The sequence below is a fragment of the Brassica napus genome, chromosome A9 (genome assembly GCF_020379485.1).
Source record: "Brassica napus cultivar Da-Ae chromosome A9, Da-Ae, whole genome shotgun sequence".
Classification (NCBI taxonomy): domain Eukaryota; kingdom Viridiplantae; phylum Streptophyta; class Magnoliopsida; order Brassicales; family Brassicaceae; genus Brassica; species Brassica napus.
The window spans coordinates 25,643,059-25,785,370 of NC_063442.1; the positions used below are offsets into that span (position 1 = coordinate 25,643,059).

General features: G+C 33.3%; 17 protein-coding genes, 5 long non-coding RNA genes and 1 pseudogene across 25 annotated transcripts in view; 7 read left to right on the forward strand and 16 right to left on the reverse strand.

Moving 5' to 3' along the window:
• The first annotated feature begins 856 nt into the window (after positions 1 to 856).
• Positions 857 to 2,815, forward strand: LOC106441553 (pinoresinol reductase 1-like). Its single transcript, XM_022690922.2, has 3 exons — positions 857 to 2,155; positions 2,250 to 2,453; positions 2,583 to 2,815. The coding sequence occupies exons 1-3, from the start codon at positions 1,999 to 2,001 to the stop codon at positions 2,741 to 2,743; spliced, it is 522 nt and encodes a 173-aa protein (XP_022546643.1). The 5' UTR covers positions 857 to 1,998; the 3' UTR covers positions 2,744 to 2,815.
• A 9,152-nt stretch (positions 2,816 to 11,967) lies between these two features.
• On the forward strand, positions 11,968 to 15,231 carry LOC106435173 (plastidal glycolate/glycerate translocator 1, chloroplastic). Of its 2 annotated transcripts, XM_013876044.3 has the most exons (8): positions 11,968 to 12,725; positions 12,868 to 13,129; positions 13,210 to 13,325; positions 13,405 to 13,514; positions 13,604 to 13,781; positions 13,847 to 13,976; positions 14,087 to 14,140; positions 14,965 to 15,231. In XM_013876044.3, the coding sequence occupies exons 1-8, from the start codon at positions 12,128 to 12,130 to the stop codon at positions 15,059 to 15,061; spliced, it is 1,545 nt and encodes a 514-aa protein (XP_013731498.1). In that variant the 5' UTR covers positions 11,968 to 12,127; the 3' UTR covers positions 15,062 to 15,231. The 2 variants fall into 2 exon arrangements, with proteins under 2 accessions (XP_013731498.1, XP_013731491.1); XM_013876037.3 differs by having other exon boundaries at positions 14,087 to 15,231.
• Positions 15,232 to 20,328: 5,097 nt separating this feature from the next.
• LOC125574834 (phosphoribulokinase, chloroplastic-like) lies at positions 20,329 to 22,747 on the reverse strand. Its single transcript, XM_013876023.3, has 5 exons — positions 21,715 to 22,747; positions 21,370 to 21,454; positions 21,189 to 21,273; positions 20,865 to 21,109; positions 20,329 to 20,777 (listed from the first exon to the last, which is right to left on the reverse strand). Exons 1-5 carry the CDS (start codon positions 22,239 to 22,241, stop codon positions 20,526 to 20,528), a joined length of 1,194 nt encoding a protein of 397 aa, XP_013731477.2. The 5' UTR covers positions 22,242 to 22,747; the 3' UTR covers positions 20,329 to 20,525.
• Positions 22,748 to 27,083: 4,336 nt separating this feature from the next.
• Positions 27,084 to 30,171, reverse strand: LOC106443232 (serine carboxypeptidase-like 18). Its single transcript, XM_013884806.3, has 12 exons — positions 29,505 to 30,171; positions 29,259 to 29,404; positions 29,098 to 29,174; positions 28,876 to 28,998; positions 28,697 to 28,799; positions 28,559 to 28,593; positions 28,358 to 28,459; positions 28,180 to 28,266; positions 27,952 to 28,098; positions 27,792 to 27,863; positions 27,410 to 27,691; positions 27,084 to 27,314 (listed from the first exon to the last, which is right to left on the reverse strand). The coding sequence occupies exons 1-12, from the start codon at positions 29,651 to 29,653 to the stop codon at positions 27,234 to 27,236; spliced, it is 1,404 nt and encodes a 467-aa protein (XP_013740260.2). The 5' UTR covers positions 29,654 to 30,171; the 3' UTR covers positions 27,084 to 27,233.
• Positions 30,172 to 36,837: 6,666 nt separating this feature from the next.
• On the reverse strand, positions 36,838 to 37,254 carry LOC106441552. The gene has a single exon (XM_013883357.1). The coding sequence runs from the start codon at positions 37,252 to 37,254 to the stop codon at positions 36,838 to 36,840; it is 417 nt and encodes a 138-aa protein (XP_013738811.1).
• A 6,783-nt stretch (positions 37,255 to 44,037) lies between these two features.
• Positions 44,038 to 44,685, reverse strand: LOC125577593 (annotated as a pseudogene).
• On the reverse strand, positions 44,646 to 48,206 carry LOC106435152 (putative F-box protein At1g47390). Its single transcript, XM_048739051.1, has one exon. It carries the CDS (start codon positions 46,599 to 46,601, stop codon positions 45,477 to 45,479), a length of 1,125 nt encoding a protein of 374 aa, XP_048595008.1. The 5' UTR covers positions 46,602 to 48,206; the 3' UTR covers positions 44,646 to 45,476.
• Positions 48,207 to 49,904: 1,698 nt separating this feature from the next.
• LOC106443229 (phenylacetaldehyde reductase-like) lies at positions 49,905 to 55,018 on the forward strand. Its single transcript, XM_013884804.3, has 6 exons — positions 49,905 to 50,301; positions 50,467 to 50,636; positions 50,704 to 50,895; positions 54,138 to 54,300; positions 54,366 to 54,552; positions 54,665 to 55,018. The coding sequence occupies exons 1-6, from the start codon at positions 50,181 to 50,183 to the stop codon at positions 54,807 to 54,809; spliced, it is 978 nt and encodes a 325-aa protein (XP_013740258.1). The 5' UTR covers positions 49,905 to 50,180; the 3' UTR covers positions 54,810 to 55,018.
• LOC125577594 (zinc finger MYM-type protein 1-like) lies at positions 51,009 to 54,095 on the reverse strand. Its single transcript, XM_048739052.1, has one exon. The coding sequence runs from the start codon at positions 53,402 to 53,404 to the stop codon at positions 51,071 to 51,073; it is 2,334 nt and encodes a 777-aa protein (XP_048595009.1). The 5' UTR covers positions 53,405 to 54,095; the 3' UTR covers positions 51,009 to 51,070.
• Positions 55,019 to 55,121: 103 nt separating the features above from the next.
• Positions 55,122 to 56,189, reverse strand: LOC106441637. The gene is made up of 2 exons (XR_007316007.1): positions 55,404 to 56,189; positions 55,122 to 55,303 (listed from the first exon to the last, which is right to left on the reverse strand). It is a non-coding gene; the product is annotated as an uncharacterized LOC106441637 (long non-coding RNA).
• A 4,857-nt stretch (positions 56,190 to 61,046) lies between these two features.
• BNAA09G53620D lies at positions 61,047 to 61,520 on the reverse strand. The gene has a single exon (XM_013883355.2). It carries the CDS (start codon positions 61,518 to 61,520, stop codon positions 61,047 to 61,049), a length of 474 nt encoding a protein of 157 aa, XP_013738809.1.
• Positions 61,521 to 64,410: 2,890 nt separating this feature from the next.
• Positions 64,411 to 67,588, reverse strand: LOC106443227 (B3 domain-containing protein At1g32030-like). Its single transcript, XM_048739054.1, has one exon. It carries the CDS (start codon positions 66,532 to 66,534, stop codon positions 65,533 to 65,535), a length of 1,002 nt encoding a protein of 333 aa, XP_048595011.1. The 5' UTR covers positions 66,535 to 67,588; the 3' UTR covers positions 64,411 to 65,532.
• A 215-nt stretch (positions 67,589 to 67,803) lies between these two features.
• On the reverse strand, positions 67,804 to 70,738 carry LOC106435144 (DEAD-box ATP-dependent RNA helicase 5-like). Its single transcript, XM_048739053.1, has 13 exons — positions 70,185 to 70,738; positions 69,992 to 70,113; positions 69,797 to 69,904; positions 69,633 to 69,713; positions 69,443 to 69,521; positions 69,279 to 69,364; positions 69,136 to 69,192; positions 68,966 to 69,033; positions 68,807 to 68,875; positions 68,603 to 68,696; positions 68,361 to 68,525; positions 68,192 to 68,284; positions 67,804 to 68,087 (listed from the first exon to the last, which is right to left on the reverse strand). The coding sequence occupies exons 1-13, from the start codon at positions 70,669 to 70,671 to the stop codon at positions 67,992 to 67,994; spliced, it is 1,605 nt and encodes a 534-aa protein (XP_048595010.1). The 5' UTR covers positions 70,672 to 70,738; the 3' UTR covers positions 67,804 to 67,991.
• A 3,220-nt stretch (positions 70,739 to 73,958) lies between these two features.
• Positions 73,959 to 75,425, forward strand: LOC106443226. Its single transcript, XM_013884802.3, has 3 exons — positions 73,959 to 74,247; positions 74,584 to 74,754; positions 74,874 to 75,425. The coding sequence occupies exons 1-3, from the start codon at positions 74,182 to 74,184 to the stop codon at positions 75,060 to 75,062; spliced, it is 426 nt and encodes a 141-aa protein (XP_013740256.2). The 5' UTR covers positions 73,959 to 74,181; the 3' UTR covers positions 75,063 to 75,425.
• Positions 75,426 to 77,593: 2,168 nt separating this feature from the next.
• Positions 77,594 to 83,319, reverse strand: LOC125578155. Its single transcript, XM_048740473.1, has 2 exons — positions 82,303 to 83,319; positions 77,594 to 82,261 (listed from the first exon to the last, which is right to left on the reverse strand). Exons 1-2 carry the CDS (start codon positions 83,317 to 83,319, stop codon positions 79,292 to 79,294), a joined length of 3,987 nt encoding a protein of 1,328 aa, XP_048596430.1. The 3' UTR covers positions 77,594 to 79,291.
• Positions 83,320 to 85,171: 1,852 nt separating this feature from the next.
• LOC106389703 lies at positions 85,172 to 86,858 on the forward strand. Its single transcript, XR_001278103.3, has 3 exons — positions 85,172 to 85,776; positions 85,851 to 86,480; positions 86,556 to 86,858. It is a non-coding gene; the product is annotated as an uncharacterized LOC106389703 (long non-coding RNA).
• Positions 86,859 to 92,586: 5,728 nt separating this feature from the next.
• Positions 92,587 to 95,026, reverse strand: LOC125578156. Its single transcript, XM_048740474.1, has 9 exons — positions 94,700 to 95,026; positions 94,341 to 94,608; positions 94,033 to 94,147; positions 93,832 to 93,956; positions 93,603 to 93,684; positions 93,393 to 93,504; positions 93,142 to 93,305; positions 92,953 to 93,073; positions 92,587 to 92,877 (listed from the first exon to the last, which is right to left on the reverse strand). The coding sequence occupies exons 1-9, from the start codon at positions 95,024 to 95,026 to the stop codon at positions 92,587 to 92,589; spliced, it is 1,605 nt and encodes a 534-aa protein (XP_048596431.1).
• Positions 95,027 to 95,502: 476 nt separating this feature from the next.
• On the reverse strand, positions 95,503 to 97,055 carry LOC125577595. The gene is made up of 2 exons (XR_007316008.1): positions 95,679 to 97,055; positions 95,503 to 95,590 (listed from the first exon to the last, which is right to left on the reverse strand). It is a non-coding gene; the product is annotated as an uncharacterized LOC125577595 (long non-coding RNA).
• Positions 97,056 to 97,487: 432 nt separating this feature from the next.
• LOC125577596 lies at positions 97,488 to 98,824 on the forward strand. Its single transcript, XR_007316009.1, has 2 exons — positions 97,488 to 98,151; positions 98,416 to 98,824. It is a non-coding gene; the product is annotated as an uncharacterized LOC125577596 (long non-coding RNA).
• Positions 98,825 to 99,037: 213 nt separating this feature from the next.
• LOC106435133 (bZIP transcription factor 28-like) lies at positions 99,038 to 101,592 on the reverse strand. The gene is made up of 2 exons (XM_013875987.3): positions 100,184 to 101,592; positions 99,038 to 100,106 (listed from the first exon to the last, which is right to left on the reverse strand). The coding sequence occupies exons 1-2, from the start codon at positions 101,514 to 101,516 to the stop codon at positions 99,652 to 99,654; spliced, it is 1,788 nt and encodes a 595-aa protein (XP_013731441.2). The 5' UTR covers positions 101,517 to 101,592; the 3' UTR covers positions 99,038 to 99,651.
• A 12,003-nt stretch (positions 101,593 to 113,595) lies between these two features.
• On the reverse strand, positions 113,596 to 118,438 carry LOC106443225 (protein indeterminate-domain 6, chloroplastic-like). The gene is made up of 3 exons (XM_013884801.3): positions 118,127 to 118,438; positions 116,740 to 117,136; positions 113,596 to 115,929 (listed from the first exon to the last, which is right to left on the reverse strand). Exons 1-3 carry the CDS (start codon positions 118,275 to 118,277, stop codon positions 115,035 to 115,037), a joined length of 1,443 nt encoding a protein of 480 aa, XP_013740255.2. The 5' UTR covers positions 118,278 to 118,438; the 3' UTR covers positions 113,596 to 115,034.
• A 12,482-nt stretch (positions 118,439 to 130,920) lies between these two features.
• On the forward strand, positions 130,921 to 134,683 carry LOC106443224. 2 transcript variants are annotated; one of them, XR_001287981.3, is made up of 7 exons: positions 130,921 to 131,777; positions 131,873 to 132,186; positions 132,275 to 132,350; positions 132,651 to 132,740; positions 132,818 to 132,931; positions 133,016 to 133,907; positions 134,051 to 134,683. It is a non-coding gene; the product is annotated as an uncharacterized LOC106443224 (long non-coding RNA). The 2 variants fall into 2 exon arrangements; XR_001287980.3 differs by having other exon boundaries at positions 130,945 to 131,777; positions 132,824 to 132,931; positions 134,051 to 134,657.
• Positions 134,684 to 141,554: 6,871 nt separating this feature from the next.
• LOC106435123 (extra-large guanine nucleotide-binding protein 3) overlaps positions 141,555 to 142,312 on the reverse strand; it is a 3,821-nt gene continuing 3,063 nt past the window's right edge. For both annotated transcript variants that reach the window (XM_013875979.3, XM_048739055.1), the window contains exon 7: positions 141,555 to 142,312. This exon is cut by the window's right edge and continues 135 nt beyond it. In XM_013875979.3, coding sequence (XP_013731433.2) covers positions 141,689 to 142,312 — 624 coding nt within the window. In that variant the 3' untranslated portion in view covers positions 141,555 to 141,688.

The window sequence follows — 142,312 nt, forward strand, 5'->3', positions numbered from 1 at the left end:
ACAGTGTTAGCCAGATCAACCATGGAATCTGAGTTCATAGCCTTAGACAAAGCAGCAGAAGAAGCTGAATGGCTTAGAAATTTTTTGGAAGATATCCCTATGTGGGAGAAACCTGTGCCAGCTATACGCATACATTGTGATAGTCAATCAGCAATAGCTCGGGCTCAGAATAATCTCTACAATGGTAAATCTCGTCACATCAGAAGACGACATAAAACCATTAGACAACTTATCTCAACTGGTGTAATCACAATAGACTACATCAAATCGGCTGACAACCTAGCAGATCCATTTACTAAAGGTTTGCCACGAGATGTTGTTGCTAAATCATCAAAAGGAATGGGTTTAAAGCCTATAACGAATGAGGATGCTTGACTGCAACCCTACCTATTATGACTGGAGATCCCAAGACGTAGGTTCAAAGGGAAAACAAAATCAAACAGAATCTAACCAAAGCACTTGAGACAAAGTAGTCTCTTCCCAGCTCCTAAGATGATAAAAGTGCTAACAAATGTGAGAAGGATAAGCATAAGCTTTTAATGATTCCATAGCTTCTTAAGCGGAGTATTACTCAATACTTTTCATGGTCAATCACCTAATGAGTGTGAAATGAGGCCGTTTCTAGGAGAATGAATGCAAGGCTATATTCTCTAAGTTCACTCATGAAAACCAGGAATAGTTCAGGGCCACAATGAACACAATAGAGAACTAAGTTCTACGAGAAAATGAAGCTGCGTTATGCCTGTTGTCTCGGTTTACATAAAACACCGGTTGGTTCAAGACATCATGTTCACCTTCTGGTAAAGTATACCCGACAGATATTAACTATGAGTGGTTCAAGGCTTAAAAATGCCACCAACTCAAACACAGTGAATTTTTCGCAAACACTCTCGATAAGTCTGTCTAGTCTAGTCAGGATTAGAATAAGTATAGTTTTTTAGAGTCTATCGAGTCTGCATTTAGTCTGCATATGTTTAGAAGAGTCATTTCTATTCATGTGGGGGATTGTTGGATCAATTATTAATAAAGCCCATGGCTTATTTAAATAATTGTGAACTGATGAAAAGAAATGGGCCTCAGCCTTGTTTCTAGTAAATGAAGAGGGAGTAACAAAGTCCCACATCGGGGAAGAGGAACAAAAGTGTGATGTTTATATATGGGATAACACACTCACTTGTTTAAACGAGTCAGAGAAGGAAGAGACTCCCCACGCGCGCGCCGCCGCCGCCGTCCGGCCGGCTCGGCTCGGCGTGGGCGTGGGCGTGGGCTTGGGCTTGGGCTTGGGCTTGGGCTTGGGCTTGGGCTTGGGCTTGGGTGGAGGGCCTTTGGCCCGATAAGAATTATTCTTTTTGGACCAAGTTAAGCTCAACATCTTGTCATTTAAAATCTCAAAAAACAACATGCATTTTATTTGAAACGACAAGCAGTTTGTCTATAAAATAAAAACGTCATGCAGTTCATCCTCTCGAGATATTTAAACGAGATAAGAGAGAGAGAGAGAGCGAGTCTTGGGGAATAAGTTTGTAACTTAAACTTCCCGAGATCTTTGCCAAATCCCCACTAACGAGCGCACGTTATGCAACAGTTACGGGAAGTCGCTCCTCGTCCATCTCTTTAAATACAACTCGTCTCTCTTCTCATTTCCTTAACTTTTTCGAGATCAAAAATCCAACAGCAAAAATCCCTCTGCGTAAGTCTATATTGCGAGAGTGTTTCGTAGAGTTATAGTTCGATAGGGCGATCACGAGTGAGGCGTTATTCGTCTGCCATGGTTTTATCCTGGGACTCTATATTCGTACAGTTCCGTCTCACTAACGGAGCGAATATTTTGAGTTAAGGAAAGAGATCATATCTCGACTCCATGTCTCTTCGCGAATACGATTTCTTATCGTTCTTGTATTCGCTTTATACATTCGTATATTTTCCTTAACATCGCTTTTATTCTATCGTTTTATATCAGTCCGGTTTTCCGGCTTATACAAAACGTTCGACCAAAAAATGGAAGTTCGTCAGGCTATTGAAGCTGCCGGAATACCTTACACTTACGTTGTTGGCGCTTGCTTCGCCGCATATTTTACTGGAAACCTATCTCAGATGGAAACGTTACTCCCTCCAAAAAAAGAAGTTAATATATACGGAGATGGTAATGTAAAAGGTAAAAACTTTACTCCCTCATAAAGACATGCTTACTCTTCTCATTGTGATATTTACTTGTTAGTTTTCAAACTTAAATGGTTTTATCTTCCTAGTGGTGTTTGCGGATGAAGATGATATTGCGAACTACACTTCCAAAACTCTAAACGACCCACGAACTTTGAACAAAACCGTGTATGTCAGGCCTCCGAATAACGTTCTCACGCATATTGAATTAGTTCAGATTTGGGAAAACCTAACCGGAAATGAATTGGAGAAAACCAATATTACTGCAAAAGACTTCCTTTCCAACATTGAACGTAAGTCCCCAATCATAATGTGACATTGTATAATAATTTTCAGCTAGACATATTTAATGGTCCCAGGCTTTATGGCGATTTAATACATCAACCCCATAAATGGTATTTGATTTTCTTATATATATGTAGACATGGAGATTCCACAGCAAGCGGGGCTAGGACATTTTTATCATATTTTCTATGAAGGATGTCTCACTGATCATGAAGTGGGAGAAGATGAAGAAGCATCAAGTCTCTATCCGGATGTGAAATACAAGCGCATGGATGATTACTTAAGAATGTTCCTCTGATAATATTTTGGTTATATCAGCACATCTATGATAATGTATGCATATCATAAGTTTGAAATATTTATTCACATTCATGTTTTTTGATGTTACTCAAAATTAAAATATACTCATTATGAAATACAAATATATAGTATTATGCTTTTTCTAACATCCTTAATAACAACAATGTCGACAAAACCAAGCAATATTAACACTGATTGTACATAATTTTTTCTTTAGTTGATTAATGAATTTAACATTTCATCAAAAAAGCAAACTGAACGCAAACAATGAGAATGTGAGATACATATTTTTCTCTTACAAAATTTGATAACATTAGAAAAAGGAAAAATGAAAAAAACAATTCACAACTTCCAAATTTGAGCCAAAATCACCAACTCACAAACACACAATTTCAATCTTCTACTTTTAGTTAAATACAAATAAATCTCATATTTTTTTTTTTGATGAAATGTTCAATTTATTGATCATCAGGAAAAAGAATGTTTATGTACAGCAATAACTAAAGAATTCTATCATAACTCAAACTATGAAACCTAGTTATTCCTATGGCTGCCTTGCACTAAACCAACACTGCATTAGTCCTTTGAGTTTCTGCTTCTCATAGTACTTTGTAGACATGATCCTTTGTCTTATAGTCTTTTCAATGAACTTCGCCAACTGAGCAACAGGCTTTGCAGGCTGTCCATGTCGTCTCTCATTCCGTTCTTTCCATAGATAATAGATAGAGACCTGAAATGCTAGCCGCAAGAGTATGGACTGCAAACTCCCCACAGACCTTGCCATGATTCGCGCTACAATCTCATTCCAGTCCGGCGATGGAGGAGGCCGCAAGAGTGTGCCAATCACTTGTAGCCAAAGCGTGTACGAGTAAGGACAAGCAAAGAACAAGTGATTTCTAGTTTCATCAGGCTCCCCACAGAACACACAGCGTTGAACCTGCCCCCAAGCTTGCATTTTGCTACCTGTTGAAAGTCTATCTTTAACTGCCAACCAAGCGATAAATGCATACCTTGGAACTCCTTGCGCAAACCAAATAAGCTTACTCCAGACTACCACCGGCCTTTTGCATCTAATCTGTTCCCATGTCGCTGCAGCAGAGAATTCCCTTCCATACTCATCGTCCTTCCTTTTCCAAAGTACCTCATCTTGTACATTTGTTTCTAGCACAACTCCTAACTCTTGGACTTTGACGATCATGTTTTGAACAGTCGTATCTCGAGTACGTCTGAACCTCCACTCATTCTCCACAAGGACATCCGCAATACAAGCGCTAGTAGCTATGCCGAGTTGCAGCCTCCCACGGTCCCCCACGAGCTCGATCAGTCGGCCAATTGGGTGCCAAATATCTGTCCAAAATTTCACCAACTTCCCATCATGAATATCCATCTTGAGAAACCTTTGCGCGACAGGTCTGAGTTGGAGAAGCTTTTTCCAGACCCAGGATCCTGTGGAGCCTTCCTTAACGTCCCAAAAGGAGACTCCCCGCAGTAATGTTTGCTTCACCCACTTACCCCACAACGACTCTGAATCTGTGAAGAGACGCCATATCAATTTGAGTGCGAAAACCAGCGACACTTCTTTAATTTTCCGTACTCCTAAGCCTCCTTCCTTTTTGAGGCAGCAGACCTCTTCCCACGCAACCTTCGCTCTAGTGGTGATATTAGGGGATCCACTCCAGAGGAAAGCTGAGCACATACTATCAATTTCATCAATAGAAGCTTGTGGTAGACAAAAAGCTGAGCACCAGAAGTTGGTAATGCTAGCAATGACTGATTTAATCAACTGGAGACGACCAGCGAAGGAGAGAGATTTACTAGTCCAACTTAGTAACCTGTTCCGAATCTTCACCAGCAGGGGATCGTAGTCATTGCGCGTCATTGTCTTTGTAGCGAGGGGCAGACCAAGGTACTTTATTGGGAGAGCGGAGACAGTAAGACCAGCTTCCCCTGCAGCCACTTCCAGCTCCTGTTTACCTCTCCCCGCTGCAAATACAGTTGATTTTGCCACATTGATTCGCAGCCCAGACATACGTGCAAACTCTTGAAACACTGTGAGAGTACCATTGAGTGAAGCCGGTGAGCCATCAGTGAACACAACAATATCATCAGTGAAGCTCAAGTGCGTGAGGTTAACAGCACAACACATAGGATGATAACCTATACTGTGGTTCTCCACAGCTCTGTTTAGCAGTTTAGATAACACATTACTAAAATCAGCCGTTTTGTTTTGTTCGTTATATTTAATAGTTGATTTTTGATATGACTGAAATGATTTGGTCAATACAAATATAAGATTTTTTTGGTTTCAGTTGAAATGTTAAACATTAAAATGGCTTACTTAAAATAGTTTAATTAAAAAAATTAGCTTTTCAATTCTTCATTATTATCTGACTTAAGTATATATGTTTTCAATAAACTTAAAAATATTTTTTAAGGAAGCAAAAATTAAAAAAAAAGTCCAACGTTAAATGTGATTTAAACAAACAAATTTAAAGCAAATTCAAACATAACATGAAAATAAATAAATGTTTAAACTTAAAATAAACTTAAATATAAACATAAAAGTAATAGCCAGAATACCTCTAAAAACATGAAATTAGTAATAGGTATGCCTGTGATTGTTCTTGAGACGATCTTCGTAATGATTCTATTTAAAACAATTTAGTTGGTGACTAGTATAATATATATAATTCAAGTAAAGTTGAACACATATACAATATGTTTTTGTTACACAAAATCAAATTAATACAAAAAGCTAGTGTCATATATGTCTTCTCAAATTTACATGCAATTCAAATTTTTTTTTCAAAAGTTCGTAAATATATGCGTAATTTGTGAAGACCTTCCTAAAAATATGAACACATATATGATATGCTTTCGGTGTATTTATTTGAATTGTATTATTCATTCCGTAAAATTATTATTTATTAAGTCTATTTAAAACATATATACTCAATTAAAATATATTAATCAAGATGAAAGAGTTATAGCATAGTATATGTTCGCTCGTGTAGCATTTTATGCAAGATTTTTATACTATTTCAACGAAATGAAAGAGTATGTCGTGCCTTTCAAATTTTACACTTCTCTTCTTTCACATGTTCATTAGTATATATTATAGTTTGTTTTACACTTCTCTTCTTTCACATGATATTATAGTTTGTAGTTGTCTTATGTACTAACCACTGTTTCAATTTTGTACACATTTTTGGTTAAAATGAAAGAAAGTTAAACATTAATATTTAATCGTCGCCGTGTGTCTTCTTTTTTACCACCGTCCGTAGTATCATCACCTTCTCTTCTTATTCTTAACCCTGCGTGGTAGTTTTTTTCCTTCTCCATTAACACAGTCACATTTTCTTCTCTATCACACATTATCTATCTTTCACTACTTCATCTACTCAACTTCCGCTCACTCCGCCTCAATCACTTCCAGCTGTACAATCGGGTATTACCATCACCATCGATATATTCTCTTTCATCACCGTTGCCACCCGTCGTAACCCATCTTCTTCTTAGCTCTTCCCACCGTCTTTTCTTTTATTTCACCTAATGTACTAACAATTAAATTCTTCTTGATACCCATTTTATTCCATCGCCATTGGACACTAAGAAAATAATTAGAAGATATGAATCTTTTTGTTTTTGTGTTTTATTCTATTATAGATATATTGGAATAGAATAGCAAAACTCACATGCAATATCGTCACTACCATTGGTTGTTACGTCGCCAACACCATCTTCTCACCGTCGCCACTTATCGTCTCATAACCTTTTTTCCACTCTCTTCTTCTCCCTCCACCCTCGTTGATGGTTTTTTTTTCTCATCCATCAACTCTAAAGACAACTCTTCCTGATTTTTGTAAATTATGTATTATCATTCACTTCTTGATTTTTTCTCTTTTACTATTTATGAGACTTTTGGTTACGCCATCGTGTTCTATTTGTTTTGTTATATACTATTTTTTAAACATAGAACATAATTGCATTTTTCAAATTATTTGTTTTTTACGCTATATATTTATCAATTTGTTATCAAATTCGTACTATTTTCATATGATGTTTACTGTTTAGTTTTATTAATTTTCAAAAGTAAATAGAATGGATCCAATATTTTATACTATTTATATGTATGTATAAGTTAAATAAGTGCGTGTCATCAGCCTCTTTGTATAGTATGATCTGATAGTTAACAGTGTTGTTTTATTCCTTGCAATATCTGCAAGCGTCGACGTGATCTCTTACCTTCCCTTTGTCACATGTTAGAAAATTAAAGGGGATAAGCATAATAATCTTGGGCTAAATGTTACTCCCTCCGTTTTTTTTTATGTAGGTAGCTTTTAGGTGAATGCACAGATATTAAAAAAGTTATTAATTTTTTTAAAAGTAACATTTGATATATAAATTAGGTGTAGTTAGACCAATCATAAATAAGTATATATTATTTGATTGGTCATACTATACCCAATAAAAGTAAAAGTTACTTAAATTTGTGAAAACTACTTATATTTTGAAACAATTTTTTTTACTTAAACTACTTACAATAAAAAATTACTTACAATAAAAAACAGAGGGAGTATTAATTTATAATATCAAATCAATATTGTATCTTTTTCGTCTTTAAAATGGGAAAATACTTTGCAGAGAGATTTTATTTCGAAAATTGCATTGTATTTTGTTTCTTTTGAAAACTACCTTTTTTCTTAGGCTAGATGATTAATTTATCCTAATTAAATCCCCAATATATTAATAGAAAAACATTTAAAATTTTATAACATGTAGTTTGTAATAATTACAAAAGAGTCTTGCTAGTTGTCACTTAATTAAGATGTCAATTAATCTTATGTGGCATCTTAAGAATCAATTGAAAAAAAAATTGGTCTAAAATCCAATTACTATGGAACATTATATTAACCCAAAATATAAAAATCGTGTATTTTTTCCTTAAAAAAAACTACGAAACTACCTAATATGATTAACATATATATGATAATTAATTATTATGAATAATAAATATTTGATAACAATTTTTGCATCCTTCCTCATTTTTGTTTAATTTTATATTTATTAAAAAAAAATAATCACATTAACCATATAATTAAAAATATAAAATTTTCCTTATATGTTATATTTTGAATTTTTAAAACAACTTTAAATTTAAAAAAAAAATGTTAAAAATCCCTTTGAAAATTTTGGGATCAATGGCTTAATTTTTTTTGTTATAACAAGATACAAATGATCATACAATCATATTAATATGAATTTTTATTTGATATATATTCATGTTAAATAATAATATATATATTTTTAGAATCATTTAAATTAAACTATGTACCATTTAAAAATACATAATACGTTAATTTTGAAATTTGCATTGAAAGAGTATTCAAACCTTAATATTTTAATTATGAAATGTGCTTCAAAAAATACCACATCAAAAATTTGAGATTAATGGTTTAAATTGTTTTGCTACATCAAATATACAAATGTTAATAAAACCATACGAGTAGAAAGTCTCAATAATACATATTTACATTAAAATATACTATATATTTATGTCAAAATCTTTGAAATATAATTAAATACCATATAAAATAAATAAAATAATTATTTTGATTTATTTACCATAAATATATTGTAAATAAACAAGATGTATTGTTTTTATTTATGTGATTACTATAGTCTCCTATACATTAATTCAGAAACAATTGATTACTCTAGCAAGTGTAAGATTTTATTAATTAATATTTTTTGAAAATCTTACAAGAGATCGATACAACTAAGATTTATTTAGAAGTTATTGAAATCACCTAGCGAGAACATGAATTGCACAAACATTTTGCTTTCCGAACCCTAGCCCCCTTTCTATTCATCACAACAGCAACATATAATATTTGAAAGTGTCTATTGATAATCTGATATGGTAAATTTTTTTTAAGTTCAGCCCATTGTTTTTCTTAAATGAGCCTAGAACAGTTTTTAATGATGAACTAAACGGACCATATATATAGTAAAATATGTTTTGGTTTAAAATTTATTGCATACCCAAAATAAATTTGAACCACCATCATTTTTGTTTAAAATTTTGTCACAATAAAATTTTTGGTTGGACAAAAAATCTGAATCCAAAAAACCGAACCAAGGCCGATCCAAAGAATAGTACTGAACTTTAACTAAAATTGGTTAGATATTCGAATGAGTTCAAAATTTGGGTATCTAGTGAACCGGAACCGATCCAAACCAAGATATTTTAGGTATCCGGATATATGCGAACAAGATTTAAAAATTATTTTAAAATTTAATATCTAAAAGAATATACAAAATATATAAGACATTTTTAAGTTGTCCAAAATACTTGAAAATATATACAAATAGTTATAAGTACATGTTTAAAATAGCCTAAGGATACTTACAATACCTAAAATACTTAAAATATCTTTTGATTTTTCTATCCAAATATTTAAGTTAAACTAATTTTTATGTTAATTTTAAGTATTTTGGCATACATTATTCAAATGTATATGTTATATATTATTTTTATTTTTAGATTTTGAAAAATTTAAAATATATATGAACTTTAATTTTTGAAAAAAAATTTAAAAAAGTATTTTGGAAAGAAATGTTTTTGAAGTTGCAGGTTTGGTGAGATAATGAGTTTTAACATGTTAAGTTTTATATTGTGTATCAAACATGATACTTTATTCCATAAAATTATATAGTTATCTAAGGTTATATTTTTTTAAAGATTAACATTGAAATATTATAAAAGATTTATCCAATCATATATTTTAAATCAATATATTTATCTTAATAATTTCAAAATTTGAATTTCACTAAAAGATAAAAAATTAACTTAAGGGGTTGATTGGTTATGTTTGTAGTTTTATTTTTTTGCTGTAAAATTTAAGATGTGAGATTTAATGTTGTAGAATTTTAGCTGTAGAGTTGTAGTTGTGAGTTTTTTTAAAGGAAAAACATGATTGATAAATATTATTTCTACATATTAATTTATATATGATTAAATATTTTATGAACTGATTAATTATTATATAATTATGAATTTTTATTTTAAGTAACAGAATACAATTGTTAAGTATCATATATAATCAACATAAGTAAGTTTTCAAAGCAATAAAATGAAATAAAAGTTAGTTATGGCTGTGAGTTTTAAAATGTAAAGTAAAGTTTGATTGTTTTAATATTTTGGCTGTGGAGAGAAATGTACAGCGCAGCCCTCAGAGCTCTCACCAATAATCACATAAACCTGTTAAGATGTCTTTTCACATACTGGACAAGTGTAATTTTCAAAATCAAATTAAGTCATTGTATTTTTCAAATTTAAAACATAAATATGGTATTTTCTTAATTATCCCTTTTAAAATTGCTTACAAATTAAAATTTTTTTTTACAACAAAATATTCACAGATTTATATTGACTCTGTAAACCAAAACGGTAACTCCGCATCCATGTGAATGACGAACGATGGTTGTTTTCTGGCACTACGTACTAAGCTATCCGTCCGTTGGTTCTCCGTACGAGGTACATGAACGATGTCTAAGTTGAGAAATCTTCCTTGTAAAAACTTGATTTCTTTCAGATAATTTTCAAATGTTGGCTATTCTTTTGGTTCCGAAACCATTTTCACTAACTGAGAATAATATGTGGTAAACGTAACCTGAAACTGTCTTAAATTCTTCATGCATTTCTTTGCCCAAATCAAAGCCTCCACTTCCGAATGAAGAGGTGAAAGACATGTCCTTATATTTATTGCCCCCTAATAAACCATCAAAACCCGGTAAAGTATTACACCAATCTTATCCTAAAAATAGTTTTTTATCTTTCCATGAACCATCTATAAACACCAACTTCCTGACGTTACTAATGGGATTCTAGTCTGCACCTGAAATTCCTTCTTTTGATCCGTGAGTATATGTACTTATAAATTAAACTGTTTAATATAATATATATACTATTAAAATAGAAGTCATGACTTTTTTCATGTGTTAAATGGACCACTCCTAAAAAATTGTTTACATTTTTTTTTTTGTATTTTCATAACAATATCCTAACAAGATATTTAATCCTCTTTTTATTCCATCAAAATATTATTAGATATGGATAATTTTGAAATTTTATTTATTCCATCAATATATAATTATAGTTGCATATAACATTTATAATATACTTAATAATAATAACATTTAAGTATTCTAGAGTTAATACCTGCATATGATCTAATTAGTAATAATCATAATTAATATTTATTACTATTAAGTATATTATTTTAAAATACATTTCTCTGGATTCAACCATATACTGGTTTTATAATAAATTTCTTTTAATATATATATATATATATATATATATATATATATATACTGTAGTGATGAATTTTTCAGGCATGATTTTTCAATTTGGACCATTCTTTAAAATTTTATCAAATTCTACATGAAGTAATTATAATATTATAGTATTTATCTTTTTTTGAATACAAATGATTTTTTTAAAGAAAGCTCTAAACAAAATCTTTTAAAAACATTTTCAGAAGCAATTTAAATTTTATATACAAAAGTAATTATTTTAAATTATCATAAACTATAATTAGAAATTAAAATTTTATTTTTAGTTTTGATTTATGTTTGAAAATTTAAAATTATAGAGAGTATTATAATTATATATTCAATGATAATAACAATTTCAACTGATTAATTTTCAAAAATAAAATTTACAAAGATTTTGTTAGAAAGATTCATTTTTATTTCAAATTAAAAGAAGATTTTTTTTATCCAACTTAGTGCATTTCTCAAATATGATATTTACTACCAACTTATTTTGAAGTACAATGTATTATAGTTTTTCTTTAAAAGAAATTATTTACAGTATCTCAAAAATTTTCTTAATCCAATTTAATTTGCTTTCATATAACTTTTAAATTTTAAATAAAAAGTATGTAAAGTAATATTGTTACATAATAAAATTTCCAAAATAAGTTTTGTTACAAAAGTACAAAAATTATAGTAATAATATATAAGCCACATAATCATAGCTATTATAAAATTACATAATATATAACACTAAATTACATTAAGTTATTAGTAAATTTTTTTATATAAACTAAAATATTTTAGTATAAGAAATAAGAAATCTGTACGGTTGTGCGGACAAAGATCTAGTTATTTAATTAAAATAGAGATAACCTCGGGGGAAAAACTCAGCACAAGTGGGAGAAAAGACAAAAGTCGCTCATCTCTTTATTGATAGAATAGAACCTTCTCTCTTGTCCATACAAAGTCTCGTAATCCAATTCCCTTCATTAAACGAAGATGAATAAGACTATGATGTGTTGTCCCGCAGCATCACAGCCACGTCGTCTCCACCTCCATGGCTACTCCTTTAGTCACCCCTCTCTTCTCTCCGTTAGCTCTTTCTTCATCAAGAAACCGCCATTCATGTCCCAAGACCCTATTCCAATCGAAAGATGGAAAGACTTGCGATTCTAGTGCAACCCAGAAGCTAAACCAAACAAGATTACGTAAAACAGATGGACAGAGAAGGAGGTTTCTGCAAATGGGTTCTCGAGAGATGAGCTTCGGGAGAAAACTCTCAACTCAAGCCATGGATGGTGCAGGAACAGAAAACACGTCAACAACGATCTCTCGTAAGGTGTTTGCGGCAACGCACTTGTTGGTGTCGCTTGGGATCATACTTGCGGCAGACCAGTTCTTGAAACAGGCTTTTGTAGCAGCGTCCATCAAGTTCCCTAGCGCTCTCTTCGGGATGTTCTGTATTTTCTCCCTTCTTATGATATTAGATTCCGTTGTCCCCGCTGCTGCGACCGGTATGATGAACTTCTTCGAGCCTGCGTTTCTGTTCATCCAGAGATGGCTTCCTTTGTTCTACGTCCCTTCTCTTGTGGTTCTCCCTCTCTCCCTCAGAGATATTCCGGCGGCTTCAGGCGTCAAAATCTGCTACATTGTAGGTATACAATCACTCTCTTTTTCTTCTTCTAGCTTTCATAGTAATCTTCTGTTCATTCTCTTTTGTTTAATTAGTGTTATAAAATGCGCTAGTATATGTGGGGGCCTAAAGTGTATCTAATGTGTGATCAAATGCTTGTACAGCTGGTGGGTGGTTGGCGTCTCTTTGTGTAGCAGGTTTCACAGCTATAGCAGTTAGAAAAATGGTGAAAACCGAGATGACTGAAGCTGAGCCTATGTCAAAACCTTCACCATTTTCAACACTTGAGCTATGGAGTTGGAGTGGAATCTTCGTTGTGTCTTTTGTTGGTGCTCTGTTTTACCCTACTTCGTTAGGGACAAGTGCAAGAACTTGTCTCCCTTTCCTTCTTTCTTCTACTGTTCTAGGTTACATTGTGGGATCAGGGTAATATTCAAATACCATTGTCAAGTATCTCTCTCTCTTGATTTTATATTCTCATCGTCTTGTCTTTTTTTTTTTTCAAGGTTGCCATCTTCTATCAAGAAAGTTTTCCATCCGATAATCTGCTGCGCGTTATCTTCAGTACTCGCTGCTCTAGCTTTTGGATATGCTTCAGGGTCTGGACTTGATCCTGTTTTAGGTAAAGTCACACAAACAATAGAGAAACCCTTTAAAGAACCTAAACCAGAATGTAAAAACTATTCTTTAAATGGATGCAGGAGACTACCTAACCAAAGTAGCATCAGATCCTGGTGCTGGTGACATATTAATGGGTTTTCTTGGCTCTGTCATTCTCTCTTTTGCTTTCTCCATGTTTAAACAAAGAAAGGTAAAAAAAAAAAACAAACAGCAAACATGTTCTGTTTTGCTTTAGAAAACTGGTAACGATCTGTTTGCTTTGCCTCTTGTCATCTTCAGCTCGTGAAGAGGCACGCAGCTGAGATCTTCACATCTGTGATAGTTTCAACACTATTCTCACTCTATTCCACTGCTCTTGTTGGACGTTTAGTCGGTCTAGAACCATCTTTAACGGTGTCAATCTTACCACGCTGCATCACGGTTGCATTAGCCCTTAGCATTGTATCCCTCTTTGAAGGTATTCTTCTCGTTTACAGAGCACATTAAAGAACATTTCCTAACGACTTTCTTGGACATTTTCAGGAACCAATTCGTCTCTTACAGCAGCTGTAGTCGTTGTGACTGGTCTGATTGGAGCTAACTTTGTACAAGTTGTTCTTGACAAACTGCGTTTGCGCGACCCAATTGCTCGGGGGATAGCAACTGCTTCAAGGTGACTCCTCTTTCACATTTTGAATCAGAATTAGGCAAAATCTGCGTTCTTTGATAACCATTAGTGCCGTTAAGATCAAAAGACATTAACTTTCTTGTTTCTATGGACAGTGCTCATGGACTTGGAACAGCAGCTTTGTCGGCTAAGGAGCCAGAGGCTCTTCCCTTCTGTGCAATGTTTTTAAACCCGACCCGGACACTGAACCGGACGACTTACCGGGTTGCTGGGTCACTGGATCGATCGCGGGCGAACCGCGGATTAATAAATGAATTAATTTTATTATATAATAATATATCAGCTATGTAAATAAAAATATAAAAAATAAAGTTTAATATTTTCTAAATATTTTTATAAACATAAAATAATAGTTTGGATATGTATATTTTTATGTTAAATAACATTTAGAAAATACTTAACTTTAATTTCTATATTTTTATTTCATTAGATATACAAAATATCAAAAAATAATTTAGACTATTTATAATTTTGTCTAACAAGATAAGAGTTATGACATCTAAAAAAATAAAGACATAAAATTTATAAATATTTAAATGTCTAATGTGAATAATAAATTAAATTATACAAAATAAACCAAAAGTAAAAAATCATTATAATAAATTATCAATAACGGAAATAAACTAACACTAAATCACATCAACTAGTTTTGGTTCTCTGGCATAGTGAAATCTTCATTAAAATCTAAAAATCACAAATATAAAAACAAAAAAGGAAAAACCAAACTTTTTTTGTTAGTATATAACTTCTTAATTGAAAATTTAGAATATAAAACATAATCTACAAACATAATTAAAAATTAAAAAAAAAAATAAAAATTATTTATTGGTTCAACCGGTATCGGGTTCCGGATTTTACTGGGTTTTTGTGGGTTTCTAAATATTGGGTTTTTCACAAAACCCAAACCGGATTTTTTCTGGGTTGCCGGGTTTACCGGTTCAACCGCGGGTCCGGGTCGGGTTTCAAAACACTGCTTCTGTGCGATTGCTTATGCACTCACCGGAATCTTCGGATCCTTATTGTGTTCTGTCCCTGCGGTCAGGCAAAGTTTGCTGGCTGTCGTAGGCTGACGGGGATGATGATGTTGCGACACACAACTGGGAGTCTCAGAATCTGGCAAGTTACGTTTGTAAATGTTGTGAATTTGTAATGGAAACAAAATTTGTAAAGTTAATATAACACCAACTTAAAAAAAAAAATCCCAATATATAAAAGGGATTGACGGATTGTTTTCGGCCTATCCACCTGAGCAAATTAATTCAACCTATCATACACAAGTTTTATGCCATGTCATCATATTATTTGTCTCATGATTAATTGTCAAACGCACGTTAGGGTTATCGTTTCCTCTTCTACTCACTTCCTCTTCTCTTATTTTAGGCTTCTAAACCTCTCCATAATTTCTTTATTCCAGTTTCACTGTTTTCTTCAGATTCTTTTCTCACATCTGAATCTTTTGGCAAACAAACAAAACTATCCAATCATAAATACGTAGCAATATTCTCTACCAATTGGGCTTCGCTGTGAATCGGAGTGGAAAGCTGTAGGAGTTTGATGTGGTGTTGCCAAAACGGGGCCTGGAGATAAAGACAATTCTTTGGATCGAAAGTTTTATGTCGATTTTGACGCATCATCTTATTGCAGGTAACTTTTCAAGTAAAATTTCCATTGAATCATGGTTTCCTTTCTTTTTTTTTTCAATCAAGCTTCCACATACTGGAGAAAAAAGAGGAAAATTTTTCAGAGAATGAAGCTGTTTAGGCAGAGAGGAATCACAAAAATAAAGAAGAGACACAGGAGAGAGCAGAGTATAAAACTGCTACATTGAGAATGAAGCAAGAGAAGGTCTTGCGATTGCGATGAAACCTGAGAAAGGACATGATGATACACAGGTAACTTCTTCTTTCTTTGCCACTCATCATTTATAGTTCGCTGACTAAAGGTCACACTACTACGTATTATATTCAAAGCACATCAATCTATTTTACTTATTTTGTTATTAACAACTTCGTGAGTGATATAAAAATTTAGTACCTCTTTAAAAATTAAGTTCTCTGTTTAATCTTCACCAATCAAACATCTGGAATTTGCGTTCTTTTGACTTGAGGATATGAGAATATCTGAGAAGATTCTGATTTATTATATCATCTTGATGCCTTCTCTTATAAGCTTCAGAAAATAGAGTTGGCTCTCAAGTAAGTGTTGCAATATTTAATGGTTTAGATGTCTAATACTACAGTTTTTTCTCCCATATTAACTTCAATAAATTTGATTTTAACCGTGTGAAAAAATAAATGTTAACCGTGTGTTGTATGAGTATTTTTTACATCTAAAGTGTGGTGCATCTTATCCAAACACTGATGCTACATACATATATGTAGACATGATGGAGAAGTTTGAGGAACTGTACATGTTTTCTTGCGGCATCTTCACAAAGCTCTCAAGTGTAATCAGAGGAGACTTGGTCCTGACCATATCCAGGTTCTTTCTCGATGTTCTCTAGAAACATCACTTTTGTATGTAATTTGATTTGCTTATTGTGTGTACTGTCCCTTTTGTCTCAAAAGCCATTGATCACCCTCTTTGAGAAGTTTCGAGGGTGCAACGTGATTCTCAGCCAAGAGATGAAAAGCTCATGAGAAGTGATGAACATCAGTTTTAAATTCCCAAGCGCATTCAGAAAGGGTTTAGTGCAAATATATGACTAGATGTGTAAGTTAGATGTCTCCTTTGCTTATTTCACGTAGAGGTACTGAATATTGTTTAGTTATGGAAAATGAGAGTGGCACAAAGACGAAAAAAAGTCTAGATTTTGTTCGCTATTATTGTCCGTAGAATCATGTTCTCAAATTTAAACTAACTGATCAAGTATTAGACTTATTGAAATTTGACCAAAAGAATATGTGATCAGGATGTTAAAATATATCATTGGTTCATTTACAGAATTGTTAATGATTTTAAAGTTTTCAAAATAGACATTTTTAGAAGGAAAAAAACAGCAGCAATGCACTACCTTAAAGCCTTGATGTTTATTTGCGAAATCAATGATTTACAATATTTTTAGAACTGGTTGCTCATTACTTCCATCGAATGCCACTTCTTTTTCTATGCAAAGCTCATCTGCTTGATATTTGACTTGACAACGATGAGTATCTAAAAAATCAAGGCGAGAACGGGTCAAATAACAGATATAAAATAAGTAACAAGTATTTGTGCCCAGCCCAAGTAATGCTAAAGCAAAAATGAAGGTTGGACGGGCTGCTGGCAAAATTAGCTGCAGCCTTGAAGGATAGTTATATGGTGGCTTCATTACATTCTATATTGAAGTCATCATCATTAGGTGATTCTATTAAGTGACTCTTTCTTCATGAAGTATGCTGCAAAAGTTGTATGCTTTTATTAACGTACTTATTATAGTGATTGGTAAAATGTTGAATAATTTATCTTTATTATGAATAAATCATGTTGATTCAGTACTTGGAGAACTTAGTTTAACGCCTAAACTTTGTCTTGATCCTATCAATGTGGGTGAAGCTAAGGTGTTAGTTGAAGCTGAAACTGGATAAATTTCCCCTGAAGCTTATTACTCTTGATGTTAAAAAAGAAAAAATGTTGATTATACATGGATTCCATCTACGTGTGAGAGGTGTAGTAACTTAGACCATAAAGCAAAGAGATGCTTCCTCCCTCATAAGCCTCCACATGATTCAACTGTACCTTCAAATGCATAAACTATTAGTGTTGAGATTCCGGTTGTAGGTATTGATCTTATCTTATAACAGAGTGATAATGCTACCTCGTCACCACCAACTACCCTTCAAAGGATCTAAAGGCCAATAAAAACTTCTTCTTTACCACTTCTGAATCTAATGCCCATGTGTCTCAAGATCATACCAAAGAGATTGAAGGTCTCCAATCCGAATCTAACATTAATCTTGCCTTGCAGCCTGTTTGGAGGTTGATCCTCAGCTTCCTTTGGCTCCTTCGGATGCTACTATGAACAGCCATGGTACAAGTGAATAAAGGTTCACAACTATCTACTTTTCTTCTCGTTTTTAGGAGGAGAATCATGTTGGTTCGATCATCTCATTTAACACTCTCCCAATACATCATCCATTGTAGAATTTTCTCCATCAAGCAATATTAACAATGAGGTCCATGAAACATTGGTTCTTGATCCATTAACCACAATTCCTCAAGCTAGTACATTTGAGAGTCTTTCTCGCTTCACAGTATTATGAAAATGTGGATGAAGTTGAAATAGAGTCATCTAGCTCACTCAGCTTGACAAGAGGTAGGAGGGAGATAAAACCTCTTATAAATACCAAGCCATAGAATGGAAGATGGTCTGAGGGAGAAGAAAATATGGTCAATGTGGTCATGGTTATTATTAGTAGATATCGTATTTTATTGCATTGTTGGCTCTTCTAATCTCTACCTTTATTGTTTCATAGATTTGGGATTGGGTCTTTCATGAAATTATTTCATGCAAATTTTACCAAACTAATACCTTTCGTCTTATCAAATAATAGTTTACGTTTTTAATTTGAAAATCTTTAGTCAAAAACAGTAAATGTTTATATATACAATTATCATATGAAGTTATATGATATATAATTTTTAATTTATAAATATTATTTATTATATATATTTAATTTTTAATTCTTTTGTTATTGAAAGTTATATATAGTAAATTTTATTTTAAATTTGAAATATTATTCTTTTAAAAATTAGAAATATATTAATTATAAAATATAGTTTTAAAATTATAAATTTAACAAATGGAATATAAATATATTTTTTGATATTATTAACTAAAATTAATAAATTATATAAAATAATTTTTAGTTTTATATATATAAATGATAATGTTTTATCAAAAGTTTCATATAAAAACATTGAATAAAGAGTATCTGGAGAACAGTTGCAGCTTATAAATGCTACTATAAATGGTTTAGTAGTTAGTTGATTGAATAATTAGTAATATTATGTTTTTACAAATGCTTTCCATTGAAGACCACATAAGGCGATAATTAGCAACATCAGAAGAAGCTAAATGAAATGGCACGTGCGACGTAGGATCATTTCTTTAATGCTACACTTTGGGGTCCATGTTCTTGTTGATCCTAGATATCAGGTAACAAAAAAAAAAACTCTTGTGAAAAGCTAGCAGTGCCGGACTAACATTTTCCGCTGCCCCAATCAAAATTTAAAATTATGCCTTTGTACATATTTTATCAAAATCATAAAACAGTATAAAACAATTTTAATTTTTATTAAATAGAAATGGAAGTCTATAGTTTGTTCAGGAAATAAAACTGTGATAAAAATATTTATTGGTAAAATTAATTTTGTTTTTTATTTTTTTATGCAAAATTATCCACTAGATTTCTACAGTCATTTTTTTCAACCATCCATTATATGTCTATCATAAAAATCAGTAAACACAATCCATAAATATTATCGTAATAAAGTGAACCTATCAAGCTTTTATCACATTTCGAAAACTACGAACTAACAAACATATCTTCTTACTACGTAAAGGATTAGTTGAAAAAACTGAAACATTAAAATTAAACTATATATTAAGGGTTAAGAGAAAAGAGGACAAAAAAAAATTAGAATAAAATAAAATTATGCAACACGATGCAAAAGAATAAATTGAAACCAAAAGAAAATCTGTTTTGTTGCTAATTTTAATTAGAGTTTGAATTATCATCTAAAATAGAAATTTACTAATATATTTAATATATAACAAATTTATAAATATAGTTGAAAAGTTCAACAAATTTTATATAAAAATGCCTTATAAATAATATTTTAACAAAAAAAATTACAAAAATTTATTTGTTTATAGGTAATAATACGAATATTTTTTTAAAAATATGCCCTATTATTTTGGATGCCCTAATCCACGGCTTGGGTGGCTTACCCTCCGGGCCGGCCCTGAAAGCTAGTAAGGGCTCTTCTTCAAAAATATATTGGTAATATATATCTCTTTTTCAGTTCAAAAAAATATATATATATATCTCTTTTTGCAGATAGCCAAGGTGATAAAAATATTTAGATGTATTTCCTTTTTGAAGAAAATATATCTTTTTTCCCTTGAATGTTTCATGCAGTTGTGGATTTCTCTCTGATCCAGAAGGCATCAAAGGCAAGTTTTTACCAGTGCACTTCTGTAACTCGAAATCAATATGTATCTATGTTAGATACGTACTAAAATACATGAGTATGATCAACAGGAAGAAACCTTAATTCATTCTTTTGCTTAAAGGTTGATTTTCGGTTTTAATCTACTTTTATCAATAGATACTTTTATCAATAGATAAAAGCATTGTACTAACTTAATTGTTATTGCTCTGCTAATAAATTTTCTACATTACATGCTTTTCTTTTTATATCTCCACACAAATTACAAACATGCAACACCGTCCTTTTCTCCATGAAAATCCGCGGAAACAAAGCATAAAGAAAGAAAGAAGAAGAAACAACCAATGGGTTTATCGACGCGTTCTGTTTTGCTTATTTGTTTTAGGCTTTAGCAGCTTCTGTAGGAGCATTGGCTTTGTTGGCAATGAGCTGCTCATAGAGATCTCTGATTTTCAATCCAACAATGGTCTGGAAAAGACCAGTTCCGTTGTTGCTACCAGGGAAGTCAGCATGTTTGAGCATTTGTTGAGTCACTTCACCGTAGAATTTGGTCGAGAGGTTGCTCAGATGGCTCTCCACGTAAATCAGCTCGTCAAGTCTATCGAATTGCCCATCCATCTCCACAACAGAAACCTGAAAGAAAGAACAAATGTTCAAACCAAGATCTAAAGAAACTTAAACTTAACTCATTCTGCAACCTAAAGAGACAAATGAATGCACCTCATTGTCGAAGTAGGAATCAGGTTGGTAGTTGAACTTGATGCCAGGGTAGGAGCAGGTGAGTTTGCGACCACAAGGGATCCACGAGATGGTTGAACCTTCATCGAATAGGTAAACCGGGCTGAAGTACTTAACACCTTCTTTCATTATCAATCTCACTCTCAACACTTTGCCTTCATTATCATCTGGAATCAACTGCGTTGGAAGCACTTCTATCACCGCATCCGCGTACTGCTTTTGTGGGTCTGTATAAGCCATTCATAGATTGTTAAACCAGATGAGTTAATATTCTAGGGAAATATAAAACATAAACTATAATTATACCGATGAATGCATCGAAATCGGGCTTTCGTGCTTCGATACTTGCTTTGATGCTCTCTAAACTGTGACCTCTCTCAGCCATGTCCCTCTATTATCATCAAACCGTTACAAAAGTCCATATCAACGACACATTAACGGTAACGGTCGAGTGAAATGAAATATGTATATAGATAAAGAAACACACCTGGATTTTCCAAGCGAATTTGACCTCATTGCTAATGTCTAGGTAGATACTGAAGTCCAACAACTCTCTTACTCTCTCATCAAACCTTCACAAGTAGATAAAACATTATTATAAAATATTGGAATGAGCAATGACCGAAACTATATACTTAACTATTCGAATAAAACTTTTAATTCTTGTCAAACTACAAGACTTTCATGCAAAGGTTCGAAGATCCGTATTTGAACCCTCATACTGATTCGTATATAATATTTAATAAGTCTAAGATTCTTAATCATCCAAATTCCGACAAGAAAGGAGACTTCCAAACTCGAAACTGATACGTTTTGTATTGGTAAAACTTACATTGGATGAAGACCTTCGATGACGAGAATCTTGGGAGGCTGAATAAGCTCAGGTGCGTCGAGAAGTCCTGTGACGTGATTATAAATAGGTTTCTCGACGGCGATGCCACTCTTGAGAGCTTTGACTTGCTCATACATGAGATCAAAGTCATTGGCGCGTGGGTCCAAAGCAGTGACTCCTTTCTCTTTGCGACCGGTCCTGTCCAACGAATGGTAATCGTCGAGACAGATCACAGTGGTCATGTCACTGATGAGTGTGTTGGAGTCAGGGTTCCCTCCTTTTGGTGGCTCAGCGGCTCCACCGAAGACACTGGTTAGCCTCCGCATGAAGGTACTTTTGCCGCATCCTGAGTCGGCAGCGAGTCCGATCACGACGGTTTGTTGTGCGGCGCAAGTGATGATGGTGTTGAATCTACGGTTGGTTTGACGACGGTAGAAGAAGACTTGCTTTGAAGAGGAAGAAGGGGAAGAGGTTAAGAAATGAGTTGAGTTAAGAGCTTGTGTTGAGTAGATTGTTGAGACAGCCATTGTTGCTTGATGTTTGGTTCCTCTTCCTCTTCTTCTCCGCCTAAGCACTCTGTTTTGAGTGATGAGGATTAGGATAGAATGAGAGAATGTGGGTAACGATTTTTGATTTTATGGGTTATTGTGTGGTGACATAAAGATGTTATTTTCTTGAAATAAAAATAAAATGAGGAATGAGAGGAGGAAAATGGGTTATAGGAATTAGTGGCAATTTGTAAAGAAGAAAATGAGCTTTGTTGTGACTAGATGTGGTTGTGTAATGAGTGGCTCATGTTTTGATTTTCTAAATTAAACTATACCTTGTGATGTTATTTTAGATAAGTCTTTAGTTTATCTGTTAAGATAGTTGTTGATAAGTAAACCATTTCTAGCCTCAAAAAACAAGCAACATCTATCTTTACTTCATGGTTCTTTTGGTATGTCTTAAGTTAAGATTTGCATAATGGCATTTGTTTTTGATTAAAAGATTAAGAGACTATTGGATATTTGAAGCCTCGGAGAGTGGAGTTGTGATGAAGTGATAAAACTAGAACGAGAGACACATGATGGTTATTTACTGGTTTTTTGGGTTTCGGATATTTGTATTGACACGTGGGGAAGGCTAATTGGAAAAATGCGGATTAGGTGTTTACGGTCTGAAGTTGAATGAGAGAGTGTATCGTGTGGGTCCATTGACACATCCCTTATATCCCTTAAGCTTCAAATCTGAATGGTCTTAAGTTTTTTCATTTAGCATTAGTCCAAGATCTTCTACTCGAGGCACTTAACAAAGGTGTTTGAAGCATTGAACCACGAGCTAGCAAAGACCATTATATAACGAGAACTGAAACCACTACATTTTCAATATGCATGCATTTCACCGTGCCTTGTAATATCAAGTACGAACATTATTAAGGGTCAGCTAAATAAACAAAATAGGAGAGTTAAGCAAGTGTAAATACTATTCAACCATGTGCCTTCTTTTTCTGCAGATAGCATTCAGACTGAAACAAATGACAAGCAGTAGTTAAGGGTGCTACGGTTTTGTCTTAATGTTTCACTTCTTCTAGAAAATATAACAATATAAAGTAAACACATTAGAAAGAGCTTCTAAGAACCAACTAAAGTTATACTATCATGACTAAAAAGTCAACGTTCACATTCAAAATCAATCATTTCATGACATTTCAGAAGTTTGCAGTTATAGTTCTTGCTGATTTACAAAGACTGTCAAAAGCTTTAAAAGTTCCTAAATATATTCTATTAAATTAGGAACATAACCAGTTAATATATGTTTAATTCAATATTATTTTTCTCAGGACATCTCCAGTACATAACCTATTTTAATATTAAAACTATACTATTTTAGTGTAATTTCAGCACTAAAAAAAATTATTCTCCAACCATAACACCAAACTTCACACTAAAAAATATTTTATAATATTATATATTTTTATTTGTCATTTATTTAATTATCTATTTTATTAAAAAAATAAGTAAATACTATTTTAGTAGGGTAAATAGTATTTTAGTGTGGTGAATAGTATCACACCAAATTTGGTATGAAATTATAGAGTTACACTAAAATTATGTGATTTTTATTGTTGGATTGGAGAACATTTTTGTGTCAAAATCACAATAAAACAGAGTTTTAGTGTTGGGTTGAAAATGACCTCATGACGTACTTAAAAAATAAGGCAATTATCTCAAATAGCTATTTTTAAGTTTTTGTCATAAAAACAACACTTAAGAAATAAAATAATCAAAATAGCCCTCTTTTATTTTGAAAATTTTATTTTTTATTTTTTATTTTTTAAAATTTGAAATCCTATCCCTAAAATTCCACCCCTTAACTCTTAACCCTAAGTCTAAATTAGTTAACACTAAAGTAAAAATTCATTTTTTACCCTTTACCCAAAAAAAATTTGGTCATTTTCTTCGTTGAGAGCTATTTTTGTGACAAAAATTAAAAAATGACTATCTTACAGAATTTCTCTAAGAAAATAACCGTAACTACTTTTTATTAACCCTCTATTTTAATCCCAAAAATCTCTGAGCCAGTTCATTCAAATTCATACATTAGTCTGCCATTATATATTGAGAATATTGAAACATCCACTTTTATTGAATCCTACTATATAAAAGGGACTAAATTCAAGGCTTTTGAGACTATCCACCTCAGCCAAAATATTCTCATCTAAAAAGAATTAAAAATAAATATCATTTAGAAAATAATTAACTAACATACAACTTTTGATATTTCTAGAAATTTCAAATTTGTAACTGCTAATTTAATAATAGAATCATATATCTATATTGAATTATGTTATATTTTAATAGTTAGACTTTAAGGGTAAATAAATTATTAATTTATAATATATATAATTTATAACATTATATTGTAGTTATAAATAAAGAGAAAATAACCGGGAAGGATGAAGAAGCTCATGTAAAATTATGTAATTAAAATGGTAAAATGGTGAGTATGATGAGGTGAATCTAAGAAAATTTGTTGTACAAATTATGGTGTTTTATTCGTCCACTATAATGATTTAAAATAAAATATATATTCACATAAATAAGTCAATATTTGTTGTTTTTTTTTTGGTAAGATGTTAAGATTATTATTTTCTAAAAGGTTACACTGTTGTTTTTAAACAACTTATTACAGCAAGGAAACAAAAACAACCAACAACAACTCAAGGTAAAAAAAGCCTTAAGGAAGTCTTATACAAGAAATATAAAAAGAAGTAGAGAAGATGAGAAAGAAGAACTTACCGGGTAAGAGAGGAGATGGTCACGCATCATACGGTCGAAAGAGGCAAGGATGACTGATGAAGGTGAGGAGACATGACTGAAAGTAGAGCTTGATGACTGGAGTAGCATGTGCATCTACGTTGACGCGAGGTTGATTGATCTAGGCTGCAACAGAGTGTAGATCAGCCGGAGGAGAAATCCAAACTTCAGCAGCAAAAGGCTCCCATATCAAGCGAGAGAAAGAGCACTCAAAGAAGAGATGATGGTGAGTCTCTATTTCCAGATTACAAAGGGCGCACGTTCCTGAGACATTTAATCCCCAACGCCTCAAGCGATCCTTGGTTGGCAGTCTTCTCCGCAAAGCCAGCCATGATATAAACACATTACGTGGAATATGTTCCTTGAACCAAATATTCTTGTGCCAATATGTATTGTTGATAGTGTTTATATTCTTTTCTGACATTAGTATCCATATTTTTTGATAAACTGATCTAAAGAGATTAGTTTGTGGAGCTAACCAAACGAGGATTATAGTGTTTACTTTGGAAAAAATAATAGGTTGAATGATAGATGGCGTGCGTGTCTTTTCACATGGAAATCTGCACATATATTAAAATTATAAGTTTTGAATCATAGAGAAAATATAGTGTATATGACTGAAGTTGGTACATTCCGAAACTAAAGATGGCTAAAATTCTTCTTTGTCAAAATGCATAGATGTGAATCTTATATGAATAGAGTTCTACATTGCTTATAGCAGTGTAATAAACTCCGTGTGTAAAGGAGAAAAAATGTTATATAACTGAAAACAAAAATTATGATTTTTTTCTTGTGCCTATAGGCTCTTCGCAATTTGAAGAAGAAAGAACATATTGTGTGAAAATCTTTGGCTCGGTCAAATTTTATCCAGTTGTTTACAAAACTGTTGTTATCTGATTCATGTAATTTTTCAGTGTTGATTTAAAAGCCCAAAAAACCTATCTATACTGACTTTTTTATATTTTTTCTGTGATTTGAATTTAAAAAGAGATAAAACTTTCGATAAGTTATGTAAACTCAGAACAAGTATTTAGCTTTAGAAAGCATTTACATGTTTCAAACTTATAATATATACATATATAATGTTTAAAATTATGCATATAAAACCTGTGTAAAATGTGTCTGAATATGTTTCTCTTCTTTAATGTGTTAATCGTACTATATATAATATTATTTTAAAATTTCAAAAAGTTTATGTCACTATCACATACAAAAAACCATCAATAAAAAATATAATTCTCCATCTACAACAAAAAAATGAAAAATTATTAACATATAAATTTAAATTAAGAAAAACTAACATTGGAAAAACAAGAAGTTAATATAAAAGAAAAAAATTAACAAATAATATTATAAATAAAATAAATTTATAAGACATAATCCGCGCGAAGCGCGGAAAAAATCTCTAGTTCATAATAAAAGCAAACTAAACTTAATGGCCACTAAAATAAATTAAGACGATGAATTGTAAATAACATAAAGCTGACGAGCTTTCAAGACTCATTAATTATTTATTAATAATTATTATTTATATTAGTTTAATAGTTATTAAATTAAACCACTAAAATAAAACCAAGTTGAAATAACAAATGATTAAATCAACAAAACCATAATGCAAATCTGAATTATCTCAAATCCTTAAAAATGGTTCAATTTAAAATACAAAATTAATAATATAAACTAAATTTAATAAAATTATAGAAAAAAATTAAAACACACAAAAATGAATTTTATCAATGCAAAATGGGTTAAAATAGAAAATATTTTATTTAAATTAAAATATTAAAATAAAATCAGTGTGAAATAAGTTTAACAACATGTTAAATAAATAAAATTATAATATGGGTCAGTATTATTTGGAGTCTTCAAAAATTTAGTCTTGTTTAAAATAACAAAAATAATTCATATAAATAAATTTAAGATAAATTTTTTTCACAAAAAAATAAAATATATAATTTATTAATAATCATAATTTTCACTACGTAAAATATTTACCTGTCTTTTGAAGGACGGATCAGAATCTAGTATTTGCTTTAAAACTAACTATCTACACAAACAGTCGATAAAAAATGATTTGAACGTAATTTTAACCAAATATATTATTCCGAGCAACAAATTTAAAGTAATGGTTGAATGTGATTGTTAATAGCAAAGAGAAAATGATTCATATCTTAATTATTTGATCTTTGAAAGTGTTGGACTCGTTGAGGCTCTACTATGTTACAGAGGTTGATTACGGATCCACCTTTGAAACATCATGAAGCTTTCATATGGTTTATACTCTGCAGTGTGCCCGCCTCCCTGCAAAATTAAACCAATTACAAAATCTTTTATCAATTCTAACGTGTAACGACGATAACAAAACATGAGATGAAAAACCAAAAATAATCACTTACTTTGATAGTGGCAAATGTCATGTTGTTGACGTAACTCCTTGTGTATCCAATAACTTGATTGTCAACAAACCATGGCCTCCATTGATCAATGATCGAATAGTTTAGAGATCTAATCCAAGCTACGGTTCCAACATAAGGCACCATCATATCATGATCGCCACTGTAAACCAATGACCTATATAACCCTTTTCTGCTAATGTTCATATGGTACGGTAGACTACTCTTTATGTCTTTCTCATAAGCCATATCCCAATCGCATCTCATCCATTTCCCTATGCTTCCCTGAAAAATTTACATACATTCATTGATTGATAAAATATTATATGGTTGTTAGATAATAACATGCATGTAATTATGTATATATGAATGTAAAATGACATACTTTCTCCACACGAAGCGCTTTGCGTACATCTTCATCATTAGCCCAATATGTAGCTAAAACATAACGGTACATCTGCACATTTCATCTCAGTGGTTTATAACGACATGATTTCCACTGCATAACTAAACCAATCATTTTCTTTATTTTTTCCTTGGCTTACATAGCAACCAGGAGTTGGAAGATAAAGATCTGACTGAACAAGTCTTTCGAGACTTCTTCTTCCAGCATTCTCCATTGAAAATGGATTTGGTGAAGCCAAATCACACAATGGTATCAGAATAGAACCTTCATTTATCCTTGATACACACTGTCATCAATCATCATAATCAGCAATGCAAAAAGAATTAAACTAGTCTTGGTTTATTCACATTTTTATACTTTGTTTTACCTTATCGTAGTCTTCCACCAATTTCAAGCATTGTGTATTAGTGTGGTCTATGTTTACATAGTTTCCGTTGCAGCTTATCTTAAGAGACTGAAAACAAGAGTTACAAGAAACTAGTTTAATGAAAGTACTTACATTAGGGTATAGAAGAGACTAGGTAAGGCTTCAATATATTATATACCTCAAAAAGTTCATCAGAGATCAGTCCCATTCCATGTGCATATGGAATCTTGGCGTTATGATCTTTATCAAGTTCTGTTGACGGATTCCCAAGAACATAGCCCTGTTGGTAAAAATGATGCTTTCAAACAAGGTTTACATATCTATAAAGTTATGAATCATAATTTATAATGAAAATATAGTGAAGATACTGATCGTGAACCTTAAGATTTATCGGTTTGTTGCTATTTTCATTTCCTGCGTAACCATAATGTGTAAGAGCGTAATAAGTGGCTAAGTAAAATAATATCCAAAGAAGATCAGAAGATGGATAATGGAAAAAAAAACAACAAAATCAAACCTATTGAGATCTGTTGAACAATGGCTGGCACAACTATACCAGCGTAAGAATCTCCACCGACATAGAGAGGATTTGAGACAAACTCTGGATGCTCCACTAACCACTACAACAACAACAAGGATTGAAAAGATTATGATATACTTTTACTGAAGAGACATATGTTTATGCAATATTGGAACCTTTTGGAGAAACTCATAGGTCTGTTTTGCTTCTCCTGTGTCACTAGGCTTATCAGCAAGAGGGGTTGTTGAGTAAGAGAAGCCAGTCCCAACAGGTTGGTCCAAGAATATTATGCTTGCTACCTAAAATATAATAACCAAATAAAAAATATCATGAAACCAGCAAAAAAAAACAAGAATCGTAATCTCTAATCTAAGATAGTCAATAGGCGATGGATTTACCTTTGTCCAGGAATAGGAAGTAGAGACAAGAGAAGGCAAACCTCCATTGTAGCCTTCAGTCTTGAAAGTCAACGGCCCTGCACTTAAACCAATAAGACTAACACACGAGTAGAATCAATTAAAAGTCAACTCTTAAAAGTTTTTTTCCCTCTTCAAACTACCAATCTCGAAAGCAAGAGCAGAGAGAGCAGTGCAGGCAGGTCCTCCTGTTAACCAAATCAGAAGAGGATCTTCTTCAGGCTTGTTCTCTGATTTGATGAAATAGTAGAAAAGTTTGACTTTCTCTTCTTCACCAACACCGATATAGCTTTCCATAAGAAAGATGCAAATATATTTAACTCAGTTGGGTTGTTTTATTGTTTAGTCATGAATATAGAAAAGCAGAGGAACACGAAGAGAAAACAGACCCAGTTTCAAGGTGGAAAGGAAGAGGACCTTCAAAACCGGGGAGATGGCTGATAACAGAAGCTGTATCAACACCATGTTGAGTCAAGAGGAGGAGTTGAAGCAGGAGAAGCAACTTCATCTTCCATGCTTTAGACATTCTTGATTTCATTTCAGGAAACAAAACAGACTAAAGAAGGATGGTTTTCTCATTCCTGCGGACAATATATATCCGAACTCAAGAGATCAAACTGAACTACTGTGTTCCGGTTTGGCGTCGATTAAACCGATATATTGGTTCAGCTACGACACATGAAAACTGAAAAGATTGGTTTCCCCCGCTTAGCATGACCCTACTCAAGGATGACACACACAAAATAGTTGGAACCGAACGGTTTGATGGAGTGGTAGTCCCAGTTGAAGTGACGTATCCTTGGATCCCTGCTACGTGCTCTAACTGCAAAGAGCTTAGGCATGTAGATAAATAGGTACGAAGAATCGTAAAACTTAATCGGTTGGCCTTTAACCAGGTTTTAAGATTTAGTACCGAACGGTTTAATCGGTTTAATAGATACCTGACGGAGAAAGACTAATTCGATATTTGCTAACAAACAAGAGATTAAATTCATCGTTTTTTTTCTGGTTTAACTAGAAACCAATTATCCTCTATCTTCTTTCGAAATATTATTATTTTGTATCAGTCTTTCAGATTCATGAGAACTTAATTAAGCTTACAATATATTAACTTATACTTCAACTTGTCGTTTTCCACACAAAAAAATGTTATAATATAGCCCACGTCTTGGTCTTTACGACTAAAAAAATAAAATAGTCTACTCTCTTGGACGACTGGATCAGTTCAGTGTGTTTAAGTATTCATCACCTAATCAATCCTTTTCTACACTGAATTTCCTCTTAATATAGAAGTAAAAAATAGCATTCATTTATAATATTGGAAAATATAGCAGTTCTTTTTAACACATTTGAGCAGAAACTCATTTCTGTGTTAGAATTGCTCCATTATAAAAGAAAATATTAAGAGTGGTGGGAGATGGTCCTATATATCGTCTAGTTATCTTTGAAGGTAACAATAAATCAGTCTGAGATTTGGTTGAAGGCAAGAAGAAGAATTTCAATCTATATAATCGGGTACGTAATCTCTTATATATTAATTGAGAAACATTACAACATTGTTTTGTACCCACGTGTCATCATGAGAATGAAATTCAAAATTCTTAGATAAATAGATTGGTTCATCTTAACTTGTATTAAATTTTTTATTAAACTAACTATTAAATTGATAAATAGTATATAAAAGAATATTTTCTCGCATTTACTTTAAATAAAAGCTACAAAATTACCTAATATGATTAATGTATATATGACAATTAATGATTATGAATAATAAATATTTGATAATAATTTTTGTATTTTAGCTCTTTTTGTTTAATTTAATACTAGCTTAAGACCTGCGCAATTGCGCGGGATGAATGTTATATATAAAACAAATTTATCTATTATTATTTATTTGTATTCATTTACGTATTATATATGTAATTAAATTAGAGTAAAAATATAAATCAAAACAATACATCTTGTTTATTTACGATACTTTTTGGTAAATAAATCAAAATAATCATTTTATTTATTTCATATGGTATATAACTAAATTTCAATGACCTGGACATAGATATATAGTATATTTTAATATAAATATTTATTATTGAGAATTCATACTAATATGATTAACAAAAAAAAATTATAATGTGCAATTTTCTGAATGCAAATTTCAAAATTAAAATATTAAGGTTTCAATACTTTTTCAATACAAATTTAGAAAGTACCATATTTAAGTATTTTCTATGTTATATAGCTTAATTTTAAACTATATTAATATATAATACGAATGTCTAGTAAATGATACTTCATACTCATACGAGTTATGATCATTTGTATCTTGTTATTACCAAAAAAAGTTAAACTATTGATCACAAAATTTTAGTGTGAGATATTTTACGTATTTAGTAATTTATACTCGTTTTAAAAATTTAAAATATAACATATAAGAAAAATATATTTTCTTATTATAATTAATGTGGTTATTAATATATTTTAATAATATAAAATTTAAAAAAAAGTAGCTAAGGTACAAAAATTATTATCAAATATTTATTACTTATAATCATTGATTGTCATATATATGTTAATCATATTAGGCAATTCCGTAGCCTTTATTTAAGGAAAGTGTGAGAATATTTTTTTTGTATACTATTTATCAATTTAATAGTTAGTTTAATAAAAAAGTATAATGTAAGTTAAGATGGACCAACCTATTATTCTAAGAATTCTGAATTTCATTCTCATGGTGACACGTGGCTACAAGACAATGTTGTAATGTTTCTCAATTAATATATAATGGATTATTAAAAGATATTAAGCAACAACATTAACCATTAAATAATTTTTTTCTTATATTTTATATTTTGAATTTTTAATACGACTATAAATTACTAAAACGTTAAATGTCTCACACTAAAATTTTGTGATCAATGGTTTAATTTTTTTTTGATAATAACAAGATACAAATGATCATAGTATGAATATGAAATCGTATGAATATGAAATCTCATTTACAAGACATTCATATTAGAAACCAAATTTTTAGAAGACTTCTTTTGAAGTATTCTCCATGTAGACTTCCTTAGAAGTCTTTTACAAAAAGTCAAAATTCTTACTAACTTCGATCAAATGCAAAAGTAACATGTTTATCCGAGAAGACTTCAAAAGAAATCTTCTCTGGGAATTTTGAAAAAAAAATTTCAAAAGTAAGCCAATATTTACAAAGAAAGACTTCCGAAGATGTCTTATGTAGAGTAAACTTCTTAAGAAGTCTTCCTTCTTAAATTTAAATTACAAAAATGACCTAAATAGAATACTTCTTTTGAAGGCTACACAGTGTAGACTTTTTTTGAAGCCTTTCGTGGATGACTTCAAAAGAAGTCTTCTACGTAAATCCTTACTAAACTTCAAATTTATCCAAAATTGAAATGAATTTTTAATATCTTCTTACTAATTCATGTTTATTAGTCAATATTGGAACTACTGAGTCGAATTTATAACTTAATTGGTGATAATTATGAAGTTACAAACATTGATGTTAAATAATGTTTTTAGCTAAACGGAGAAGTCTTATGTAAGTCTTCCTCATAGAAGACTTGTAGACGACTTCATAAGAAGTCTTCTCCGATGATTTTATTTTATTAAGCTAATGTTCTATGCTTGTATTGTCTTCCTCATAAGATACAATTTTTAACTTCCAGGAGATTTAAAATTTCAACTATCACTTAAACATCAATTTTGATGTTTTGTGAATTTGACTAAGGTTTCTTGAGAAGTTTTCTCTCTTAGTTTTAGCAAATTTTACTAAGTTTTTGTGTTGTTGTGTTTTGTTATGTGTGGGTAGAACAATTAAAATATTTTTTGGTATGTTGCATCAATAACTTTAATGAAGTCAAATACTTTTGGCAAAACATGAACATATTTACCATTCTTTTGATTAACATCTCTTAAAGTTTACAATATAATTCACAATTAAAATATTACACATACAAATCATAAAACGATCATAAACAAAATTATTACACAGCTAGATATTATTCCTCAACATAGATAAACTTGGACTCCACTTCACATCATCTCTTTGTACCACATTGGGCAGAAAACATTGGAAGATTTCTGAAGACTTCGTGGAAAGTCTTCTAGCATAAAATACATTAGAAGATTTCCCAAGAAGTCTTCTGAGAATCTTCCAAAAATTATCCCAGAAGTCTTCCAAAATCTGTCTCAGATCCGAAAAATTTGCATATTTAAAAGCTTTCAAATGATTTCAAAATAGAGAAGACTTCAAAAATAAATTTTTAGATAATAAACAAAACATTCACATTAGGTTGGATCTATAAGTTTTTAGAATCTAATATATAAAACACGCAAAATACATATCCAAAATTTACACCACTTTAGGCAGAAGACTTCGGAAGACTTCTTGAAGACTTCGTGGGAAGTTTTCTAGCACAAAATGCATTAGAAGACTTTCTACGAAGGCTTCTGAGAAGTCTTCGGAGAGTCTGAAAGTCTTCTGAGAAGTCTTTCAAAGTCTCTCAGATCTGGAAAAAGCTGCAAATTCAAAAATATTCAAATGACTTCAAAACAGAGAAAAACTTCAAAAAATGAAAATACAAAATAAATAAAACAGTCACAGTATGTTGAATCTATAGCTTTTTAAAATATAACATATAAACACACACATAAATTCATATCCAAAATTTAGAGATCTACTTTAAAAGAGTGAAAGATAAGAATCATGCAGTGAAAAACCTGCAAAAAGAAGAAAAGTTAGTGAGAAGACATAAGAAAAAGTGAGAAATGGATATGAAGTTTGGTGTTTTGATGTTCAAAGAGAATAAAGAGAGGTTGGAGAATTCTCAAAGAGAATAAAGAGAGGTTGGAAAATTTTAAAGTGAGAAACATTACATTTTTGTTGCAGCCATTTGAGAGGAAGAAAGAGAATGCGTAATTTTTTTTTATATAAGGAGACAAAAATTCTAATTAGGTTAAATATTTTCGACCCAGAAGACTTCTGGAAGACTTATGGAAGACTCATGGAAAACTTATGTAAGACTTATAGAAGACTTTGATTTAAGCGGGAAACCTAAATAATTCCAAAATTTAGGAAGTAAAATTTAGGCGGGATATACCGGAAGACTTCTTTTTATTTTTTTTGTGAGTTTTCTAAACTCTAAAATCAAATAACTATGCAAAAAAACCTTTTTAAATTTAAAAAAATTTAAAAAGTGTTTAAATAAAATTATTAGATAGTTACTAAACATATATAGATCAATTTGAAAAAGGAAAAAAAATGAAGATAAAATTTTAAATCTAACCCTAAAGATACCAACAATACTATAACATATGTTACCAAACCCTATACCAATGACTCATGAACTATCTACATACACTCATCTATGTTGAAAATAATTCACTTTCAGATAAACGAAATTTACATCATTGAAAAATGTTTATTATTACACGATTTCAAATTTTAACCCATGAAAATACTTTTTATAAAAACTTTAAATTATTTTTAATATCTAATCCATGAGAAATTTCTCTGGAAGACTTCTGGAAGACTTATGGAAGACTCCTGAAAAACTTATGCAAGACTCCTGGAAGACTTATGGAAGACTTTGATTTAGACGGGAAACCTAAATTATTCAAAAATATTCGCGGGAACCATAAATTCTACTAAAATTTAGGCGGAATGTGTCTGAAGACTTCTTTTTAAGTCTTTTTAAGTCTTTTGTGAGTTTTTCAGACCCTAAAATCAATTAACTATACCAAAAAACACTTTTTTAAACTTAAAAAAAAACTTAGAAAGTGTTTAAATCAAGTTATTAGATAGTTACTAAACATATATGAGTTAATTTGAAAAAGAAAAAAATAAAGGTAAGATTTCAGAATCTAACCCTAAAGATACATACACTACTATAACATATACTACCAAACCCTAAACCAATGACTCATGAGCCAATATACATTCACTCATCTATGTTGAAAATAATTCAATTTGAGATGAACTAAATTTACATCATTGAGAAATGTTTATTATTACATGATTTCAATTTTTTACTCATCAAAATATTTTTTATAAAATTATAAAATTATTTTTAAGATCTATTGAACGAGAAGACTTACAAAGAAGTCTTCTCTAACGGAGGGTTATAATGGTAAAATTGAATACATGTTTTTTGTTTGTTCATTAAGGGGATTGTTGTAATTTCACTAGGCTTTTGGGTTACTTTTGCATTTGATTGAATTTGGGGTACACTTTTGTATTCAAAATCAAGTTTTGAGTCATTTTTGGCAAATTTTCTATATATTAATATAGTTTAAAATTAAACTATATAAAATAGAAAAATACTTAAATATGATAATTTCTAAAGTTGTATTAAAAATGTATTGAAACCTTAATATTTTAATTTTGAAATTTGCATTCAAAAAATCGCACATTAGAAATTTTGTGTTTATATGAGTATGAATTCTTAATAATAAATATTTATATTAGAATATACTATATATCTATGTAGTATATCTGTATCATTGAAATTTAGTTATATACCATATAAAATAAATAAAATAATTGTTTTGATTTATTTACTGAAAAAATATTGTAAATATACAAGATGTAATGTTTTGATTTATGTCTTTACTTTAATTTAATTATATACATAATACAATACGTAAATGAATACAAATAAATAATAATATATAAAATTTATTTTTATATATAACATTCATCTCGCGCAATTGTGCGGGTTTAAGCCAGTATTGAGAATTGGAGAAATAAATTTCATTTTATTCAGTTCAAGCTCAAGTTCAAGTGGACACAAAAACTATAACAATAACGCAGCTGACGGGTTAACAAAATAGGGACAAAATAACCCATTTAAACTTTCAAGGCAACGTTTGTTTCCCTTTTTTTTTTGCTTTTGTTTTGTGCCAACTACTTTGAATAAATCCTCTATGAAGATGCAATTTTAGCATTGGTATTTGGCATATGAAAGAAGATGTTAAATAACTATATCTATTATTTATCCATCTTAACATTAATTGGATCCAGTTTTAAAAACAGAATTTTTGTATTCACTGATTTATGAAATATGACATTGTAATGCAATTCACAATTGCCAGTTTATGAATCTGACACTTTTATAAAATATAAAGTTATTGTTTTGATGAATTTTAAACTCATTAAAATCAATTATTCAAAATTTTGGTTTCTGATTTTGGAGTTATATTAAAATTTAGTATCATTAGCCAAAGTTATGTATTAACGCCTATTCTTCTCGACTAGTCGTTCAAAGCATTTGGTTCCGATTGACTGTATATCGATTTTACCATAAGGAACCCAAAAATTTTTTAGGCCCAAAAACTAATCCCACAAAATCTTGCATCCGAATATGCAATTAATCCATCAATATATAGCACGACTAGGTGACCAAAATGAATCAAACTCATGACGGAAGTTCCACTTGGAGCTATTTTACAACTTGACCAACGCAACTTGGTTTAAAAGTAGATTCTTAAACTTGTTATATCTTTGATGGACTTTTAAATACAGAAAAGTTTCTATGCAAATTTATCAAATATTTTTACAAAAATATTTCAACTTCTACAATCAATAAACTCTACCAAAATCCATCCCGCGCATACCTATTTTATTTTTTTGTTCATTTTTTGTTTTGTTTTGGAGGGTTAGCAGTAGATCTCACACTCATTCTATACGCAAACCGTAACATCTTACACCGGCGGTAGTTGTGGTGAATCAGAGCCGGATATGCTCGCCTCCGAGTAGATCATGAATGCATTGAAAGTATCGTAAACCACCACGGAGAGCCAGAGAAACCAGAGAAGAAGAAGGACTAAAGCAAACGGCACGTAAACTACAGAGACTAACACAAGAACGGCTAGACCTCCAAATAGATGGCTTGCGTGTCCCACGAGCCTGGGCACTATACCGGGACGCAGCCGCCAGTCAATGGCTTCACGGACGCGAAGAATGGCGTAGAACAAAATGAATACGCAGAAAGAGAGGAATGCTGCTTTATGTGTTTCAAAACCAGATGACTGTTGGTTTATGAGCTGAAGTAATCCTAGAATTCCGGTATTGACCATGACAACGACTTTGTGGACTGCAATGGAGTATGTGATAAACATTGACGTTTCCCGGAGATTTGGAGTGTTTGGTTAGTGGTGGAGAAAGCCTCCATAGTTTCTATATTATATGTTTTTGTTTGTTTATCTCTTCTTGATTTTCAATGTCGACATCGATCAATGCAAATTTATAAGAAGAGCAGCGCAAGGATCAATATCCGTGTATTGTTTTGTCTTATTGACTTCTATGGATCACGCTCTTACGGATAGAAGTTGGAACACAAACAGAAAGAACATTCTAAATTTAGGGGGGGCATTTAAGAATGAGATTATGTGGAATGGAAATGAGTATTTTTGTCACGTGTTTCTTTTAATTGTCATCTCTTCTTTTCTACACGAGAGAGAGTACACACGTACTTGTGTTCATATGCTTCTAAAAAGAAGTACATGTAACATGTGTCTTGATTGAATAATAAATACGTAAAAGTAGATACAAATCTATATATGGATAAAAACGAAAATTACAAAAAATCCATTCGCGGATCTTACTTAAATTAATGTATACGCACGATTATTACGTCCTATTTTTTTTATTCTACAAAAAGTTACGTACATGGAATGTTATAACGTACGATAATTTGTATGTTGCAGCTAAATTTTACATGTGCAGGAAAGAGAGTACATGTAACATGATTTTTGATGTTTTAACAAAAAAATAAGAAAAACATGTTTTATGGTTGAATAAAAATGTATATTTAATAATGAAAAATCTTACTTCAATAAACTTATTAAATTATGTAAAGTTTATATAACCAACAAAAAGTTGACCTACTGGCAAAATTCCTAAAAAAGATATTTGAAACCCATAATTAATTTCATGATAGTTATTTGCACATCAAATTAATTTTTAAAAAAGTTGTTGATTAGTATGATTTAGGCACTCTGAAAAGATTTTATATACCAAATAGTATAAAAACCATAAAAACAAAATTAACTAAATTAACACTATATCTAAACCCTTAATTTTAAACTATAAACACCTAAACCTAAATTTTGAACAGTGAACATGTATGACTTATGGCTGGAACAAGTTTGCATGGTTGTCTCAGGTGAATAATCTGTAACATATGTTTCATATCTTCTCACATGAATATTAAAATAATCTGTAACATATGTTTCATATGGCTGGAACAAGTTTGCGGGCTGAAGGCACTTTTGGTGCTTTCCGCAATATGCTTGCTCAGTGTGACTTGTTTGATCTCAAACACACTGGAATATCGTTGTCATGGAGAGGCAAAAGACGAGATCACCTTGTATACTGCAGACTAGATCGTACACTGATCAACCCGGCGTGGTCTGATAGTTTCCCTACCGGTAGATGCCACTATCTCGGGTTCGAGGGGTCAGATCACCGCCCGGTGATCACAGTCTTCGATTCAGCACAACGGAAGAGGAAGCGCCTTTTTCGATATGATCGTAGGCTCCGAGATAATGAGGCCGTGAAGCAACTGATTGCAGAGGTCTGGGGTGCACCCGAAGATGCCTCAGTCAACACCCGCCTAGCTATGTGCAGGCGTGCCATCTGCACTTGGACGCGGGAGCATTATTTCAACAGCAAAGAAGAGATCAAACGACTAAAAGAGCACCTAGACATGGCAATGTCAGACCCGCGAGGGAACGACAACCAAATAGCTTTCCTCAATCAGAAACTCATGGCGGCATACAAAGCGGAGGAGGAATTCTGGCGACAAAGAAGTCGGATCATGTGGTTGTCCTCGGGAGACAAGAACACCGGTTATTTCCACGCGATGGCCAAAGGACGACGAGCTCGGAACAGAATGACTGTTCTGGAGGACACAACTGGCACAGCTTACTATGAAGAAGAACAGATTGCGGATCAGATTGCTAAATATTTTGCGAATATTTACTCTTCAGACAACACCGACAACACACTAACTACTACTACCGAAATAGTTGGGATGGCGATAACACCTACCATCTCCGAACTCACTAATGAGAAGATCTGCTCCGTTCCTGATTCTGCAGAGGTAAAGAATGCTTTGTTCCTTATCCATCCAGACAAAGCACCGGTCCCGATGGGTTCTCGGCGAGTTTCTTTCACTCCAATTGGGGCACTGTCGGGCCAGCTTTGACTTCAGAAGTGCAGTCGTTCTTTCGATCAGGGGTCTTACCGCCAGTTACCAATATCACATATGTGCGCCTCATACCAAAGATCACAGGAGCCAAACTGGTGGCTGATTATCGTCCGATCGCGTTGTGCAACGTAACATATAAGGTTATCACGAAGATCCTCTCACTCCGGTTAAAACTTATCCTTCAGGACATTATTTCTGAGACGCAGTCAGCATTCGTACCGGGGAGAGCCATCTCGGATAATGTCCTTATTACTCACGAGATACTCCATACACTTAAGATATCGGAGGCGGAGATACACTGTTCGATGGCAGTCAAAATGGACATGAGTAAGGCGTATGATCGGCTAGAATGGCATTTCATCGAAGCAGTTCTGCACCGTTTCGGCTTTGCGGCTTCGCTGGTTAATTTAATCATGCAATGTGTGAAGACGGTCTCCTATTCATTCCTAATCAACGATTCGGTCCATGGTAAAATACTTTCATCCAGAGGAATCCGACAAGGAGATCCGATATCCCCTTACATCTTCATTCTCTGCGGAGAAGTGCTGTCGGGACTCTGTAGGCGAGCACAACGTAGCGGTCATATGCCAGGCCTTAGAGTGGCAACGCCAGCACCCCGACTAAACCATCTCTTGTTTGCTGACGACACAATGTTCTTCCTGGAAACGGATGAGGAGAGTTGTTCCGCTCTGTTGGATATCCTCCACCAATATAGAATGTCCTCCGGCCAGTTGATCAATGCATCCAAGTTTTCCATCTCCTTCTCGGCCAAGACCCCGCAGGCAATACGGCAACGTGTTAAACAACGCCTCGGGATAGAGCAAGAGGGAGGGGTAGGAAAGTATTTAGGGCTACCGGAACAATTCGGCCGACGCAAGAAGGACCTCTTCACGAGCATGGGGAGATGGGGAGAGTACGAGAATTTGGAAAGTTACTAGTCACTAACCTGAGTAAAGTTATTGGAGATGGGGAGAGTACGAGAATTTGGAAAGTTCCTTGGCTCAGTATGACAACTCCGATGAGACCGATGGGTCCGGTTAAGGAAGAACACCAAGATCTAGTAGTGGCGGACCTTCTCTGCAGAGGGAGCTTGGACTGGAACGTGACACGGATTGAGAGCATTCTACCGCAATACCGATCCCATATCCTGAACTTCAAACCAAGCATCATGGGAACTGCAGACTCCTATGCCTGGCTTGCTTCAAAATCAGGGACATATACAGCAAAGTCGGGTTATTATGTTGCAACGACTATGGGCCAGGTCGAACAGACCACCGATCAACACATGTATAAGGCGATATGGGCTAATAAAATGTCCCCAAAACTTCAGTTATTCATGTGGAAGATAACTCAGGGAGCTCTTGCCATAGGGGAGAATCTAGCAAGGCGGGGTCTTCTTTCCCACAGTAGTTGTCGGCACTGTGGAGAGTACGAGACTACAGACCATCTCTTCCTACATTGTCGTCTCACCAGACAAGTATGGGATGCACACATTTGGAAACAGAACTTCAACCCCTCTAACTATGAATCTTTCAAGGAAGCCTTTCTCTCATCGCTAACTGACACATGCCTTCCACCACTGGGAGTACCAGAAAACTTATTTCCTTGGATTTGTTGGGGCAGCTCGCAATTATCATATCTTCGAAAGCAGAGCATCACTACCTGCTGATATCCTGTCGAGAGCTATTAGGAATGCAAGAGAATGGACGTCAGCTCATCAAATCACCCCATCAGTTAACCCCGGGCACTGTCAGCCTTCTCATATGAATCTGGACCGTATGGAGGCGATATGCTGTTCTGATGCAGCATGGCAAGCAACGACAAACAGAGCAGGATGCGCCTGGATCTTCAACATCAACAGGGAGGAAAGCTTACTACAGGGAACTGCGACCTTCGATCATACACCTTCTCCCCAAATGGCCGAAGCCTTAGCCATTAGATCAGCCCTTCTCCATGCCCTTGATTTGGGCCTCTCAAGAATCTGGTTTAAATCAGATTGTCAAGCACTTATTGCTGTTATCAACTCGAAGTATCACCCGACGGAACTCTACGGAATCACTCGGGACATCGAGCATCTATCTCTTTCTTTTGATTGTATTGTCTTCTTCTTTATTCCTAAAAACTTGAATGGTATGGCTGACTCCCTTGCGAAGTCAGTCTTGTATTCGGCTACTGCCACCTAAACTTTGGGTTGGACTACGTGGGTGATTGGTAGTTGCTGTAGGTGCTGTCCACAGTCCTATTTATTTCTACAGCACCAAATTTAGAGCAATCAAGCTTTAATTTTTTTTTTGAAATTACAGCTCTTAAAATAACCTACAGCTGTACAAGTGCTCTGCAGAGCCAAATATCCAAAGCAATTTTTTAGTGCTTCAATAAAATTCTACAGCAATAAAATCTAAAGCCACAGCAAAAAGTTTACAGATTTTTTTCTACAGCAAAATTTTTAAAGCTACAGCCATTACCAATCGGACCCTACGTTTTTTAGTTATAATGCATTGATGTTTCAAAAAAAAAAAAGAACATTAATGTACTACTTACGGTAACATATATTTCAATCAACTTATAAGATCAATACTCAAATTCATAAATATTATTTTTTTCTTAAAAGTAAGGAAGGAGGCAAGCAAATTAGGGGACATCTGAAATTTACCAAAAACCGAATAAAATACTGAAATGTTTATAGTAAATTAATTTTAAAAGAAAACCACGTATATAAAATCTAAAAATGACATAAATAAATTGAATCTAAATTCGAATAAAACAGTGATGATCCTAAAACACCAAATCGCCCATATTTCTAATTATTTGTCCGGCTCAACTCAAAATGAAAAAAATTAGTATCAAGAGAATCATTTAGTGATGTATAAGGTGCTAAACATGCAAGTCACTGATTCAGTTATAGCACTCTCTGACCACAGGTGTCTTGATACAAGCATGAATAATAGATTTAATGCACCATACACATCAAACAAGGTGCTGATAGATAAGCCGGTACATGAACCCTGTATTTTCTTCATTAATATATAATGCACCCTGTATTTTCTTCAATAATATATAATGCAACGTTAATGCATAAGTTTCTTTTTACACACTTTAATCTTCTATGTGTTGCTAGTAAACACGTCTTGGTACCCTCGTAATCTACATATAATGCGTCGTTACACAAACTTCACAATAAAAATGTCTCATGTTTAGAAAGTGCAATTCAAAATCTAGTATGTTTTAAATATAATGAACAACCAGACGAGCCAAGGATTGTAGTTTTACAATTTCACCGTACATTAACATCCTTTTTCGATAAAATGAAAATCCGTATCCCAGAAATTTGCAAGTGTTGAAAAACTTTTAGGTGATATGTTAGCAATTATCTGTCTTATAAGGTATAAATTCTTATATATATATGGTTAAAACTGGTCATCTTATACTCAAAATGCGAGGTAATATATTTAGACTTTATAAACCAATTCACAATATTCTGGTGGTTAAAGATAAAGCTCAAAAGATGTCTCGTGGGAAGGGGGGTCAGTCACTTTGGCAAGGTTGTGCTTACGTTAAGATGATGAATATACAAGATCTACTCAAACAAAACAATTTTATAACTATCGCAAAAGCTCAATAATCCAACAAGTGAAAGCTAGCAAATTCTTCGGAAGAATATTATAACCGAATTGAATTCATGGCCTCTAGACTTAAACTTAGTGATTCCATTCAACATTCAGGGTCCGATTGGCATTAGGACTCTGAGGGTTTTGTGGTATTAGAAAGTTTCTGCAACTTTTTTTACCAATAAGGCTATTTAAAAAATAAATCATATTAATTAAAGTTTATAAAGTTCTTATAAAACCCTTTTTCTTCTTTTGTTTGTTTTTCTTAAAGGCAACAATACATGATTTTACAACTTTTTTCTCGAAAAGTATTTTCTTCTTTTCTTCCCTTCATAAATCTTTTATTTAAGTTTATAACAATTTTATTAAAATTTAAGATTAAAAAATTAATCATTGATTTTTTTTCTTGTTCATTTGAGATCCATATTGTACTGTTTTATAATCGTATATATATATAATTTTCAATCATAGTATAATTTTACATTTAAATAAAATATTTAAAATATTATTCAAATCTTCTACAATTTTAACTACCAATTTAATTTTAATAAAACTTAAATTAACAGCTAAAAGTTTCAACATCCAAATTCTCTACAGCTATAATTCTAAAGCCAAAACCTAAAAAGAAAGATCTTACCCATCCGTAGGAGCTTCAATCTGATCCGTTCTAAACAACAAAATCGCATGAAAGGACTCTAGTTTCCGAAACGACCAAACAAAAAGCCAAAATAAAGGAAATAAAGCCACCATGAAATTCCTCCATTTCACTTTTCTATGGCACCCACTTGCAATATTGTTCTTGGTCACCCAAATATTAATCTTCTTTGTTATATGGCACTGCTGTAACAACGAAAACCGAACTCCTCTATAAACCCTAAGCACAAGAGCATCTTTACAAGCGTTCTTCTCAGATGGTAGATGACAAAATATCGAGAAAGTTTCGCTAGAAAAACTGAAGCTTAAAATGACGAACGTAAGATGAGTTATGTACCCAATTCAAAGATCCATTCAATTATGACACAGCTCTTGTTGAGTGGAAAGCTCAAAAAAACTGAAGCTTAAAATGACGAACGTAAGATGAGTCATGACTCATGTACCCAATTCAAAGATCCATTCAACGACACAGCTCTTGTTGAGTGGAAAGAAAGACTACTATTACTACGCGGTGTTCCTTGTTTTGGTTCTTCCAAAACTAGGTCTTTCCACGCATATGTGGCAAAGTCATGGATTTTCCACCTATATGTACCTGCAAACTTCAGACAATACACAAGGGTCTTATAAACATTTTTGTCAGCTCTCTTATCATTATTATCATAACCTAAAAAATTCAGTCTAGGTTGGTTACATCCGGCATGGATACGTCTGGCTTCTGGATGCGTCTGGCTTTCCTAACCACGGGTTACAAGCCACAGCTCCTTTATTCATGCCAAATAGCAAGAGCTCATTGCAATCGGCCAAGTCATTAGGTGTCTGAGATATTAAACCAGGGATATCTAAGGATAACTCACGCACCTCTATCTCGGGATTGAGGCTTACCGAATAAATCTTGGATTTAGTTACTAAAATAAACTGAAACGTCGACATCTTGTGGTTATTGATGAAAGTCTTGTCGCCAAAGAGAGTGTTCCATCGCTTGCACACGGTTCTGAATCGGACAAGTGGTATAGGAGGGACACGAGAGAGGATATCTTCCACCAAGAGTCCCATGGAAGCTTCTCATTGTTGGCCATTATAGGGTTCTTTTGTTTTGTTTCTCAGTCGCCGAATTTTCAGATTGACTACTCTTATAGTTTTTAGGACTTGTTTACATATTCACATTTGATCCCAAATCCCAATACTCTCTCCGTTCGTGTTTATCAAGTCGTTTTATTTTATTATTTTCATATTTACTTCATTCATAATTTTTTTCTTTATAGTAAATCTTACTTCAGTTATAATTTTTTTTGTTTTCATAAACAAAGGTGTCTTGGAAAGAAAAAAATTACCATGCCTAGGCGTTAGTTGGGTTTTAAATGGTTTTGAAATGCTCTGTTTTCTTGAGATCTTAGAAGTACTTTCACCACTAATCTTTACAATTGTGAAGGTACCTTTAAAAAAGGCAAAGAGAATCTGTCTCTGAAAGAGCTTTTGTAGACTATAAAATCACTCGTGTGAGAATATGGTGATGTTTTAATGCTAGTAAGTAGAACGTGCATGTTTCCCGAACATGTAAAAATGCTCCTCCGTTTCAAAATCTCAACAAGACTAGTGCGCCGAAAGCTTATTAATCCAACAAGTAAAAGCTAACATAGTGATCACAGATCAGAGTCAAAACCACAAGAGTTGAACTGAATCCCCTAAATAGTATCTTGTTTGCTCCAAAATATTCTAATAGAAGTTGTTCAGTAAAAATAAAATCAAACAAAAAGGAAAAAAAAAACAGTAAAATTAGAACATAGAAGATGGTTTGTTAATGAACACAAAAATCCAAATCAATTGAAGCTTCTTCAAGAAGCGAACAAAAAAGCAGAAGGTAGTGAGATTAAAGTTGTAATTTTTCTTCACCTTTTTTACCTCGAGGAACCGAGATCAAACTAGGAGTAAAGGAACAATGCAAAGGCCAAGGATCTACAAGATCTATTTTTATTTTTCTGATCAAGTTATTGTTCCCCACAACATAGATCCAAGCCCAGCCAGTTTCGTCACAAGAACACACTACAAGTCTTTTATCATCGATGAAGAAACTTGGCTGCGAGTAGGATCTAGTCTGTACTAGAGTCGGTAAGTTAGGAGCTGACACTTCCATGAAATTCATCCACTCCACATCTGCACCACCCTTATTATGAATCTTGTTCTTGGTCAGCCAAATCTGAATCTTCTTTGTTAGATGGGATTGCTTTAACAACGAAAACCGATCTCCTTTGAAAGCCCCAATAACAAGAGTATCCTGATGATGATTATCTTCACAAGGTAGATCACAGAATTTGTAGAATGCTTCGATCGAAAAATCAAAGTTAATTAGGAAGAACAAGTACTTTGTCTTGTCATAAGAAGCAATCCGATACCAAGTTCCGTTCAACGATAAACCACATGTGGTGTGAAATGTAATAGATCCTCCTTTCTTATGAGTACTACTATCAGATATCATGACCATAGTGTGTAGGTCCTTCCATGCATCAGACGAAAAGTCATGGGTTTTCCAAGATGTCTTGGTAGCCCAGTACTTCTTATAAGATGCAAGGGTCTTGTAACGATTATCATAATCATAACCTATGCCATAAAATTTAATGAGAGGGTGGTTACTCTCGGGCTCGATCCATCTAGTCTGTCCTAAATACGGATTCCAAACCACAGCTCCTTTACCCATGGAACATAGCAAAAGCCCTTCACAATTGATCAAATGTCTAGGTAACAGAGATTCTAAAGCGGGAATATCTAATGTTAACTCACTGACCTCTATCTTTGGATTGACTCTTACTCCATAAATCTTGGATTTGGTTGCTAAGAAGAATTGAGACGTCGTCTTGTTGTTGTTGATGAAGGCCTTGTCGTTGATAAGAGTGTTCCATTGCTTAGATACGGTTCTGAATCGGATAAGAGAATTAGGAGGGACATGAGAGAGGATCTCTACAATCAAATCGCATGGAAGGTTCTCCTTGTTTGCCATAGGGGTCTTTTGCTTTTAGATTGACTACTTTATTTAAAATGTTTTCCCAACTAGGGTTTCAGGTCATTATTCCTTAGATATGTACATAAAAGATTCAGAGTTTGTAACATTAAATATATCCATCCATATAAGATTACTGTATATCCCATAGAAATTGTTACATATTTACACGTCTCCATATTGATGAGTTTAAATCTCTTATTTTTTACCTTTTTAAACTCTTAGCTTACGAATTGTCCCATTTTTTTTTCTGTCTAAGGCTTATTTTATTCAATATTGTCAATAAATAACATAACAGTTGTCCCTTGAATTATCCCCTGTTTTGTCCAACGTTTTTTTATTTAAAACGTGAAATCTAGTACTAAAAAAAGAAAAATATACATCGATAGTTTTAAGTTGAAAGAATGAGGACACTGAAATAAAATACACTTTAAAAGTCATAAATATCAGCTATTTCTACCTTCAAAAGATTATACCTCTCTTCTCTGATTCTTTTACAGGCAAAGCCAAACAAAGTGATTGGGATTAGGGGCGCATCCACCACATTGATGGATGTGCGTGACCCCTGTTCGAGATCTCATCCCAAGCATAATAAAGCCCAGATCAAGTATTATCGAAGCCCAAGAAGGAACGATAGACCCACGTAGATATCAAAGCCCACCCGGGCTGAGAGAATTTCACCGCCGAACTCGGTGAGTCAAAGTAAAACGTAAAGAAATCAAAGGCAAAGACTACATAAAAACATTTTATCCACGCGAGGATCATCGCTGATTCGCTGTTACGAACTTACGATCCATCTCCAAAGATCTATAAAAGAAAGAGGAAAAGCCAAGACAAGGCCATCCAAGTCTCTCGATCGCTAAACTATATTCGTAAAACATTCATACTCTCTTGTCCTTAGGTTCCCTATGTATTCATAGTTTATTATCGATCTCATTAACAATAAAACATACATTTTCCATATTTAATCATAGCTCATGTTTTTCTTTTTAGATAACTCCTTACATAAGTCAACGAAAACACAAACACAAACCCAAACCCTTACTCTCTAGTTTGTGGACTAGAAGCAGTAACCCCATAAAAAAATGGAAGTACCTCCATTGAGGACAGCCATGTTACCGCAACTCATAGACGTTAACGAAGAGGTTAAACGACAAGGGTCATACAGTAGAAGAGCTGCGGGAGCATTGTTAAGAATGCAAAAATACCGAAGAAAAATTACCCGATTTACAACAAGAACGTACGACACATGGATTCTCCTATGCTTTTTTCGTTTTTAATTTCCTCTTATTTCAGCTCACTTATACAGGTGAAATCCACTATCCAAGCCGAATCAAAACTATAAACTTAATTAATATTTGATTTGATTTGATTTGAGTTCTGAGCTGTAAATATAGTACTCTCAATCGATTTTTATTGTCATCTATTAGATTTATGTTAGACTGACAAGAGATTACACAGAGCTGGCAAAGGTATACAACTTTTTCGGAGCCATAAGCAGGTGAGGTAAGAGTAACCTCCCAGAGACAAACTTTATAAACAAACATTTAAAAGAACAACTAAACAAAACTAAATGAAGAAGATAAATTTTTTTGGCGGAGGAATGGTCCTAACTAACGAAGATGGGATGATGACTTATGGTTCATTTGCTAGTAATCGAGTCCTCACCCCCCCCCCCCCCCCCCCCTCTACATGCAGAGTTCCAAACTCTTCTGTGGGCTATGAAATCTTCTATCCAGTTTGATCATTGCACAATGAACTTCAAGACAGACTGCCTTCAGCTAGTCAAGCTATTTGAAGAAGACGAAAAAGACAACTGGCCATCTATGTTGGCCGAATTTGATGAGTTCCACCTCGTTCTTTCTATGTTTACATTTTTCTCTATATTTTTTATTCTCCGTTCTCTTAACTTCCGAGCTGACCCATTTGCAAAACTCGAGGATTCTCTTTTTCCCATGTAAACTCTCAGCTTCCAAGCTGGATGGCTCCTGAGGCTATCCTCTCGGTAGCTTCTTAATAAGATATGGAGCTTTCGATGTCAAAAAAAAAAAACTAAACTAAATGAAGGAGACAAGGTTACAAATAGGTACATTAGAGGACCATGATAATCTGCAACAAGTGTGGAGCTTAACAGCGCCGGAAAAAGAGATGAACGAGAAAGCGATTCACGACTAAATTATTGGAGTTGGAAGACGATCTCTTAGAACGGTGACACACTGGAACCAGGAACAGACCACAGCACATTCATCAACACAAACAAGACGCCACAAGAGAAAAACATCTTCAATCCGGGCAGCCAAAGAAGACGTTATAAACTAACTACTCAAAGACAGCATGCAATTGAGACACAGATCCAATGTCCCTTACCAAGTAATCTGGAGAACCCGTTGATCTCAAACCAAGGGATATCACAACTTCGCAACATTGCAGCTTCACCCATTAAAGAACATTAAAATAAACGCTGAAGTCAAACGACGAGGCCTTCCCCAAAGAACGTCGGAGATAAGAAACAGGATGCCTTAGATAAAAACAGCAACTCCACAAACCAGAGCAGAACATCACTGCCCATGAACACGAGCAATGCCATTTTCCAAACGGCCGAAGGACTAACCAAACACTAGCGTGCTGAAGAACCTTAAACCGAATACCTTAAACAAAATCCACTACACTCCCCTGAATTGCCTCCACGAAGCAGCCTCATGTGAAGCTACACAAGATCACACCAGAACATGCTACCTTGTTGCAGAACCAAACTTATATCGGGAGGTGATGGATTTAGACCAAAGAAAGAAGCTAAGACCACTACCTGAATCTGAGGTGATATGACACAGAAGCTGGGGAAGAGGATCATGATGTAGTGAGAGGTGAGATTGAGGCTGGTGTGAGCATAGGAAGATGGCTGTTTCTGGCTGCTGCACCTACTTCAAGTCTGGTGGGGGGTTGTGTTCGCAATGTAGCTAAGCAACCCACAGAGGAGGGAATATAGTATTCTCTCATAGCCAAAAAGGGAACAAGACCAGAAGATGGTTGCCGTTTTTCTGACATCTGATGACCATGCAAGTTCCAGGTGTGTTATTCCAGAATGTGTATTATTATTACAGATCTTACAAGATGCTTGAGTTTTTTTTTCTGTTTCCATCTCCTGGACATTGACTTGTGTTGTTTCCACATGTTAGTTTAATGGAAGCTTAACCAAAGTTGTGTTGTGTGTTGCAAGTAGTTTTTATATCAATCTTATCTTTGGTTACCTTGTATCGCCCCTTTTGATTATTTTGATGAACATGTAAATTTGTCCGTTGAATAGTGTTCTTTATGATATTTTTATAATTTTAATGTTAAAAGAATATGGATATTTTGTTGTTGTTTTTAACGAGATAGTTTATGAATAAATGTAGGGACATGATGATTAAGAGGAGTTTCACACACTTGGCCGGAACAATCCCATGGAAAACTCTAACGAACTCTCCCAAAAATGGCGCGCTTAAAACGAAACAAAGAAAGCAGAAAAGGTAAGAAAATTCTGTTTTGAACATTTCAAAACACACAGAAAAAGAGAGAGAGAGCAGATCTGAAAGAAGAATGAGCAGCGAGGAAGAGAAGACGGTGTGTGTGACAGGAGCTTCAGGTTACATCGCTTCATGGATCGTCAAGCTTCTCCTTCTTCGTGGCTACACCGTTAAAGCCTCTGTTCGTGATCCAAGTCTGTCTCTTTTCTCTATTTAATCTCATTCCAAAAAAAACAACGGATCTTATAGTTTTCTTAGGTTTAGATAGAAGATTTAATTTTGTGAAATGATTAGAGATCTTTAGATCTAATACTTTGTAGATAATTCAAGATTTTATAGATTGGTTATGTATGATGCAGATGATCCAAGGAAAACAGAGCATCTGCTTGCATTAGAAGGTGCAGAGGAAAGGCTTCAATTGTTTAAAGCAAACTTGTTAGAAGAAGGCTCTTTCGATTCAGCCATTGATGGCTGCCAAGGTGTTTTCCACACCGCCTCACCATTCTATCACGACGTCAAAGATCCTCAGGTGTGTGTCTTCTCTGTCTATCTTTATTCGCATTATTCTCTGAGATATGTTTTGTTGTTTTCTGCAGGCTGAGTTACTAGATCCAGCGGTGAAAGGAACAATCAATGTTCTAAGCACTTGCTTGAAGACTCCTTCTGTTAAGAGAGTCGTTTTAACCTCATCTATAGCAGCTGTTGCTTTCAATGGCATGCCTCGAACACCCGATACCATAGTTGATGAGTCATGGTTCGCTGATCCTGAATATTGCAGAGCTGCCAAGGTAAATAAATAAAAAATAACTTAGGTTGCGTGATCACCAAGCTATCACTCTGTTTTTTTTTTTTTTGCTGAAACACTCTGTGCAGTGGCGGATCTAGAAACTATATGTATCAGGGGCATAAATAAAAACTACTAGATAAAATATAAAAACCATTGTCATAAAACCGTACAAATCATTACAAATGGATCCTACGCTCTCTCATGGATTGAAATCGCTTCACCACTGTTTCGTTTGTAACAGATTCAAACAACTCCTTTTCAATATAACATACTAAACAATCACTTAGAAACTCATCTCCAATTCGGTTACGTGTAGCTGTCTTCACTAATTTCATTGCAGAAAAGCACCTTTCAACACTTGCAGTAGCAACAGGCAATGTTAAAACCAACTTCAAGAGCCTATAAACTAAAGGATGTACAAGGTGCTTTTTTGTTTCCACCAGCAGACGAGAAAGATCTCCAAGATTCTTCAAATTCTTAAACCGTTCATCGTTTTTTATATTATCAATGTAGATTCCAAGATGGTGTTCCATAGATAGACACTCTCCAAAACTAAAATCATCAGGATAGAACTTAACCAATCTCAAAAGCTTAGACTTATCAAACTCACGGAAGGAATTGGCAGGACTTAAAGAAGCCATGCAAATAAGCAAATCAGTGTTTACCTCAGTAAATCGATCATTAAGCTCTTGAAGTTGCAAATCCATAACAGCGTAGAAACAATTAACCTTGTAATGATGCAGATTGGTTACACCAGTTTTTTTCCTTGGCCTCCGTAAATCCACAAATTCTTCATCCATCACAAGCATAGTAGCTTTATTCTTTTCGCAGAATGATGAAACTTTACCGATTAGCAAATCCCATCCATCTTCTCGAAATTTTTGCAACTCACGTTTAGTTGAATCTACAAGTGACATGGCATTTGAAATATCTTGATTCTTCATTTGCAAAGCCATTGACAGATTCTCAGTTACTCCCAAAATAAACAGCATCAACTGCAAATAGAACACACAATCGAATGTGTGAAAATACTTGAGAAGACCATATGCTTGACATCTTTTTGAGTCATCAGCGCCTTCATCTTGAACACTTTCAAGGATTTCAATGACTGAAGGAAACAACTCAACCAGACGCAGCAAAGTCTTATAATGAGAACCCCAACGAGTATTTCCAGGCCTTGGAAGAGAAATCTCTTGATTTTGTCCCGTTCCAGTGTTAATGTCACCACTGTCAATCCCTTCCTCCACCCTCTTCCGATTCATATCAAGAAGTGTATCTTTCCTCTTGCAAGAAGCCACAACCACATTCAGCAAAGTCGAAACCATGTCAAAAAAATTACTAACTTCAAAGCTCTTTTTCGCAACTGCCACCACAACTAGCTGAAGTTGATGAGCAAAACAATGTACATAATAGGCTGAACTATTTTCTCTAGCAACCAATGCTCTCAGCCCATTAAACTGTCCCTTCATATTGCTTGCTCCATCATAACCTTGTCCTCTCAACTGTTTTAGGCTCAATCCATGTTTTGCAAACAAGTCATCAACTGCAGATTTCAGAGATAAAGAAGACGTTTCTTTTACATGAGTAACTCCCACAAATCTCTCTTTAACTAATCCACTTTTATCAACAAACCGAAAGACAACAGCCATTTGCTCTTTGTTAGAAACATCTGCAGACTCATCGACCATCAAACCGAACACTCCATGATCGATTTCTTCCATGATAGATTTCAGTACTTCTTGAGCAAAACAATGTACAATATCTTTCTGAATCACTTGAGAAACCATCTGATTATTTTTTGGAGCGTTCTCCAAAATAACCTTACTTACAGCGTCATTTTGTTCTCCTGTATACTTCAAAAGCTCTACAAAGTTTCCTTTATTAGCAGAATCTTTTCCTTCATCATGACCGCGGAAAGGTAATCCTTGTCGTAACAAGTACCTAGAAGCATCAACTGAAGCATTTAACCGGATGCGATATTCATTTTTCACCACATCGTCTTGCTTATAAAAAGCATGCACAATTGACTGACCTTGATTCATCAAATCATCACATCTCTTAACAGCAATATTATGAAAGCTATTAATTCCACCTACATGCTCAGATAAAGCCTCGGGTTTTTTCCAACAAGAAAAACCTTCAGTCACAAAAGCATAATTTCCACCTTGTTTTGGTATGTCATCTCTGAACAAATAGCAACACAAACAGAATGCTTTATCTTTGGAGACGCTGTACTCTAGCCAATTACCATACTTCTCAAACCAAGCTGGATTAAACCGCCTCATTGTTGTTCCAAACTTCTTCTTTTGAAAAACATGACCATAGGGCTGACAAGGACCTCTAGTTAAATATTTCCGCCTTACTTCGTCTTTTTGATTCGGAAGATACTGCGATATCTTTTTTCTTTCAGCTGGATCCCATGGCAAAGAATCCAAATCATCAGAGTTATCCAATTTATCCAAATTTCTTTTAGAATCTGAAGCACTCGTTTTGTTATAATATCGCTCCATTTATCTGCAAATCAGTAGAAATAGTATATTATTATAAAGTCAATTACATTAAGACTTTTAACATGTTACTAAACTAAACACAATTCATCATATTTAGCTAATCAGTTTTTCACGTTAAAATCAAAATCATATATAATAATATTGGATGAGTCTAAAATTATTCTACATTAACATCACAAGTCACAACCTTAAAGCATATCATTAGACAATTTTGGGATAGAAAGCAATAAAAAGAGAATCAAACAAACATTTAAAATAGATATAATCATATAAACTAATTAAATAAATAGAAAAAAAAAACTTACATGGACAGAAAATTTCGCGAGTGATTCTAGCCGGTGGAAAAAAATTGCAGGGGAAGAAGACGACAGAAGAAGTTGAGAAGACGTAGACCTAGTTGATTTTCCTAAAACAAATATCCATATTTTCTATTTATTTAATAAAAACTGTTTTTATTTAAAATGGATTAGATCTGCTAAACTAAATAAAGCCCAATTCACTAAAATATGAGATTGTAGATATAAAAACTTTTGTTTTATATTTATATGAATTAGAATATTTTTAGTTATGGTAATTATTTAGAGTATAGGGGGCAAAGAAATAATATAACAACATGGGCATAACTTCAATTTGTTATAAAACTAAACTAATTTTAATATTTTCATGGTAGGCAATTGCCCCCCCAACCCACAACGTACCTCCGCCTCTGACTCTGTGTTTGCTTTTGTAAAAGCTATGGTATGTACTGTCCAAGACATTAGCTGAAAACGCAGCGTGGAAGTTCGCGAAAGAGAACGATATGCAGTTGGTTTCGATAAACGCAGCAATGGTGATTGGTCCTCTTTTACAGCCAACACTCAACACTAGTGCTGCTGCAGTATTAAGCTTGATCAAAGGTAGAGAAAAAGCATTTGTTTGATTCAGACGTTTACTAAGCTTGAACGTTGGTTTACGTCTTCAGGAGCACAGACGTTTCCTAATGCGACATTTGGGTGGGTTAACGTTAAAGATGTAGCAAACGCTCATATTCAAGCGTTTGAGAATCCAGATGCTAATGGAAGATACTGTTTAGTGGAGAGAGTTGCTCATTACTCTGAAGTTGTTAACATTTTGCATGATCTTTACCCTGATTTTCAACTCCCTGAGAAGTAAGTCTTTCTTTTAATGTCAGAAACAGAGCAACTCTGTTTTTTCTTTATAGAACTTGTTAATTATAGACAGGATCTTTGTAAAGAATCCATTGAATTTTTTAAATTTCAGGTGTGCAGATGAAAAGATATTCATTCCAACCTACAAAGTGTCTAAAGAGAAAGCAGAGTCTCTTGGGGTTGAGTTTGTGCCATTGGAGGTTAGCATAAAGGAGACAGTTGAGAGTTTGCAAGACAAAGGGTTTATCAGATTCTGAGTTTCAAGCCAGAACAAGACTTGGATGTGTTTGTGTTTCTTTTTTTTTCTATTTGGTGGTTGTTATTTTTTTCCTTAAATTTAAATCTGAGTGCATGTTGCATATTGACATTTTGAAAGTTTGTTTTTGCACCATTTGGGACTGATGGAATAAACTATTTTGTTCTCATTGGAATTTGTATTTGCAGCTAATTGCCTAACAAGTGATGAGTCTATCTATGTCAGCCAGTGATATATGCTCATTATTATCACCTTTGTTCTATGTACAAATGTTTTCACGATGAGGAATAAGTAACAACAATAAGATAGTATCTTCTGAGATTTAAGTTTTACTCAACCAAATAATATGATTTTTGTGTGTGTTTGCAGTGTCTTATGAAACAAAATAAAAATAAAAGGAGGATAATCATTAGAGGATCCGGTTGCTATCATCTTTCATCTTGATTCCTCCGACCATGTTTGCTGCTCATTTTCTCACACAATCCTTAATTTTTCCTGCATATTCCAATACATTTTCAATATTCAAGAAACTGAAACTACTCTTCTAGATTTCTATACTAATGTACAACTGCTTGCCCTCTTGATCATCTCTTACCTTTGAGGTGAATTTGACAGTTGTTGTGCAGCATTTCCTTTAATTCCCTTGGATATATATCCACAATTATGGAAGGTAATAGTTCACTTTTATGTAGCATACTAATACTTTTAGTTACCAGTTTGTTCCCATTTATTAAGCTTTACTATCCAAGTCCTAGGAGTAGCCTCTGTTGCCAGAACCTGATCAGTCCAAATCGGAAACTTCTTGTCCTTTTTGTCTCCATGGTTCTTCCCAAGCTCATCAATGGTGTCTCTGAGAGATTTTTCAGCACCATATGGATGAACAAAGACACCACCAGGATGCTAGTGGTGTTTTTTGACAAAATAGATCATATTATCATTCGCTAATTAGTCTCTCACTCTCTTGGATATAGTTAGATTTGATGATAAAGAGAGAAACAAGGGTTATCTATACTCACACATGAAGCTTTGAGACTTGCTACGTATGCCTCACAGTTCTCAACTTCCCCTCTTCGATCTCCATCTCCCATAGAACAAGAAAAAATTGACAAATCAGACCCGGGTTGACATCATTGTCAACAGTGTCAACTACCCTGAAAGGGTATTCTCTTAATTATAGTTTATTGTAGGTATATGAGACCTAAATACTCTAAATAATTTAACATCAATCTGGTAATACAACACCAAAGGAAATTGAGACCACGCCTCTCTTATCCCTATTTTCTGAAGTCTAATCTCTCAATGACCTTCCTAAATATTATTTTCTTTTTGAATTATTTTTAATTCGAAATGTTAGCTGATTACATTTTTACCCTTCATTACTAATTTCTCTATACATTAAAATAGAAGTCACTTTAGTGATTTCTGCTGAGTTGGCACTCATATAGAGCTTCTCAGAAAAAACGTTATAATTCTATTGGCTGGTTTTTTTGAATTTTTTTTTTTTCATTTATTTTAATCAATCACTTATGTAGACAAGCCCAAAACTATTGTCGATTTCGTTAAGCCCACATATAGCTAGGGATAATAATTATCGATTTAGTTTAGCCTTGGGTACCCGTTCGGGTTCGGGTCGGATATTTCAGATTTTCGGGTATTTCGATATAGAGGTGTAGAACCCGTTCGGGTATTTATGTACTTCGGGTCGGGTTCGGATATTTTTAGTTCGGATTCGGTTATTTCGGATATCGTTCGGATATTTAGATTTTGAAAAAAAAATTAAAATTTTTATTTCTCAAGTTTCTTATATTTAAAAATATAACTTTCAATTAACTATTTTTTTATTTTTAATAGATTGAATAGTTAATAGATTTGGACATAACATTTTAAAACTAAAAATGCATTAATTTAGTTATTTTTTTTTAAATTTCGGATGTAACTTTTTGTTAATTTTTTAAATAAAAAACTTGACATGCATTTTAAGTGAGTAGCAAATCATTTTTTTCGTAATTGTATGTATATCATATGAACTTAAAGTATGTGTAGTATCAATATAAATATTTTTATATAAAATGAGAGATGTAAACTAGAAATATAAGGTTAATTATACATATGTTCGGTTATCTTCGGATATCCATTCGGGTTCAGGTATTATCCGTTCGGGTTCGGATATCCAATCTCTCCTTATTCAATACCCGTTCGGGTATTTTGCTACTTCGGTTCGGATTTCAGTTAGGGTTTTCGGATCGGGTTCGGGTGCCACTTCGGATATCGGGTAAAGTGCCCACCCATACTAATTAGGTTGTTTGTTTTTAATAACTTACCTTTCTAATATGAATTACTTGCGCAACTTGAAATCATTAAATATGCAAATAACTTATTGACAAAATTTGTTTTTAATAACTTACCTTTCTAATATAGATTACTTGCGCAAGTTGAAATCATTAAATATGCAAATCACTTATTCACAATATGGATTACTTGCGCAAGTTGAAATCATTAAATTTTATCGATTTAGTTTACCCTTGGGCAAGATTTAGAATTAAGACAAATATTAAAAACTTTCTTTATTATTCAAACGGTAAACTTGCGCATGTTGATATCATATTTATTATATTGCTTACAAAATATTTTAATGTTTCTAATTAGGTTGTTTGTTTTTAATAACTTACATTTCTAATATGGATTACTTGCGCAAGTTAAAATCATATCATATGCAAATCATTTTTTGACAATACACATTTAATATCTTTCTTTAAATGATTTTATTATTTACTGTGCAAAATATTAAAATCATTAATATGAGAATAAATCGACTGTATATATATAGGAGACATCCAAAGTCTTAAAATACAAACATTCTCTTTTTATTCTTTAAAGTACTATTCACAAATCTCTCCTCTCATACTATTAAGGTATTACGACAATGCTGCTTGTGTGCTAAGAAAAATGTGTTTAGACGCAAAGGCTCCTCATCTTTAGAACCTTCAACTCAACTCTTTGTGTCTTGTCTCCAAAAAGCATGTCTGGTCTATCTTTTCCATGTGTTGAATACTGGTAACGACAATATGGTCTTCCTTTTTTATATGGAGACCAGGTCGTGAGAGTGATATTGATCCAGAAAACCTTGATTGAACATGCTGAGAAGCTTCGCCAAGTTAAAGCAGTTCTTGAAGAGGTTCTTTAGTACTTTCTCTCTCTTTGTTGAATATTGTCCGGGAAAGTATTACATAGTATCATTTAGTAATACTATCTTATATCATTTTTTTTTTGAATATACTATCTTATAAGAAAGCTAGCATTATGCATTTTTTATTTAATTCATGAGATCATTTTCTCACAGCAGAGAACCTTTTGGAATGGCGCAGGGAGGAAATTTCTCAGAGATATACAGGAAGGTTCAACTGAAGCCGCTGAAGTGGGATGGTGAAGGCGAAGAAGAAAGACATGTAGAGGCCCTTATGATTCTTAAATACGGCGGTGTTCTAACTCACGCTGGTAGAAAACAGGTGTTTACATAGTCTACCATTTAATTTGTCATTGTTATATATATATGTTTTCCAAATATGAAAGAATTGTTTAACTTATTGACGTTGAACATCACTTGCCATATAATCTAACGAATATTACAAATAACAATTTATGGAAACTATTCTCGAAATTATTGAAAGACTAATAATGTTTTATTTATTACTTTTAATATTTATAACCTATAAAATAAAATGAACGAAATTTTATATAAGATAATTATAATAGTTTTATCCTCTACTTGATGAACTGTGTTCGAATATAATTATATAATAACTATTTTAAATATTACAAAATCCAAAAATGTTTATTAATATTATTTTTAAATTATTTATCGTTGTTTAAAGAATAAATTTATCATTATTTTAAAATAATTTATAAAATGCTTACAAAATGCAAGGCAAAGTTGCACTTTCAAGAGTTAAGTCGAGATCTGGATTAAAAATCCTAATAACTGGTAAAGAATGGAAGCCGAAGACAAAAACATTGAATGTTGTCTACAAACAAAATTTTCAGAATATTCCGTAGTCACGGTACGTAATTTTAATCTACTTTTTTTCAAATACAAATTTTAAAATATATAAACTGTTACAATTATTTATTTTTTGTATTTGCCAAATGGATTGTGATGAGTTAGGAGACCGATGACGGTATGTCAATTTAATATTATTTCATGTTCAAAAAAATTTAGAAATTTATAAATCTATCAAATAATGTTAATCCGTCAGATTGCTTACATAATTTATTTAATTTTTTGCACGTTTCTAATTGAATCTGCTTTCTTTATCGAGAAATGTACTTCATAATTTATATTATTTATGGATAATATTTTGATTTTTTATATTTTTTTTTAATATGTTTACATAAATGTTTGTTTAGTATTTATGGAAAAATAATATTATTCACCTAAATAAAGAATTACGACACATATACAATACAATTCTAATTAATGATAATATAAAATCCGTTACTTCTAAAACTATACACTATTTATTTCATTTTTTTAAATGAAAGTATCTTCTTAAACACACAAAATATTTTGTGACGTTGCAATTATATATACACACAATATCTGCCTCTTCATACTAACGTTATTGTGTTCCCTCTCGTCCATCTCAAATATTGACTACCACCTTTTTTCCATGACTGATGAATTCTCCCAAAGACGGTGGTACTATGTTGTAAAATCTGTTACTTCTAAAAACTATATAATATTTATTCCATATTTTAAATTTTCTTATGCCCGCACGGGGTACGGACCGGTCACCTAGTTTAAATATTAAAAACCAGATTCATTTTTATTTACTTTCTCATTTTTTTCTTTTCTTTTCTTTCTATCACTCTCCCTCCTGATGGTTTCTCTCTTCCTCTCTCCAACTTTTTTGAATCTGGTTTCTTCTTCTTTCTTCTTCAACATCAAATCCGATAGTGAACTCTAAGATTAGATCCAGAAACCTGAAGAAGAAACAGATTTGTGGTGCCTCACAGCCTGATGTGGCGACGTTGAAGGGGACAAAAATGAAAACAGATTTGCGGTGCCTCACGATTTGGGGTTTTTATTGGCCTCATATTTTCAATTTAGGGTTGTAAATTAAGATTATGGGTTTTGTATGATTATGGTTCTTATTGTTCTCTATAGATCTGGGTTTTTTTTTTTTATGATTTGGGGATTTTATTGTTCTTGTTCCCCCTTTGCAAAGTATGTTTCATTTTTTTTTATTTTTTTTCAGATCTGGATCCAGTATTACTAACTCAGTCGAATTTGGTATAACTAACTAACTAAGTTGTACTTAGTATTATGCAATATAACCAGTAGAACTTAGTCGAACTCGGTATAACTAACTTAGTAGTAGTACTTAGTAGTCCTTAGTAGTACTCAGTACAATCGGTATAATTCGGTATAACTACACTTGGTAGTACTAAGTATAACTCAGTAAAACTCGGTATAACTATACTCAGTAGTACTAAGTATAACTCGGTATAACTCGGTATAACTACATTCAGTAGTACTCAGTATAACTCACTATAACTCGGTATAACTACATTCAGTAGTACTCAGTATAACTCAGTATAACTTAACATCAATATTACTCTGTAGAACGAAGTATAATCTAGTACAACTAAGTAAAACTATACAGTATAATGTAGTATCCGAAATTTGAAAATTTTGAAAATTTGAAAATTTAAAAATTTTAAAATTTGAAATTTGAATTTCGAACTTTTTATGATTTAAATTAATGATTTCGAAAATATAAAAGGGCAAAATCGGATATTCATATTTCATTAAATCAATGAGAATATAAGAGATTTGAAAAGTCCATAGGAGATTGTCTCTGCCACAAATGGAGGCGTGGGAGAAGTTGGCTCGAAATTCACGTAGATAACTTTACTTTTTGTCCTCGAGCTACGCGCGAACTAAATAAGAAGACCAACTTTTTAAAGAGTTTTCATGTGGATTTCTTATAATAAAAGAAACAAAAAAACTTGATCAATAAACAAAAAAGATTTGATCGATAAATAAAAATTGAGTTATCATACAAAAACTTCAAATAAATCCTTTAGAACCTCATATTCTCATAGTGAAACGAACTTTACATTTTATAACAAATTTTATTAAAATATTAATATTTTGTTTGTGTGAGAAATTTTATAGAATTCTCATCTATGAGGTTACTTTAAGTGCAGTATATACAAACAAGTGAACAACGAGATCTTAAAGTGGCAACGACGGACGTGAACCGGCGCCAGATTTGTTTGCCTTAGAGTATACAATGAATTCATCTAAAATGCTGTAAATGATGGCTGAGAGCCAGAGAAACCACATAAGAAGAAGGACAAGAGCAAACGTCGCGCAAACCACAGAGATCAGCATGAGAGCGGCTAGACCGCCGAAGAGATGACTCGTGTGTCCGGAGAGTCTGGGGGCTATCCCGGGCCGTAGCCCCACGTCTATGGCTTCACGGACGCGAAGAACCGCGTAGAACAAAGCGAATACACAAAAACTCAAAAATGCTGCTTTATGTGTTTCTAAAACAGAGGACTGTTGGTTTATTAGTTGGAGTAGTCCTATAAGTCCAGCGTTGACCATTACGATGACTTTGTGTACTGCGGTGGAGTATGTGGTGAACTTTACCGCTTCATCGTCGGAGATTGGGAGGGTTTGGTTAACGGCGGAGACCGCATCCATATTTTGTATCTTCTCTGTTTTATTCCTTTTTCTTTTCTTGATCTTTGAACTTTATATCTATGTGATGATTTTATAAGCGCAGGAATCTGAGAGCTGAGCAGCTGAGCAGCTGAGCAGCTGAGCAGCTGATCATTTATCTGCATGGAAGGATGACCGTCCGATGAGCTACGTGCGCAACCATCATTATCTCTCACCGACCAGCATAGCCCGGGCCCACACGCACATTTTTTCGTGTTTTTCCTCAACACATGATGTAAAAAATAGAATAACATGTTGTAAGAAAAAAAGTAACTATGTATAATAGTTCATGTATTTTAATGGATTTAGGAATACAAATTAAACATAGTGTTATTGATTCTATGATTTTAAAATTTATATTAAAATCATGGTTAATGGTTTAATGATTTATAAATTTTAATTCAAATCAAGAGTTAATGGTTTAATGATTTATAAATTCTAATTCAAATCAAGTTTTATTTAATCAAACATATTTACTAATGAATTTGATTCATAACAGAATTGAATGAATTTGTAAAGATCTATTTGTTAAAAGTATAAAGATTCAAATCCGAGAAAACTTTTCATATTTTGTAAATACTAATTAAAATTCATATATTAGATTATAAAATTTGTATCTTTTACTCAAATTTGTAAATATTATATAGATTTCTAAATCAAATGAAATATATAAACTAATAACACTTCCAAAAAATATGAGTCTCATGCCCATTTAAAATCTCATATTTAGAAAAAGTATACAAATAAAGCGAAAATATTAGAAAAGTAGCATAACAACTTATACACCTTTTTTTATGACCAGGGGTATATGGCAGATCGGACCCCAACCAACTAATTTTTTGAAAGCATGTTCACCGGCACTAGACAGATCTTCTTGCTAAAATGAGAACTAAATACCACTAGATCACGATCTACGCAACCGCACGTGTTTTTGTTTTTATTTATTTTTATATAAATATTTTGTTTTCAATTCTAAATTGGTATATATTAGAATATATATGTGTCTATCAATTTTTAAAACATAATAAGTTTACGGTATATGTTTTTCATTGAATAGATTGTTTCAAACTTTCACATGTATTTGTATCTTCTTCTATATATATATATATATATATATTTGGATTATTATTTCATTATTAAAATCGTAACTATATATATAAAGATTAGTAAAATATTGTTTTATGTCATATTCAAAGATATTGTAAAATTTCACAAATTTAGAAAGTTTTTAAAAAATTAAAAATTTCGCTTCATAGATTTATATTATCGAATAAATAATTTAACATTTATTTTTTGTTTAATTTTTAAAATAAAATATATAGTTTAAAATTTGTTTTCATTGGTTTAAGGTAGTAAATATTAATCATTGTTATATAATATAATTTTTGTTATTTAAAGAAAAATCTTAATAATTTAAAAGTTAACATTGATAAATATTTAGATATTTAACATATGGAGGTATAGTATTAGAACATTAAATTATATCTATTTAATTTGTACTATCTATAAATCCAATGGATCATCTATTGTTTAAATTCAATTATTGATAGCTCAATAAAAGTTTATGGTAGGCCAAAAATTTAAATGATAAGATTAGAGATTAAATGTAACAACATTTTCTAGGAATATGTCCATTAGATCCATTTTTTAAAAAAAATCACACATGAATCAAAGTTGTGACTTCTGTTTTAATATATAAGATGTTACTTGGCCACACAAAAAGATGAATCTGAGATAGTAAGTTTCAAACCTGGGGTGATTAGCACCTTTCCAAATTTGCCTTACCACTTTACCACGCTTAATACACATTTTTGTACATCCAAATTTATAGTAGATTAACTAGCCTAAGAAAATTAACCGAGAACCAAAACCTGAACCAGAAAGAACCAGAAAAACGAGGACGTTGTGTATTTTGAGAGAATTTGAATTGTAATACCCCGGTTGGTTGTATATAGAAAGGCTTAAGAGAATTGATTTGGCTACCTATATCACCAAAGTACGCTTACCTTTTCCGTCACACATCCGTTTAGAACTCCAGGGTTAAGCATGCTTGAACTAGAGTAGTGGAAGGATGGGTGACCTACCGAGAAGTAATTCTCGATACCGTGTAAGTTAGGTCAAAGCTCGGCGAAAGGTCATGTTGTGATTGCAAGATCAGTAAACAATAATTTTGAGCCTTCAAAAAAAATTAACGCACTATCTGTCGGATGTGATGGGATCCACGGGATGAATGAGCCAGCAAGGGTGGTCCATTAGCCGTGGGCGGTCGCGCCGTTACATATTTAGCTGATATTAGGAGACACTCAATGGTCCAAAAGTTTATGTAGATACATCCTCAAGATGATAGTCAATAAAAAGAAGTTCATTTTTGAAAAAGAAACAAGTTAAATAGTTTATCTTTTGTTGCACTGTTAGGGATAGGCATTCGGGTATCTATTCGGTTTCGGTTCATGTCTATTTTAATTATGGGTTTTTGGATTTAAATATTTTAGCCTCATTCGGATATTTAAAAACTTGGTTCGGTTCGGGTTCAGATAACCCATATAAATTTTTTTAAGAATTAAAATTCATATATGCTTTAAATTTTTCACAATCTAAAAATAAAATTAATATATAACATATAAATTTTAATAATATATGCCAAAACACCTAAACTTCACATAAAAATTGGTTAGGTTGAATCTTTGGATGAAGAATTATTAGATATTTTAAGTATTTTGGTGGCTTGAGTATTGTGTAGCGATTTAGATATTTACTTTTGATTATATAAAGATATTTTAAAGTATTTTGGACAGCTTAGAGATATCTTATACATTGTAGATATTTTTTGGATATTATAAAAATAACTAGTATATTTAATCATAAAATATGATTCCAATCTATTCGGATACCCGAAATAATTGGATTCGTATCGGATTCAGTTCTAGTTCTTTAGATACCAAATTTTTTAACCCATTTGAAAATTCAACCAGCTCATCGGATTCTGTATTTCTTTTTGGGTTCTTCATATTCAGATTTTTTTGCCTAGCCCTAGCGTCATTCTCTCTAGAATGCATTGTTTTTCTCGTTTTGTTTATATAGTAATCCATAAATTATAAAAGTTTGGATTATTATATTTTATGAATCTAAAGATTTTTTATGATTTATAAATTAAAAATATATTTTTATTTTAAAATAGGAAAATAACTGATTTTTACGGTATATAAATTGACTTCTATTTACAGATATAAATTTATAGTGTTCTCATTTGATTATTTGATATGTAGAAAATATGTACTATAAAACGTAGATGCATTTTCAGGTGTAATCGACAAAATAACTTCAAAATATTTTGAAGTGCTTAAAAAGTTAAAGATGTACTTAATTATAAATAAAAAATAAGTTGTAAAATGTTTATTCATATTTATATAAATGTTGTATATATAAATATATTAGCTATTAATTTATGTTTATATTAGTACCATATATTTATATAAAAAAATTCACAATTTATTATCTTATTGTTTATCGAATTGTGCTATATTTAATACTAGTTTATTTCAGAAATGATAGAATTTATTAATTTATATTGTTTATTAATTTATACTCGTTATCTTACTGATTGAACGTTGTAAAGTTCTACAAAATGGTTAAAATGTCGTTTACCATAGTTAAGGTGTTGTTTGGCGGACGTTAGGAGACACTAAATGGTCCCAAAAATTCTGCAGATGCATCCCCAATATATATAACTATGCCACTTTCTTGTTCGATGGGTTTTCTTTGAAACTAGAGAGATCAGATTAATTCCACCATACAGGTTTATCCTTCGAGAAATGAAAAGAATAAATTAATCAATGCAGTAACTAAAGCAGAGCAAAATAAGATACCAGATTCATATTAAATTGTTAACTTCATACAATAGCAAAGATCTAAAACAACAGATCACACTCCTAGTGACAAATCGAAGAAAAACCTCAACAATCCCTTGACATAGATCACAGACATGATAAACATTTCAGACAGAGAGATCAAGAGATGAGCTACTGTGTGCCATGTGAGGAGGAGGAGGAAGAACAAGGGCAAAGCAGAGACGTTCGCGCCACCTGAAATACCAAACACTGACGTCGTCATCTTCTTTCAAACCATTACCCTGAACGACATCGTTCCACCCACAGATCAAAGCATAGTTCAAGGTTCCATTCCCTGCTCCTTTCAACATCTCCCTCCTCATCAAAATCAAACCCCACTTTTTCTTGTGCTGATCCACTAGCATCGCCCCAACTCCGTTCTTTCCATCTTGATGCTCTGCTACGATTCTCAACTCCACGGGAGTCAAGAAGTCGTTACGGATTAGGCTGTTGAAAGGCAATAAGAGACGGCTCTGTGCCGGGTCGACATCTGTACTGGTCAGCTTCTTCTCAAAGATGAGCCACGGGCCTTCGGTTACAAGCTCTCCTCTCGTTGCTGCCATTGCTTCCAGTAAACTGACCAGCCACTCCGGAGTAGCTCTACCTTTCCATGAAAAAGGAGGAGCCCTAACTTTCTTGGATTTACCACCAGTGTTACGCTTTTCTTGCCGGGCACGTCTCTTGCGGTTTGTCTTCTCTGTTAGGGTTGAAGAAGAAGGATGAGCAGATACATAAAAACACTGAAGAGGGTTCGATGGGGCTTCTTCTGTCTCAGAATCATCTGGGGTCTTGTTAAGGTCGAAAAGTGATGAAGAAGTAGAAGCTTCATTAAGGGTTTCATGGCTTTGTGACCGGAGAAATTTCTTCGGGGGGCTCCTTCTTTTCCTTGGGAAGGCATTGAAAAATTCATACTCGATGTCTTCTTCTTTTACAGACAGAGTCCCTGATTTTAATATACGGTCTGCTTCTGCTTCTGCTTCTTCTTCATATAACAGGACGGCCGCATCAACCAAGGTACAGAAATTTCTCGAGCTTATCTCTTTCTCCGCAGCCGCAAGATGATCATCGTAATACATACCCTCTGTGTTTTCCTCTCTCTTTCTCGACATAGTTTAGGGTCTCAAAAGAAAACGAAAGAGGAGAGGATGATAATTATTAGAGATTAATCCGATGTGGTTTTATAAAGAGAGGGTAAAGGCTAAAGAGCTCAGACTCCTAATTGGGTACTATTATGTTTCGAAACTCTTCCTTTTTAACTTACTTGGAAACCAAGCCTCCCACTATTTTCCTTTCTCTGTTTTTAAAAGTTTTCCATTTTTTTCTCTAGGAAAATCAGTAAATCTGATAATTAGATGTTTTAAAATCTTTAAGAAATCTTAGTACAGTTATCTCAAATAATTTTATATTATTTGTTCGCCATGATATTTATCCAAGATCAAATCATATATATGTATATATATCTGTAAAGAATTTTTTTTCTTACAATAAAAAAATCTTATTCTTTTAAAATAATTAATATACAGGAAATTTTTTAAAAGTATGTTCAGGTTTATCTCTAACAAACAAAATTGAAAATTAAAATGGGGAATTAACAAAAGGTAATTAAAAACAATAGAATTCCATTTTTCGCAAAACTACATTTTTGATTTCTTGAATTTAAAATTATTTTAGAATTTTGTATAACACAGTAATATAAAAGGGAAATAACAAACTAAGAATAAAAAACGATCTTGGAGTTTGCAAGAAGTGTTTAAGAGGTTCGATACCACTCTAGTGACAGTAAAAAGTTCTGCCGGTCCAGTTATATTTTTTCTATTGAAATGCCAGAGATTGAGTTTGCTAAAGCTCTCGACCATTTAACCATTTAGGGGAAGGGATTAAACCGAGACTCTTGTGGAACTTGCAAAAATGTGTTGGATTCAGACAAAAAAAAAAAGTTGTCTAAAAAAGAGGCCGCTTTAGATCGAGTGTGCAAGTATCACTCAAGAGAGAGAGGATAAGAACACAAGAGACTGATGAGGATCACTCAGATGGAAAAGAAAGCGATGATCGTCTGACGTCCCACTTAAAAGCTGACTACAACCAAGTACAAAGTTTTGAACTCAAGTGACAGATAGTTTCTCAGAGACTTAAAATCGCGTCGCGCAACAGTAAAACAAGCAACAATCTACGATTTGCGAGTAGTCAGAGCAACATGCAATTCTCAAACAAACAGAATCTCTGATGATTTTCAACATTGGCTTTAGGTTCAGCTGCACCGGCGGCTACCGTGAGACTAGCTCGACTCCAAACTACAAGTCTTCTTCCATGATACTCATATAAGAACTATATATACCTTTGAGAAGGATAAAGGTAGCAAAGAAAGTAGTGTAGATGTGTGATTCAGTAAATGTATTTTAGGAAAAGAATACCATCTTAACAATATGATAAACGCATACAAATATAACTAAAAATGCTGAAAAAAATGTATATGTTATTCAGGCCGAGCCGACACACAAGACGAAAATCAAAGGGAGGTTTTTCATATCCATCTATAACAATAATAAAACTGATCGACTAATAAAAACTAGTCTTCGTCGTCAGAATCAGCGAATGTGATCTTCGTAGCCTTTGGAGCATCAGCTGCTATTTCTTTAAAATGAGCTCCATACAGTTTTGACTCCTGCAATTTTTAATAAGACAACACACATCAACCACTCCATATCTAGCTAATGATGATGAAGAAGAAGAAACAATGAGTGTGTGTAGGAGACTCAAGAATCAAACCTTTTTCTTTACATGAGTGCCAAACTTGGTAAGATCAGTAGGCACTACTTGTCCAGCTTCCCTGAGAACATTCACAAGCTCTCCAGCAAGACCCTTCAAGAAGACAACAAGAATATTTTAATTATCTCAGAAAACTCTACTTAAGATTTTCTGAGGTAAACAAACTTACCTTGTTCTGTTGTGTGAAGAAGGTGTGCGCAACACCCTTCTTACCCGCTCTTCCCGTCCTCCCGATTCTGTGAACATAATCCTCTGTTGTCAAAGGGAAACTGTAATTTATCACAACTTCCACGTCAGGGATATCGAGCCCTCTTGCTGCTACATCAGTAGCCACCTACAAATTTAATAAAAACAGTATCAATGCTCTGTTTTCAAAACCAGCCAAGGTATTATTATTACACTATTACATACCAGTAAGGGGCAGGATCCTTCCTTGAACAATGCTAAAGACCTGGTACGTTCGCTCTGTGCTTTGTTTCCGTGTATGGATACAGCCTTCCAGCCTCTATATAGTTATGTAAAGATTAGAATCAATGCAGCTTGTTAGCAAAAATTATTCAAAGATGTTTTTTTTATTTTCTGTTGAGGTGATTTAGGGAAAATAAAAGATCAAACCTTTGCTGAAGGAAACGCTCGAGACGGTCAGCTTCCACCTTGTACAAGGCAAATACTAAAACCCTGTTCCTGTAAACACCCAAAAAACTTGGTGTTAGTATAGTGACAAAGATCTGGTAAGTAAGGAGTTTGGATAAACTGAGTAGGATATATAGTTACTTTTGTGATTTATGGTATTTTTCTAGTAAAGCAATAAGGCGCTGATCACGAGCACGATCGTCCAAGACCTGCAAAAACGTGTAGCCAAATCAAAAAGACATGTTTGTTAGGAGTGAATGCGACTATGGGGGGAGAAAACATAACTTGCTCTGGGGATTTATCATACATACCTCAACGATTTGCATAACATCGTGGTTGGCAGCCAAGTCTTCAGAACCTATGACTATCTGAAACAAATTCGATTTGATCATTGAGAAAATGAAACAACTTTTGTAGTATGTCAGAGAAGATAAAACTGAAAAGGAAAAGATACCTTGACCGGGTTTGGATCCATGAATTCCTGAGCCAGTTTGTGAACATCTATAGGCCAAGTTGCACTGAACATAACCATCTGACGAACTATAACACAGAAGAAGAAACTTTCATTAGACATGATATGATGAGATTGCTAGGTAAAAAAGGGACTCTACCACTTACCTTTGTTCGTTTTGCTCAGAATAAACCGGACTGGTTCCTCGAAACCCATATCAAGCATTCGATCTGCTTCATCCAATACCTGCAACACAGGAGCTTCTGTTACTGTCTAATACATGCAACTTATATGATGATCCTAAGGGGATATAAGTCAAATAGCATGATTAAAAAAAGATGTTGTTATGTTGCTTACCACAAAGGAAACATCTGAGAGACGAAGCTCATTAGACTCAATCAGGTCTCTCAAACGACCTGGTGTGCCAATGACAATATCCTAAAAAGAACAAGTCATTTGATTAAGAAACAGCCAACACAAGACATATGTGCTAACAAAAAGAACATAACAATAAGTCTTACAACTCCAGAACGAATGGCGTTAATTTGAGGCCTTTTAGAGCTTCCACCATACACACAAATCGATTTCAAACCACACGGTTCACCAGCTTCACTCAATACATCAGATATCTGCCAAAACCATATCACCAGAAAAACTAAGACTATGTTCACCTTTTTTAACTAGAACATGAAAGAAACTGTTTTGTTTTCTCTAACCTGAACAGCTAACTCTCTTGTCGGGGAAAGAACAAGACAAGCCGGGTTCCTTGTTCCTTTACCACTCTTGTTCTTCTTCAACATGTGCATAATCGCAGGAATCCCAAAAGCCAATGTCTTACCTAAACACACCAAAAATCACAAAGTTAGAATCTTCAAAAGGCATTACTAACCAAGACAAGACATTACTGACCTGAACCGGTCTTCGCAATACCGATAAGATCACGGCCATCCAACAGAAACGGCCACGAATGAGACTGAATCGGAGAAGGTTTCTGGAAAGTCTTGCAGCAATCAAGAACGTTCTCAGGCAACTTCGACTCAGCAAATGATGTTAAAGCTGCGTACTTTGCTTCCTCCGCACCTTTCCCCGTCACAACAACCTTCTGCTCACTCTCTCCTGCCTTCTTTTCGGGGACTACTTCACTCTCTTCCTCCTTCTTCTTCTTCTCCTCTTTCTCCTTCTCCTTCTCTTTCTCCTCTCTCTTACGCTTCTTCTTCTTCTCTTTACTACTCAACTCCTCGCCATTAGTGACCACCTCTTGAGGCACTTCGACCTCTGCGTGTTTGTTCTTCTTGCTCTTCTTCTTCTTCTTCTTCTCTATCGTGTCTGTCATCGGACTCTCGACGGCGGCTAAGGGTTCGCCGGAAACGGGAAGCTCTTGCTTTTTTCCAGCCATTTTTTGTTCTTTCTTTTGTTTGCGATTGAGAGCTGAAACGGCCGAACGAGAGTCGTTGAACAATTTAGGTTTACGTGAATTTATAACATCGAAAACTTATTTTTCTAAAATTGCAAATTTTGTCTGAATGTTTTAGTTATTACCCTAAAAGGGTTTATACTCTTGTTTTTCTATCTTTTTTCTCAGTAAACTCTTATTCTGTTAAAAATAGACCTAAATATGATCCAGTTCCTCAACAAATGGAAACTTCTTAGGCCATTAGTAAATCCATGTTCCAATTCAATCCGATAATAACTAAGATAAGAACTGCGACTTGCGCATGGTGAGTATATTTATATATATTATCAATAATTTTTTTAATATATTTGATCATTTTATTTATACAAATACAATTTTTTGTTGTTATTATATAATTTCTTTCTGATGGACCAAATCAACTTTTATTAAAAAATTTGGAACTAAACTATAATTAATAAGTATGGGTTGATCGGATTGGACATTTAACAAATTATAACACAAAAATCTTATTTTTTTCCACCGAACACATTCTTGAAAAAAATGAACAGTATTGTTTTCACAGTTGAATTATTTTGGCATGTATTTTCCATATGGTTTTGAAAAGTTTCAGATCAACCATCGAATTGATACATGTCATTTTATTGCTTTTAGTTGTATGCTTAAGGAAAATTTACATTTTTGTAATTTAAAGTCGTTTAAAAAAAAAAAATCAAAATATAACATATTAGAAAAAAGTCTGACATATAAGAAAAATATAACATATTTCCTTATTTTTGTAATTTAAAGTCGTTTTTAAAAATTAAAAATATAACATATAAGGTTTCCTCTTTTTGTAATTTAAAGTCATTTTAAAAAATTCAAAATATAACATATAAGAAAAAATATAGTTTTTTATTATATGGTTACTATGATTGTTTATTTTTTAAAATAATATAAAATTAAACAAATATGAAGAAGGATGCAAAAATTGTTATCAAATATTTATTATTCATAATCATTAATTGATATATAAATATATATATATATATATATATATATATATGTTAATCATATTAGATAATTCAGTAGCTTTTATTTAAAGAAAAAAATATACGCTTCTTATATTTTGGTTTAATATAATGTTCCCTAGTAATTGGATTTGGATCAACATTTTTTTAATTGATTCTTAAGCTGCGTAAGCTAAATTGACATCTTAATTAAGTGACACATAAACATGTTCTCTTTTTAATTTGTACAAACTTAAGGTTACAACTTTTTAAAGAAAAAATATACACTTCTTATATTTTGGTTTAATATAATGTTTCCTAGTAATTGGATTTGGACCAACATTTTTTTAATTGATTCTTAAGCTGCGTAAGCTAAATTGACATCTTAATTAAGTGACACCTAAACATGTTCTCTTTTTAATTTCTACAAACTTAAGGTTACAACTTTTTAAAGAAAAATTATACGCTTCTTATATTTTGGTTTAATATAATGTTTCCTAGAAATTGAATTGGGACCAACATTTTTTTAATTGATTCTTAAGCTGCGTAAGCTAAATTGACATCTTAATTAAGTGACACCTAAACATGTTCTCTTTTAAATTTCTACAAACTTAAGGTTACAACTTTTTAAAGGATCATCAATTAATATATATGGGATAAGCATTTGTGGGATTAGGTTTGATCGAGTTATAACTCGTTTAGATCATTTGAATATATGTGAGCACAAATTGAATATCAAGGTTTTAAAGGTAACCTTAATTGGATTCATTTCGTCCAAATAATCAATTATACGATTCGATCCGCCCTGCAACTACCTAGATTTTCAATGTCCGGATATCCATAATTTTTAACATTTTTGACCGGAGATCCAATTCGATCCATACAAATATATTAAAATAAAAATGAATGAGAAATTAAATGAAAAAAACAACATAATATAAAATAATAATAATTTATTATAAAATTTAAAATTTATGTATTGTAAATACATTGATAAATAAAATATTGTAAAAATTACATAAAATATAATAATTATATAATTTATATTTATAACTTTTTAGATATATGTAAATTTTCATATAATGAATTGGATAAGATATCCGTTTTAAAAATTATTAATATTTATGCTCTGCTTCATTTTTATGGATATATGAATATTTGATTTGCTTTATAGAATTACAACTATCTATATTTTTGGTTCAAATCAAAACGAATGATGAATCAAATCAAATTTTACAAATATTTTGCTCAGACCTAGTTGTGGAAAAAATATTGTTTGTTCATAGTTTTCTATATCTGAAACAAAAAGACAATATTATAATTCAGTAATGCTTTTGTTTGAGAGAAAGTAAGAAGCAATCAATATTTTTTGGATAATAGTCTTTACTCCATTCCATTGCTAAAATTCCAATTCAGAAACTATAGTTGTCATCATCTATAGTTTTTTTATGAAATTTTGCAAATATATTACGTTGGATCCGACCAAAACTATTTTATATTGTTTTATTAAAATGAATAAGAAGTGAGGTTTACATTCTTGATTAGTATCCACTTTTCAGTTTTCACTTTTCACAAACCACACAATAGTCTCTAGTCTAGACTAGTTGACTAGTAAAAGGTTGGATCCATTTTAGAAATGTTTTATTTATAGTTAGGTATTGGGTTGTCTTGACGTCCATAGATTCTACACACAATATACTTTTTTTCTACACACAATAACTTTTTTATCTCTCTTTCTAAGCAAATATGTATGTAATATGATTTCAAACAGGCTTGAATAGAACAGTGACATGAATAACAAAATTATCTTTACTCAACAACATTTCTTTTAAATTTCCCCACTAGTGTTTCCTTGAATGCGTTTAGTGAGATACAACAAAATACATACATCACTGGCGAAAATTAGATTTACCAAATCCAAGAAAAGCTGAGGGACAAAAAAAAAGAAAAGAAAAGAAAAGTGCAATCGTAAGCTTCATTTTATTATGAATAAATGTTCCACATTTGATATTAGAAGGGATCCTAAACAATATATATGATAGATGAGTCACTCCACTTAGCACCAATTGGTTTTAGGTTGGAAGTCAATCTAGCTTAACATGGTATCAGAGCCCGATCCACGCAGTCCAATCCGATCCATTATCGATCCAGCCCAAAGTTGGCCCATCGATCCTTGCCCGAGCATTCCAAAACTGACGCAGGGCCATCATCTCGAAAGGACGTATTAGGGATAAATGTCACACATTTGATATTGGAAGGGATCCTAAACAATATATATGATAGATGGATCACTCCACTAAGCTTAAACATTTTCCTCAGCTTAAGCAAAGCAAAGCAAAGATTATAAAAAGCAACACCTTTCGTCTTCTTTAAAGTTCTTGAACATAAACTCTTGGGACATATAACTTCTTCTTAATTTTCATTTTTCTCGGGAAAATCCAAAGTCAAGATCAAAGGGAGATTTCGTCTCTAGAGATCTTTAGAAGATTTCAGATTCAATCAAACAATGGTTGGTATCTTTTCCAGACTCTCTGTAGGTAGAAGCAGCCATCGACGAACTCAAAGTGCAATCGTAAGCTTCCTTTTCCTCTTTGTGCTTTTGGGTTCCAGGAAGATTCAACCTTTTTTTTTTTTTTTGTTGGTTCAATTCTTATGATTCTTCTGCTCTCGACGTTCAAATCTATAGAGCATGTTTAGATCTTTGCTTGGTTCAAATTAAACACTAGATTAGATTCTCCATTATTCATGATATGGCTTGAATTCGTTTCGTTTCAGTTGCAGATTCGACCAAAGGATGGCCTTACTAAAATAATGGCCATGCTTCAAAATTTTGGCTTTTTTTAACCGAATTAGATAAATAATTTAATAAAGTTATTATAGAAAAATTGTCTCTGTCTCTTTGAATCAGGATGATAAGGAAGTATTGGCTCCAAGTTCTGATGTTACTGCATCAACTACCACAGCAGCTACTCATGGTATTGAAGTAACAACAGAATTTAAACCAGTGGAACATCCGGTCGAGCCTTTGGACAATGATCAACCGATTCAATGTCCCTTGCCCGAACCATCCATTCTTAATGTAACCCCGCAATGGTTCTTTGTTAGTCTTAAGTGTAGCTGCTTATACAAAAGCTTTGAAGTTTTGAAATTTGTAATCTGTAGTGATCCTTTCTATATTTGGGATTTGATGCAAAACAGGATGGAAGAATCTGGAAGGAGAGAGTCTCTGCGTCTATGAGGAGAAGAGGTGATTTGCAGATTATGAAAGATGAGAATTCTACTGAATCTGATGGTTCAGCACCAAAACCACCCCGCCTGCCTAATCGTTCCATCTTGCCATCACTTAGTGCCCCTGAACACAACTTGCTAAATTTACTAGAAGAATGAAATGCGATTCAGACGGTAGCTTCCAAGAACGGATGAACAAAAGTTCCTTATCAAGTTTATAAGCACTTATAACATGCCTCTTCTTCAATCCACAAGCATTTTTTAATAATAAACCTTGCTTTGGTAAAATTAATAACAATTTTACCATTATTGTTGTTTTCACCTCTTTGCCGGGAACCCAAGAATTGTAAATAATCTCTCCCACCGTGAGTTGAACCCAAATGGCGGAAGTTACAGCTGCAACCCCTTTACCACTAGGTCAACTCAAAGTTGGTTTTTACCATTATTGTTCATGTGGCATGTTCACATTCCTCCTCAGATATCTTAGTTAAGAACACATAAATTACTAGAAAATTTACAACTTTTGCCACTGGTACATATTGAACAGTTTATCTTATTACATTTTATCTTATAAGATATACAATCGGTTTGTTATATAAGACAATCTATAAATTACTAGAAAATTTACAACTTTTGCCACTGGTAAATTTGTTAACATTTTATGTTTCTAAAAACATTTAGAAAAATACTTCACCTTCGTTTTCTTTATTTATTTTATTTAAATTTCAGATACAAAATATCAAAAAAAATAATGTAACAATTTTTTTATCAATTTAAGAATCATAACATATAATAAAAAATATATCAAGACTTAATATCGTATTAAAATGTCCACTGTGAATAATTAAATTAAACCTTAAATCCAAAATAAGCTGAAATTAAGATATAAATTATAATAGCTTATCGACAAGGTAAATAAACTAATATCAAATCTCATCAACTAATTTTTTTAATAGATTCATAATCGACATGGTCATATGATCTTTTTGTTTTTTAAAACTAAAAAATCTAACTTTTTAATTAGAATACAAAAAAGATTCTAATAATGTAATTGAAATTATATAAGAGAAAAATAAGTTAAAATTACGTAGTGGTTCAACTGGTAACCAGACTCTGGATTTTAACCATTTTTACCGGTTTTTAAATAATGGTTTTTTCCAAAAATCCAAATCGGATTACATGCCGGTCATCGAATTTACCGGTTCAACCGCGGATCCGGACGGGTTTCAAATACTGCTGAAAACCAAAAACCATTATGGAGCAGAATTGAAAATTAAACGTCTGGTCTAATCATATTGAGAACATTAAAAACGGTTTAATAAATTTTCAAATTTACATGTATATATTATTTTTATTTTTAGTTTTTGAGAAATTTAATGTATATATGAAATTATTTTTAAAAAAATTATTTAAACGGGTTATCCGAACCCGTAAATATCCGAAGCGATTCCGAACCAAAATTTATAAATATCCAAATGGGACTGAAATTTTTAATCACAAAAAAAAACGAAAACTGACTAGACCCGAAACGAGTCCAAATATGTATCCCAATGTCCACCACTAAATCACACTTTGAAATCTAAACGTTTTGTACCACGTTGAATCAAAATAAAATAAAAATTAATAATTTAACTGAAATAATATCCCGCGCTTTTAAAGCGCGGGTCAAAATCTAGTAATCTGTTAAGAAAACAATTAGCTTACAAAAGAATTTTGATTCCTCCGTATCAATTATGTATATGATACGTCTGCTGAAGATGTTTTAGTAGCGAATAAGTCGTCAAGTAAAACATTTTCGAAATGGTCTGAGCCAGAGGCCTGATCGGTGTGGTCTGAGTTGCGAGCTACAAACAGCTGAGCCGCCTTCTATGCATCACTAACAACCATCTTCAGCTTCAAGCTTCACCCCATCTTCATCGTTTCATCTCTATATTAAGACTAAGCTCGTGCTCCGACTACCACCACCGGACCGATTCCTTCTCCGTCGCAATTGTCTTCCGCCCTAGCATGAAGCTTCTTCTGTTCAAGTCACCTCTGTCGTGTCCAGCTCTCACACACGGCCAGCTCCTCCTGGAATCAATCCTTTTAATATCTACAAATATTATAAGTAACTTTAGTTTTAATTTTTGATAATTATATATATATATATATATATATATATATATAATTTCTTAAATTTATACAAGTTGATTTCATATATTTTAACCAAAAAACAGATAAAATCTATCTAAAATTATAGTCTTAAATATATAGATATCTATTTTTAAATATAATTTTAAATAAAAATTAATAATTTTATCTTTAATTAAATCAAAATCTATATTAAAATATTGGTAAAAAATAATAAAATAAAAAATATTAATAAAATTTTGCTATTAAATATAATTTAAATTTATTATATTTATAGGTGCATATGGTACAGAAAAACATCAAGTTTGTATAGATGAATTGATTACATAAAAAAGGAAAATCCATTGTCCTATAAAACATAATTGCAAATATCATAACAGAGATTAAACCAGGTTACATATATAATTTTATCATGAGCATGATATATAGGAAACTGAATTTTCAAATAATATTATAAATATATTAGACATTTTATCAATATATTTTACCCATAAGCTTGATTTTTTTTTTTGTCAACACCCATAAGCTTGATTTTTTATCAGTATTTTTATAAAAAAAACAAATAACCATAAACCAATAACCTTAATAAACTAAAACTATTATATATAGTTCCAACAATTAAGATTTTTTTTTTCATAACCGAAACAAAGACAATGTACAAAAGTAACCCGATTGTATTCTAAATGAAACCAAAAAAATTGTGATTAAATTTGGATGACTAGGTAACTCAATACTATATCCAAAATGTAATTAATGGAGCCAATCTTAATTTTATAATCAAAATTAAAGGTCTAACAATAAGTTATTGTCTATAATATTATTACAATTATTTTCATACATATAAACTATGTAACGACTCCAACATTTAAATACATAAAAATGAAATAATAACCAATTATTTTAACTGAGTTTTTGAAAGAGATTATATATGTCCATGAACTTTCAAAAAACTATTGTTATGTTCATTTTATGTAACTTTTAATTGTTCACATAATAATAATTACTTTCTATTTTTCAAAACAAAAGTATATCAAATCATGCATAATTTCTCTAAAATATATTTTCAGAGGTAAGAAAATAAACCAAGATTAATGCAACTAACAAAATTAATCAAAATCTTAATATGTTTAGAACAAAAAAACATGATTTAACTTAGAGAAGTATATGTAACTCAATATACTCAAATGATAACCAAACCAAACAAATATTCTATACACAAAATCATATGTCTAATTAAAATAATAAAATAAATTTTTATAAATAAACTACAAAAATAGGTAGCTAATCGATTATTATGATTTATTTACTTTAAAAATATTTATATCCATGACCTAGTGTTATTTGTATTGTATAAGCAACGGGGTTCATTGACCTTATGTCTTTTAATATATTTCTCCACCAATAATATTTATTTTTATAGAGTTGTAGTTCTTTGTTTGTTTAACAGTTTTAGAACACCGTTAAGAGCAGAGAACTTTAAAACACCTTCACTGAATATTGATTTTCCCTTTAGGCTTTATTCGTTGAGTTCTACTCAAGAAATTTCGCTCTATCAACCTTTTAATGGTAAAAAAGAAAAAGTGATTTTCAAACTCAACACAAATCTATACTATTAAACCAGAATCCTTCTTATGAATCTGCCCCTGAATTTTTCTATTAATTACAAAACATTCCATTCTTTTTTTTTCAGTTATTTGCAGTTTTTCAATAACAAAAAAAGCCCAACCTATTTCAATTATTTTTAGTGTTATCTATTGACAAAAAAGGCCCAACGTATTTTCTAACTACATTTACGTTTCTTTAGACCCACTAGGTTCGTTCCCGGGCTACGCCCGGGTTATCTGTCTATGAAAATGTTGAGCCAAAATATCATATTAAATTTAGGTGTTGACTGTTTGAACGGAAAAAAGTGTGTTGTATATCGAGTTTACACAAATGTTTGAAAGCCAAAATGCTGTAAGTAAAGTAGATGATGGAAGAAGCAGATTAAGTCTTTCGCAGATCAGAAGTTTTTTGAGGGTCATGAGAAAGAAAGGACCTGAAATTGGATAAGAATAGTTAGTCAGCATGAGTTTAGTTGAATATAGTAGTATTGCTTTTTATATTAAAAGTTTTGTACCTGGTTTAGGTGGGGTAAACCTATATGGAAGTCCCTTCTTTATTGGCTTGTATCATCGCTTGGTCGATATTTTCGAGATTGTTAATCTGTGAATATAATATTTTATCAGATATCTGAAAAAGATGGGAGGAAAAATTATTTATTTAAAATTACCTATCTCGGGAAGAAGGCCTTTGAATATTTCTTTGTAGACTATGTTCTTCACTTTCAGCTGGTGTGGATCTTCAGTTTTGATGATCGTTAATCCTGCTTTGCTTGTGACACGGGAGAGGGCCACGTAGAGTTGACCATGAGAGAAGACTGGCTGAGGCAGATATAAGATGACCTTTTTTAGACTCTGGCCTTGGCTTTTGTTGATTGTCATTGCGTAGCACAATCTGATAGGAAATTGCCGCCGACGTAATGTGAACGGTAATTTTGTTTCATCATACAGAAGCATAATTCTTGGAATCAAGACCTCTTCTCCAATGTGGGATCCAGTGATGATCTCAGCCTTCAGAACGCGTTCACCAACGTGGGTTAGGATCATCCGCGTACCATTGCATAATCCCTTTTTCTGATTTATGTTTCTGAGAAGCATAACTGGGGCACCAACTTTCAGAGTAAGTTTGTGCGAAGGCAAACCCGAGAATTCCAATGAGTTAAGATACTCAATGGAGTATAGTGTATCATTCTGATCTGATGTAGAATCTGATATCTCAAAGCTGTCTGAGCTGTAGTAATCTCTTGGTACCCCGTCGGTCTGTGAGATGGTGTAAGCATTGATTTCATCAACGGTTTCGTTACGGGGTGTGAGGATGGCTGTATCGGTGTAGGAAGTTTTTGAATTCATCGGGCTGCTGATTTGTCCATATGCGGCATCAACAACTTCTTTCAATGGGTCAACAAAACTCTGACAAATCAATGATTCATCGATATCTATGAATTGGTCATCGTACCCATCCTCCTCATATTCTTGTTCTGGTTCTATACGACCTTCCCCCACTCTGAGAAGCCATTCGGAAAACTCTTTCTCATTTTGATTGACTCGCATATTTTTTTTCAAAGAGAACTTGTGGCAACTATTCCACAGATATGAATGGCTTATCGAAGCTAATACGGTATCAGCTCTTCTACCTTGCGGAATGACTGGTAGGATCTGTCTGAAGTCACCACCTAATATAACTGTTTTGCCGCCAAAAGGCTGATTCTTTGCGGGTGGATTTTTGATAGACATAATGTCCTTCAGTGACTTGTCTAATGCTTCGAAAGCATGTTTGTGTGTCATCGGTGCCTCATCCCAAATTATGAGGTCTGTTTCCTCAATTAGTTCAGCAAGCATTGTACCTGGTTTGATGTTGCAAAGCTTATTTTCGTCGAGCTTCAATGGAATATTGAAGCGAGAATGAGCTGTTCTCCCGTTTGGGAGTAGCAATGCGGCTATTCCCGAAGAAGCAACTGGTAGAACAATTTGTTTTCTTGACCGAAGTCTGGATATAATAGTCTGGTATAGGAATGTTTTCCCAGTGCCCCCTGCACCATATACAAAGAAAAGTTTTCCTTCTTTCTTATCAACAGAGTTTAAGACTGATTCATAGATTGCAAGTTGCTCAGCATTGAGCAATTTGTACTGCTTGTCATGTCTTAATGTTTCCTCCGCAACATCATAATCCATTTCCTGGTTCCACAGACTGTTCCCCAATTCCTTAAGCAAAACAGGGTTGATCTTCGGCATATCCTTAAAATCGTTTAAGGAGCGATCCTGCATGCGTATCAACTTTTCAACTTCTATCAATGTGTATTGCTCCAGGGTATTATCGTCCAGTTCCAGATTCGCGTGGCCTAAGATCCTTTGCCTCTTGTGAAGTATGTCCTCGCTCATTGATTTCCATGAGTGTTCCCATAGTCCTTTAGGGCTTGCAACGAAGCAGTTGTTTAGGAATGTGACGAACAAATCACGAAGCTGGTATGGGCTGGCCGTTCGAGCACCCTCTGACATACTCTCGAGCCATTCAACATCATTGTCCAAAAGGCCTCGTGCATGACAAACTGATTTGAAGTCCGGGTATTTCACGTCGTTGTATGTTTTCAGCTCGTCGTAACTTCTAGGACCCTTAATCTTATTAATGAGGACCCTCAGGTAGTATCGATCACCTGCTGAAGGATGGACAGCTACGACTCGGCCAATGGATTTTCCTTTCTTACGCTCAGTCCACACCTTAGCACTGTTGTTCCATACAAAATATTCAGGAATCTGCACATATGTCAGTGTCCGGGCAAACGCTGACCTTCTGCATAAAACCATCCATTCCGTGAACATCGTCTTCTCGATACCCGGTTTGTGGATAACACGGCCGAGGTTATCTGTTGATTTAACCGTAATATTATGTTCGCCTTCCAAGTGAATGATAAGCTTCTCAACTGATGGTTTCCTTTTGTGTATGTGGAATGCGAAAGTCCGCCACATAGACTCACAAGCTGATAAATATCGGGCTTCGATGTAGTCTTGGATCTCATTGCGTTGCCTTAGGACTTTCTCTTTTGATCCTCCGGATCCCGTGGCGTCGGATGCAGTTGCTGTATTTCCTTTCTCAATAACAGCGGTTGCTCGGTCAACGCCCTTGGTTATGTACTTGAATAAGTATTTCACCGCGCTTGTCCGATTACACCATTCAACATTAATATGAGCTTCGTACTTCTTCAGAAGCTTAATATTATGAGGTACGACATAAGTGTTGTCTAGTACAGCTCCAGCCTTTAGTGTACACGTATCATCGGTTCGGCGTCGACGATATAACACATACCCGGATTTATCAATCGATGTGTTGTCGTTATTCGGCCGAGGATACTTTTTCGTGCACACATTGTTTTCCATACATGGTGACTTCGGATTGAATAGCCCACATGGACCGTGGATCATGTGTTTTGTGACTAAGTCGTAAGCAACTGGGTCATCATCTTTGTTGGGGAGCTCGGCTGAAATTATTTCATCCACTTCTTCTGCACTCGGTGTTCTGGTAGAGTTTCCTAACCACAATAAGATATGTGCATGAGGGAGACCTCTTTTCTGAAATTCTATTCGGTGGAGAGCTGCCTTGTATGGCTTGAAAAAAGTTCCTGCTTTGAAATCCTTAAGCAGTTAAGCAGTTGATCTAGCTTCATCTTAAAAACCCAACATTCAATGTCTGGTCTATCATTAGGGGAATCTCCACCGTATTTCTGAAGATGTTCTTTAATCTCGCTCCAATTGGGATTGGCCGTCATCGTGATAAACAAATCTGGATTGCCGAATTCTCTGCAGATAGCCATAGCATCGTGGTATTTCTCAACTAAGTATCGGGGGCCTCCGGTGAAACTTGGCGGCAGTATAAATCTCTGGCCAATAATTTTAGCATCAGTGTCACCTTTGCTTACAGCATCAAGGACATTGCTGTAGAGCTCAGCCCGCAAGATGTCTTGGTTATTTCTCGCCCACCTCAGTCGGTCTTCTTCAATTGCTGTATAGACGTCCACAATAAATTGATGGAGGAGGCGACCGCCTTTAATCAACGTCATTCCTTGGTTAGGACGTGTTTGGATTAGAGAAGCGTAGTACTGACGGATGGTCACGAATTGCCTTGTTCTTGAAGTGCCTGTCTCAAGATGCAGGGGAATTTCTGGGTGAAATCCATATTCACCATACGGAAACAAAAGAGGGTATTGGAGGCTCATATATAGAGGGTGATCGTCACGTATCTGCTGCAAAGTGTCAGATTGAAACTGAACCACTATATCTCGTTCTCCAATTGTTGATGTTATATCCCCCACGATAAGACCTGCCACCTCGCTTGTAGTTGGGAGATCGTATTCTTTCCCCTTTCCTTTATCTTGGACTAACCTAATAGTAAACTCTGACCCGACGCTTTCGTAGTGGTCTCGTGCACGACGAAAGATCTTTGCTAGACAATTGTTCTCGTCAATCATCTCGATGAGGAGGGCTAACGTTGACTCATCGAGATTACCTTCTGCTGAGGCTTGCCCCATCGCATTTAGGCGGTTTTTGAGTTCGTTTGCCGTGTCAAATATGTAAAGCTGGAGATACTCTGGGAGACAGCCTTGGCGCGGTAGGAGGGAGCCAATTCTGTGGTGGGTTTGACCTTGGATCCGTATAGTATAAGGACCAGGTGCGTGGACGACACTGTAATCCATTTTCATTCCAACGGATGTAAAAGCAAGGACGGAATTATAGACTCGGATAGTATCTCGAAACCATCTGGTTTGGAGAAGTTTTTCTAAAAGGGCTGGCGGCTGGTTGATCGGTGGAAGCTTGATTTGACCATGATTACAGCAAAGGGTGAAAGTTGGTTCACCTGTTCTTGGGTCTGTAGCAGTGCTTTCAGAAGTCCACATTAATGCACTACATTTTGAGCATGCTACGATTCGGTTTTCATCTAGTCGGGATGTTGAACCCTTTTCTGGAAAAAGTTTATTACAAATTGTTAAATCACAGTTTATTTGAATATTGAGAATTTAACAGAGGGTTAGGTATTATTATTTTTTACATTTTGTTAAAAAAAGTTTTTTATTTTATTTCTTCGGGAATTTTTGTTTTTTTATTAAATTGTTTGTTAAAATGAATTAGTTTTGAAATTTGATTTTAGTTGATTTTTAGGATAACCATTACGTTGAAAAATATATTTTACAAATTAAATATTTTATTTTAATTTTTTCCTTATGAATTTCCATGTGTATATATATATATATATATATATTTCTGGGGAACTATAGGGGGTTAAGTAGTATGCACCTTTCTTTTTTGGCTGAGTGCGACGCATTCCTTGTGGACGTGGTGGAGCATTTGTATCTATAAAGAAACGACGTAAATTAGAATTAAAATGTAATAAATCGGAATAGAATTTATCAGCCATTAAGCGTACCTCGTGACGATGCCGACGTTCGTTTGGATAGCAAGATGGCCTTTCTCATACTACGTGCATTTTTCTGCTTGACTATTAAGATTAATAGTGGTTAGTTTAAAAGAATATAGCATAATAGATACACATTATAGTATTATTTCTTACTGTAAGAATCGCAGTCATCACAGCCACCTGTTAAATTATGTATGGGAAGTTAATTTGTTTGATGAATAAGTTTGGTTTAAGATATAATACTATGATCCATATATACTTACAGTCGTAATATGTTGGTTTGAATGACGGCCGGTCATTTACCAGGTGAACTGAAAATATACACAATTTAATCAATAAGATGGGATAATTTATCTTAGTATTACATATTTTGGATAGTTAATATATACCTTTTGGTTTATTAAGTGATCCACGTGGTCGGCCTCGCTTCCTCTTTTGTGTGGATCCACCTGTAGTTTTGATAATGTTATTTTATTGGTTATATTAAGCAATATATTATAGTTATGATTAAAATTTAGAATAGAAGGTAATAAAAAATCTAGATAGCAATTTGAAACGTCCTAATTAAAATAAAATAAATGTGGTTATTTATGTTTTTTCCGATTTCAAAATATTAGAATCTTTTTAAATATAATATTAATCCAATTCCATAATGAAAACATAATACACTGTTTCGTGTATAGTATTAATCTAATTTGATATCTTTATGTGATACACGTTTTATGGATGGATGTTAATATTTTTGACTTATTTGTTTCTGTTGAATTGATCTATGTGCACTCGTCTGCCTGAGAAAATCGCGGCCACGTGAGGGTGAGTGGATTCGATTTGTGAACTAAGAAAAATGTTTTTAGTATAAGATATTTACCAAATAATTGTATAATGCTTTTGATGGTCATATCATACACGTATTTGTTTATTCATATTAATAAATGTACTTCTATACACGTTGAGTCTAAATTAATGTAAATGAGATATGGTATCTTTATATATAAAATAGGCTTTCCATCCCTCCTGGGTGTGCCACCTAGGATTCCAGCTCATCAATTCGAAGCCTGTCCTGTTGACACGTGTCACGTTTTCTTAAAACGCAAAACTTCATTTAAATGAAATACAATACAAGGTTTTTATGTATTGGGCTTTTGTTTCAATAGAAAATATAAGCTTGCCAGCCCAGCTTAAAACAAAGAGACCAAGATCTTCGCCATGTCGATTTCTAAAACTAGGGTTCATCGTCTTCTTCAGCCTTGACAACCTAAGCCATCAATGGAGTTTCAGGAGGTTGAGTGAGATGAATCGTCATGCAAAATCTATGTGTCCGGTTCGATTGTCGTTTCATCTTATGATCCTTCCTCTACTTTAGAACGTTACCTGATTCATTGAATCATTGCCTTTAACAACCTTCTTAACTCAGCAAGATAAAACATTCAATGTTTGGGATCTTATATCTCTTCTAGACGGTGGATCTCCATCTATAAAAAGGACAGCTTTCATCCCTGATAACATCATTCTCACAACTCCTGACAATACTAAAAACTTATTTTCAGTTTAGTGCTTCTTATTCTGATCGTTCTCACAATTCATCGGACGATCAAGATGCCCATAAAAGATCCTTCAATCAATCCTCCCAATACGTCTTGCTTTTGGAAGGTCCGAATGTGAAGAGGAGGTGCGCTCAAGAAGACAATGAAGAAGAATCGTTTTTCTACTCACCTCACCAGATCCAACGGCTTGAAACGTATTCTCTCTTATTCTCTACTCAAATATTCTCTCCAGTTCTTTCTTTATGTTGTCTTATGATTTTGTTTGCAGGGCTTTCGATGAGTGTCTGACATTCAGATGAGAAACAGATGATGCAACTTAGCTTTGATGAACAGAAGCTTCAGTTGAAACTGCACAGCTTAGAGAAGAGTTTCTAGCGTTTTCTTTATGAAACCTCTTTCATGCATTGTGATTGATCTTAGAGATTAAACTTCCACTAACATCTTTTTTGGCAGCTTGAGAGGGTTTCAAGCATTGCAGCTAAATCATGAGAGGCCATTTTTTCATCTCCCACCACTACTAAACCAGATGCACGTTTCTCCATTACAGTTACTCCACAATGGTCTTTTGCTTGATTTTAATCTTCTTCCAGGAAGTTGTTCTTCAATGACTGCCTCGAATTTACCGTATATTGGTTATCTCAGACATGGATAAGTGTCTGACGATTAACATTGATGTGACCGCTATGAAAGAATTGCTTAGGCTTACACAAACTAATGAGCCTCTGTGGATCAAAACAGATGGATGCCTAGACGTTCTCAGTCTCAAAAGCTATGAGAATGCATTCCCAAGATTGAGTAGTCGTGGAGGAAAGAACCACAACCTTAGAGTGGAAGTAATAGATCTTCTTGCATTGTTTTCACTAATGCAGAGACACTTGTGGAGATGCTCATGGACTCTGTGAGTAATTTGATGTAGATTCTACACAGGTGGTTTGCTTTTTTGTCTCATATAATATTTTTTCATAAATTTCAGGTCAAAGCTTGAGAGCTTTTTCCTTCAGTCGTTGCAGCATCTAAAACTCTTGGAGTGGTTTCATCTAGATTGCGTGGAAATCACGGTGATGCCTTACATTTGACAACAACATGATCTGAAGGCAGTGGGATGATTCTGGAAGATCAAAGACGTGACTGTTTCGGTTTTGTATTTTGGAATCAATAAGATTAGCTCTGTTAAGCCTCTGGAATCAAAAAGAAAAAAGATTAGCTCTGTTTTGCGACACTCACCGAATGCTACTTCAATTATTTTTATATGAAACTCTACTTTCGTTTCAGAGCACTAAAACTCTCATTCTAATAGTTAAAAAATATATAATGGAAGATAAGTTAGGACGCTTATTAACAACCAATTATAAATAGGGAAATTAGGCCCAATAACACTAAAAAAACTATAATTCACTAACTAACTAAAAAAAGACCATCAGGTGAATAAAAAAACAAAAATACAAAACTATGACCAATTTTGTATTATATGTACTCTGCAATAATAAATAAATTATACAGCTTATCACAAAACACAAAAACAAAACGTTACCTTCAAACCATATAAACTTTATAAGAGTATTCAATCCAGTAAATCCAAACCAATTAAAACAAAACAGAACCGAAATAGAGAAAATGGTTTGGATTTAGTAATACCGAAAATAGCGAATGAATGTTATTTTCAAGAAACTGCGGTATATGTATATGGTTTGGTATATAAACCGATCAGACCGAATAAACCAAATAAACTGGTCAATTAAAAAATAGTAGTACAATTATATGTAAATTATATAATATAATTAATAATATATACAATTTTCTTATATTTTATTTTACGAATATGATCTTCATACTTATAATGTTGATTTTAGTAATTTAATATTTTATTTGAATTTTATTAAAAAAATTATTTAATCAATACCTAATTTTTAATTTTTTGCAAACAATTTGTGCTAATATTTAGTTATTTAATAATATTATGAATTTCTTATTTTCTTATTTTATTCTATAAAAACTATTATTATTATTATTAACTTAATATAGTTACTAATTATTTTAAATAGTAAAAATTAGTCTATTCAAATTCTTAAATATCTTCGTGTTTTAATCAAATAAAGTAAAATTTATAATAAATTATAAAATACATATATATATATATATGTATATATATTTATGATTTTTTGGATTAAAACCAAATAAATCAAAAACCGATTATATAAAAACCGAGTCAAACCAAAATAAATTTGATTTTAATGTGGAAATTGTTTTTAAATACCGAAATATCGAGAAGCCAAAAAAACAAACAAAAACCAAAACTGATATTCTGATTGAACACCTCTAACTTTACTGAATATATGTAATCGTTGTTGTGATAAAGAACATTTACGTATTTAAAAATAAAAGTCTTGAAAACAAAAAACTAACTACTATAAAGACTATTTTTGGATTTCGTATAGCGTTAAAATATCCTCAACTTAACAGCCTAAACCATTCTTAGGAAATGCAATAACAAGACCCATAACCTCATTATTCGTAGAATCGATAATTGAATTCTATATTAATCCTACGAATTGTGATTATCTACTAAAATGTAATTGAAAAAAACATAAAAATTATGCCCAAAACAATAAAAAGGACCAAAGAAAACGCAAATTTCCTAAAAGACACAGACACTAAAATGTAATTATCTACCAGTTTGTTATATAATATACATACAATTATAATTTATAAAATATACGTCGATATATTATACGTAGATCATATTCCGCCCGTAGGGCGGGCCGATCCTAGTTTCAAATATAGTAAGGATTATTTATACTTTTCAGATAAAGTAACATGAGCCTTTGACTACGCCATGTGAAAATTGTGGCCACGTAGGGGTCTGATTGAATATGTGGGGGGAAGAAGATTATTAAGGAAAGTAGAGACTCGGAACAAAAAATAATATATTTATCTTTTCTCTCTTTAAAGCTTTCCGACAAAAAAAAAAATGATTTCCCATATTCGTATAATAATGTTAGAACATAAGTTTTTTGAAGATTTTTTTTCCTGAATTTGATGTGTTTATCTATATTTTTTGTGTATTGCTGTAAGTCCTTAGTCAAGTCTGAGATTTTAAAGTTTTGTAAAAAAATATTTGTAAAAAAATATAATTATATATACAACATAAATTCTCTTATTCTATAGGTCGGGGTCTTATCTTAAAATATAAAACCATGTTTTCAAAAAGAGTACATAATAATATTTTCTAATCATATGTTATGGAAAATCGATTTTTTTTCAAATCTGTAATTAAAGTAGCTTCAATTTGTTAAATATAATGAAAAAAATTCAAAACAATTTGAAATTATTCATGAAGTAACAATTTCCAAAGGTTGATCAAATCTTGTAGTCAGTGTATATATTTTTTCTTATTCAAGTAATTTTTTAAATTCATAAATCTATACAATTTTAAGTTTGGTACATTTATCATTTTTAGCTTAAATCAACTTATTATTGTAAAAAAAATGTATTTATTTCTAGTTTTAGAATATAGATTCTTTTATTTTAAAAGATCAGAATCTCATCTTGGATAAATCACGAAAATATGAGTACTCAAATAACCTACTTGAAAAAGGAAACTCTCTTTCCGGAAAATAATCATACTTTTTTGCTCAATCACTTCCAGACATCGCCTTTGTTTATTAATTTTCTATATGTATTTAAATTGCATAGTGAAGATTGAAAGACAGAAGTTGTGTTTTATATATTATATAGAAGTAGGGTTCTAAAGGAAAGCAATCATACAATAATTTTTAATGAAAACAAATCGAGGTATCAAGTTCTGTGAGAGAGAGAATAATAATTCAAATGATGCATGAAAGAGGGTCACTCTGTGCTGCATGTTTTTGCATAATCTCTTATTCGCCTTTTGAAATGCTTTATATAATCAATTGATTTGTTGAAGTAGAAAACTGTTGCTGGTGATGAATGGAGTATAAGTTTGCCTGCAAATATTGGATATTATTCTTATGTTGATAAAAAAAAAATTTATATATGTATTATTTTTGATGTGTTATATAGAATTAATTACCTTGGATTAGTTTAGGAATTAAGCTTGTGACGATCATAACTTTAAATTTTCTATCCTTCTTGCTATGTAGGATGCTAAAATCTGCTGCTTGCTTGTCGCACAATATGAGTTTAACGATCGTTGACCTGAGATAGAGATGTGGTATGAAGATAATAATTATTTCGTTTTTAACTATTGTGTTAGACTAACCTGTTCAGCCGTAGGCCAATCGTGGCATCTATATTGAGCTCTGGGTGGTGAGGTTTTATTTTTTGTATGATGACTATCTGTCCGACGACATCTGCACATTTATTTTAGAATAAGTATTCATATTTGTTTAATTAATACTGGGATGACATACTTACCTGGTAAGTGTGTGGGTGAACTGGCCAACCGCAATAGATTTCTGTATTTCTGAGGAGATAAACTGTGAACTGGAAATATCGGACCATCGAGTGTAACATTCAAGGCTATTGTTTTTTGATTGATCTGAATATAATAAGGCAGTTGGGTGAGTTTCCGTTGTCGTGAATTATGTATGACAGAAAATCTCGAGAACTCATATGTATCTCCTTCGGTTAAGTTTTTTGGATCATCTGGCTGAATGTCTCCGGTGACCCGACCTTCTAATAGTTGTCCCTGGGTGTGAACAAATTTTGGTGTGCCGAACCAATTAAGTAAGCAGTGAGTTATTTAAATCGAATATGGTGGATTGGAAAACATATAAATATATATATATATATATATAGAAGTTTAGAAAAGGCTTACGTGGTGGTCGTAGCACAGGAAACCGATGGAAGTTCGAGTATTATCTATTTGGTGTTTTTTGATGTCCCAAACATTTCTTATACACACTATGATTGGACGCACTGAAATCCCTTCTTGAAGTTGGTGGATTCTTTGGGGAATGTGTTGCATTGAAGATGTCACTAAAAAACATCCGATTTAAAAATTGTAATAAGATACATGAATTTCCAACTATATTTATTACACACATAGATTTATTTTCAAACCTGACATTTTGGGTCATACTGAATATATAATAGCCGGATAGTTAAAATATGGTTTCCTCACAGATTAATGCTACTGAAACAAAGGTATAATTAGTATTACTGTTTTTTTAATATATTTGTAATTGTTTATGATATTTTAAAAATACAGAAAATATAGAAACATTATTGTACAGATCTGGACTCGAGATCAGAAAGAAATCAATTCTTCCGTTTAATTAAACATTTAAATTAGAATATTAGGTTTTTGGTTTAAAAAATATTAACTGTGTATTATAACATGTGATTTCAAATAAAGTGACTTTTATACGAAATGGAATAATATAATGAAGGCAAACGTGATTTTGGAAATTCAGAATTCATTTGACTTTTTTATTTTTCCAAAAAGTTTGGCATCATAGATTGCTTTCTCTGCATATCGGACAACTTATGTTTCTGCGAAGCCACTGATCAATGCCATAGAAATGGAAACTGTGGCCGCATGTGAAGGTGCAAAGATTGTTGTGTTCATATATGTTTTTATTTTTTCTATATATTTAAATTGTTTAGCAAAATTTGAAAGACAGAAGTTGAGTTTTAGGTTTTATAGAGAAGTAGAGATTAAAAAAAAAAACAAAGATAAAATTATTTAAAATTTAAATAAATCTAGATATAATGTTGTATGGGAAAGAGAATAATAATCCGAATGATTAATGAATAAAAACATATGTGTACCGGAGTTGGTTTGTTGCAACTATTCCTCGGTATTTTTTTTATTTAGTCTATACTTCTTCTTTGTATAGTTTTCCAGCCAATATTTGGTAAATAAAGGCTTTGTTTAACGTTTTGATTCAAACAATTATAAAACTTAGGTGTAGAGTCTAGCTTAAAAGTAACGAATAATAAATTTATTTCGTTGTTTACTATTTACAGTTTTCAAAAGCAAGACAGCATATTCAATATTCATATTGCGATGCAGAAAGAAAATGTATTTTAATTATCATTCTTAGTTTTATTCACATATTTTTTTAAGATTAACTGTTCACATATTTATTGACAGAAATCTAACCATGGTTTCATTTCGATTGGAATTTGCAGAGAAGGAAGAGTAGATGATTTGTTTACCTGCAGGTGCTATGACTTCTTTAGAAGGTGTGTTGTCCATTCCTGACTTGTGCAGCGATTCTACAAACAATTCACTACAGATCAGGTATATCAGTATACATATGTGCTTTATAATATGTTGAGTTAGTATTGATCGTACTTAACTTACAGAGTCTCTGGGCGATGATCGTGAGAAGATGGTAGAGAGCGTCTGCTAGCTTCGGCAAGGAGAATATAGGTTAAGAAAAGAAATCAATTATATTATTTCAAAAAGCAACATTTGTGAAGAATATTTACTTTCCTTTTCACACGAAAATTGATATAAATATGGATTTGAGTAATGATTTAGTATAAATGCTGTAATCATGTGTATTAAGAAGATTTTGGTAGGAGAGTTATTGCTCCCGGACCAAGTTTGGCAAATTAAAATTTGTTTATATAGTAATGATGATGATTATATGTAATATTTGTGTAATAAAGTTTGCAAAGTGTATCTTCAGTCATAAAAAAACAGTGTTTCATATCATTGTTTTTTCCAAAAAATACACGGAAGTTTGTGGAAATATACACTGAAGTTAGTGAAAAAAAACACTGAAGTGATTATTATGAATTCCAATGATGCCAACAACTCAAGTCATTATCAAACTGAATGCAAATATCTAACAAAAGCAAAATTTAAAACAAAGAAAAAACAAAGTCTGAACTCAAACATGAAATAAAGAATACGACCACTCAGCATGCATGAAGTGAGTGGAGTAGTCTCTAATGAACCAAAGTCTGATATCTGAAACGAAAGAAAGCATAGTCTTTAGGTAAACGTAAGAACAGAAATTAAACGCAGCAATAACAATCACTGCATGAGAGAATAGCCTGAAGCTGATTTAGCCACTCTTGGGGCGCTTGGCTTCTCCTGACTCAAGACGCTCAGATGCTTTCCTAACCATATCACCCGCACCATCTTCGAAGCCTTTTGAAGGATCAGCCTTTTCTTCCAAGTGTTCTATGGGCTGTGGAGCTTCTGGCGGGAGTATCTTGGTGACAGTCAGGGTTTGAGTCTTGCCTGTCAAGTTATGGTCGGAAACCTTCACAATGAATCTGCGCTTCTGCCCTATTGCATCAAGTAGAGCTTGCGGCACCGGCACGCAATGGTCAGCATCCACACCAGCATTGGCCTAACGTTAAAAAATTCAAAATCAAATAGGTATTACTTCAAATATCACGCTATGAATAGTCAGGTATGAAATTACCTCAAAGTAACTGGCAACTAATTCTGACGCATGCTTCCCGGTCAACTCTTTGCCAGCATCACCAAGTACAACAAAAACTGCTTGCTCACTCTCATCATAAACAGAGATCTTTGTGAGGTACCTGCAATGAAAGAAGATTAACTATTAGTACTGACAAAACGAAAAAGAAAATTTGTATACAACACTTACTGAGGAACGCCTGTAACTTCCCTTTTCCCACATTTCTTGCTGTTACAAATCAGAGAGGTAGGCCCTTTCACTGCCTTACTATTACATCCTCCGCAAGAAACGTAATACCAGGCAGAACCCTGGACAACATCATCGATGGTTGCTGTGCATTCAAACCAAGCAACCTTCATGATATAAAGAAAACAATCTTCATCAATAATCAGGACCATGGAAATGAATGTCTAAAAAAAAACAGAACAACTCTTATATACCTTAGAACCTTCCTGCTTGACGTAAGAGAATATCTCCCCTAGAGTCACTGTCTCAGGCTTGGTAACGACCTCAGCAGCAACCCTATTAGCAATGTCCGAGTTAGAGCTCAACCTGAGGAAAAACGGAAGCCAAAATTATGTTAGAAATGAAATCGTGTAAAATGACAAAGCAAAAATTGCATGAAAATAACCGAGCTCTCAAATGAATACCATTCAAGATAATCTTTGCTAGGCTGGACATCAGCATCCATGAACACTCGAGATGATGACATTGTAGTGAGAGCGAGTGTTCCTGTTAAAAAGTATGAACAAAAATGACTATCCATAATATAATCTCTGTATCAGATAATAAAAATAAAAAGACCAAATACAGTTAAATTTGTGATACGATAGCTAAGTTATGGATATGAACATGATGTTTTATAAGTGATATTCTAACCTCCAAGGTGTTTGGGGTTCACAGTGGTGACTAACAGAACGCTTGGGGTGCCTCCATAAGATTTGAATTTCTGGCAGAAGTCGGATGCAGCCTTGTCCCATAGGTAGAGCTTCATCACTGGTCCACTACATAAAATGAAACAATCACGTATATATTAAGGACAACTCACAATGAAAACGTTTAACAAATGGACAAACTTACTCATGTGTCTGAACATGAACACATATATGCCGCTTCTCTGAGATGTCAACCTCGTCAAGAACAATATGGTCAGAGATAGTCTGCCCATTCACCAGCTTCATATGGCCAACATAATCTGTTATAAAATCAAAGAAATCCGCATACATCAAACTTCTAAATCAAACGTAACTATAAAGTGCTCATCAGTTGTTCAAATATTTCAATTACTCTAATTAACGAACAAAACTCAACGGACTAATACTCGTTTGAGGTGATCAAATATATCTAAAGATTTAAGCAAAAAAACATCAGTAATCCAATAGACTTACCATAAAGGTCACCCTTAGAGTCGCAGTTGGCCCTAAACTCCTCATAGCCGTGGAACCTGAACCTATCCTCTGGAAATGGGACCGGAGGGTTATCAAGAACCGCTAATTCAGAATTCCAGGTGAATGAGACGGTGGCGATATGATCAGCAACTCGATATTGAACTTTGCTTCTGGACCCGAAGAAGTTTTTCAGCTTATACACGACCCCATCTGTCAGATCAAAGGTCCCGACCCGTCCGGCTGGAACAAACCCTTGAATAGCAGTCCCCTATAGATAATATCAAACCATCGATTAATGTAGATACGATCTCAATCGAGCAATACTAAACCTATAGAAAAAAAAAAGTTTTGAGACTGACCTCTTCATCGATAAGAAGCATTTCTTGTCCGATGAGTGTTTTCGTGAGTGGATTTCGAGCCTCCCAGAAGTGAATCAAACGAAACCTCAATACCGCTTCGCGTGGGCCGAATGAGACATCTCGGAATAACATGACTTGGTCTGCATGCACGGAGGAGAGATCGGTAGCAACGTTTGGTTTCACCGGAACAGGAGATGAAACATCAGTCTTCGCAATCGCGGAGGAAGCGATGGACTTCCCATTTGGTTTCACAGTAGCAGAGGAGGCGACGATCTTCTTGCCGGTCTTGCGGTCACTGGAGTCGGAGGAGTTACCGGTGGGTTCCATCGGTTGAGTGGCTTGAGTTTTTTTTTTCTGAGAGAATAATTTCAATGGAGACATAAGTTAAGAAAAGAGATCTATAAATAGAAAAATTGAAAGGAAGGTGAAAAGAAGCCATTGAAAGAGTTGAAACAAAGACTTGATTAGATCAATTAGTGATGAAGTAATTGTCTAAACGGATTTGCAGAGGAGGGGAAAGGAAGAGGTGGAAGGCGAAAGGTAGGGGAAGAAGGATTTGGGTTACGCCGTCTCTGGTCTCCGTAACAACACAACACAGGTGGGCCAAAAAAAACAAAAGCCCGAACTTAGTGGGTCGCAAAATACACCCGAAGCCCAACTTGAACCAAGTCGTTGCTGACATGGCTGAACGCTCATTTCTTACTGGATGAATTTCCAGTCCTACGTGGACCATCTCAGAAGGCTTAGTATTGCCCTTTTAGTATAGTTAGATTATCTCGGGAAATATATCTTACTTCGTACTGTAAGGCTTTGGTTGGACTTTGCCTCATGTCCTTTGGGTTCGACTTGACTCATGTCCTTCCATCAGAGGATGAGTATAAAAACAACATACTGTTGTGTACAGACCAGACGTATAAGAGGATGAAGATAAAAAAAAACATACAAGACGTAAAAGAGGATGAAGATAAATAGATTATACCAGTTTGGTCAGATTACAGAATGGTCTGGCCATTAGTTGATGTACATGAGAATTATCTCTTTGTTTACATAGCAATTACCCTACAAAACTTAAAACATTAACGTCAGAACAAACCAAAAAGTGTACGTACTTGAATTATTTATTATGTGACATAAAAATTCTATATTGCTTGAGTAAGGTACGTATCTGTGTATTTTAATCAGTCATCTTTTTTTTTTGCAAACAGATCGGATCATCATTCTGCAAAATATAAGACCTTTGATAAGCCCTCACTTTAGCGTAACCCCAAATTTTATATAGTAAACCAAAATTTCATTAGGCCAACTGTAGTTTACATCAAAATACACCAAGATCTATACTATTAAAGCAGAATACTTCTTATGAATCTGTCCCTGAATTTTCTTATTAATTACAAAACATTCCATTTCTTTTTTCAATTGTTTTTTCAATTGTTTTAAATGTTTTTCGAAAATGAAAAGCCCAACCAATTTACTACTTACATTTTCGTTTTTAAGCCCATTAAGTCGTTTTAAATCTCATTTACTCAGAGATTTACGGAATCAAATCAAATAAAAAAAAATCCTCCAACTTGAGGAACACACAGAAAAATATTTTAACTGTTTGACATGGTGACTGAATTTTCCAAAAACTAATCTTACAATATAGAGAGATTAGATTTTAAAGAAAAGATCCCCAAATTTCTCCTAAAACCTAACACCTCGCTTTGAATCCGATCAATATTATAAATAGGCAGCACCGGTTTCCTATTATTAAATATTTCTGTTATTATAATTTAAAATTTATGCATTAATTAAAAATATGTAGAATGAAAAATGTAATGTCTATTACATTTTTCATATAATATTTATTTAATAAGTCAAAATTATAAATAAATAACCTTACCAAATATATCATCACAATATGATTAAAGTTATTGAGTAGGAGTTTACCATTTTAAAATCTTTTAACTAATTAATTATTTCACAAACAAACATTTTGATTTTAATAATAATTAAAAAAATAAAGAAGACAATATTATAAAAATTGACTATAAACAAATAAAAATTCTATTAAAATATAGATTAGACAAATATTTATTAATTTAAATGAAATTTTAAAAAGAATCGATCCCGCGCTTTGAAAGCGCGGGTCAAAATCTAGTTTTAGGGTATGACTGGTTTTCCCGCTACCACCCGCAAACGCAGCTTTTGCGGTTGGTAGCGGTTGTTGGCGTTTTGTAACAATCGTTTAAACCGCTCCAAACCGCTCCAAATCGCTTAGAACCTCATAAATTCAAAAGCTGGTTCCAGCTAGCGTTTGCGGTTGCGGGCGGTTGCGGGAGGATAAAAAAAATTTCTTTTTTTTCCAAAACAATATAAATACAAAAATAAAAATATTTAATAAAAAAATAAATTGAAATTATAAAAATGCTAAAATATATCTATTATATTTTAATTAATATTATAAAACTTTAAAATAAAAATATTTTCTATATTTAAAAAAAATTAAAGTATAACTTTCTAAATATAACTTTTATATTTATTATCATATTATTATTTTTGTTATTTTATAATTGAATAAAATGTAAATATTGTTAATTTATTATTTAACCGTTGCTGCATTTGGTAGTTAATCAGTCATAAGTATCCCGCAAACGCACCAATTTCTAATCGCAGAACCAGTCGTATAAATCTCTTAAAACCGCTAGAAACCGCAACCACCCGCATCCGCAAACTCCCGCAACCGCAACCGTTGCGGTTGAACCAGTCAGACCCTTATTGATTAAAGGGTACTTCTGGCATCTCTTGACAAAAAAAAGGGTACTTCTGGCATCCAGTCGGCGCATGTGCGCGTGTGCCGGCGCCGGTAAAATCCTCCTTCTCCATATTTCTTTTGCTTTGCTCCTCTGTCGTCTCTCTCCAGCCTTCGTCTTGTTCTCGTCTCTGGCTTTGGATTTCTCTCTGGTAAGGTCCTCTACTCGCGAAGATGATTCAATCCGGCCGCGATGTGCTTGTTCTAGAGTCTAGGCGCAGAGGTTGGTCGTGGTTTTGTCTGTGGAGATCAGCTTTAAGGGAGATTTTCAATTTTTGGATCTTTCTGGTGGTCTTCTATTGCTTTCTTGGGGTTTGATGGACAGTCTTCTCGGATGGTTAGCTCCGCCGGTTATGTAGCTTCCTCGGACGGCGGTTGGTTTCCCGGACCTCTACGGCGCCGTGGTGATGCGCTTCCTATTCCGCTTAAGTCAGGTGAGCTTCAACGGTCTTTTTGACACGGAGATAAGCTGTGGACCGTTGTATGCAATCGAGTATGGTACACAGTTCTGTTTCTGGCTCGTCAAGGGTTATGGAGGTCGTTGTTGGGAGGTCGTCTAGAAATTTCTTGTAGCAGCTCAGTGGATCTTCTCATCTCAGATTCTCCAATATTGTCACTGCCTTGTTCCTTCGCTAGATGGCGACGCCTGTCTCTCCTGAAGGTTTGATCCTTGGGTGTTATTGTTAGGTTGCTATCCTTGTAACACATGTGGATTTCATTGCGTGTCATGGGTTCCTGATCTTTTGTTTCTCAAAATTGGCAAAAGGTGTTGTGATAGTAGTCTTGGTTGTGGCGGTGTCCCTTTTGAGTCCAGTGCACATGCCAGTGCTGGTTGTTGATCATTTGGTTTACGATTGGTAGTGTTTCTTGACAGCTTATGTGCAGGTCGTTAGAGTCTAAAGAAAGTGTTTGGTGGTGAATTCAGGTCCGTCTTCGTGACGAAGAGGAGGATGTGCAATTGGGCTTTTGGATGCACGGTTTGTGTTCTTTTGCCCTATCTCTTCTTCTGTTCTCTTAGAGATTTATTGACAGGGAAGCTTATGAGTTTAGACAAATACATCGAGAGCCAATTACTCTGGAGGTGACTCCAGAAGTCCCTACATCCGAGGCAAGGAGGTGATTCACACCTTCCCATGTCTCTCTCGTCAAAGGTTGAGAACTGCTCTCGATTCTCATTGCAAATGGATCAAATTAGTGAAACGTACAGGATGATGGTTGAATGAAACTAGTTAGGAAATGGATAATAGATGTTATTTTGTAGGAGTCGACTTGTAATCGAATCCAAATTCTCAGTTTTGGATTGATTAAATATAATATAATATGTTTTTTTTTAACTTTGTATATCCAGTTCTTTTATTTATACACGAAAAAATACATAGAGATCTTTGTCATTATTTCTTTCTTGCTACAACAAACTGATATTTTCGCCAATTAAACTGAATATTTAGGAACTGTGTAAACACCTACCATTATAATAGGATTGGGCAAAATATTTATTTGATTCGTTATTTGTTTCGATTGAACTGAAAACTCTGGATATCCGTAACTTTACGAAGCAAACCAAATACTAATATGCAATATCCGTAAGAAACGAAACAAATCACGGGTGTTATAAAAAAAGTCTAGGCGTGAACAGAACGATTTTTTCAAACCAATTTATCAAAAAATCTGTCTAGGGGTTAAAAAAACATTGGCCTAGGGGCCCCCGCTTAAACAATAATCTTCTATAAGGTGCCATGTAGGGAGAAGCTGGAGTTCTTGTGTATGAAGATGCCATGTGAGCTTGTGCCAGCAAGGTAGCGGAGGATTCTTTTGGCTGCGTTCCAATGATCTATGGTGGGCTTGTGCATGAACTGTGAGAGACGAGTAACAAAAGAGATATCTGGTCTTGTGAAAGTAAGATATTGGAGACTTCCAACCACAGACCTGTATTCAGTTCCATCACCAAGAAGAGTTCCGCCATGCAGCGTCAGTTTTGGCGAGGTGGGTAGAGGCGTGGTTACAGGTTTAGCTTCAGACAAGTTGGTTCTGTGTAGGAGATCTGTAATATATTTCCGTTGCATTAGATGAAGACGAGTCGTTGTACGAGTTGCTTCAATGCCAAGAAAATACTGCAGATCAGTCGGGTCTTTGATCGAGAAGCGCTGAGATTATGTCGGATTCAGGTAGCCACAAGATGGAGACCTGACCGGGGAAGAACGCATGAGTAGGTAACGTACTTGACACTGTCTAGAAGCACCACCACGAAGATCCGGGAAAGTGATTTCGGGTTTGAGGGCATGACTCTATCGGTTTCAGAGTCAACGACCTCTCTTGGATCAAGCAACACTGAGACAACCATTGACGAGGATGTGGGTTTGGTATTATCTTTCCCATGAAAGCTCTTGTTTTGGGCGTCTTTGCTCGCCTGGGCTTCCGTGATGTTAAGCTCAGATGCCAAACGTGAAACCGGAAGCCCCTCGAGAATCCTCCTGTTCTTCATTCTCTTGTGTCGGGTGGTGGTGACATTTTGGAGATGCTCCCTTGTAATGTTGGAGACTGATGATGGGACTATAGCACCTGGAGAAATATCGAACTGGAAGACCTCGGTGCACATGCTATAATCCATTAGTGTCCCTACAATAGATGCAGTAAAAGGGTTAGCTCTAATATCATTCCACTTAGTAAAACCACAAGAAGAGCGCGAAAGTTACCTGCGCCGCCTTCATGAAACCACTGATGAAGTCTCTTCCCATCAGGCGAACCAGAAGAGAGAGCCTTGGAAGAATGTGGAAGCATTGCTCCATTTCCTCTCACATCAGGGACAGCTAATGCAGAAGACAGGGCACCAGGAACCGTCAAATAAGGTTCTTCGCTTTTTATCGTCTCAGACACATTCTTCTTAGCTTTCTCGCTAGCCAAAACAGAATGAATGATCAAGTCCCCGTCGATCTTCACAAGCCCATCGTTCCTTGGAACGTAGAGAAAAGCAAAGAGAGGCTCACTGGCATTACTCAGTCGTCCTTCTACTCCCCCACAACTATCTCTACTAGAACAGACACTTTCTCTTCTAACATCAGACCCATCACCAACCATAAGAACCTTCCCTCTATGCTCATCATAATACCTACGACCCTCATACTTAGCCAAACCACGATCTCCTCCATTGTCAACATTCATAAACGGAACCAACATACCAAACAAGAACATAAAGAAGAGAATCCCAATAAAACTAATACTAGCAACCTTCTTGCGCTTGCTTCTCCCCTCTCCCTTCTTGGGTCTACTACAACTCGGGAGAGGCAATTTAGGAACCAATGGAATCTGTGATCCATAAGGATACGGCATCCACTGATAAGGTAAAGGCGGTGGAGCCATGTAAGGATTCATAGGAGCACCAGAAGCAGCCATCATCTGCTGCCTTAGCGCTGCATTCTCAGCCATCACATACGAGATCTTCCCGTTCAATTCAGCAATGGTGGAGTTCATACTCTTGACTTTCCCTTGAAGCTCCTCAACGTATTGCTTCTTCCTTAATCTCGAAAGCTGAGCGCTCTCGCGGTTCCTAATCAGCCTCGCCTTCTTCTTCTCATCGTCCTCCTCCACAGGAGAAGCTGATTTCTCATCAGACTTTTGGTACTTGAAGCTCCTGTATTCTCCTCCAGAGTTTCCCTTCTTCCTCTTGCTCTTCGAGCCTTGCGACGAGACCTGTGAATGAACAGAGTCAGATCGATCTTCTAAACCTCTATCGACGATCTTTATCTCCGGTGAATCCATATCCGCATGGGTCGCGATCGATTCTGTGATTGCCACCGGGAGATCCGCGTCGAGGTCGAAATCGAAGAAATCAACGGAATCGTCGAACGAGAAATCCAAATCCGCCAAGTCTCCATTCTCGTCGTCGAGGAGGAAGCTTAGATCGGAAATTGGATCGGAAGCAGAGAGGAAGAGAGGATCTAGCGGCGGGACTGAGATCATCTCGGGATCGGGCAGCGTATTAGGGTTCAGATCCGGTGGGTTAGCGATAGAGAATGTGGACTCCGTCATCACCGTTGGTTGGTTGAATTTTTTTTTTCTTTCTCTTTTTCTTCTGGCTTCTTTGTTTCTCTTCTGGATTATTCCACACGTTTTATTTTGGGAAGAAGAAGATGACGTTGACCAGTTTACTTAACAGACGGGGTAACAGTGACAAAAAAAAAAAAAACTTAACAGACGGGGTAAAGGATATTGCGTGTCACCGAAGACGGAGTTCACGAGTTTGGTTGTACACGTGTGTGGAATATTTTTGTTGGATTTCTTTATTTGAGCATCGAAACAATTTCATATATTTAATTTTCCGAATATAAAATAAATGATTTATAAAGTTTATTATATTTTTGTTCCAGATCTTAAAAAATGAAAACCATTATTTGTTAATAAAATCATTTTTATTAATTAATTATTGCCTTGTTGGCTTGTAGCTAGATCGTTATATATAAGTATTTTAGTTTATTATATATTTTAGTTTTACCACAAAAAAAAAGTATTTTAGTTCAGCTATCAAATATTTGATATATAAATATTGTTACACTATCGGTGTTGTATTATGAATGAAATTCAAAAGGTAAAATTTAATATAACAATTAACAAATATACATATAACGGAAGTTTCAGAAAAAAAAAACATATAACGGAGCTAAATAGGTGGAGTATTTTACATTTTCAGGAACCAACTAATTAATAGTCGTTAGAAACGTGAAATCGACTAGAGAAGAATCTCCTAAAAACAGATCCATTCCTGCCGAAAGACTTTTTTTTTCTTTACGTATTGTTCGTATGAAGAATCTTTGAGATGGCATGCATGAACTCCTTTTGAGTGTCATACATTTTTTTTTTTTTTTTTTTTTTTTTTTTTTTTTTTTTTTTTTTTTTTTTTTTTTTTTTTTTTTTTTTTTTTTTTTTTTTTTTTTTTTTTTTTTGATAACTCTGGTATCTGGGCAGCCACAGTCCCAACTATCCCCCCGTAGGGGGTCCAGCGCCCCAGCGGAAGGGATGTTAAATCCGCTGTGGCCGGGGTTCGAAGTCGTGATGGCGGGCACCTCAGCCGAGGTTCCTTTACCACCAGACCACGAGGCCCGGTTTGAGTGTCATACATGCACCAAAGGATTCCAGGCACAAGATTTATATGGTATCTCAACTTTCGGCAACCGATCTAACCAGGCGAGCCACGTGAATCACTTTGTCACAAGCGGAAGTGGCCCAATCCAAATAATTACAAACGTCAGCAACGTGGCTAATCCAATTATGATCATTATCAAAAGCTAAAGACGATGAAATCTTATAGCAGTAAGTAATGCTATAATACAAAGATTTGATGTTATTGATTTACTTTTAAGCTAGCTTTAGACAATATAATTAAGTAAAAAAACAACATAGTAACGCACATCATGACTGTTTCATTTGTCATCAATGCCTTAACTAATCTCTTGATAGCTTAACGTGTCCACCAGTCATCAAATTAATATTTTGAAAGTTTACATTGTGATAAATGAATTGGATGTACGTATACATGTGATTATGATCTTGTCCTATGTGATTTTTTGAAATATATATATGTTGGAATTGTCATTCTCCAACTCTATATTCTCTGATTAGTACGATATTGTTTACTTTGGGTCTAAGAGACTGCATGAATTTACTTTTGGTTTTCAGCCCAAAAGGCATCGTACTATTAGAATTGGACATCTCTTTATATATTAGACACTCTTTGTCTAATTCTCCAATGTGCGACTTAGTTTGTTATCTCACAATATAGATATATGATGTAGGCTTCTTTTTTAATAGTCTGATTATATATACTAGAGATTACGCGCGGTTTATTGATTTTTAAAATTATCATTTTATGTGTATGTGAATTATTTCATTTTATATTACATAATATTTTAAAATTTTGTATAACTAATTTGTAGATTTTTGTATTTTTTTCCAGCAGTTTACATCCTGTTAATTGAAAAAGATATAAAGTATATCATAAATAAATGAATCGAAAGAAAATAATTCTCAAATAATGCACTTAAAATAATATTATAGATTATGTTATCAATGTAAAATATTTTTTTTGAATTCTGGAAAATATCTGAAACAATTTTAATATGTTTGATTGTGTAAAATGGAATTTAGTAAATCAAATTTAAGAATTTGTAAAGTAAGATGAATTAGAAGGATATAAAAAATATTATAAATTTTATTAATATAATATTTAGCTCATTTTAATATAATTTTTATAATTTTTTATTTATCATTTTGAAATGTTAACTTTCTTATACTGGTCTCATTTTTTTCGTATAAAATTTTGACATATTTGTTAGGACAAAATAGTAATTGGTTGATTACTCGTCGTTTCTTATTAAATGTCTATTAATTACTTTTGAATATTTTTATTTATTAAAACAAATATTGTTTTATATATTATTTTTAATGGCACATTAAAGTATAGTATAATATGTTCTTCTCCTACTCCTCTTCTTCACACTTTTTTAAATTATGAAAAATATAGAATTACAAAAAAAATTGTAATTAATATTGAATTTAATTTATTTTATTAATGTGTGTGAAAAACTAAAACATATATCCTTTTGAAACATAAGGAGCAGTATTGTATAATATTCAATTTAAACTTGCCTAGCAATTAAATATATAGGGATTGTCTCTGACATAATTTTTACAATATTTTAATTTAGCTTCCAGAAAGTTTAATGCAGTTTAATATTATATAATTTTATTTATATATATATATATATATATATTGTGACTTTATAAGTGTAAAATAAATTATAAAAGTATTTAAAATATTATTTTTCAAAATTAGTTGTTTCTAATATCAAATTGTACATTCACAATAGTATAAATATATCTTAGCTTAGTTGATTTATGGTTAAAATATTTTTTCATTTTCAAAAAAATTATTAAAATTTCTCCATTTATTCATTTTTTATTTATTTTCAGTATATGATATACTATAATGAAAACGGAATATAATATCAACAATGATAGAATTAAATATTATAATTGGAAATTTTTAAATTATAATTCTTTACGCACCGAGTATGTGTTATAAATTTATTGTACTTTACTTTCTTTTAAATATTATATGTTTTATTCAATTTGTATTTAAGATGTTTTACTCCGATATACATTTCAGATTCTCATAGTTTTCGTTGTTGTTTTTCACTGTTTTGTTCTAAAATATGAGTTTTTTGTATAATAAATTTAAATAAATATGTCCAACATGTTATTTTAAATAATGTTATGTATTAGGAAACAAAAAAATGGTTTGGCGTAATTTATTTTTCTCCTTATGTTGATAAACTCCACATACCTTCTGTAAATTCGACCAATAGCCTTTGATAAATTGAATATTATTGAATATGTTTGAGCAAGAAAAAGTTGTTGATGGATTAAAATAGGGTGATCACCAGTCTCCTGGATGCCTTCGGCGGGTTCCCCGGCTAAGCTCCGGGGGAACAGTTTTTAGGCAGTAGTAGGGTTTCTCTCGAGGGCATCCGAATACTAAGATCATCAAAAAGAAAAAGAAAAAGTTGTTGATTCAGCCTCTGCTCTAACAATTTCAGAATCGGAAGAAACATGGTAGCAAGTGAAGAGGTGAATCAGTTATAGATATGCTTATGTAATGGCTAGAGGTAGGTCTGGGCAAAAAAGAAAACGGAACCGAAAAACTTAATCATAATCTAATCGAAATACCTGAAACTGGAACCGGATCGCAACCCTCAAATACCCGAATTTATCCTATATTTTTGAAATAATTGTTGGTTGGCACATATATAAAATGTATATACATATAAATAATTAATTTATAATTTTAATGGTACCATAAGATAACTAAATATATATTTATAATTTAAAAATCTGTTAAAATATCTAAAAATATTTGAAAAACTAAATTATTATCAAGTATCCAAACTACCGAAAAGTATCCGGATATTTTAATCCAAAATATTTAAAGCAATCTGAAATGTTTAAAAACTTTATTTGAGTCATTCTAATTATTTGATATTTTATCAAAAATACTTGATATTTAACATGAATTACCCGAACTATCCGAAATAACCTAACTAAAACTGGAACCGAATGAGAACTAATTTTTCTGGGTTTTTTTCGGTTCCTAATTTTACTATCCTAGCCGAATCGAACGTGAACCGAAAAATAGTCAGATAGTAAATGGATCCTCTAGCCTCCTATCCAAACTATCCGATACCCAAAATATCTGAACCAGGCCAAACCGATACTCGAAATGCCCAAACCTAGACTGTTCTATCCGATACCCGAGATTGTGCAAAACGATTTATACATTAGACGTAAAAAAACATGTTCTCTCTTCTTTAGACAATGAAGAAGAATATATTTATCTTATTATATATAATTAAGAGGTTCAAAAAATCCCTAGCTATAATGTTCGAAGTAAAGTGAAAACATAGTGTGTTATGATTTTTCATCTGGCTTATATTATTGTTTTGAACGTTTCTATTCAGATAGCTTATTGTTAGATTTGGTATTTTAATTTTGTTTCTTTTCTTTGTCAACCGTAACTAAGCTAGGTTAAAAGATTCGTTTCCATCATCTGAAAATTGTAGTGACTGAAAGGCATAAGATTTTTAGCATAACATATCAACTAATTAATCACAATGACATAAATGCTGATTCAGACACATTTAGGTTTTGAGATGTAAATGTTGCTTCAGACGCAAGATACATGTCCACTGTAGCTTAGGGGTTATTTTAAACATACAGTATAATCATAGTTGACATTCAATGACAGAGAGTTGAAGCATGCACATAATACCCTTTTAAAATTCTAATTTTGTTGTGAAATATTCTCCCCGAGCAGAGTTTAGGGTACCACTTAAGATAAGGATCCTTGAAGTCCACATAATATAATCCATCTCATGTCATACCCTCTAAACAGCTCACAAAATCCATCAACGACCACTGAGAATACCCTTTTATGTTTGAATCCTTCCTGCTGTGGGATATTGAATCTTAAGAGTCCTTGCTACTGTGGAAGTTACCTGAGTGAATGAAGCATTGCTTCAATGTGTGAGCTCAGATACTTAAACCTCGTCGTGTTCTCAAGTGATGAGCTTTGTGGAGTCGTCTCACCTGTAGGAGAAGAATCATTCATCGGTAATAGAGCAACAGCCATGAACCGAACTGATCTAAAGTGAGAAAATATTCTCTACGATGTATATAGGAGGGTTACCGTCGTTTTCTTTGGTATACAACTGTAATTGTTGCAAAATGAACGGTGTATTTGCATACTGAAATAAGCAAAATCACCAAACATGAGTAGCTCTCTCTCTCTCTCTTTTAATTGGTCACATAATATATAACGAACCTCATTCTTGAACATTGTGTTTCCAAACGCTGCAGGGCAAATTGAAGCAATCAGTGAGAGCCACAACTTTAGCTTTCATCTCACAGAATCATATAATTACATGTATTGAATATGAAAATTGTAGAATACTTTCTTACTAGTTTAAGACCCGCGCCTTGCGCGGGATAAACATTATATATAACAATTATTTCATATATTATATGTTTCTAACATATTATGAAATAACTAATATATATTGAATAATTATAAATTCAGTAACTATTATTTATATAATTAAATTGGTGCAAACATATAAATAAATTCAGTATTTACATATATCTCTTATAATAGCTCCCGTGGTTAATCCTTACTCTTCAATGCAATCCAACCGCCTGGTTTCATCTTGCGGCTGCATGGTCCATTACATAATTGACTCCAGTTCTTTCAGAATCTGCAGGAACATGAAGAATTTGAAGTATAAATAGAGCAACAAAAAGAAAAGGTTTTTTAAAAGATGAGAATCTCAAGTGACGTATTTTTATACTCTTTTTTTGTCTTCTTAAATTGGCAATATGGGTTTGAGTTTAACAGAGTTGAAATGATGACAATAAATAGAATGCAAAAAAAAAAAAAAAGAGAGAATAAGAAGGAAATTAAACAACCTTTCTTTTGAACTGAAATTACTCTCTTGATTCACGTTACATAATTGTGTTGCTAGAGTTCACTAATCTTCTCCTTCTAGTTTTGCTAATATATATTTAATATAAGTATTAACAAATTATCCACTGTCCAAAAAATCACTACAGTATACTGACTGGAATCTTAGCTAGGAAACAAATTCCGGACTCTTTCATCCTTTGGACACCAATTTTTATTGATTCGCCAAGATCGGCTCTGCCTCACACAATAAAGTTGGGGGGGGGGTTAATTGTTGATGATGGATTACATCCCTCAGTCAGGACCAGTCAAATAAAAAAAGTCCGCCCGTTTGAGCTGAGCTCGGCCCATTTGAGCATAGTTGGCTAGGGTTCTTGCCGATTTCGAGAAATAGTAGAGAGGACGTCAAGTATAAAAGAAGAGGAGCGGGGATGAAGGAGGCTATTCAGAAACAACACTCATAAATCAGCACAAGAATTAGGGGGAGGGGGGGGGGTTAATTGTTGATGATGGATTACATCCCTCAGTCAGGACCAGTCAAATAAAAAAAGTCCGCCCGTTTGAGCTGAGCTCGGCCCATTTGAGCATAGTTGGCTAGGGTTTTTGCCGATTTCGAGAAATAGTAGAGAGGACGTCAAGTATAAAAGAAGAGGAGCGGGGATGAAGGAGGCTATTCAGAAACAACACTCATAAATCAGCACAAGAATTAGGGGGAGGGGGGGGGGTTAATTTTTGAAGATGGATTACATCCCTCAATTAGGACCAGTCAAATAAAGTCAAATAAAAAGAGTCCGCCCGTTTGAGCTGAGCTTGGCCCATTTGAGCATAGTTGGCTAGGGTTCTTGCCGACTTCGAGAAATAGTAGAGAGGACGTCGAGTATAAAAGGAGAGGAGCGGGGATGAAGGAGGCCATTCAGAAACACTCATAAATCAGCACAAGAATTAGGGTGGGGGGGGGGGGGGGGTTAATTTTTGAAGATGGATTACATCCTTCAATTAAGACCAGTCAAATAAAGTCAAATAAAATGAGTCCGCCCGTTTGAGCTGAGCTTGACCCATTTGAGCATAGTTGGCTAGGGTTCTTGCCGAATTCGAAAAATAGTAGAGAGGACGTCAAGTATAAAAGGAGAGGAGCGGGGATGAAGGAGGCTATTCAGAAACACTCATAAATCAGCACAAGAATTAGGGTTTACATTTTATCTCTGTTCTCGCTGATTTAATCTAGATTCCATAAGATCTTACCATCTTCTTTGTAATTGTTCTCTTGATCTTTAATAAGACGTTTTTCAAATACCCACCATCTAGTTCATGCATACCTTAAGTACTTGCCAAATTCAGATTAAACAAATATGCATCTCGCTGTGGAATCTTTTTTTTTCTGGGACAACAATAGTACTAAACTATGATAAAGGTCCTACCGGTTCGGAAAGCCAAACCGGTGGGATGGAATCAACATAGAACACAGCTGAAGTGGAACTCCGAGCACCTCGTGCAAGTTTGTCTGCCACTAGATTAGTTTCTCTTGTTATATTTCGAATCTTCAAGGAAGGAAAGATATCTAGAATATCTGAATATTTGATATGCAAAAATATAGAGTTTGGATACAACATTTGTCTCTCGAGATCAAAAAGACGTAAATACCATTCAATACAAATATAAAAATAACTAGTTTGGTGTTTTTATTTTATTATTAAATAATATTTTTCAAACTCAAAATCATGTTTTCTACCAAAACCCACAAAATCATGATTTTCTGCCAAAACCACAAAATCATGTTTTCCACCACACTAGAAAATAATGTTTCTCTGATGAAACCGTAAAATCGGCTTTCCTCATGCCAAAACAAAAAGAAAATCATGTTTTCCCAATAAAACTGTAAAATCAAATTTCCTGTTAAAATCACATATCAGATTTTCTCGCCAAAATCGTAAACCCAATTTTCTCTTTAAAACTGAAATTTTCGTTTCTCCCCAAAATCACAAAATCTAAACTTTGTCAAAATCGCATAATTAGGATTTCCCCAAAACAACAAAATCTGATTTCTTTTTTCCAAAACAAAAAATTACTTTTCCCATTAAAACCGCAAAAATTATGTTTTTGTCAAAAGCACAAAATTGATTTTTTTTGGAGAAAATGCAAAATCGTTTTTAACAACTTTTATAATCAGATCTCTCGCAAAAAAATGAAAATGCGTTTTTTTTTCCCAAAACCAACAAAAAAAGGTTTCCTTGAAAAACACAAACTTAAATTTTCTCACCAAAACAAAGAATCCGGGTTTTTTTGCTACATTCGCAAAATTCGGTTTTCTGCCAAAACCACAAAATCAAAAGTTTCAGTCATTATATAATTTTTAAAATATTTATTTAATATAATAATTTGTTCATTACTATAGTAAAAAGTATGTGAATTTTAATTTTTTAACTTTTAACATTCAAATCTTATAATAGATAATTAAACTTAGCATTGAAATAATGTATACGAATAGAAACACTAATTACAAAAACGAAGAATGTTTTGATGCAGCATCTAGATATTATATTCATATGGTACATATAGTTGTTGTATTAGATGCTTCATCTATAAATGATGCATCCAAATACAAAACAAACATGGCTTAAATGTTAATAAAAAATCTACTCTAACCCATCTCGATGTTTTCTTCTACAATGTAGATTATTATTTTTTCTCTATATTTAAAGGAAAAAAATATGATTCTTATAAAGTCATTTTATTTTCAAAATGATCTTTTAAATTTCATATATTTATAATTATACCAAATATAAATATCTTAGACAATGCAATGTTCAAAAATATAATCTCACTTTTTATTTATATAATAGTCTTTTACAATAACATTTAGTTTAATATCAAAATATAATGAAAATAGCTATAGTTAAAAGAAATAAGGTTACTTTTAAACTTTCATAAATAAAAAGTATCGACTGTAAAATAAAAATATAGTATATTAAAAATATTTCTTTTAAGAGAAAAATAGAGGAGTATATTGGAGGTGAACTTATTTTTAAATCAAGTTTTCTTATTTTAGAGACGGAAATAGAGAAATAAATTCGAAATGATATAAGTTGGAGATAAATCTTATAAAATAAAAATAAACAAAACTTTACTTACCTTTTTTTAAAAAAAAATTAGAAGAGAAGAAAAAGAAAGTGACAGCTCATATAAGGGTGAGCACTCGAATACGCATTCAGATTGGATCAGATATTTTAGATTTTCATTTATTTTAATTGAAAATTCTTTATTGGATTGGGTATGTTTTATATTTGGGTCGGTATGGATATTTTTAGATATATATAAATCCCCCTATATATTAAAAGAGAAGCCACTTTAGTGATTTCTGGTGACGTGTCGCTCATAGGTGAAGTTTCAATTTAATTGTTATAATTTGATTGGTCGATTGTTCTTAATTTTTATTTATTTAACTTAGATCTAAAAATTTAAGGCAAGTCTAAAATCATTTAACACCACTTGCCACATAATCTAAAGAATATTACAAATAACAATTTATGGAAACTAATTCTCGAAATTATAGAAAGATTAATAATGTTTTATTTATCACTTTTAATATTTATAAACTATAAAATATAATGAACGGAATTTTATATAAGATAATTAATAGTTTTATACTCTACTTGATGAATTGTATTCGAATATAATGAATTGTATTCGAATATAATTATATAATAACTATTTTAAATATAACAAAATCCAAACATGTGTATTAATATTATTTTTAAATGATTTATGCTGTTTAAAGAATAAATTTATCAGAATTTTAAAATAACTTATAAATAGTTTAAATGTAAGTTACCTTATTTATTTTGCAAAGTAACTTATGAATAATTTTTTTTCTTGCGCAAGTTGCAAAGTAACTTATGAATAGTTTAAATGTAAGTTACCTTATTTATTTTAAAGATTTCTTGCCCAAGTTATTATCACATTTATTAAAATTTTAAATGCCAATTTACCTTAATGTTTCTAAATTCTTAATTCGTTTGTAATGACTTACCTTATTATAATATAAAATTCCCGGTGAAATAGTTAATAGGGGGATAACTTTCTTTAATCTATTTCAATATTTATTGTGAAAAATAAATATAGCAACGTCATTTATTTTTGAAAGGTGGACAATATAAAGTTGCCTTATTGAGAATAAGCATTTCTTGCGCAAGTTAGTATCACATAATTCGACTTTTAAATCTTTGTAAATTGTTAATTCATTTTTAATGACTTATCTTGTTTTAAATATGCATTACTTGCGCAAGTTCTTATATATATTAAATGCAAACCAGCTTATGACAATGTAAATTTAATATCTTTCTTTAATATATTTCAATATTTATTGCGGAAAATAAATATTCAAATGTTATTTATTATGAAAGTCGACTATATATAAAGATACTCCCAAGGTCTTACATACAATACAATACAGTGTTGTGAAGATATCAAATTTTAAAAAACAGTATGGCAATAGTTAAAGCTCCCGAAAACCGAGTGTCTTTTATCAGGCAATTAAAACCATGTAAAGATACATGACGTATTGAGGTTAGGATTCTTCACTTGTGGAGAAACTACAACAAAGATTCCGGAAACACCATCAAAATGGTTTTCGTTGATAAAGAAGTAAGTAGATTACTACATTTCTTACAACTCATAATCGTCTTTAGTCTTTTGTTCTCAATCCAACTCATATAACTTTATCTCATCTTCGTGTAGGGGACAAGAATTCATGCTTCAGTTGGTGAACAGCTCATCAAACAATTTGAAGGGAAACTAACCGAGGGTGATGCAAAGGTCGTCCAGTTATTCAAATTGTACAATGCTATTGGTGATTATCGGACAACCGCGCATCCGTACAAAATTGGCTTCTTTCAAACAAATTTTGTTGGAACAGCTGATGAATTTCCGAGTGAGGTTCCAAAGAAGTATTTTTTGGATGCGCGGTATGTCAATTTAATATTTCGACTATTTCAATTTAATATTTTGACTATTTTGCGGATGCGCGGTATACCTTCACAGCTTATGAATCAAGTATTTCGACTATTTCGATGACGATATGTCAATTTAATATTATTTTATGTTCAATAAAATTTAGAAACTTATAGATCTATCAAATAATGTTAATCCGCCCAATTGCTTACAAAATTTAAGAATTTTTTTGCAGGTTTCTAATGGATTTTGTTTTCTTTATCGAGAATTGTACTAATTATTTATGGATAATATTTTCAATTTTATTATATTTTCTTTTAATATGACTACATAATTTTTTGATATTATTTATGTAAAAATAATATTATTCACCTTAAATGCAGAATTACAACACATATACAATACAATTCTAATTAATGATAATATAAAATCTGTTACTTTTAAAACTATGCACTATTTATTACATATTTTGAAAGAGAAGTCACTTTAGTGATTTCTGGTGACGTGTCGCTCATAGGTGAAATTTCAAGAAATTGTTATAATTTGATTAGTCGATTGTTCTTAATTTTTATTTATTTAATTTAGATCTATAAATTTAAGATAAGTCTAAAATCATTTAACATCACTTGCCATATAATCTAAAGAATATTACAAATAAAAATTTATGGAAACTAATTCTCTAAATTATAGAAAGATTAATAATGTTTTATTTATTACTTTCAATATTTATAAAATATAAAATATAATGAACGAAATTTTATATAAGATAATTATAATAGTTTTATACTCTACTTGGTGAATTGTATATATAGTTAAATAATAACTATTTTAAATATAACAAAATCTAAACATGTTTATTAATATTATTTTTAAATTATTTATCGTTGTTTAAAGAATAAATTTATCATAATTTTAAAATAATTTATAAAATGTTATAAATTATTTATAAAAATATAAACCTACTACATATTGATTGAGAAGTCATATAAGTGATTTTTTTATTACGTGTCGATCATAAATGAACTCTTCAAATTGTTATAATTTGATTGGCCGATGATTTGAGGATTTTATTTATTATAATTATATCTAAAATGAAAAGATAATTCAATTACCACTTTCCAAATAATGTACATAATTTTAGAAATAATTATTTATGGTAATTAATTGTTGAAACTATGAAAGAGTAATAATGTGATCAATTTTTTTATATATTTATAAATTACATAAAATAAGAAAAAAATGTTTATTTTAATTGATATAATAATTTTATATACGTATAGAAAGCCTTATATTCGTATATAAAGTATCATAATAACTATTAATGGCTAATAAATTCCATGCATGCTTTATAAATCATTTATTAAATTATAAATAAATTTATAAAATTATTTATATTGGCTTATCATATGTTTTAAATTATAATAAGAGGTTCTATATGTTCTTTGGAAAGTTGAGGTATATCATCATTTTTTTTTTCTTCAGCTCTTTTCCTATTGTACATGTTGTTTTCTGATTTGACATGAGCAAGTTGCAAAGTAACTTATGAATAGTTTAAATGTAAGTTACCTTATTTATTTTAAACATTTCTTGCCCAAGTTATTATCACATTTATTGAAATTTTAAATGCCATTTCACCTTAATGTTTCTAAATTCTTAATTCGTTTGTAATGACTTACCTTATTACAATATAAAATTCCTCTTTGAAATTTTCTTCTTAAACACACAAATTATTTTGGGACGTTGCAATTATACATATACACAATAACTGCCTCTTGATACTGAAGTTATTTTGTTCCCTCTCGTCCATGTCAAATATTGAGTACTAGCTTTTCTCCATGACTGATGCTTTTTCGCAAAGACGGTGGTATTAATATGTAAAATCCGTTACTTCTAAAACTATACACTATTTATTCTATATTTTGAATTTTGTTATGTCCGCACAGGGTGCGGACCGGTCACCTAGTTTGGTATTAAATATTCAGAATACATATATTATTATATCTTTAATTTTCTCATCTCATTTTGGGTTTGATTGGTAGAGGCAGTAGGTCTGGATTTTTTTGCGACGTGTAAATTCAAAGGAAAATTTAAAAAACCAAATACAAATTGAACTTCAAATAACCAAAAACACAAATATGTCAACATGTTTAAATTTAAGGAAATATGTTTATGATAACATCTTATATCATTTCAGATATGTTCGAATTAATTTCGGATATCAAGTATTATCTTATCATGTTAAGATATTTAATATCCTCTAAGTCAATACTCATTCGAATATTTTAATAGATAGGATCAGGAAAATTTTGGGTATTTTAGATCAAATCTCTGGTATGGATTTTGGATCTGGAAATTATGTCCAGTCTTAAACCCACATCCACAGTTAAGAATCCATAAAGAACCTCACTTCGAGACATGACAACATTAAAATTAAAAACAACTTGACGAAATTAACTGAAAATCCCCAACTTAAATCCTTACTAAAGAGAAGATACTTATCCACTGCAATAGTTGACAAAAGCAAACCAAAAAAACTTAAAAATAATGTCTCCAATGAAAGCCAACAAAATATATTCACATAAAATCTCATCTCAGGGGTTTCCAAATGGACGATTCGGATACGCAAACTTCATCTGAGTGTCCAAAGGTGCTGGATTACGATCACCACGACCTTTGCTCACACTTCCTCCGTTAACACCAAGAGTCAACACATCAGAGCCTCCCATGCTAAGGTTGTTCCCGAAATGAGGGCCGAAAATGTTACTAGCGGACCAGCCTTGTTGATTTGTTGTCATAGCAAGAGAGTTCATCCAACCCTGAAGGTTTCCCTTATCATTATCTCCAAAGCCATTAACGACCACACCTGACGAAGATGAAGGAGTTAATCCTCTTTGCCAAACAGAAGGATCGTTGATGTCAGCACCATGGGCGAAAAGAGTCTGATTAGAGGTCTTGGTGTTGTTCTGAAAATATCCATGGTTAGTGTTGTTGTTGTTATTGTTGATCCTAGCACCGAGGCTAATCAAATCATGCTGGCTCCTGAGACTCTGATCGTTGTGCACCAACGATGCTTGGTTCGAAGGGCATTGCATGGGGAAATTGGTTGGGCCGGGATTAGGGTTGGTGGGGTGAGGAACGAAGCCTTCAAACTTATTGGAAGATGAACGGTTCAGATTGTAACCAGTGTTTGAGTTGTTACCGAATTGGTTATGCGAGAGAGCAGAAGCAGCACCGCGGTAAAAACCATGTCTGCCAAGAGCAGAAGCAGCACCGCCGTAAAAGTCTTGCCTGCCAAGAGCAGAAGCAGCACAGGCGTAAAAGTCTTGTAGTCTGCCAAGAGCAGAAGCAGCACCGCCGTAAAAGTCTTGTCTTCCATCACTTCCACCAGCGGCTGCTGCCATATTCGTGATGCTCCCAGTAGGATTTCTTCCTGACTCTTGATTTAATGCATCACACAATGCCTTGTGGGCATTGTAATTTTCTCTTCTGCAATACACCCCCAAAAGTGTGCTTAAGACAAAGTCAATATTGCAATATATGCATATATCCACAAAATATATAAAAAGATTATTTAACCAAAATAAATAAAATTTAAAATGTTTGTCAACTATTCATACCATACCAAGGTTCTAAAAATCGGTCTAGGCAGCGTCTAGGCCCCCGCCTAGGCGGCAACGCGGTCCTATCCGAAACGATTTTCTTAAAATCCGATTTATACCGATTTATATGATTCAAATTGGTTTAAGCTATTCTAAATCGATTAAAATTGGTTTAAATCGATTTAAATTTGTCTAATATTGTTACAAATCTACAAATTTGTCTAATTTCTTATGTTTTGTATATCTAATTTTCATAATTTTTCATAATAATTTTATAATTGAACATAAAAACTAAAATATGTCATATAAATAAAATAAATCAATAATTTGCTAAAGCCTAGGTCCCGAATAATCCGCCTAGTTGCTAGTCTTCTATAAAGCGCACTGTCTAGCGAATTTTAGAACATTGACTCATACTGACCACAATATTCATTTTCTAGCTGAAGCCTAGAGTACTAGACCTTAAAAATCTAGAGTGACGTGTAAAATTCGAATTAAAAATATTCGATCAATATCGTACCGCTACGGTACGGACAGACTATAAGATCTATTGGACTAACCAACACGTTTCTCTTGTTACATATCTTTTTGTAACACTATAGTATTTTATTAATCGATTCTCATTTGCTATGATCTGTAATATGAATAAAATTATTGGATGGAAATTATCAAAAAGAAAAAAAAAGGTATAGTTTACCTAGAAAAGGTGGTACCACAGTCACATCGATGCACTTTGATACCACAAATCTTAGAGTGAGTTTTCCAATCAGATTGAAGAGCATAACTCTTAGGACATTTGTCGCATTTCCACTGCTTCTCACCGTGCTTCCGGTAATAATGCTTCTTGATTGCTGTGAAGTCTCGGAGAGCATGTGACGGGTCATGGTGGACGCACGTGGGCTCCGGACAAATGTATACCTTCCTCCTCGCTTCTTTTTCCGACTTTTGTTTCGGCTTCCATGGAAGGTTGTGTACTCTCCCGTGAAGCTGTAGATTCTGTTCCCGGTTAAATCCTCTGTTGCACACTTCACATAGGAATCTGTTCGTCGCCATGATCGTCTTTGGAGATAACGCTATCACTTCAGCATCTGGATCTGTTCAATTAAAAGTAAGATATTGATCAATACAACAAAAACCATTAGTCAAGAGGCAATTTTATACAAGTTGATTGAACAGACTAATCTTCTAGTAAAATACAAGTTACTAAATAACTTAATGTAATCATATAGAATGATGATAATTTTAGTTCTTCATTGTCTTGTTTTATTAATAATGGAAGTTTGAGCTTTAAATCAATAATCTCCCATAAGCATAAAATCCTCTACAGAAATCGGTTTTTTTTTATTTATAAAAATCTAATCAAGAAAATAAACCATCTATAGCTAATGTGGTTTGAACTTCTAACACAAAGGAACTATCACTCATTCACTATCAATAGTGTTTGGAAGCGGATTAAACCCGTCCATTGTCCCTTGCTATTACAAGTTGAGTATTTTTTCGACTCAAAAATTTGACTTGTTTGAACCGCAAGGAAAAATTATTACACTACACAAGCTCAATGACCCGTGGAACCCAAGTGTAATATTAATAACAATAAAATTAATATTTTATATTTAATATATATTTTTTATAAATAATATTCTGTAACTAAAATTATATATAGTTGTAATTTATATTTATATTAAATTTATAAAAATATCTTTTTTTCTAGTTGGCAGATACTGCAATTTAAATTCAACCGATATGCATTCTTCTCGCTAAAATAACTTAACATGCACTTGCATTTAAATATTTAAAATTAGTCGATCAGCATCCGCTTTGCAGCAGATCAAATGGGACAGATCGTGCGGCTATGATTAAAAGTTCCAGCTCTAATTACCAGTACATTAAGAACACATTGATTTAACTTTTAACGACTAGGAATGATAACACATAAAACTGAATGAAATATAGAGTTCGTATCTTTTTTATTTCCTCCTGTAAAGAAAATTCTTCATTGATGCTAATTGATTTCTTTTGAATTTTGAAACATACCCACACACATATGTTTGTGTATAACAATAAACATAATAAAAGGTACTCACTTCGGTTTCCAGGTTGGTTTCTTTGTTTTCTGAGTGATGGTGAAACAAAGGTGTTACATTTTTGAGTCATCGTCATCTCCATCTCTTTTTGGTTAAAGTTGTTTGCTCCGGTGGCGATGAGGGGGATAGACTGAGAGTACGATGAAGACATCTTCTCTGGATCTGCTTTGCTTATTCGACACAAACATTACCAAAACAAATATCAATCCAAAGGTATTGAGATGATGATGATGAAGAAGCGCACCATATGTAAAAATATACCATAAATATACAAATAAACATACCTCAAAGGAAAAGAAAACTTATCTCTCTGTTTTTCTCTCTTTATCTTCCTTTGTTGGTATTTTCTTTTAATGATTGGGGTTAAGTCCTGTAAGAATCTCAAAATATATATTGCTACAGTGCATTTAGCTAATAAGGAAATAAATCTAATTCTTTTTTGGAAAAACACTAGTCAAATTCGGATACGTTTCTACTGTGTAACGTACGTTTAAAAAGTTTACCGTATAATAGTAGGACTAACTCTATTACAATTCTAATCATAGTTAATTATCTTTCGTAAAATTATTCTTTTCAAATATGCTGCATTGATATTAAATTAAACTTCATAAATTATTAAAACATTTGAAAAAGAGTTGACTATTAATATCGAAAGGAAAATTAAAAATACCAGAACATAAGTTTTGGAGTTACTGTCCAATATCAACTTGAAATGTCGAAGCCCATGAAGAGAGAAGTCAAGATTGAACACTGTCAATCAATTTGTGTGCCATATATAGCTTTCATTCAACGAGACATAAGATGATAGTGAGAGAGCATTGTAGTAACATACATGGTAATGAGTAAGAACAATAAAGAACCAAAACATTTTTAAGGCCGATTTTCTGATCTTATGGCTTCAAATTTGTTCATTAGAACTGCATCAACTTGTCTGAACAAAGATCTAGGGTTCTGAAAATGTTGCGATGCAATCTTTGATTTCTCATTCCATAGATTATAGACAGTGCATTGACATACCAAAATAATGAGCATTGTCGAGTATGTTTCACCTTGAATAGACTCCAAAAAACAGAGTGTCGCATTCGAACTAGTTGAAGGAGGATGGTACCTGCATCGTAAATAGATTGTGCTCCAAAGATCAGAGGAGTAAGTGCAAAAAAAAACATATGTAGTCCCTTGATTCATTTTCTGAATTTCATAAGAGGTAAAGCGGTTCAATGTTCTAACCCCAACTAATGTGATCTCTATTAGGGTATTTATCTAATTTGAACATCGAACATATAAAATTATGTTTAGGAATGCCCCTACTACACCAAATGTCCTTCGACCAAGACCCTAAAGGAGACAAAAGCCAAATAAGGTTTAATAACCCTCAACAATAATAAGGACGTGGATGAAGCCAAATAATGGTGTTGATGAGAGGCCTAAGTTATAATTGGTAAATAAATATGGATCAATCAATGGAATGAATTCGACACGCAAAAATAGTGCATTGGGTTGAATGGCCTTAAAAGTGTTAAATGTTGCAGAAAATTCATTAAGCACATGGAAGCCAAAAACATAATAGAAGTGTTCGAGAATGAGAAGTCGAAGTCCAAAGAACAAAGAACAAAAATCTTATAAAAATAGTTGTTTTCGGGGTACATGGTAAATTGGTCAGAGTATCGGTTACATTGGTCAAGAAATTACTTCCTCGATAGTTTGAAAAATATTTTAGTATGCTAGAATGGAAACACCGCAAGTGACGTTGGCAGAATAACCGGATAGCATGTGATAAAAAGTTAAATCTACTTGGATTTGCTTGAATTTGAAGTTAAGTTTTGAAAGAAGTAATAATACGAGAAGATTCTTCGAAAAATATAGATGGTCGAAAATGCTCGCGGTTTAGCTTAATCCCAGAATATAAAAAAATCAAGTTGCACGAAATATTTCTTTTGGCTATGATTCCTGCTTCCTAAGCAGAAGCGGAATCAGAAGCATCTGGAATCGCTTGGAATCGTGATTCTAGAAAAGCTGAATATGAAAGCGCATGAGAACCAAGGATTCCACTACAAAAAGGCAGGTGAATTTTGATAGAAAATTTCGTCAGAACTAGCTCGTCAAAAAAAATTCATCGAAAATTATGACAGTTTTCCAACGGATTCTGACGGACATATTTCCGACTAAAATTTCGTCAGAAATAATTCTGAGGAAATAATTCGTCTGAAATTACTTCAGACAAAACAGACGTTGTCAGAAAGATTGGTGCTCGGAATTTCCAACAAAAAATCTCGGTCAGAAATATCAGACGAACTTTTTCGCTGGAATATTTTGACGAAGCAAATCGGTCGGAAGTTTTGGGCAAATTCCGTCGTAAATATCTGACCAACTTTTCTGTCAAAAATTTCCGACAGATAGTTTCGGTTCAAATTCCACTGATTCTTGTATCATCGAAATGTTTTAAATTTATTTATATAATTAATTTTTAATTAATACAGATATTTTTATTATTTAATAAATAATTAAAAATATATAAATTCGAAAATATATAAATAAAGTTTTACAAAACGAAAAAAAACATTTAAAAGTTCTTAAATTAAAAAAAAACAACAACTCAGGAGGAAACAACCTCTTTATTTTGTTCATTAGCTCCTGGTTCAGCCTCTGAGTTTTTACCACAACCGATCTTTGTTCCGCCGCTGCAGCTTTATGTTCCACCATTTCAGCAAGAATTGTAGCGTTTTGTGTCTCCAAGGCTTCAATCCAGTCATCTTTGTTCTTTAACTGCTCCATAATCACGAGATCGGCATACATCTCTTGTGAAGAAGAAGGACAAGAGGAGGCTCGACAACTCAACTGGACCAGAGAATTTTTCTTTCTTAGAACAGCCTGAAAAATCTTAAAAAAATATGAATGAAACTAAAATATTAAAGAAATTACTAATCTAAAAATTACCTTTTCTACCATTTCGTTTATTCGAACTTGTCACAAGTTGATGGAAGCCGAAGAATCATCATCAGAGATGATCTGGGAATCGTCCATCACAAGTTGGTGGACGTCCCCTTCATTATATTGATATAATTGAAGGGATTACCTTCATTTTTTCTTAATTTAAAAAGGAAAATTAATAAATAATTTTTTTTTAAATAATTAAAGAAAAAATACAACTCTAAGTTGATCGTTGTAATAAGATATACTGCATGCACCTAAGTTCTTGACATAAAGATATTTTCCGCCACAGTCGCTTTGGTGGTCCTTGGAATTAAAGGCAGCTGACTTATCTTTAGACTCATGTTTAGACTAATGCGCCTGCAAATCAAACCAGACCGTCCCGTTTATAGATTTCGGTGTCTTTCCCTACGACACAGCTTCTTCCACTTATAGATATTCTTCCCATAAGTTCTCATGGCATTTTGGTGAAAGGTTACACCGACTACTTTCGTATCTCCGGATTCCCAAGTTAATTATTGATGACAAACGAAAAACACATAAATAGTAGAAATATAACAGAAAAAATTAAATAAAATGTTTAAAAAATATTTAAGAAATACCTCAAATTGACGGAAAACTTGATTTCAGATTTCGGGAACTTGCTGTAATATGGATATCCGTGACTGAGAATGGAGTACATCATCATGTTAATGGCGCTCTTGCTAATGCCATTGTCTGACTTGTTGAACCTACCAAAAAAAAGAATAAGATAAACTACAATGAAACAAAACATACAATAAGAACTAAGAATGTAGTGTGTCGTTTTAGGTGAGGATGGAGTGGAAATGCTCTCGGCCTGATTGTTGAATTAATTGTTCAACAGTCATGGTATCCGGCTCATGTGGAAAAATTGGAGCAGGAACAACTGGAAAGAATTTTTCTTTTTGGAGGATGTCAAACCACAGGAAATGCTCGCCATACCACTTCTAATTCGTGGTATGGAACGGGGTAGCCTCGCCGTGTTGTCACCACCAAACCTACAATTTTTTTGTTTCGTTAATAATAATAACTTATAAAAATTATAATTAAAATATTCATCTACAAATATGTATTGTTAAATTAATGATGAAAGAAAAAAAATATTTAAGATTCAGAAACTTGAAAATTGTTTATATATATAATAATTATTATAAACTATATAAAGTAACAATTCTTTTAAATATATTTAATAAAAAAGTTTTTACATAAGTTAATGCTATAATTGAATCTCATCTTATCTCATGAAATATCTTTGTCAATTTCATACTTGTCTAACATTCTCCACCTCATATTTTCTCTCTTCCACATCACCATCTCTCTTTTCTATCTAATAATTCAATACTCACCCACTAACAATGGTTTGTTGAATTTTATTCAACACCTTACCATGCTTTTTAAATAATTTTATTTTCTTATGTTTTTGTAATTACGTATTAACAATTATTGAATGAAATTAAATTTAAATATTTTAGAACTAAATATATGTTTTACATAAATTTAATTTCATTTTGTAAATTTAATAGAAACAAATCAAATATTAAAGATGACAAATAAAGTAAGTCATTATTAAAATAAATAAAATTACGAGAAAATAAAATAAAATACAATACATTAATAAACACACAATATCTTTATATATAAAGTAGGCTTTGTATCCCTCCTGATGATGTCACATTGTATTCCATGTCATAAATTCAGAAGCTGAGAGCGGGGTGACATGTGTCAAGTGCAGGCAAAACTCACCGAAACTAAGTTGAGACGTGCCACATAAATTGCTTTCTTCTTTCGTTAGAATTATATCTACCGTAGCCCACTTTCTCGACTGAATTAGAAGCCCATTAACGGCCCTCCTATTCTCCACGACCTTCATCTTCTCTAATCCCTAATTTCCATATCCTCTACGAGAACGGCAACGTCTTCCCATGTTCCTCTATTAAGCTTCTCCATTAACTCCCCCACTCAATTCTCCCGTATCTCTTTCCCTCTACATAAATTTTAGTTACTCCTTTTCCATCTGTAACTGCTTTGCAGATCCAAAATTTGTGATCCTATAAATAGCGATGACATCCTCTCCAAATTCCAATTTTCATCAAACCATTCTATTTTTTCATAAAAATACACAACCTGCAAAAAGAAGCCAAATGGTCATCATCCTCCGCGAAACTTTAAAATGATCTTGCTGAGGTTAAGATTGAGTAATGATCTCTCCACCTCGAAGGAACCACTTGACAGTCGTGGTGGTGCATGTTCGCCGCCATAGCCAGCACGTGTCGCGGATCTCAGCAACGGCGGAGAAGAGAATTCCAAGCAAGATGACAGCTGATATCAGAGCCATGGCTAATCTATGTACAACTGGAACTGGGCCTTGGGAGAGGCCGCATCCACATTGGATCGGGAGGACTGCGAGGAGGATGTTGATAGAGATGGCAGCGATAACATAAGATGAAACGGCGGTAAAGAGAAGACAAATGGAGGTTAACTATCTTATGATATTCTGTTAAATAGTCTTCCACGCCTGAGTGGCCACTGATCGGTATACTTTTTTTTTATATCAAGAGTAAAAATGAGAGATACTTTAATGTGACGATTGTTGTTTTCTCATCGGCTTTCTCTGTTCGTAGTTAGAAAAATAGAGAGAAAGAAATAATTTCTGCAATGGTGAATACTCTTACCAAGTAAAGATCGTCAGTAGTTGAGTGTAAAGATATTAAGGGATATGTATCCCACATTGGAAAATCAATGGGACATTAAGTAATATATAAAGGGTTAGGGTCAATCCACTAATTGCCAATTGGTTTTGAGTTGGAAGTCCAGGAAACTTATCATGGTATCAGAGCCGGCCCAATACTCTGACCCATTAATCCGGCCCGGACAGTGGCCCGATCATCCCATTAGCTGATGGCCCATAGAAGGCTCAGTTCCGCCGAGATCGCTAGAAAAATAAAGCATGATTTTGGAGGGGGTATGGTGGATTCTGCGAGATTAATGGTTATACGCACCATTATCTCGAGGGAGGGTATTGGAGAGAAGATCCCACATCGGAAATATGAAAGGGACTTGAGTAATATATAAGGGACTTGAGTCAATCTACTAATTGCCAATTGGTTTTGAGTTGGAAGCTCATAATAAATCCGAATCTAACATGGTATCAGAGCTCAGATCCTAATAAATTAAACCCCTAATTAATATTAATCATATCCGACCGGATATATAGGTCGTAATTGACTCGCTCGACCGAGTATAACTGTCTTAAAAAGTTTCCGAGATTTCTAGCCGATAATAAAAGAAAATAACATTCTTTGTCATAATTGTGAAATCCAATTAGGTTTTGATTTCTCCTCTGTTTTTATGGGGTTCTTTTGAAACTCTGGTCTGTTTGTGGTTTTTATAGATTGCTTCGTATATTTGAAAAATAATTATAAGCTTCAGAATGGAGACACTCAGTTTTGAAGCGCATATTTTTTTGCTTGATACACTTACATTATTAAGTTATGCCGTTTAATTGATAATCTTGTGCTCATAGTTTACATGAAAGGTCTAGAAGGATATAGTAGGAAGCGATTATTACTATGTTGCTCCTGAATTATCAAAGAGGGATCCATATTTGGACTTTGGAGTGCATGGATTATTCTATACATTTTGCTTTGTGGTGTGCATTTTTTTTACTGGAATATTAAGCGATATATTCTTTGATTGTGTTTTCTTTTGAAGGGCATAACCATTTAATTGTGTAATTATATATGCTTTTCGATGTTATTGTAGAAATTGAGAATGGGATACTTGGCACTAAACAAACTATAAACTTTCATTCAATACAGAAACACCGAAAATATTATAGAACTGAGTTACTTCTTCTGGTTTTAATCTCTAAAGAGGAAAACGAATTTCAAAAACATTTATATGTAGTCTGGTTTATCCTTATTTCCAGATTATTAACGGTTAGATTACGGTTTAGTTCCTAGAGTAAATTATTTGGTATGATGTTGTATGAAACTCAATTGAAGTCTCCTATAAATGCAATACTTTTATAGTCTTTATTGATTTATAAAAATATTAATTATTAATCTGTAAACAATTTTAAAAGATGCTAAAATAATTTACAAACATAATTAGTAAAACACTAATAGTTAAAAAAAAATCAAAAGATGCTAAAATAATTTACAATCATAATAGTAAAACACTAATAGTTAAACAAAATTTCACTATAATTTGAAAATATAATATAAACTGAAACAAACATATAGTATAAAACATCATTTGTTGTTAACTAAAAATCTATTAATTATTATTTATGGCATTATTCAAAATATTTCTATAGTACTTTAAAATATACCTTTTTATAATTTTATCACATTATAGTGTATTTTCAATTGATTTATTTTGGAGTAGATTAATTTATTATTACGAGAAAATTAATTAGTGTAACATTAAAATTTGAAACTCCTAGAAATAAATAAATTATTAGTTATCATTACTTTAGATATTCTTCAACTATATCAAAGTGAAATAAAAATCCACAAGAAGAAATGTAAATCATTACATTTTCCTGAATTTCTTTTATTTAAAAAATTTGTGTCCTAGCAAAAAATGAATGTTACTGTTACTTTCAAATCTAACCAACAAAATTTATTAAATTTTAACAGTATGATATTTTAATAAAAATATGTTTATAATTATATATAAAAAATAATTTTAATAATTAAGGCAGTGATGTTTCTTCAGTTTCTTTAGTTTTTTTTATCATATTGTGAAGTGTTACCCATTTTTTGTTTACAAAACTCAATTTAAAATATCATAAATTTCATGCTACAATAGAAACTTTTTCTCATATATATAAATAAATTAAAAAAAATATTCTAAATATTGAAACTATTCAAAAAAAATATTTTAAATATAATAATAAATACAATATAATGTATAATGAAGTAATATATATATATATATATATATATAAAATAATTTAGTAAATTAAGTCACTTAAACTTAGCACAAACAAACTAAAATAATTTTATTCAGTGACAAAGAACTACAAAGTATTCAATTATAACTGTAAGAATGAAGAAACTAATAGAAAAATAACAAAAAAAAACTAAACTATTTACATAAAAATAAACAAAGACGTAGATATCTACATCAAAGATATCAGATTTACACCTATGAAACGACCTTAAACGAATTAAAATGTTTTTGAAACATAATTTTATAGTTATATATTTAAGTGTTAATTTAGAATATAAACAATTAGATTTATACTTTCGCTATTTTACTCGGTTCTTAAATATTATTTCTAGCCTAACATATACTGTAACGAAATGCAATCATGTTGACCCAATCCATTCATACAAATAATAATTATGAGAACCACGAACTTATTCTTAAGAACTTAAAATATAGTAAGCCACAATTAACCAACCAATTTTGGACTCAAAATTATCAAAAAACATACAAGGAGAGCACCACATACACCTCATTCACTCAATATAATATTTTATACATCGTAATCTAAAAATATAGCCACAAACATCGAACTCAAATATAACTAATCTTAACATACATAATCCTTCAACACCCTAACATTCTCAAAAGCCATAAACATTATTATATACTTTTCTGATCAAAAGTTTACAAAACACACACACAAACGAAATATGCAATTACATCACATGTAAAGCACAAAGAAAAATCTAAAAAAGCATGAACTAATTTAGATATGACTTGAAGTTTTGAATCATATTCGCAAAAAACCTTTAATAAGTTAGTTTAATGAAAAATATTATAAAACTAAACATTTGAAATTAAAATAAATATTGAAAATATTATGTTATTTATCAAAGAATAGTGAAGGTAATTCAAAACAAACAAAAAAATAATTATAATGATCTCATCATTCTTTCATTATTTGTTCGTTTATAATATTTTTTAATCTATAATAATTTTTAAATACTTCATAAATTAACATAAAACAACTTTTATTATAATTTTCCGCCCGTAGGGCGGGCCGGCCCTAGTAAATAATAAAACACACATAGTTTAATTAGTACAATAAATTTAACTCACAAACTAAAAAATCTCTTCAACCACAGAACATTTCAAATTTGTCCCATATGTGTTTGACTAAATCTTCTTGCAATTCATGATGTACACTGGAATTACGCAAATCCGATCTAGCACGTACATGATTTGCAAATGCAGGTAGCACTTCAGTCGAGAATGGTTGTTGTACATTAGACCCATTTGCCTCTGATTGATCATAGTCGTGAGCATATGTATCTCGTTCATCTTCACCAAGCATATTATGCAATATGGTACATGACCTCATTTGATAGCAAAATCGGAAATGTTCCACATGCAAGCTGGTTCGTGAATGATTTTCTAATATATTTTGTATTAACGTATTAAATGTTTTCCGATATTTATTAGTAATAAATAATAAATTAGTAATAAATAATAAATTAAAAATCACATATCATAATCAGTTTATACAATATATAAATAAAATATAAAACAATTTATAAAACACTGTGATATAATAAATGATTAAAATAACAAAAATATAATTATTCATAGTAATAAATAAAATTGTTATGTTTTAAATTGTTATACTAACAATTAGATAATACATTTTAAGTTATATATATATATATATATATATATATATATATATTATACCATTTTAGTACAAAGAAATTTTAAAGTGAAAAAAAATATACAAACGGTCACATGTCAAACTCTAGGAATAAACAATAACAGCGCATGATATTTTTTTTAACAAATTTATTTTAATAGAAATTATAATTCCAAATTTTTTTAAGTTATTTTATTTATTTTAAGGGGTGCTAAATTTTTGGAATTAGAAAGATTTATGAGCAAACCCTTTTATTTTAGTATGAATAATTGAAATTTAAATCATAATATTTTATTAAAATTTTAATTTTACTTTTTGTTATAATTGCATAGTTTACTTTTCAATCTAAATTTATGAACAGAATGTGCAACTTTGTTTTCTGATATACATTTTTCGTTTGTGAAAAATAATTTAAAATATATACTACAATGCTTTATGGACTAAGAGCAGACAAATATATGACTTTAAAATTATAAAATTATCTGCAAAAATGGTAGAAGAAGTAAATGAAGGAGAAGACCATACATGTTGACGATAACATTATTTTGTTCAAAAAAAACCATAAACGTTTGAAAATATGGTTAATGTTAAGAATATTTACAATTAACAATGTAGAACAAAAGTTTACGTATATAAATATGAAAACAAATACCTGCGCACTTGTGCGAATCAATGTCGAGTTGATTTTAAGTTGGAACCCATAATAAATTTGATTCTAACATGGTATCAAAACCAGATCCTAAATAGGCTACACCTCTAATTAATGTAACCCGTATATATTACTCAAGGAGAGAGTTACATTGGAAGACATATTCTGTCTTTTCTTTACTCACAATGTGTCTTTAACACACTTTATATGTAGGGTCCTCCCATTTTGAGACGAAAATACCCTTTCTTGAATCTAACGAGCAATCTGTTTAAAAAAATAAACCAAACATAACTTGGTTTCTGGTTGTTTGCAATAAATGAACATTAACTTCACAAACCATCTATTGGTGGATATATGTTTTTGTAGACAAAAATCATGTGGATGTGTTTATGGTGGACAAATTGTTGTGGATAGGCAAATTAGGTCAGAGTTTAGATTTATTGTGGATACATTATCGTGTACATCGTATATTGGATTTACGAGCCTAAGTATCATGTACAAAATATTGGACAAATTGATATGGAAAAATGTTCTCCCAACACAATGTGCCTCTAAAGGTAATTGGTAACATAGAATGTGTTTTAGGGGGTAAAATTTTCATGATTTTGATTATTTTGTTTCTTTAAGTGCAGATGGCTGAGATGTGTTTGGTGATATGTAGAGAATGAGTCTGTGGTTCTGGGGGTAAATGGAAGTTCGTTGTGGACAAAAAAGATGCATGGACGGGAGATGTGTAGATGAAAGATGCGTGGACGGGAGACGCGTGGACATGAGATGCGTGGACGGGAGACGCGTGGAGCCACTTACACCACCACTGTAACTACCCTCACGTCTTACACCACAGCCTCCATAACCACCACCGCCTCCACTGCGGTATCCATCGCTTCCTCCACCGTATCCACCACCACTGTATCCACCACAATCTCCTCCACTTGAGTAGCCACCTCCACCAACCACCACCATTGTATCCACACTCACGCCTTCCACCATCACCTCCATAACCACCACCGCCTTCATTGCGGTATCCATCACAACCTCCATCGTTTTTACAGGACTAAGTTTCGTTCATAGGAGAGATTGAGATCGAGGAATAGAGATCGAGATTCTGAGATTGAGAAATAGAGATTGAGATTCCGAGATCGAGATAAAAAGATCGAGAAAAGGCAAAAGTGAAAAAGAGTATTAGTGACAGTTTCAGATGGAGAAGGTTAGGGTTCAATCTCTCTAACCTCTTATGTCTGAGTTCAACATATGGATCTAGAAAATGTCAGGGGAGAAAGGATTTTCACGATTTTGTATAAAGTGAAGAGATAAGGTTTGATTATTAGTTAGAGAAAAAAAAATTGTATTTTAAAAAAAAGTAAAAAAGCAGATCAGTTTGGTTAGTTAGAAGAAAAGGTAACGAGAGACATCATCTCTCTTAGCTTAGTTGGAGGTTATCCTGGTAAATTTGCAATGAGAAAGTGTGTTAAAGATTCAATGTGTCTTTTAGTGAAATTAGAAACTCAAATTGTGTTTCCAAGCGTAAATTTGTTCCTTACATATTTTCAATATGGGATCTTCTCTCAACACTCTCACTCGAGATAATGGTGCATATAACTATTAATCTCGCAGAATCCATCATACCCCCTCCGAAACAATGTTATTCTAGCAATCTCGTAGGAACTGAACCTTCCATCAGTTATTGGGTTGATCGGACCACTGTCCCGGCCGGATTAATTGATTAGGCTATTGACATGTCTCTGATACCATAACAAATTTCTTGAGCTTTCAACTTAAAACCAATTGATGATAAGTAGATTGACACAAATCTTTTATAAATTACTCAAGTCCCTTTCATATTTTCAACGTGAGATCTTCTCTCCAACGTAAAGCAAGAACACATCACTCTATGTATATGTAAACCTAATACGAGAGGATGTCTAACATACCAGCTTCAAACTTCCAGCTCAGCTACTTATCCATGTCACTTCTTCCTGAAGCCTCCAAGTTCTAACTTCTAAGACATTTTTTTCTGAAATAACAATGTCGAAGCTTATCAGTTATCTTCAGTGGCTTTTTCAAAGCTGAGAATAGCAGAAAGACCAGAGAAACTATTATGGAGACAATAACAAGATCACAGAAAATCTCAGACAAATAAATAGAACACATGAACCAATGTTGTTTCTTAGGATTTGTTGACTCTGAATTGAACACTGGGTCCCCTGATTTCTTCCGGCATTGAGGCTGGAATGTGTACAGCATCGTCGTTTGTAAATGCTTTAGCATCTACTTCTTCATACTTATCAACTCAAAAGTCTTCCATACTTTCAAAAAAGCAGCTAGTGCTCGTGGCAATTCTTCTTCGTCTTTTGCCATTATTTCTAAAAAGACAAGTCACATATTTAGTTTATAAAGGTAATCATAGATTATGGTTTATATTTTCCACAACTGATATATTTGCAAGTCACATGTCTAGTTTATAAAGGCATCAAACAGTGGCATATAAAACAATTATAATCATAGTATTGTTATTATTTTTTGGTTTTAGATCCTTTGAATCTAAAATCTTATAAAAACATAGATTATGGTTTAAATCTTCCACAAATGATATTTACAAAACCTTTTAATTCAAATAAAAGATTTCTACTGAACCAAAAAAAACAAATCTAACAGAAAAAATTACAAATAAATTTATTTCTTCCAACATAATCATACTTAAAAAGGAAAGAAGATAACCAATAATCTATACACATAAAAAAATGTTGGTCTCTCTCTAGAGTGAGACACGTCATTAAGTAAAATAAGGAGAGTTTGCCACGTGTTTTCTTTTCATGGACCTCACGAAAAATATTTGGACTTTAGCTTTTTACTCAACAAAAAATTGAACCTAATACAATGGTTTTGACTGGTGACCTTTTCAGGAATACGGAGAACGAATAGGAAAGGAACGTATGAGAATAAAATTGCAGGAATGAAAAATAATGCTTGTTCTTTATCAAATTTAACAAGAAATACTTTTGTTCTATATTTCTCTATAAAAAAAAAATAGGAATGAACAAGAATGAAAAACTATTCCTTGTGAATGCTGATTATTTTTTGAAACAATAAGGAATTCAGTGTTCTCTTTCGTTCCTTGGTCACCATCCAAAGCCAAAGAGAAAAGGATTGTCTTCCCCAAAGTGTCGCAACGAAAATCTAGGGTTCGTGTTCTGCTTAGATCTGCGAGACCAGATCGTTCTTCTTCCTTCTCTGACAACAACAATGGAGTTTCGAGATATTGAGTGAGTCGAGTCGATTCGAAGGAGCTCTGTGTGAATCTTTGAGTAGCGTCATTTTGGCTTCTGTTCTATTCGTCTGTAAGTCTCGAGTCACTGATCCCTCGCTATTATCATACTTCTTAACTCCGGCATCTTCCTCTACAAGGCGGTATCTACACCTATATAAAGGTACGACTTCTTCCCTTCGACATCATTCTCTCATTTTGTGAAAACACCAAAACTTTTCGGTAAAATGGCTAACTTCATCATCTCATTCCTCGCAGTCATATTATCCCCAAGATCTTAGGCAGAGCAGAGTGGCAAGAACCCTTCTCTCCTCCTTGCTGACTTGAAAACCGGGTGCTGTAGCACCACCAGTTCGTCTCCATGATCCCGACTTTTCTATCCGCTTAGTCTGCATTGCAGCTGTGTCGGCGATCTCTTCCCAATGCGCAGCTCATAGTGACGTTGTGTCTCGAGGCGGCGATCGATGCTGCGGAGGATCTGGTTCGGTTAAGGCATGTGCTTCTTCCTAGGCTGGAAAGAGCTGATGAATCAGAAGATGAACAGCCAAAAGATTTGTCACCTGACTTTGTTGGTATTATAATTTTCCAAGATCTCTAATTGTATTATAATTGTTCTGGATTCGTAGTTCACTAAACAGCTCACTGTTGCTGACTTTGTAGGTATGAGCAATTTGTCAATGCCCTTGATGAATCATCTAATGATACACTTCCAGATCTAAAAGAGAAGACTTTGAAGGTATATCCTATTTACCACTTTGTACCTTTAGCCTCTTACAGGCACTGGTTTTTATGAGTTTCTTATAGTTATAATCATTTGAGTGGTAGCAATTGAATACTGTTATTTGAATGATGCATGATTTCATAGTAGATGTCTCGGTTTTCTAATAATTATGATTTGTCTCTCTTTTTGGTTAACAAGATCAGGATCTTAACAATTGTTGTTAATTTTTTTATTCGACCCAAGGAATGATTCTATTATACCATTTGTCTTTCTTTTGGGTCAATAAATTCTTGAATATTTGATTCTCAAAACCAGGTTGAGACTAAAGAGCTAGGTGAAATACTTGATGTTGCCTCAAAGTCTATGGAAGGCATTGTGCAAAACATTGGAAACTTTCTGCCTAAGGTACTTACAATGTTTTTCACACAAGACATGAACATATGAACATGAACAAATGTTGAAATTGAAACAACTTCTTTTAGTTGCAGACACAAGAGATGGAGGCGTTTATGTCCAAACTAGCTAGAGTGAGCAGCAATGCAAAAGCATCAGAAAAAGACTGTGGATTTGGATTGCTTAAGACTCATTCATCAGATGTAGGAACCTGTAACATAGATTTTGACATAACCCTTTGTTTCTTTTCAATTTCTGAAGGCTGAAGTTTTTTTCCTCTTCTGCAGATTTAATAATGCTATCTTAGAAGTTAGCTTATTCAGGAGAAGTATGAACTCCAATGGAGCAAACATTTTGTTTGATGATCTCTACCCAGAAGGTTACCTTACCATACTGTCAAACACTACAACATACACACACACAAGCATTGAAGCCGAAGTATTATTGCGGGAAATAATAAAATTTCGACCAGTTACTTGCATTTAGAACAATAAGGCCTTGGTGTAATGTGTATAAAAAATACCTTACCATACGGTCAAGCACTGCAACATACACACACAAGCATTGAAGCTAAAGTATTATTGCGGGAAATAATAAAATTTCGACCACTTGCATTTAGAACAATAAGGCCTTGGTGTAATGTGTATAAAAAATATGTTACTGGTAGTATATACTAGGGTTTTCACCGTCTATGTCGCTTTGCTAACTCTACCTCGCTCCACCTCCTTCCTACTGATATTGTAATGTTTCTGAAACACATTGAAATCTCCACATAAACCTTATCATTTAAGGCCCCCAAACCTCCCACTAAATCTAATTTAAGTATCCTTTATCTCTTCTGTCTAATCAACTATTCTCCATACATGACTTTTGACAATTTCTTTACGAAGGACCAAGAAAAACCAAATTTGGGTATTTTCTCATTATTATAGATTTTTTCTCTGTTCAGTTTCTCAAATTGTATTTTTGATTAGATGTTAGTGAGAACAGTTCTAACTACTACATGCTTAGATAAGCACTGGAAATGGAGCAAGAATAAATGGAGGACTCCAGAGATGCATAAACCATCTGGACGTTTTTTACGGGATTTGATTTTTCTAAGCTTTCATCTTTTAATGATCTGTTGTGGATCATATCTTTAGTTTTGGCGTGACATGTGAAGAAGGAAATAATACTGAGGTATATAGTCGTCAAAAGAAACCTTTTATGTTATTTGAGTTACGGATTAGAGATTTTGCTTAAATTAAAGTTTCTTTTGAATCACATGCATTACCTTAAATAAGTATGGACGCTTACAACATGCTTATTTTTTGTTGTCGCAGCTACTCCATGCTGAGTCTGGTGATTTAGCTAATGTATCTTCCCATCTCAGCTATACAAGAAGACTACGTTATTGACCCAAGGAATGGGAAAGAAATATGTCCAGCCTCTTCAAAAGGGTAACCATTATATAATCCATTATTCTTACGTGACATTTACAATTACAGATACTACTCATCGAGCTTTTAAATTTTTTTACTAAGATCGTACTTTGCAAAAAAAGCCACTTTAACACTAAGGCTTCAGTTGAACCAAAGAAAAACAATAAAAATGCCCAAGAAATTGTTGAACCTCAACTTTAAATGAACAATAACTAAAATATGCTAATAAATCTCTTGACCTTAGTGGCACTTCCTGGCGAAAACCATATCTCACTTTCTTCTGAAAATATCTAGCATTCCTCTTCTTTAAAAACCTAACCAAGTACTATGCCCATTGCGGATGGCTATACCCAGAGCTGGATCTGAGATTGTAGAGATCTTAAACATTTTTAAGAACCTTAGTAACAAAAATCACAAATTAAGAATCTACGCCTATGTAGAAAACCTCTAAAAAAATTTGGGGACCAAAGCTAATGTTTTATCCAGCTATGTTTAGATCCGGTCTTGGCTACATAGTTTCCGGTACTCTACAACATGCAACAAAGAAAGAAGAAAAAACATAGATGACGATGACCATTGAGCATCGTTTTAAAGTTTTTTTTTTAATCTTTCATTTTGACTTTTAGCTTTAGAGCTAATCAACTACAAATACAATACAAAAATTTTGAAATCATCCATTAATTTGTATTAACGAGCCACAAAATTGATGTTTAACCCTAAAGTTTCAATAATTTTAAGGACACCCAAATTTAAATTTAGACCGACACGTGGCAACACGTGACTAGTCTGGATCACTTCTGTGAGGCCAGGATATCTCTGTATAATTCAAAAAAAAAAAAGAATTTGGAAAACGAAATTTAAATTGATACCAACCTTTTTGAGTTTGTAACTGATCAAACCGCCGATTAGGTTAACATTTTCATACTAAATTTGTAACGAAATTTAAATTGATACCAACCTTTTTGAGTTTGTAAATTTTTTTTATTAACATTTTCATACTAAATTTATCATTATTTATAATTAAACATAATTTGTATGAAAATTATAGTAATAATTGTAAATTTTTTAGTATTTTTTTTTTTTTTTGAAACACAAACTTTCATTAAAACTCAAATTCAAGGACTACAAAGCCAAGAGGGAATTAAACATCCTCTTGGAGACAATTCATGAATTACAATAGCAAATAGAAACAAGCATGATAAATCTTCATATGAAGTTGACAACGAATTCAATACCAAGCTTGAATGCGTCGATAAAGCTTCCACGACAAAGTCGGACAGCTGAGAAATAGTCACAAGTGACGTTGAGAGACAGTCCTCACCAACGAGAAAAACCGAAGTAGTCTCGATTGCACCTTCAGGCCCCGTACAGACCGCTCCACAAGGTAACAAACCAGTGAGTAAACTGAAACTAAAGCTCGGAAAAGAATCCGAGGTATTTTCTCCATTCATAGAAAGGAGACATGGTATTGAAGTACTCTCCACAACAGAGGAGGAGGTGAGAGTTGTGCATCGACAACATGACCTTACTAGCTTTTGATGGCTCAGAGCTGGATGCCAGAGTGGATTTCCACCTACATCGGACGCCAGATTTACAAACAGATGGCTGAAAGCTGTACGCCGGAGTGGATTCCCACCTACATCGGACGCCAGATTAACAGACAGTTGTGAGATAAGATATGTTTGCGGTGGTTGATGGCATGAATCTTCAGGCGGTATACTACTGAGCTTAAACCATCTGAAGGGCGGAGGAGGGCAGACATGGGGGATGGAAAGGATGGAGCGAGGAAGAGAGATGTGGCTGGAGGATGATTGTATTCTCAAACTTTTAAGGAACAGATCTGGTCGCCGGAGTGGAGTCCCACCTACATCGGTCGCCGGATTAACGTAAATTGTTGAGAGAGGAGCCGGTGAAGTGATGCTAGACCCGGCGCTGGTGAGACTCAAACCATCCAATGAGACAACAAAAACTTCAAGAGTCCTCGGCTTGAGTATAGTTGAAACGAGGAGGTTGACGAAGTGACACGCAGGTGCCAACGAGGAGTGAGAGACCGAGAGAACCAGAAGGTTCTTCGGATCTACCAAAACGAGCTCGTGTTGAGGTACGAACGGTACGATGAAGGTGAAGGTTTTGGATTGTAAAGGGGTGGCTCGATCCGGTGGATCCGGAGGCTCCGGCGGAGGTCGAGAGTTCAGATCCATAAGCGAGGGGACTCGCCGAGGGTAGAACGTGAGTTTGAGCTGCAAGGGTTGCGTCGCCAGTGCTGGGACATGAGGCCGGATGACAAACAACATAGCAGGCTCAAACTGGTCAGAGTAAGTCTCTCGCCGGTGAAGGGAAACTCGGCGGCACTTAAGAGGAGGAGACGATGACATCAAAGAGTGGAGCTGTCGCCGGGGAAAGCGTTGGAGGGGAAGCTCATTCTGGAGATGCGGCTGTCTCGGTCTTCGTGCCTGAGAGAGAGGATGAAGCTAGGGCGTACTCACTGTAGTTATCTTTTTTAGTATTTTTAATTAGTTTTTTTTTCAAAAAGAAAATGACACAAAATCAACGTTGATAACCACAACAATTGTTTTTTCTTTATGATATTGATGGTTCTTTGTTTTATCAATGATCCAGGAAGCTGAACTATTCTATGAGACCATCGTCTATATGTGCATACACATATGGTGAAGACTAAAGGGTTTAGCTTGGATTCGTGTGGTTGTAAGTCTTTATATATTCAAAGCGCAAATACAACTCAGATGTTTGAGGCTAATACTAATTTGACTATTGTCTCTACTTTTCTCTCAGGTTCATTGGTTAAAAAAGCTGGTTCATTGGTCAACGAAGCTAAAGGGAATATCTTTTGGTAGTAGTTTTGCTGTCTTAGACTTGGGTTTAAGCTTTGAGATGGGTGCTCCTTCTTAAGTAACCTGACTAGGAAGAGCAGTAAGACTAACTCTAAATTTCCAAGAAATATAATGGACCATGATTAGATGGAGGAAAAATAGGAGCTGTGGTGGCCGAGGAAGCCTCAAGCCCCTTACCACCATTTTAGGAAGTTCTTGTTGACATGAAGCAATAAAAAGCAAGAGTAAAGACATGAAGAACCTGATTGATCATGGACAGAAGATCATGGACAGGAGATCATGGACAGGAAAACATGGACAAGAAATCATGGACAGGAAATCATGGACAGGAAAACTGAGGCAAGGAATGAATTGTGGAGACTAATATGGACGTTGGAAGCCTCTAAGAAGTCAAGGTAACCAGTTTGAATTCAAAAGAAATGATCTGGTCTGAATTAGACAAGAAGAAGTCACATGTGTTGCTTTGGAGAAGCAGCTGGACTTGTCACTTTCACTCAAGCAGGCTGTGCCAACCTCTCTCATGTCCCTTTTTCCTCATCTGGTCCTGCCTTCCCTTGTCCATATTCTCCTTTGGCCTCATCTCATTCCCTACAGAATTATTTGTTTATGTTTATCTTGCTTAGTAATTGCTTAATCATGTGTCTTGCCTATTTAAAGGCTTCTCCATCACTTGTAACATATTATCAAGTATCAATACAAGTTTCTTCAGTCTAATTTCGTGGCTCTCTCTCCCTTGCTTGTGTCTAAACAATATTCACAATGTAAGGAGTTGAGAGTTATGGTTTAGAGGCTGCCTTAACTCTCTTTCTCTTAAGGCAGCCTAATACTTGTAAAACTCACTTTAAACTCTTCTTTATCTCTTCTTGAACTCTAGCTTACTGATTCTAAATCTCATTCATCTTAAGTGCACAAACTCTAAAGTATTGTGTTACTTCTCAAGGATTAGATTCAAACTAGAGATTCTCTGCCATATATAATCAATTTACTGTCTAGGATTCTTGGTTATATTTATGCTTTGTGTGAGGATTCAATCACAAATTGGTTGTCCCTGATCTTGAATGGTGAGTTCCTATTGTGTGGTTGAAGGGGATTCAGTTACAAGTTAACTGAATACTATCTTGACATGAGACAAACACTCATGAAATTCAACATGGTATTAGAGCCTAGTTGCTCTTCTTTGGGATTAAACTCACCTATTTTCTCTTTGTTATGATCCATTAGATTTATTGTTGTCTAAGCCACAGAAAACACTTGTTCATGTGTTATTCTGATAGTTATTTTGTTGCAAGCCCTAGAAAACATCAGTTCATGAGTTATTCTAGTGGCACATGTCTAAGATTAGTGAGCAAATTAATTGTTCAATGGTCCATTGTGTTTCAGCTACTAAAGCACCAAACTCTTGATGAGTATTGAATGCTCCTGGCTGTTTATGCTTCCGCAAAACTCAAGAAAACAGAGCGAAACTCTGTCCATTAGAACTCTTGAGCAAACTCTCTATTTTTTACTCTCTCATTCTCTGATTCTCAGGTTACTTATTCGCCATAATTCTCTCATTCTCTGGCTACTAATACTCTGGTTACATCATTCTCTACTCTCTACTTATTCTCTGGTTACTTAATTCTCTGGTTACTTAATTCTCCATTCTCACAATCGTGTTTAAAATATGCTTAAGGGTGTCAAAATGTCTTGAAGTTAAGCTGTCTTGAAAAAAATTGTCTTGCTTCTGACCTTAGGAAAATTAATTGTCTTGTTGCCTGAATACTTAGTCATGATGATTAGGATTCAGAGATTGTTGCTAGGATATAATCAAAAGGATATGTGTCCATTGCTTGTTTGAAATGTGTTTTAAAGATCAAACTTGGTAAAAATCTATGTTATGATCTCTTGTTGTCTACTGATGCTTTTCTTAGTTTTGGTTTGACTGATTTTCTATGTTGGTTAGAGACTGCACAAGATGCATATTCCTGACCATGGAAAAATATTTTGTGAGTACACCAGGTGGCTTAAAAGCTCATATCAAGCTTGTCTCTTTCCTATACTCGGAGTCAAGCTTGAGGGGGGCTGTAAATGAGCTTCCATGGCATGTCTAGAAGTCATTGCAAGAAGGATTCAACAAGGACAGCAACAACTTGGAGTTAGAACAGTTACCTTCTGATTGGGAAGCTATGGATCAGCTTCTACATGGAGTTAGAACAGTTACCTTCAGTTGGGAAGCTATGGATCAGCCCAAGGCATGGAGTTAGAACAGTTACCTTCTGGTTGGAAGCTATGGATCATCCCAAGGCATGAAGTTAGAACAGTTACCTTCAATTGGAAAGCTATGAATCAGTCCAAGAATGTTTGCTAGTACCATGTTGATGAAACTTCAAGCCAAGAGGGCTGTGGTCTCAAGGCATTGGTGATCATCATTGGCTCTCATCTTCCAAGCTTGACCACATACTCTTATTCTCAGGTCAAGCTTGAGGAGGGGTGTTAAATATGAGAAGCCAATGTCCATTGTTCATAAACTTATGCAAGGGAAGTACTTAAAACTATACTTATTTTTGTTTGAATAGGTTTGCCCCTTGAGAATTGATCCATGTGTGTGTGCATTGTTTGAATAAGGTACTTAGAGCTCATGATAAGAGTCTGGTCGCGGATCAAACCCTTTGATGATGGCAGGATGTCAGAAGAAAGGGGGAGACAAAGAACCAGCCACATTGAGACTTCCAAACAGTTTTGAGTGTGAAGCAAGGAAGGCATTGGTGCCTGCTTACCATTGAAGTAAGGCTATGATCCAGGGTTTATGAGTCCCTAAACTTGATCATAAGACTCATAAACCCACTGGCCAATCCCTAGGCTGAGGGTGGTTGCACTCTTTTTCCCTAAGTGATGGTTTTATCCCATGAGGTTTTCTACACTTAGGTTTTTAATGAGGCAAGTACTCTCAGTTCCAAGCTTGCCCAAGGATCTCCTATGGTCAAGCTTGAGGGGGAGTGTTGACATGAAGCAATAAAAAGCAAGAGTAAAGACATGAATAACCTGATTGATTATGGACAGAAGATCATGGACAGGAGATCATGGACAGGAAATCATGGAGAGGAGATCATGGACAAGAAATCATGGACAAGAAATCATGGACAAAAAATCATGGACAGGAAAACTGAGGCAAGGATTGAGTTGTGGAGACTAATATGGACGTTGGGAACCTCTAAGAAGTCAAGGTAACCTGTTTGAATTCAAAAGAAATGATCTGGTCTGAATTAAACAAGAAGAAGTCACATGTGTTGCTTTGGAGAAGCAGCTGGACTTGTCACTTTCACTCAAGCAGGTTGTGCCAACCTCTCTCATGTCTCTTTTTCCTCATCTGGTCCTGCCTTCCCTTGTCCATATTCTCCTTTGGTCTCATCTCATTCCCTACAGAATTATTTGTTTATGTTTATCTTGCTTAGTAATTGCTTAATCATATGTCTTGCCTATTTAAAGGCTTCTCCATCACTTGTAACATATTATCAAGTACCAATACAAGTTTCTTCAGTCTAATTTTGTGGCTCTCTCTCCCTTGCTTGTGTCAAAACAATATTCACAATGTAAGGAGTTTAGAGTTATGGTTTAGAGGCTGCCTTAACTCTCTTTCTCTTAAGGCAGCCTAATACTTGTAAAACTCACTTTAAACTCTTCTTTATCTCTTCTTAAACTCTAGCTTACTGATTCTAAATCTCATTCATCTTAAGTGCACAAACTCTAAAGTATTGTGTTACTTCTCAAGGATTAGATTCAAACTAGAGATTCTCTACTTTATATAATCAATTTACTGTCTAGGATTCTTGGTTATATTTATGCTTTGTGTGAAGATTCAATCACAAGTTGGTTGTCTCTGATCTTGAATGGTGAGTTCCTATTGTGTGGTTGAAGGAGATTCAGTTACAAGTTAACTGAATACTATCTTGACATGAGACAAACACTCATAAATTTCAACAGTTCTACACATTTCTCATATATTTGTTAGTAATGTATAATTTCTAAAATATAAGATCTTATCTAGCAATTGATAACTTTGGTTGTTTTTAAATTTAATACATCTCATTCTTTCTTTTCTCTTTTCATAATTCTTTGTGATTATTGTATATAGTTGAGTTTACTTTCTTTTCATTAGAACATATAATCAAGTAAAGCACCACAAATACACACCATCTTTATTTTTTTGAAGTTTATCTTATTTCTTATTCATTTAAATATATTTCAATACAACACTTAATAGTCCACAAACAATTTAATCATCAGTGACATTTTAAAAAATCAAAGTAATTTCATAATAAGTAATATTTTTAATAATTTTGGTAGTAATAAATTTAGTAGTCTAAAATATTTTATAATCAATCATATATATTAAATTCAAATAGCATTCTGAATCATAATTTTCTTAACATAATTTATAGCAAATAATATAATTAATAAGTTAAATTATATTATTAAATATTTTTCAAGAAAAAAAATAATATATCATCTATATATATCACATCATTTTAATATTTATATAAATAATTCAAAAATTTTATATACCAATATATATATTTATCTTGCAAATACTAACATAAAACACATTCAACGTAAACATACAAAAATATAGCACATACATCACATGTAACACATATTATGGGCGTAGCATAGACCGACCCTAGTAATCAATAAAGAGATTCCTCCTTCACTAGTCAGGTCTAACATACGGCGAAGAACTCATATCAGTACTGTAATACGAATCTTCTCCACCATTTAAATAACACTCTTCCTTCTCTTCATCCCATTTCAAAACCTCTCTCACATACTTAAACCCTTCATCCACATTGGCTCGGTCCCTAGCCCTAGCTTGCCACACAAACAGCTTCTGACCCGTGAGAGACGCGTAAAGAAGCTTGAACTTCATGGCGACATAAAAGTAAGCTTGGTAACCAAGCGACTGCACATTGTTGTTCGTCCTCACGGGACAGAAGTCGCTGAACCAATCACAAGACGTCAACGGCACGCGGCTTAGCTTCTCCTCGAAGAGATCGTACTTGTTCAAGATCAAGATAAAAGGGGTGTCTCTGAAACACGGATGCTTAACCATCGACTCGAAAAGCTCCTTGCTTTGTATCATCTTGTTCTGGTAATGAACTGTTCCAGGTGTGATACTGATCTGATCGTAGTCGCTTAAGCTGACGCAGAAGATGACTGCTCGTACGTCTTCGAACATCTCTACCCATTTGCAGCTATCGTTCATCCCCTTTGCGTTTACTCGTATCAGCTGGTACTTAGGCTGAGAAGGTGACAAGACATCATCAGGGTTCTCCGG

Bases quoted from the DNA above. Each gene is read 5' to 3' on its own strand.
- LOC106441553 (XM_022690922.2), top strand. From the start codon at position 1,999: ATGGAAGTTCGTCAGGCTATTGAAGCTGCCGGAATACCTTACACTTAC. The intron at 2,156-2,249 runs GTAAAAACTTTA...TTATCTTCCTAG, and splicing joins CGGAGATGGTAATGTAAAAG to TGGTGTTTGCGGATGAAGAT. The intron at 2,454-2,582 runs GTAAGTCCCCAA...ATATATATGTAG, and splicing joins CTTCCTTTCCAACATTGAAC to ACATGGAGATTCCACAGCAA.
- LOC106435173 (XM_013876037.3), top strand. From the start codon at position 12,128: ATGGCTACTCCTTTAGTCACCCCTCTCTTCTCTCCGTTAGCTCTTTCT. The intron at 12,726-12,867 runs GTATACAATCAC...ATGCTTGTACAG, and splicing joins CAAAATCTGCTACATTGTAG to CTGGTGGGTGGTTGGCGTCT. The intron at 13,130-13,209 runs GTAATATTCAAA...TTTTTTTTCAAG, and splicing joins GGTTACATTGTGGGATCAGG to GTTGCCATCTTCTATCAAGA.
- LOC125574834 (XM_013876023.3), bottom strand. From the start codon at position 22,241: ATGGCTGTCTCAACAATCTACTCAACACAAGCTCTTAACTCAACTCAT. The intron at 21,455-21,714 runs GTAAGTTTTACC...CTACTTGTGAAG, and splicing joins ATCGAAGGTCTTCATCCAAT to GTTTGATGAGAGAGTAAGAG. The intron at 21,274-21,369 runs GTGTGTTTCTTT...TGATGATAATAG, and splicing joins AATTCGCTTGGAAAATCCAG to AGGGACATGGCTGAGAGAGG.
- LOC106443232 (XM_013884806.3), bottom strand. From the start codon at position 29,653: ATGAAATCAAGAATGTCTAAAGCATGGAAGATGAAGTTGCTTCTCCTG. The intron at 29,175-29,258 runs GTAGTTTGAAGA...GTTTAAGTGCAG, and splicing joins TGCTCTTGCTTTCGAGATTG to GGCCGTTGACTTTCAAGACT. The intron at 27,692-27,791 runs GTATGTCATTTT...TAAATTTTTCAG, and splicing joins AAGCGCTTCGTGTGGAGAAA to GGAAGCATAGGGAAATGGAT.
- LOC106441552 (XM_013883357.1), bottom strand. From the start codon at position 37,254: ATGTTTATCACATACTCCATTGCAGTCCACAAAGTCGTTGTCATGGTC.
- LOC106435152 (XM_048739051.1), bottom strand. From the start codon at position 46,601: ATGGCAAACAAGGAGAACCTTCCATGCGATTTGATTGTAGAGATCCTC.
- LOC106443229 (XM_013884804.3), top strand. From the start codon at position 50,181: ATGAGCAGCGAGGAAGAGAAGACGGTGTGTGTGACAGGAGCTTCAGGT. The intron at 50,637-50,703 runs GTGTGTGTCTTC...TGTTTTCTGCAG, and splicing joins ACGACGTCAAAGATCCTCAG to GCTGAGTTACTAGATCCAGC. The intron at 54,553-54,664 runs GTAAGTCTTTCT...TTTAAATTTCAG, and splicing joins GATTTTCAACTCCCTGAGAA to GTGTGCAGATGAAAAGATAT.
- LOC125577594 (XM_048739052.1), bottom strand. From the start codon at position 53,404: ATGGAGCGATATTATAACAAAACGAGTGCTTCAGATTCTAAAAGAAAT.
- BNAA09G53620D (XM_013883355.2), bottom strand. From the start codon at position 61,520: ATGGATGCGGTCTCCGCCGTTAACCAAACCCTCCCAATCTCCGACGAT.
- LOC106443227 (XM_048739054.1), bottom strand. From the start codon at position 66,534: ATGTCGAGAAAGAGAGAGGAAAACACAGAGGGTATGTATTACGATGAT.
- LOC106435144 (XM_048739053.1), bottom strand. From the start codon at position 70,671: ATGGCTGGAAAAAAGCAAGAGCTTCCCGTTTCCGGCGAACCCTTAGCC. The intron at 69,522-69,632 runs GTAAGCAACATA...CCTGTGTTGCAG, and splicing joins TCTCAGATGTTTCCTTTGTG to GTATTGGATGAAGCAGATCG. The intron at 68,697-68,806 runs GTTTGATCTTTT...ATAACTATATAG, and splicing joins GAGCGTTTCCTTCAGCAAAG to AGGCTGGAAGGCTGTATCCA.
- LOC106443226 (XM_013884802.3), top strand. From the start codon at position 74,182: ATGGTTGGTATCTTTTCCAGACTCTCTGTAGGTAGAAGCAGCCATCGA. The intron at 74,248-74,583 runs GTAAGCTTCCTT...TCTTTGAATCAG, and splicing joins GACGAACTCAAAGTGCAATC to GATGATAAGGAAGTATTGGC. The intron at 74,755-74,873 runs GTAACCCCGCAA...GATGCAAAACAG, and splicing joins CCGAACCATCCATTCTTAAT to GATGGAAGAATCTGGAAGGA.
- LOC125578155 (XM_048740473.1), bottom strand. From the start codon at position 83,319: ATGGATTACAGTGTCGTCCACGCACCTGGTCCTTATACTATACGGATC. The intron at 82,262-82,302 runs GTTTTTAAGATG...TAACTGCTTAAG, and splicing joins GACCAGACATTGAATGTTGG to GATTTCAAAGCAGGAACTTT.
- LOC125578156 (XM_048740474.1), bottom strand. From the start codon at position 95,026: ATGGAACCCACCGGTAACTCCTCCGACTCCAGTGACCGCAAGACCGGC. The intron at 93,505-93,602 runs GTATTCATTTGA...GTTTTTCCTCAG, and splicing joins AGCAAAGATTATCTTGAATG to GTTGAGCTCTAACTCGGACA. The intron at 93,306-93,392 runs GTATATAAGAGT...TATATCATGAAG, and splicing joins TCAAGCAGGAAGGTTCTAAG to GTTGCTTGGTTTGAATGCAC.
- LOC106435133 (XM_013875987.3), bottom strand. From the start codon at position 101,516: ATGACGGAGTCCACATTCTCTATCGCTAACCCACCGGATCTGAACCCT. The intron at 100,107-100,183 runs GTAACTTTCGCG...CATCTATTGTAG, and splicing joins GTTTCATGAAGGCGGCGCAG to GGACACTAATGGATTATAGC.
- LOC106443225 (XM_013884801.3), bottom strand. From the start codon at position 118,277: ATGTCTTCATCGTACTCTCAGTCTATCCCCCTCATCGCCACCGGAGCA. The intron at 117,137-118,126 runs GTGAGTACCTTT...TTAATTGAACAG, and splicing joins AAACCAACCTGGAAACCGAA to ATCCAGATGCTGAAGTGATA. The intron at 115,930-116,739 runs GTAAACTATACC...GGTGTATTGCAG, and splicing joins TGTGGTACCACCTTTTCTAG to AAGAGAAAATTACAATGCCC.